Raw genomic sequence first — 142,993 nt, forward strand, 5'->3', positions numbered from 1 at the left:
GAGGCAGGTTCCGAAGTGAAAGAATTTGAACTCCCTAACCCCAAGGTCTGTGGCAAAAATGAGGAAGTTTTATTTTTCACTAAGAGGCTTTCCCTTAGTGGGCATATTTTCTTAATGAAGAAAATTTTGCAAAGAATGATTGGCAAAGAATCATTTTTATGAGCAAATCTGGGGTGGTTTGAATTGATAATCAGACCAGGATTTCTCAATTGAAAAAAAAAAATGAAGATTTTAGGATTTCCCGAATGAGGATGTGACTTCCCAAGAGATTACTGGGAGTTGATTTGCTGTTGAATAATGCTGCTTATCTCACCCTGGGAGGATGGGCCTTCTCTTTAGACTCCCTGGAGCCTGGGAAGCCCTGATCTCTCTTCTTTTTCAGATCAAAGGAAACATGGTTTCAATGATTATTTTACACAATTTTTCTGTGTCATTTTACACAATTTTTACAGAGTTCACTCATGTCATACCCACAACTAGTTACTTGCAATATTAATTAGACCTCAGAGACTTATGGTTTTCAATCTAGAGCTGTCTTAAAGAGGAGTCTAAACTCTGGATAGAACTGTGAAGTGAAGGCCCCTCCAATTCTGCTAAAGGATTGGACTCAGAATCGGAGAAGAAAGCAAATAAGGTTGCAGATTTCTCTGACATGTTGTTGGTTCTGATGTCAGCCCTGTTTCTGATAATTCATATTTCTAGGATTTTCTAGGAATGAAATCTGTTGGGGTCTGAGGCATCTAAAGTCCTGGTTCTATCTGCAAAATGAAAAATAGACATGAGGAACTAAGAGGAAGGAGACAGAGGCTGGCAGATGGAACAACAGAAGACAAACAACCAAGATAGACACAGGGATCCAGAGAAAGAAAAAGAGGCACACATGGAGACACATACAGAGAAATAGAGAAAGGAAGCAGATAAGAGAGGCAGAAAGAAGAAGACAGAAAGACAGAGAGACAGACATCTTGTAACAGAAAGAGAAAGAGAGACAGAAACAAAGAGAGAGATAAGGAGAGGAGAAGGGAGGAATGGAAGGAGAGGAAGATGAAAATAAAGAGCATCCAGACAGAGAAAACTGGGAAGCAGAGAGGGACAAACAATCACCCCATGAAACCTGGCAAATGCTGCAGATACTCCAAGAATTCTTCACGGTATCCATCAAATACTTTCATGTTGATATATAAGGGATATTAAGAAGCGCCTTCCCTAGAAGTTCCCTTAAGCAAGTGTAAGTGTTCACCAGTGCCTTTTTTTACTCCCTATCTCCTTTTCTTCAATCACATCCCTCCTTTATGTCCCTATCCTCTCATAGCAGTTCCATCCTCTCCAGTCAGCCCTCATCATCCTCACCAAGTATCTATCTTTTTAGTGAGGCAGCCACCCCTCTCACTAATCTCCTGCTTCTGAGCTCCTTGAGCTGGGTCTTCCATCCCTGACCCATTCAATTATTTTTGTCCTTTTTGCTGTTTGCTTACCCTCTCACTAATCTCCTACTCCCTCACTGAATTTTTTATCTCTTTATTGAGCTCCCAAATGAGCCCTCACATACTTAAATGATAGATATCACTATTCAGCTCACTGAGCCCTCACCATCTATACTGTCTCCACTCATCTCTGAGTCTCTACCTTTTTCCATTTTCCATTTTCCAAGCTGAGCCTTCATCTCTGAGCCTCTAAATTTCTTCTTTGAGCCTCCATCCTCTTATTGATTCACAGCACTCTTTATTTAATCCCCATGTTCCCCCTGAATTCCATCCATCTCACTAAACTTTGATAAACCTTTATCCCTACACTGAATTCCAATCACTTCTACCAAGTATTTATTTTTCTTGTCTACTCTTAATGTTTATAATTCTCTCACCCTTCATTTGAACACCAGTCTCACCAATGAGATCTTTTTCAATAAGTCCCCATCCTTCTCATTTAACAATCATGTTGTTACCTATAAGCCCACATCCCTCGTTGAATCTCCATCACTTTATTGAATCCCCATCTCCCTCACTAAGCTTCTATTCTAATAATGTTATTATTCCCTCCCTGAATTCACATCTTCTCAAACTGATCCTCACCCCATCCCACTACTAACTTTCCCAAGACTTCACACAAAATCCTCCACTAATCAATTAGCTAATTCAAAAATATTTATTAAATAACTTTGATGTAGTGTGGGAAAAAGGGAAGAGATCCCCTCTGTTCAGAGACACAGGTCTAAATGAAAACCTCAAAATCTGTGGCAAAAAGGAAGTTTTATTTGTTCACTAAGAGAATTATCTTAGAGGGCAAATTCTTAATGAAGAGATTTCCAAAGAGTGGGTAAACAGAAACCTATTTTATGAGCAAATCTTGGCCAGGGGGCTGGGGGCAGTTTGAGCTGATTATCAGACCAAGATCTTTTCAAAATATGGAATTTCCTGAAGAGGATCCAGGCTATCCCCAAAAGTTCAATGGAGATTGATTTGACCAAGATTTCCAGTTGAATAAAATCATTTTGAAGGCTTTTTCTCAAATTCTGGAGTTTCCTGAAGATCTGGGCCACCCCAAAAGATCAATGGAGGGTGCTTTTGTTGGGGTCTAATGGCAGTCAGAGAGTTGTGGGAATCCCCTTTGGTTGGCACAGGTCCTTTTTGAAAGAATTCATGAACCCAAAATATTAAGTGGCAAATATGGAAGTTTATTGTTGGATGAGAAGTCAGCTTTGCTAAGAGACTGACTTCCTAGTGGCAAAGTCCTATTAGGGAAATGGAAGCTGGCACTGAGAAGAGACTGTCTTCTCAGCGGATAGGAGTGCTGGCAAGCAGCTATGCCCTACCCCAGACTTCTGCAAGGATCAGGAGTTTAGAAATATCCTTTAATAGGAAAATCTGAGGCTCAGGTTTCAGGTTGAAAAGAAAGCCAAAGTCTCCAGGCCTAGATCGCCAATTGAATGGAAATCACTTTTTGAAGGCTTGTGGAATTTGGAATTTCCTGGAAAGGTCTGCATCCAGAGGGTGATTTACCTTAGAAAAGGCCTAGCCAGGAGGACACAGTTTTACAACCCCATCACTTTGACCAAGATTTCCAATTAAATGATGCCTCTTACCTTAGAAAAGACTTGTCTGGAAAATATGCTTTTTCTCCCAGGCTTTTTGGAGTCTGAGATTTAGTTTCAGGGTTCATTCCCTTCAACTTCAGTTCAGGAAGACCTGAGTGCAACTTCAGCCTCAATCACTTCTTAGTTGTAAAGTTGATATGGCTTAGATTTAGGGAATCAAAATGAGATTAGGGTTTCTGGTGGTCAGGTAGTTAAATGATAAGGTCTAGTAGCAGGTTTGGGGTTCAGAAAACCAAATGGAGAGGTTTGGCTCCCCTGGAACCCCTTGGGATTCAGCACAAGGGTAGAGAGTTTTGGGGACTCCCTTCTGGAGGTGCAGAGGTTCTCTGTAAAATAATTTACAGATCTGAAAACCTAGATTGATAAAAAAGGTTTATTATAGGAACTGGGAAGTTAGGTTAGAAATCCTGACAGAGAAGCATCAAGTCTGGTTAGGGAAATAGGTGACGATAAAGAGAGGATAACAATGGAAAAGAATATTATTCCAGCAGGTAGATCTATGGAAAATGGAGTTTTGCACTGAGAACGCAGTTCTCAGTGGACAGAAGGTTCTGGCAGCAAAGGGAGCTGCCAAGATCCATCTGCAGACTTCATTTGATAGAAGCTTTTTATATTGGGTGTCTTAGTTGGGGGCTGGGAGAGTCCAAGTTGGCTCAGACCCAGTGGGGGTTGGGAGAAGCCTGGATCTCCTACTGGAATTCAAAGGAATGCTTTTTGACCAGGATTTGTAATTGAATCAAAAGCTCTGGCATCCTGGAAAGACAACTTGTCTGGGGAGGATATGCCTCAGACAGGAGGGGCTGGGAATCTGAAAGGAATCACAGATCAATAGGAAATAGTTTCTTAAAGGGAACATAATTTGCTTCAAAGTGATCCTTTTTAATCTCTGTCTGCCTCAATTTCCCTATTTGTGAAATGGGAATAATAATGGCATTTCCCTCACAGAGTTATTGTGAGACTCAAATGAAATAATAGCTGTAAAACAGGGCAGCGAGATGGCTTAGAAGACAAGCACACTGGTCCAAAAACAGGAGGACCTGAGTTCAAATTTGTCCTCTTATCACTTATCACTTACTAGGTGTTGACCCTGGGCAAGTTATTTAACCCCAATTTCCTTGCAGAAATGATATTTATAAAGTGCTTAGCACAGTTTCTGGCATATAGTAAATGCTTCATAAACACTCATTCCCTCTTTATCTCCTTTTATGTGCCAGGCACTGTCCTAAACCCCAGTCTTTGTTCAGAGACAAAAACGGAATAGTCCCTGCCTTCAAGAAAATTACATTATTATAGATGATGATTAAATCGTGTTTTAAGTTGTGCAAAGCATTTTACATACATTGACCCTCATAACAACTTTCTAAGGGATCACAGATATTATCCTTTCTACTTTATAAATGAAGAAGGTGGTTCAGAGAAGACACTTCTATAATTTTGGAAGTAATGAGTAAGGTTACAGAGCTAGTGTCATTGACAACATTCACAGCCTTCCTACTCAAGTCCCAATCTCCTTCCCTCATCTCCTATACTCCAGTAGAATTTCAAAACAATCTTGATGGGCTAGGATACTGAGTTCACAAGGTGAAATACAATAGGGATGTAGACAAAGGCTTATATCTGAATTAAAAAAAAATCAACTTCACTAAGTAGAGCAGGAAAACAAACTTACACAATCACTACAGTGATGTAAATAGCAACCACAAAACAATTGAAAATAAATGTTGTGAAAAGAAAAGAATTACCTTGGACCCAAAGAAAAGCTGTAAGAAGGCATCTCTGCCTTTGAAGAAGTAAGGAGTGCATGGGTATGGAATATTTCATTTGTCAGATTTTTTAAATGTTTCAAGCAGTTTTGCTAATTGTTTTTTTCTTTTCCTTAAAAAAATTCTTTATTGCAAAGGATAGCTTTCAAGGAGGGATGCAGAGAAAGAGGTAAGGACAAAAGACATCACTAAAAATCTAGCTATGACTTGGACTAAATAGTGTCTGCTATTGATAAAGTTTAGATTTAGGGAACCAAAATGAAATTAGGGTCTCTGCTTGTCAGGGAGTTATATGATAAGGTCTAGTGGCAGGTTTGGGGTTCAGGGAACCAAATGGAGAGATTTGGCTCCCCTGCAACCCTTGGGATTTGGCGCAAGGATAGAGAGTTTTGGGGACTCCCTTCTGGTGGTGCAGAGGTTCTCTGTAAAAGAGTTTACAGACCCGAAAACCTAGATTGATAAAAGAGATTTGTTATGGATATTGGAAGTAAAATCAGAAATCCTGGCAGAGAGGCATAAAATATAGGAAATAGGTGAAGATAAAGAGAGGGTAGCACTGGAAAGAGTATTCCTGTCGACAGAGGCCCTTAGCATGCCAAGCATGGATAGCATGGCACGTTTGGAACCTCTGCAAAGAGGGTTTTAGTTTGGCTCTTTTATAATGGGAGCTTTGGCTACAAGCTGAAGGGGGTTTGTGGGTGGAGTCCCAAGTTGGCTCATCAATGGGTTTCAGCTTGAGCTGGAATTTGAATGGAATTCAATGAGTTTCAGGACTGAGCTGACCCCACCCAGACCACAAGGATGAAACTGTTTCTCCCTCCCGGCAGGGTCCCTCACAGAGGCAGAGTTGAAGGAGATTTTCTCCTCTAAGGATTTTTATAAGGATATAAGGCTCCCCTCTTCAATATGACTTCCAAATTTTAAGTTTTATGATTTTGTATTTAACTGAATTTCCATCTCCCTCAACGAACCACTGAGATATTATCTTATTATTCAAACTGTTTCTTCTCTGAACCTTCACCCCCTTTCTATTTAGTCTGCCCTCATTCCTCTCATCATTCATCTATTCTCTCTCATTGGCATCTGATATTTCCCACTGAAGCCTCATTTCTCTGATTCTTAATTCTCTTAATTCAGCCTCCATCCTCACAGATCTCATCTTGCTCACTAAGTTCCCAACCCTTATTCCCCTTTCTAAAATCCAGTGAGAGGATCTTAGTCTTCCACTGAATCCTTCAGTTGAGGCCTAATTCCCTTCTCTGGGTTGCCTTTCTCCTTATTGAACTCTGACTCTATTGCAGGATGTCCATTCCTTTTCCTGATTCTTCCATTTCCTACCTGAGCTTATATTCTCCTCACTGAGTTTTGATGCCCTCACTATATCCCATCCACTCATTGACAAATCCTCTCTTTGAACCATTATTTACTCAATGAATCTCCTTTCCCTTTTTTAACTCTCCATGTGACTATGTTGTTCCAGACTCATTATTGTGTCCTTATATTCCAATCCAACTGACTAAATTTTTATCCCAATCTAAGTCATCTCCATCACTAATCTATTTTTTTCATTGAATCCCCATGCACTCAATCCTCATCACCATCCCCTGCACTGATCGCACATTCCCACCAAATGCCTTTCCCCCTCATTGTTCCACCATATTTATGTTGTTTCCGTTTACTTATGTTCCCCTACATCATTGACCCTGTCTTTAATTAATCCTCCTCCTCCTCATTATGCTCCCAAATTTCCTCAAGAAGATTATATTCTCTTGCTGAGGCTCTATTCCCTTACTGTATTCCCATCATCATTAAAACCCCATTTCATTGCTGAGCTCCCACTCCTCCTGATGAGGACAATACAGCCTTGTCCAGAAGAGCATCTGCATTCCCTGAGAAAGACTCTCTTCCCATACATTATGCACCTTCCCTGGGAAAGACTCTCTTCCCACACCCTATCTCAAGTATGTTCCTTTCGGATGCAAAACCCAAATTGTTTTGTTTCTGTATATAAGCCCTGAGAAAATGTCTCTTTGCAATTCTTTGACATTGCCCACTGAGAGAACATCTTAGTGTCTTTCTCTCTTTAATAAAGTGCCTTTTCTTATCACAGCCTTTAGTGTAGCATTTCTCGCTGCGAACCCTCCCTAACTTGGTGTTTTGGAGAACTAGGAGACCAACCCATATTCCTGCCATGATCCATACCTCAGCACTCCCTCTATGCTCCTATTTTCCTCTTATTCCTATCTTCCTGTTGAATTCCAGTTCCTCTTTCTGAGTCCTCACTCTATTCAGTTCCTTCTCCCAACTGAGAGCATCACTAGTTTCCTAACCCTTTCCCCCGAGTTCTTAACTTTTGTTAAGTTAAGTGCATGTCATGGGCTCCATTTGCTGTATTATGAAGCCTATGCATGACTTCTCAGAATATTTTAAAATAATTCAGTGAACTGATACAGAGTGAAGGGAGTAACAGCAACATTGTGTGGATGATCAACTTTGATAGACTTTGTTCTCCTCAGCAATACAATGATCTAAGAACATTCTATTTTCACTTTGTTGTTGTTGTTTTTTTCTTTCTCATGGTTCTTCAATTTTACTTTTCACAACATGACTTAAGTCTGTTTAATAAGATTGTACATGTATAACCTATATCAAATTGTTTGTTGTCTTGAAGAAGGGAGAGAGGGAAAAAATGGAAATAAAAATCTTATAAAAGTAAATGTCAAAAACAAATACATAAATTTGATTAAAAATAATTCAAGGAAATGTTAAATTTCAGTATAAATTCAGGGATCCTTTGAAATCTATTCAGGTTATGTCTCTCTGATGGTCTTTTAAACTCTCTTCTAGTTGTATATAAATTTATAATATTAACTGAGCTTCTATTTTGCCCTCCCCGAGTCTTTCCTTAATTGGACCTTCCAGGGGATCAATAAAAAGACCAGCTGTGAGAGGAGGAAAGGGGGAAAGCGAGAAGAAGAAGAGAATGGAGTCAAAAGGAGCCTTGGGGAGAAAAGGGAAGATTTGGATGTAGGAGTGGGGGTGGGGGAGAAGAGAGGGGTTCAGGGAAGACAGGAAAGGGGGTAGGGCCGATGGAGTATCTGCTTTCCAAATCTGCTCTTCTACTCCCACCTAGTGGAAATAGGAAGGTGGAAACAGACTAAAAAGCCCCTTCATTTTACAAACCCAGATTATAGCAATCTAGAGGCCTTTAAATTCATTATATCAAGATCAATTTAATTTGATTCAACATTTATTAAGCGCCTGCTTTGTGCCTAGTAGCTGATCCTGGGGATACAAAAACCAAAAAAGAAACCAAAAACAAGAAATAGAAACAGTATCTTCTCAAGGAGTAGAGTAGATACATATACACAGATAAGGAAATTAAAAAAAGAGTACAAAGTAATTCAGACAGATAGGCAGAGAAAGAAAGGGAGGGAAAGAGGGAGATAAAAAGGGAGAGACAGAGATACAGAGAAAGAAAGAGACACAGAGGGAGAGAGATAGAGACAGAGAAAAAGGGAGCAGGGAAAGAGAAACAGAGACAGAGAGATACAGACATAGAGTGAAAGAAAGAATAAGGTTGTAGGGAGTGGTGTTTCTGCCTTCTGGTCCTCACTTTTCCCCTTTCCTATGTGACATTTGGGGATAACAGTAGGAATTATTGGAATGGTTTCTTCTCAGTAGGGAATGGATGCATCCCAAACATAAGAAACCATCTGTGCAAAGATATCAAGAACAGAGATGATTATTATGTGTAGAGAACAATTAGTATGTCAACTTTTATGAATAGAATTGAGTGAGTGAACCTCAGGATCAGCAGCCTTCAGGATATATAGTAAGTGCTTAATAAATGCATTTTAAATGTATTGGTCAACCTGCCATCTGGGGGAGGGGATAGGGGGAAGGAGAGGAAAAATTAGAACAAAAAGTTTTGCTGTTGTCAATGCTGAAAAATTACCCATGCATATATCTTGTAAATAAAAAGCTATATAAAAAAATAAATGCATGTTAAATAGAATTGAGTTGTAGATAGAGTTGTACAATAGAATTGTAAAGAGTTTTTATTTTTAAATTTTTTTTTTTTAGTTATACATGTACATTAATTTTTTACATATTTCTTTATGAGTCATGTTGGGAGAGAAAAACCAAAACTAAAGGGAATGACCAGAAGAAAGAAAAAAAAAAGGTGAAAACAGTATGCTTCAATTCACATTCGATCTCCATAGTTCTTCTTCTGGATGCAGATAGCATTTTCCATCCAAAGCTTATTGGAATTGCCTTGGATCATTGAATTGCTGAGAAGAGAAGAGTTAAGTCTATCTTAGTTGATCATCACATAATCTTGCTGTTGCTGTGTACAATGTTTTCCTGGCTCTTCTCAATTCACTTCGTGTAAGTCTTTCAGGATTTTCTGAAATCAGCCTATTTATCATTTCCTTCTTTTATATTCCTTAACAAAAATATTTTATTACATTCATATACCATAACTTACGCAGGCATTCTTCAATTGGTGAGCATCCATTCAATTTCCACTTCTTTGTCACCACAAAAAGAGCCGATGCAAACATGTTTGCCCATGTGGGTCCTTTTCCCTCTTTTATGATCTCTTTAGGATACAGACCCAGTAAAGACACTGCTGGATCAAAGGGTAGGCAGTTTAACACTTTGGGACATATTTGGAAATATGCTCTGAGAAGAGTTTTGAGCTGAAAAGTTTATATTTTATCTAAGAAATAATGGGTTATTGAAGATTTTTGAATAAGAAGAAGGACAGGAGTAATAGAGCTAGGTCTACATTTTAAGAATATCAGTTTGGCAGCTGCGCAGAAGATGGATTGGAGAGAGGAGAGATTAGAGGATGGAAGACCAATGAATCAAAGTTCCAGATATTTCCTCTATCCTAGATTCTTTTGACATTGCTCTCTGGTGATGATGGTGGGGGGAAGTGGGGTGAGGGGAGTGGGGGTATAATCTTCAGACTACCCTAACATTCTCCCCTGGGTCTTTTCACTTTTCACTTTATCCTAACTCACTTGGTGATCTCATTAGCTCCCAAGGTTTGAATTCAGAAATCTCGATTCTCAGATTTCTATATTCAGGGCCAACCTCTCTTCTGATCTCCAGATTCATCAACTGCCTCCGGAATATTTGCAACCGGTTGTCCCATAAAAATCTCAAAAGCAATATGTCCAAAGCAGAACTCATCTTTCCCTCCAAATCCTTCCCTCTTCTCGGTTTCCCTATTACTGCGGGGGACACCACCACCCTCCCTGCTGCCCAGTCTTACAATCTTAGTGAAGACTCCTCCCGCTCGCTTCACACAGCCAATCCACTGCCAAGTCTCGTCTCATCTTCCTTTTCTGCTCCTTCTACTCCCCCAGAGCCCTGGGGGGAGCTCTATCCTATAGAGCTATACTTCACTATACTTCAGTCCCTCAAGCATCTCTCACTCATATTATATTCAAATCTCTCCCCACTCCCTTTCATCCTCCATTCAGCTTCTAAAGTGATCCCCCCTCCAACTTCCCACTAAACTTCAATGGATCCCTATGACTTCCATTAAAAACTCCTCTGTTTGACTTAAAACCCTTTATCACCGGGCACCTTCCAGTCTTTCCAAGGCTTCTTATCCTTTATACTTCTCATTTATCCCGGAGTCCAGCTTCCTTCCAGTCTTTCCAAGGCTTCTTATCCTTTACACCTCTCATTTATCCCGGAGTCCAGCTTCCTCCCAGTCTTTCCAAGGCTTCTTATCCTTTGTACTTCTCATTTATCCCGGAGTCCAGCTTCCTTCCAGTCTTTCCAAGGCTTCTTATCCTTTACACCTCTCATTTATCCCGGAGTCCAGCTTCCTTCCAGTCTTTCCAAGGCTTCTTATCCTTTACACCTCTCATTGATCCCGGAGTCCAGCTTCCTCCCAGTCTCCAAGGCTTCTTGTCCTTTACACCTCTCATTGATCCCGGAGTCCAGCTTCCTCCCAGTCTTTCCAAGGCTTCTTGTCCTTTACACCTCTCATTGATCCCGGAGTCCAGCTTCCTCCCAGTCTTTCCAAGGCTTCTTGTCCTTTACACCTCTCATTGATCCCGGAGTCCAGCTTCCTTCCAGTCTTTCCAAGGCTTCTTATCCTTTACACCTCTCATTGATCCCGGAGTCCAGCTTCCTTCCAGTCTTTCCAAGGCTTCTTATCCTTTACACCTCTCATTGATCCCGGAGTCCAGCTTCCTCCCAGTCTTTCCAAGGCTTCTTGTCCTTTACACCTCTCATTGATCCCGGAGTCCAGCTTCCTCCCAGTCTTTCCAAGGCTTCTTGTCCTTTACACCTCTCATTGATCCCGGAGTCCAGCTTCCTCCCAGTCTTTCCAAGGCTTCTTGTCCTTTACACCTCTCATTGATCCCGGAGTCCAGCTTCCTCCCAGTCTTTCCAAGGCTTCTTGTCCTTTACACCTCTCATTGATCCCGGAGTCCAGCTTCCTCCCAGTCTTTCCAAGGCTTCTTGTCCTTTACACCTCTCATTGATCCCGGAGTCCAGCTTCCTCCCAGTCTTTCCAAGGCTTCTTGTCCTTTACACCTCTCATTGATCCCGGAGTCCAGCTTCCTCCCAGTCTTTCCAAGCTTCTTGTCCTTTACACCTCTCATTGATCCCGGAGTCCAGCTTCCTCCCAGTCTTTCCAAGGCTTCTTGTCCTTCTCTCATTGATCCAGTCCAGCTTCCTCCCAGTCTTTCCAAGGCTTTTGTCCTTTACACCTCTCATTTATCCCGGAGTCCAGCTTCCTTCCAGTCTTTCCAAGGCTTCTTATCCTTTACACCTCTCATTGATCCCGGAGTCCAGCTTCCTCCCAGTCTTTCCAAGGCTTCTTGTCCTTTACACCTCTATTGATCCGGTCCAGCTTCCTCCCAGTCTTTCCAAGCTTCTTGTCCTTTACACCTCTCATTGATCCCGGAGTCCAGCTTCCTCCCAGTCTTTCCAAGGCTTCTTGTCCTTTACACCTCTCATTGATCCCGGAGTCCAGCTTCCTCCCAGTCTTTCCAAGGCTTCTTGTCCTTTACACCTCTCATTGATCCCGGAGTCCAGCTTCCTCCCAGTCTTTCCAAGGCTTCTTGTCCTTTGTACTTCTCATTTATCCCGGAGTCCGGCTTCCTTCCAGCCTTTCCAAGCTTCTTATCCTTTTACACCTCTCATTTATCCCGGAGTCCAGCTTCCTCCCAGTCTTTCCAAGGCTTCTTATCCTTTACACCTCTCATTGATCCCGGAGTCCAGCTTCCTTCCAGTCTTTCCAAGCTTCTTATCCTTTACACCTCTCATTTATCCCGGAGTCCAGCTTCCTCCCAGTCTTTCCAAGGCTTCTTATCCTTTACACCTCTCATTGATCCCGGAGTCCAGCTTCCTCCCACTCTTTCCAAGGCTTCTTGTCCTTTGTACTTCTCATTGATCCCGGAGTCCAGCTCCATCTTCTTGCACAGGACCCGACATTTCTCAAGCTTTGCCCCGGCTGAGCCTCAGGCTGGCAGGGCTCTTGTTCGGACGCCCCGGGTCCAGAAGCCTCTCCCTTATTCTGCCTCTGTCTTCTAGGACTCACCTATGTACGTGTGTCTCTAGCAGATGATAAACTCCTTGAGAACAGAGACGCCTTTGCCTTTCTGGGTAACCCGAGTTTAGCACAACGCCTGCACGTAGTAGGTGTTCATTAAGTGACTGACTGGGTGAATGGAGCACTTCTCTCAGCGGTTCTGGGAGGTAGATAGCTCAAAGAGAATTTCCATTGTTACAGAGGAGGACACTCAAGGCTCACTCAGGGGAGCAGAGAATCCAGGAGACCGTATTTCCAGTCCAACTAGCAGCCGTCCCCTAAAGATTCATTTCTTTGGATGGCAATTTCCACTTTTTCCCCCTTTTCTCCTCAAGATAAAGTTAAGTTTGTCTCTAGGACAAGGCTTCTTAAATGGGGGGGGGGGGTGGAGATCCCATATAAGGCAACCGAAGGCAGGAGTCACGAAAAATCTGGCAACAGAAAAAAATCAAATACTTGGCCAGAATTTTAGCTCTTTATGTAAAACCACACTTTCCCATCTGATCCGTGTGCCAACTTGCTTTTGTCTGAGAAACAGTAAAATTATTTGTGTCCCAAGGAATTGTTGTAACGGATCTCTCTGATTTCTCATCGGCAAGGGCCCTATTTCCATACTCACTTTTACATCCCTACGAACCTGACTGCCTGAAAATTGCTGGGCTTTCCGCCCGAGGAGAGCTTTACTCGGGCTCCCACCTAGAAAAAGCGTAAAGAGCCCTGATCCAGGACGGCTCTGGGTTCGGGTGCGCGCACAGACCCGCGAGAGGCGCGGAGGCTGAGGGCCTGCGCGCCCCTGCCGGGGGGCCATGTGCACACGTGTCCTTTGGCCGGAAGGCAGAGGGCTCGGGCGCAGCGGGAGGGGATCAATGCAGAAGGGAGCGCCCGCCGCGGCCTCCCCTTCCTAAGACTTTCTAAAAGAGGTCTGCGCGTTGGTTTCCGTAGTGTAGCGGTTATCACGTTCGCCTCACACGCGAAAGGTCCTCGGTTCGATCCCGGGCGGAAACACGTTTGCTTTTGGGAACACTACAGTCGTATTGTGATTTCTAGAATATTGTCACTTTTTATTTAGATAATAGTAGTCTCATTAACAGATAGGAGGATTATTACTGTTTTAATTGACTAATGTCAAAAGGGAGACGCTAGTAGCCTAGATTCGAACCCCTCCCTCGCAGCTCAGGGAGTAGGGACGCTAACCACTGCGCAAACCGCTACGCTATCAGGAGGCTTCGCGAGGCGGGGCTTCTGACAATCCTCTAATCAGGGTTCTGCGGCTAGTGCTCGCTTCTAGAGAACATTTTTTTATTTCTCTCTGAGGATCATCCAATTGGCTCCTTTTTCTCTCTCGCTCCTCCCCTTGACTACATGGATCACATCCGGGCGGTTGTGCGGTGCTCCCTCCCTCCCGGACCATGCCCCCGCCTCAGAGGATCCACTTCCGGGTGAAAGGTCCGGAGCCGCCGGGTTTCCCCGTGTCCGCCACCTTCCCCTCTCCGCCCTCCGCGGCCGTTTCCGGGGCCGCTGGCCGGGGCCATGAAGCCGCGGGTGTGAGTGACGAGCCGTCAGGCACCCCCCCTCCGCCGTTGCCGGAGCCCGGACCCCGCCCCCGCCCCGCCGCGGTGAGGAGCTGACCGGCCCCACCTCCCCTCCCTTCCCTTTTCCCTTCCCGCCGGGCCCGGCCCGGCCTCCCCTCGGGGAGTGTCTGCCCGCCTTTCCTTCCACGAGGGGCTCGCTGCGTCCGCGCGCCCCTCCTGCCCCCCGCGCGCGCGGGCTCTCCCGCCCCGGGCCCCTCCCCGGGTGTGCGCCCCTGACCCCGGGAGTCACCCCGCTGGGCGCCCCCTCCCTGCGTGCGGCCGTCCCTCTGTCTCCCTCGTGCCTCGGCCTCCGAGAATGGCTCGGACCTCTCCGCGGCTGACACCCCCCGCCTTCCCCGCGCGGCGCCTGGTCCCCGATCCCCGGGGCCCCGGCCTCCCTCCCCAGGATCTTCCCGCCGGCGCTCGCCCGCTCTCTCTCTGCCCCCTCCCTCGCTGCCTCCTGCGGGCCCTTCCTCAAAATGGAGCCGATGAGCCTGGCCTGGCCGGGATGCCGAGATGGGGAAGGTAGACGGCAGCGGATGTTCTCCTTGCCACCATCCTCCTCCTCCTGCGTCCCAGTCCCCTGCCCTGCCCGAGCCTCCCCCTCCCCGGCGCGCCCCTCAGTCCCCTGCCCTACCCGAGCCTCCCCCTCCCCGGCGCGCCCCTCAGTCCCCTGCCCTACCCGAGCTTCTGTCCCGGCCGCGGCTGTCTCCCTTGCAGGCGGGACCCAGGGGCAGTGGGCGCTGCGCGGAGGGTCCCTTCCCCACCTTCTCCTTCTCTCTGGCCTCGGTCGCTTTCTCTTCCTCTTCTGTAGCGAAGATTGGTGATGTGGGTGATGGGAAAGGCGGCCTTAAAGCTATCGGAGGGCTTTGCCGTCGCCTTCTCCAGCTTATTTGACAGGCGAGGAAACCGAGGCCACTTGCCCAGCGTCTCCCAGCTCGGTGCGTAAGGCTGGACGCGCACTCGGGAAGCATCTCCCTGACTCCAGGCTCAGCAGTCCAACCGCTGAACCCCCTTGCCGCCCGTAGACAACAGCAGCAGGAAGAAGGGCATTGTGATACAGTGGGGAAGGCGCTTGCTCTGAAGTTTAACTCTCAAGGTTCTCCGCAAAGGTGCCGGAGAAACGGGCAAACGCGGTTAAATGACTTGTCTAGGCTCACGCAGCTAGTAGGTAGGCAGGTGTCTGAGGCTGGATTTGAACTCGTGATTATGAGCCTTCTTCCCTGAAGGCCCAGCATTGTGTTCTCTATGACACCTAGGTTCCCCTGGAAGCGGAGTACCAGAGATCAAATCCTGCCTTCCATTCTCGTTTCATTTATGACCTTGAGCTTAATCTCTTTAGGTCTCAGAATTCCTCGTTTATATAATAAGGGGGTTGGACTAAATCGCTTCTGGGGTCCCTTCCAGCTCTAGATCTGGGATCCTATTATGATGTTACAATTTAGAGCTTAGGAGGGTTTTAGAGATCATCTCATCTCTTTTATAGAGAAACTGAACCTTCAGGTTCTAGATGGGAGGGCCACTTAACTTTAGTTGCTCTAGGATTTTCATCTTTCCTGTCCCCCAGCATCTCTGGCTGGCACTTCTTGTCTCAGCTGTTCATTGATGTCTTACTTAGACTGTGAAGGAGTCACTTTTTTCAAAGACGAGTAAACTTGGTTTTTAAGTGCTGTGACTTAATATTTCACAAGTCTTTTATTCTGTAGTTTGTTGGGAATAGTTTGATAAAACTCCCAAGTGGCTTCTGGGTGAATCAAGACCGTTGAAAGTGTCATCTCCAAGTTGAACCGGAGGGAATGGCGGTGAGCCAAAAGTACTACTCAGAGTTGGAGGAATTTTTCAGGTGGGAAGTAACACACCAGGCTCCAGGAATACAGAGAATTCCAGAGAGGAGATCAGATAGTTATCATGTTGGCCAAGTCTGCCCAGTTATTGACAGATTTAGTTAATCAAAATCTGGGGGCCTGACTGTAGTTATAATAAAACATATCTGGATGTTTTAGAAGGTTTGTTATGCTAGAATTATTTGAGGCTTCAGTAGCTAGGGAAGTTTGCATGTGTACTTTCCGCCTCATTCACTTGTTGGGGTGATTTAGAAGTGTTTCATAGGATTCGAAACTGCAACTCTTTTTCTTTCCCAGATTACCACTTGTATACTTACCTGTGTCAAATTATATAGTTTGTGTAAAGTGTCTTGTAAACTTAAACACACTACATAAAATTATTATTATTGTAAGTTCCCAGAAGACAAGAGACTGCTTTTCATTCTGGCATTGTATTATCCCCAGGATCTTGCACATAAATGCTTAATAATTCTTCATTGGCTTGAATTGAAAGAGAACTTTGTAGAGATTGTTTGTTTTGTTTTGTTTTTAAAGTGGGGCCCAGAAAAGTTGTGATTTGTCCGATTATGCAGTTAGTAAACAGCAGATTGTGATGTTCAGTCATTTTCAGTCATGTTTTACTCTTGTTGACAGCTTTGATTTACATAAGGAAAAACACCATAATAAAGAAAACTGCCCCAGAATGAGTTGAGGCTGCCTCAGGAGGCAGCCACTTGGGGAAACTGTTGCAAAGGTGATACAGATTGCTCTCTGGGGTCTTTTCCTCACTCTGATCTAACCCTGCAATGACAGTGGAATGCTGTCCTTTGCTTTGATTCTCCTCTGTATCAGGCCGCCTTGTTTCCCTCTTAATTCAAGAAGGGCTTCACCCCATCTGCTACCCCAGCGTCATGTGAGGTTGGGAAAACTGCACAGAGAAAAGATGCTTATTTTCTGTCTAGTGTCCTTATTTTGGCAGTTTTATAGTGTTTCAGGCATAGAATCTGAAAAGTCTTTCCAACTTTCATTGACTCAGAAATTGGCCTGAAATGAGCTCCTGAAAACAAAAGACATGGAAAAGTTCTCAGTGCCATTCTTGGCATTGTTGTCCCCCTGACACCTGACCCCTTGATTTTCTAGGTTCCCATCCTACCAGAAGCCTGTTGAGTAGTTAATGCGGAAGGTAAAGAGGTTACGCCTGGAAAGCAAGACCACTGGAAGTTGGAGAAGGTAACTAGCCCCTTTGTCTGTGAACATCACTGATTCTCAAAGCTTATACCCTGGGATACAGACTTAGACGCCCCCCCCCCCCCCCCCCCCCCCCCAGGGCAGCCCCAAGACAAGGCCCTCAACCCCCTAGTGATTGCCCAAGGGGTTAAGAAGGAAGGCAGTCTCTGTGGGGAGAATTCTGAAAGGGACTGAGCTACAGGAGGCTGTCTCTGAAGGGGATGTAGAGCCCTGGAGCTCTCTTGTCTCAGAGTTCCATAAAGTGGTCCCAGCTGGCTTCCTGCAGTTTACTTTCTGGAATTTCAGCCCCAGTTGTTAATTATTTTTTATAATAATAGCTTTTTATTTTTCAGAATACATGCAAAGATAGTTTTCAAGATTCACCCTTGCAAAACCTTGTGTTCCCTCATGGTATCCCATCTTAGCTGACCTAACTTGGCTCCTCCACTGGCCTAGTTCTGGCCCAAATGAGGGAATTTGGACTATATGACCTTTGAGGTCCCACCAGCCCTCAATCTATAGGCCTGTGTTTCTGTGGTTCTAATCTGGCTCAGCCCAAGGATTAGGTAAGCTCTGAGAGGGCAAAGACTATCCTATTTTGTGTTTGCATCTCAGGCACCAAAGAGGTAGGTGCTTAAGAAATGCTCGCTAAATCATGCCTTGGTAAGGGGAAGTTGGTTATTGGTCCTCACTGGCCATGGCCATCTCCATCAGACCAGCCCCAGATTTTTTGTGGCAATTGCGCAATTCAGTTCACACGATTCCTGTTGTGTATAAGGCACAATGATATGGAATGTGCAGTACATTTGACCTGGATATCACAGAACATTCCACAATTCAAATTCTTAACATCCTCCTCCCAGTGCTTAGCAAACCCAAACTGAACTTTGGGGGGAAAGCAATGAATGTTGCCCCATGGAGCTCTTTCTTTCTCAGTGTCCAGCCTGTTGCAGCATTTAATACTGGTCAAAAGATGCAAACTCTGAGGACTACCAGGAACCTTTGAGATCATCTTGTCCAATTCCTAAATTTTTCAGATGAGGGAACAGAGATGTGAAGTGAGCAAATGAGGTACTCAGTGGCAGAACTAGTTCTCCTGACTCCAAAGCCTTTGTGATTTCCATTACTGTCCTGGAGTTTCAGTGCTAATATTGTTCAATTCCTGCTTGAGATCTGTGATTATCATATTGCTTCCTATTTTCTAAAGTAAGTTTGGAAGGAGAGGAGAAAGAGAGATTTGATGTGGGATGTATGGGGAAGCCTCTTCTAAGGCTCATTCCAGCGCTGCAGCCGGAGGGCAAAGAAGTTGAGCCATAGCTCTGCTTATAGCTAAAAGGACAGGTCACAGTCAGGAAGACCTAGCTTCAAGGCTCGTCCCCCAACATATCTTGACTATGTGGCCTTACTCAGTTCTGCAGCACTCCAGGCAATTTTCTAAGACTTGTGTTGCAGAGCAGCCATCACTCTGCATCAGGAGAAGGAGTATTCACCAGAAATTCCTTCTTCCAAGAAAAAAACAAAAAAAAAAATCACAATTCTAGTCCTTAAAAAATGAAAAGGATTATCAGTGTGAAGACTGAATGAACTCTTGGTACAGGTACTTTTGGGAGATCAACTGGGGATATTGATTGGTCTGTTCTTTAAATACTTTATATCTCATTATTATTGTAGACTAAAAATAATTTTCTGAGGGCTAAATTAGGTGTCAGGAACAGAGGAACAGTTTTTATTGGCAGTAGATAGATGAAAGTTTTTTCCTATGTGCATTTGGTCCCTCTTGGGTTTGGGGGAATCTGTAGCAATGGAACTTTGTTCCTGGGACTCTTCTTTTGGAATTTCATTGCCAACCATCCCATGTGAGGCACGCCCCTTCTAGGATTCTGAGGCCGGATAATACCTTGCACACCCAAGAAGATAATGAACGACCTGCTGGACTTCCCTCTCCCTCCCTTCTTCCTCTGCTGTTTGAATATTCAGTGAATTAGAGCCAGTGATAATAATCCACACTTCTTTGCTCACGTACAGAGCTCACCTTTGCTCTCTAAAAGGAAGTTCTGGGAAGTTGAGTGGATGCTCAAATCGGTGAGGGTTGGGTTTTAAAAGGGCCCAGATAACTGGAGGCCCCTGAAATCTGACCTGACCTCAGAAATTACTTTCTCGAGTGGGGTGAGGTTATTTGTTGATGACATCAACATCTTTGAAGGGACTTCTGTGATTGGTTGAGAGAATGTGTAGGTGGAATTGTACTTTAGTTTGACCGGAATCTGCTTGAATTCCTCAAGCTGTGCAAACTCTGAATTGTGAGCTGAAGGAGGCTTTGTGGGGATGGGCGTGGAGAGAAGCTAATAGAGACCTGTTCTTAAAGGTACAATTGTCCTCTTACCTATAGCTTTATGCTGTATTCCTGGGGGAAGAGGAGGGGGGTTGACTTTAAAAAAATCTTTTGCTTTTTGGAAGGCAAGGCATATGTTGCTTTGCCAGTTCAACCCCTTTCTGGATGTGAGAGCGGGGCTGGCTGGCTGAGACATCTGGCATCATCTTTGAAGGTTCCTGGAAGTTTTGCCAGATGTCTCATCGCGTTCTTCGTTGGCTTCTTGACTGTGGTTTCATTCCATGTTCCATCTGCAGGAGGCTGACTCAAAAGTATATTTTCTCTCTTTCATATGCTTAAGCTTGTGGCTTTTTAGTCAATGTGTTTAGAGGATAGAGTCTAGGCTTCATTATTGAGGGTCGATGATGCTTTTCCTTCTATATTTATGATTGGGATTGGGGCCAGAGAAGCCGGCAGGGGCTAATTCTTGGAGAGCATTGCAGCCAAGCTAGAAGTGAAAGGTAAACCTGGGGTAGACAGATGCTTTAGCAAATCTTGACACATGTGTGGTGGGAGGATCATTGTATTTGGAATCCCAACACATGAGTTCAAACTTTGGTTCTGCTGCTCACTAAGTGATAGTGGGCAAGAATCTTCACTTTGGGGGCCTCAGTTTCCTCTCCTATAGAATTAGACTAGCTGATCATGAGGGGTCCTTCCAGTTCCAGTGTTCCTGTATTTCTTTTTTCTGAACTGTTGCCAAAACAATGGAATAAGAAATGGGAATAAGATCAGAGACTTTCCTGCCTTCTGCTTTAATCCTATATATATAAGAAATCACCTCAGTCATTTCCATGTCTTTTTACCCCTAGGATCAAATACAAATTTCTCTGTTAGGGCATTTAAAGTTCTTCACAACTTGGCACCAGCCTACCTTTCCAGCCTCTCATATTCTTTGGTGTAGCCAGACTGATCTTCTTGCTTTTCTTTATACATAGTGTTCTACCTCTCAAATATGGGCCTTTAACAGACTGCCTTGCCTCTCCTTTATCTAGAATTCACTCCATCTTCCCCTCTGCCTTTTAGAGTTCATAATTTCCTTCAAGGCTCAGCTCATGTGCTACCATCCTCAAGAAGGTTTTCTTGATCTCCCATTTGTGACTGCCCTGAAATTATATTTTATGTTCTTATCTCTTTCCATGCTGTACCCTCATCTCTACCTTCTGGCTTCTCTAACTTCCTTCAAATCCCACCTAAAAATCTCAACTTCTCCAAGAAACCTTTCCCAATCCATCTTAATGCTAGTACCTTTCTTCTGTTAATAATTTCCTATTTATCCTGTCTAGAGCTTATATGTACTTAGTTGTTTGCATAGTACTTTCCCAATAGGAACTTTTTGCCTTTCTTTGTAACCCCAGCACTTAGGACAGTGCTTAGTACTAAGTATATGTTTAATAAATGTTTATGGACTGTCCATATCCTTCTAGTAGAATGTAAGTTTCTGGGAATTGGGAGCTTTTTTATTTTGTATTTGTATCCCCAGGCCCAAATACAGTACTTTTATATAGTAGGCATTTATAGTGTTTATTGTCTAAATCTTGTGTTGGACTTCCCTGCTTTGGACTGAGTTTCTGTCTCTGTAAAGTAAAGATAACAGTTCAGATTGGTATGAGGCCCAAATGACGTAGTGCTCTATACAAATGAAATATGATATTTTAAAATGCTTGATCAGTAAAATAGGATGTCAAAATCAGTGAGAAATCTTCCTCCATGTGTTCCTACCCTGCTCCATCCCCATTTCAAAAATGGGAGCTGAGAAGAGATGGCAGTAGAGAGGGAAGTGACCATGGAGCAGGGCTGTACAACAAGAACTAGGAGCCCAGAGCTGAATGCTTCCTAGCCCTGATTCTGGGTCAGCGGCTTAATCTTTCCCATCTTCAGTTTACTGATCTGTAGAATGAGTGGTCTTCAAGCTTTCTTCCAGCCTTGATTGAATCTACGATCCATGAGTTTTAATACAATACCTGTAGTGTGGTTTAAAGAAAAAAATACGGGACTTTAATTTGGAGACCTTAGATTCATATCCCAGTGTTTCTTTTTTCAGTTCAGTTTGACAGATGTTAAATAGTGACTTCTCAAAACACTCTCACAGAACACAGACATAAAAACATATATGTAATCCTGTGCTGTTAAAAAGCTTTTGTTCTTAGAGATACAAGCAGAATTGAGTAAGGAGCACTGACCATCTTGGGGAGAAGAGAAGGCTTCATGGAGCCTTTAGGTGGCACCTGCAATAAATCTTAAAGACATTCTGAGCAGTGGAGATAAATAGAGAATTTGATTTGATTTGAAGATTGTCTTGAGCAGATGCATGGAAGTTCAGATTTGAGAAGAAACCAATCATCTAGTTTGGCGGAAACATCTAGTTTTTGAAGAATGGTATGAAATATGGCTGGAAAGGTAATGGGAGCCAGGTTGGGAAAAGGCATTAAATGCCAGACCAAGGCATTAGTCCACTAGCCTTCGAGATAGAGAGGCACTGAAGATTTCTGAAAAAGGAATCATGGTCAGAGGTCTGCCTTAGGAAGACTTTTGCCCTTTTGGGGGGATTGACTAAAGAAGGGAGAGACTAGAAACAAGGAGGCCAATTGTGGGGGTGTTAAGGTAGTCTCTGACATTTGTAACTATAATTTGTAAGTGTACACTTTTTGTACATTATCTTATTTGGGTTGCACAATTGGTATTATTATCCTCATTTTCTTAATGAACAAATTGAGGCCCACTGATTTGAGTGACTTAGAGTGGTCATAGAGGTAGAAGGCAGAAGTGGAATTTGAACCTCCACTTCCTGACGTTAGAACTAGCTTGTTATTTATCCATTTATCCTGCACCATTTTGTTAAGGTGCTAGCTAGGGAAAGGGAGAGAAGGAAATGGATTCGGGAGATAAAGAGCTAAACTCACTAAGATTTGGCAATTGATGGTGGTGAGGTGATGTGGAGGTGAGGGATTGGAGAATCTAGGAGGAAAGCATCTAGGTTACAGACCTGAGTGACTGAAAGGTTGAAGGTGTGCTGAAGATGGATATTTGGAGGAGTAGGGTAGTTGTGGGTCAGAGGGCATAGTGACCTCTACTTTGGACATTTTAAACTTAAAAGAGTTATCAAGAAGGCTGTTATGATAGAAAGATGGAGGCCTGTGACTAGAGAAGTGGAAGTCATCTGCTTGAAGAAGCTATTTAAACCCATGGCTTAAGAAATCTGTAAGCGCCAGGGTGTTGAGTGAGAAAAGAACGCCCAGGGCAGAACTCTAGGAAGCTCTCATGCCAATGGGGTGTGGGGAGCCAGCGATGAATAACTTTGCACTGGGACTCTAAGATTGGATGGTTGGACAGACTGTAGGTGGAGACACCTGGAGAACAATGGAATGGAATCCAGGAAGGAGAAGGTAGTCAAGAAGTCAGAAGCTGCAGAAGACTGAGCAAAGCTCTCTGGGTTTAGCAGTTGAGTCCTTGGAGGCCCTTGAAGGAAATCATTGCAGGTGAGTCAGAAACCTGATTATGAGGAACTGAGAAATGAATGGGAGACTTGAAAGTGAGGGTGGCAAGTGGAGACCAGAGAATGAGTTGCAGACTACCCTTCCAATCCAGACTAGAGAACATACCCATATTTTACCTCCCAGCTTGGGCATGACTGCAGAGGATGGGGCTGAGAGGAGCAAGATGACAAGAGAGAGGCCATTTGAAGAAGGAAGGACTTTTGGTGATAACTTTGTATATTGGTAAAAATTTGCTATTGACTGATTGGTTGGGGAAACAGTAGAAGAGTGGTTGTCTAGCCTCTGCTTCAACTAACCCCTCCTGTAATGAGAAATTCACAGCTTAATGAGAGCACTTGTGAGGGTTCCAGTCCAGACAAGTTCCCCTTTAAATGGGAAACACTTCCTTGCTGTATATTTAAGGGAAGGTTCTGGCAAATGGAAATAACAAAAATTTAAGCAGGTGATGATCAACATAAGTCTGCTTCTTATTTTTCTTTTTTGCTCCTATCTTGCCAGGTATGTAATAGCTGTCAACAAGGTCGAGATATTGTTTTCTTTCTCAGCTCCAAATGTTCTTCCCTGCAAATGAACAGTCTTCAGTAATAGAAACTCTTTTTTCAGAGGAACTGAAAAATCCAAGATTTGCTCTCAGAGCAACTATCAGGCTCCCAATACATTAGTTGTAGGTAGAGGAAAGAGTTTGACAGTGATATTATTTTCTTATATTTCTACGCTCTCACTAAACTGCACAGAACTTTACAGGCTTTGTCTACTAAGTTGAGTCATAGAATTCAGAATCAAGCTGTGACCTCTATACCTTTTACACTGGCATAATACCTTGCAAAAGACACCTTGTCCTTTAAAAAGTGACCCTGGTGGTTCTCTGTGGGTGTTTAGGGTTACAGGAAAATGTGCAGTAACAGCTAGTAAAGCAGGATAAGGCGGTAACTCAGCATTGCTTCAGTGGACACCGGACTCTTCCTCCCACTTAGGAAAGCAGCTCTAGCTCCCAAGTACCCAGTGATTAGCTGCCACACTGTTGCTACTATATGCTTTATTCATAACATTTCCCCTGGAGAGTAAAACATCTTCCTTCTTTTTATTCTTCCCCTCTGAATAGACAGATATTTGTTAATCTCAACACTGCTATAAGTGACCCAGTTTACCAGAACCCCCAACTAAGAGTAACGAGGAACAGAACACATTTTTTGCTCAATATAAGGAAGGATACTTTGATAACAAAAGCTCTTAGAAAATGGACAGGGTTATTTTATGCGAGTGCGAGTTTTCCATTTATTCCTGGAGATGTTGAAGCAGAGCTAGATGCCCATTTGGGGGTGGTGGCTTAGAGGTGATTCAGGATCTAATTGGATCAGCTGACCTCAAGGGTCTTTTCCACTCACAAGTCTGTGACTTGTGAAAATAGCCTTGCAAATTCATGGGGCTACCCATGCTCCTCCCCTCATTGCTTCCTACTGCCAGGAGGACAAAATCCATTCTCCTTAGTCTGACTTTAAGTTTGATTTCAGTCTTTTTTAAAGCTTTGTTTAAAGCTTTAAACATCTGCTCTACATTCCAACTAACAGAAAGACTAATTGTCTTACCATCTCCTATGTCCACAAGTTGATATCATACTTCTTCCTCATCACTGTTGCTGGGTTTTTCTTTTGAAGCTAAACTGAAGGTGCCTCCTCAGCGAAGCCTTCCCTGATTTCTTTCCCCCACATCCCTCCCTACCTCCTCTGACGTTGATTTCTCCCTCCTTAAGTTTTATTAAAAAATTTTTTTCTGAACTGCAACAAAATGAGCATTTCCATATATAAAAAGGAATAAAAATAATTTCATGGAAAACTGAAAATCATCCTGTCTGGCCTACTTTTCCTTCTAAATATATAACAAATTCAACATGTAACTTTCAAAGCTATTTTGCCTATCTTTTTCCTGGCTTCCTGTCTGTTCTTTTGTATGTATTTTTTAAAACATGTTTCAGTGATCTTTTTTTTAGGGGGGGGGGGGAGGGGATAGCAAGGCAACGCTATCACCACCTCCCCTTCAACTGAAAAAGAAAAAAAAACTCATTTTAGCAAATATTCACAGAGAAACAAAATAGATCTTTACGTGGGGCATGTCCAGAAATGTCTCTCCCATTCTCTACCTTGACTTATCACTTCTTTGTCAAGAGGTCAATATTTTGTTTCATCACTGATCCTTTGGAATCTTAATTGATTATTGCAGTAAGTAGAGTTCTTCAGTTAACTCATAGTTGTTCATCTTTACACTGTAATTGTTATTGTATACATTGTTATCTGGGTTCTGCTTACTTTACTCTGCATTGATTCATACTAGTCTTTCCAGGTTTGCTTGATCATCTGTTTAATCATTTATTATGACTGAGTAATATTCTGTTACATTGATATATTATGATTTTTTTCAGTTATTCTCCAAATAATAGGCAGCCCTTTAGTTTATAGTTCTTTATTGTCACAAAAGGCTGTTATTAAATATTTTTGTATTTTTATGGGTTCTCTGTCTTTTTTCCTTGATATTTTTGAGGCCTGATAGTTGTATCTTTGCGTTAAAGGATATGCAGCAGTTTAGTGATTTTGAGGGTAGAGTTCCAGATTGTTTTCTAGAATGGCTGAACCCATTCACAGATCCATTAACAGGGCTTTAAAGGGCCTCTTTTCCTCTAAAAATTCTTGTTTTCCTTTTTTTTCCCCCTTCATTTTTGCTCATCTGATCTTCCTTAAATTTTTCTAGAGTCCTTTGTCTTACTTTTCTTTACCCCATCTCATTGTTTCTTGGATGATAGTTTATATTTTGAATTCTTATTTAACCCTATCCTCAAGGAGTTTAAAGTGCCATTTTCACAGTGTCAAATATAGGGCCTTCTATGTAGTACATATTTTATTAGTACTTGTTGAACTGAACTGGAGATGGAGATTTTAGCTTTCTGCCTTTCAGGATGCTGGAGCTACTGGTGGGTATTAGTGATGAAGTGGTTTGGGAACTGGTAAAAGACTTGAGAGTATTTTGGTCCTCCCAGTTACTAAATGTTATCACTTTTAGTTTCATTGGGTTTTCTTTATAAAGATTTTTACTGGGTTGACTGGTAGGAACTGGCTTCAGGGAGCTGAATTTCAGAGGGTTTTATGGACTACCATGCTTCTGCTTATAACACCCTTTTCATCTCCCCCCCCCCCCCCCTTTTTTTTTTAACCCCCACCATCTTCCATGTAGTTTCTCACTCATCTCTGAGGGGGAAGAAAGGATGACCACTGTGGATGTCCTGCCTGAGAGGCCTGATGTGGTGGAGATGGAGGACCCCTCCTCGCCCTTCCAAGTGGAGAAGCATTCGTGGGATGGGCTCCGGGACATCATTCACAGCAGCAGGAAGTATTCAGGCATGATAGTGAACAAGGCCCCACATGACTTCCAATTTGTCCAGAAGACAGATGAGTCAGGCCCTCACTCTCACCGGCTTTATTACCTCGGTAAGCCAGGCTTCCACACCCTTTCTCTTACCCTAACAACAGCAACAAAAGCAGTCACAATATTTTGCACATAACAACTCTGTGAGGTTGGTAGTATTATGGGACCTGTTTTACTGAGGAGGAAATGAGTAAGCTAACTTCCTTAAGGTTACATACAGTCTAACAAGTGGCAAGATTGAGGCACAACCTAAGTCTTGTGATTGGTCCAAGGCTCAATTCACAGTCAGCACTATGTGGCCTCCCTATGTACTACATAGGCCTCCCCACCTGCATGTCATCTTTGCTATGTCATCCATTGCCAGTATGCTTAGGGGCTTTTGATCAGGTTGATTTCTTGCAGAGAGTTGCCAGGAAATAAATCTAGTTATTAAATCTTTGATTCTTAAAAGTCTAATCATTCTTGCTGGTTGGAAGAAAAAATAAAACCCCTCTGAAACAATAATTTTTTTTATATAATTAGGCTGACTGTTAAGGATTCTAATTAGTACAGTCAGCACCTTTCTTAGGTGGATCTGCCTTGCCTCCAGTCCAACACTTTGTCCAAGTGAAATCAGATTAAAATAATTATAGAATGAGACTTCTAGAACCAGAAGGGACTTCATTGTCATTTGGTCCAGCTGGTTCTGAACAAGAATCTCTTATATTCTTCCCAGAAAGCAGTAATTTAGGCTCTACTTCAAGACATCACGTGATGTGGAACTGACTTCCTTCCCAGGCAGCTCAGTCCACTTTTGAACAGCTTGAACTGTTGAAAAGTTTTTCCATATGTTAAACCTAGATCTTCCTCTCTGAAACTGCCGCTTACCCTCTTTGTTCCTAGTTCTACCCTTTTTCATGGCAGATCTGCAAATATGTGAACCCAGCAATCACGTTTCCTTCTACTTTTTCTCTTTTCTTGGCTAAACATCCTCAGTTCCTTCAGCTAACACAGTCTCTTGTCATCTCACTATTCTTACCTTTCTCTAGATCTTCTCCTTTTTGCTTTCCATTCTGGGTACCATGCTTTGAGAAAGACTAGCATCATAGCTATGGCCTATTCAGTATAGAGGACAGTTGGGCTTTTACCCCCCTGGTTCTGGACACTGCTCCTTTTAATGCAATCTCATACCATAAAATGAACTTTTGTAGCTGCTGTATCACATTCTTGACTTAAATCAAGCCAACAGTCCACTAAAACCCCCAGGTCCATTTCACATAAACTGTTCCTGGCCCTGGCTTCCTCATACTGTATTTCTGTGATTGATTTAATTGAACCAAACTCCAGGTTTTTTCAAATTTCTTTCAAATATTGAAATGTAAAAACCTTCAGGTTACTTCAGTAAAATCAGCTGCATTAAGATGGTTATTACTATTAAACTTTGTCTTGTTAGATTGAGCTTATTATTCTAGCCTGTTAAGATCATCCCGACCCCTAATTTTGTATTCATACTTTGCCTTCCTCCTTTGCAAACTTCTTTCAGCTTTATTATGAGTTAGAGGTGACCATTGGCTCTGCCAGGGGAATGCAAGCACTGATCCTGCCTAGCCTGATGCCATCTGCAAACAATTTGGGAACCTTAAAGGGGGAAAGAAGTCAGTCTGTTGGTGGGTGCTGAGCAGGAAGGGGAATAGAGTGTGCAGCAGTCCCCATCTGTTTTTATGATGGTCAGGTGATGTAGGACTGAGCTGTATAGATGAGAAACTTTTTATTTTAATCACTAGTTGGCTGGAGCAACCTCCCTGAGTCATTGCCTTGGTCACAATATACCTTGGGCCAAAGCATATCCTGCTTTCCCAAAAGAGGAGGCTTCTAGGAGATTGTTCAGTCTGCAGCTTGCAGATTTGGTTTTCCCCTTACCCATGGGATTACATATAGTAAAATATCAGACCTGGAAGAGATGGGGAGATTAGAGTTTTTCTAGTCCAACCCTTTATTCATTTTTTTATAGTTGAGGAAATAATGCTTAGGTACTTTCCCAAGATCTGTGAGTGAGTGGCAGAGCTGGGACTAAAACCTCAGGTCTTTTGAGCCCAGAGCTGATTCCGTTTTTCTCTTTGCCAGGTCCCTTTTTGTATCCTTAGGGGGCCATTGCTATAACCTTCCTAATAATGCCTCTCCTTCCTAGACAACTGCAGACTTACAAGAATTTTCCATACAGAATCCCCTTGAGGTAGGAAGAGTGGGTGTGGCCATCCTCTTTGAGAGACCAAGTCAGTCAGCAAATTTCAGTGCAGGTGTAGGAAAGCCAGGCCTAGATCCCAGGTTTTTTGACTCTCAATCTGGGCTTCTTTCCTCTGGATAACCTCTCTTCCCTTGGTCATCAGGCGAAGATTGTAGTAACTAAAGAAAGATTATCTTTGGTAACATAGTTGGCAAGATATTGGGATCCCCCTGATGAGTCATGACAGGTGGACAATCAGTCATGACAGGTGGGCAGAGTCCTTACTCCTTCCTAGATCAAGGCCAGAAACCAGATGGTGCCCTCAGAAGAGGCTGGGGCAAGATTGCCTGTTTCATTTGCTTGGAGAGCTCCAAGTGTTCCTCTGGTGTCCTGGAAACTACCGTGTTACCTGGGAGGCTGGGGCTGGTAATTAGATGGATTTTCTGTATGGGAGAGAGCTCTGGGCTTGGAACTGAAGGGTCTGTGTTCAAGATTTGTCTGGGCTACATACTGCCCGTGTGACCTTAGGCAGATCACTTGAGCTCTTTGGCTTGAGATTCCCAATTTGTAAAATGAGAGGATTGGACTTGATGGCTTGCTAAGGTCCTTTGTAGCTCTGAGAGTCTTAAACTGAAAGAGTCTGGGCACAGCAGAGACAGGAAAGGATTCTGTGGAGGAGGAGATGCTGGCGTTTACTGAACTCTTGGAAATCTAATGTGAACAGCCAGAATATTTGGGGCCCTGGGAGAAGATATTCCCTGTCTGGATGTAAATGACCTATAAGGACTCTGTAGCCCAGAATCTTCCCTTTGTTAGAAAGGCAGCCAGGCTGATCCAGGAAATAGGGTTGCTGCTAGCAGCATTTCAAACCAGACAGCTGGTGGTCACATCATGAGTCCTCTAGATTTGCCTTCTCCCAGATGGGCTTATGGCTGCAAGCTAGAGCTCCATGACTAATTACATTGGACTCTCTGATTACTGGAGGGGCCCTGGCCAAAGACCCCCAACTTGCATCCCCCCGCCTCAGAATATTGCTGCCATTGCTTCCTCCCCCTCTGCCAAGACATTGGGATAAATCTCTAGGCCATCAATAACCATAAATGTGTATTGCATTAGACTGGGCCTGTCAGCATTTCCTTGTGTTTGTCCCTGGCTGGAATTTCAAAGGACATCTGTCCAGCCCCTATCTGGATAGGAATTGCCTCAGCAGCATCCCAACAAAGTAGCTGCCTGGTTGCCTGGCTCCCATTATTAAGCACTTTCCAAGGCAGTTTGTTGTTATCATTGTTTAGGAAGTTTTTCCCAAAAGGGAGCCCAAAGCTAACTTTCTGAAACTTCCTCCTTGTGGGGCGAAGCAGAATGAGCATAAGCCGCTTCTCTGTTGCCATTCTTCATATACTAACTTTGCCTTCCATAAATCTTCTCTTTCACAGGTTAAATATCTTTAATTCCTTTAGTCAGTCCTCAGATGGCCTGGTTACATTCCCTTTATCATCCTGGCTGCTACTTCTCTGCTCTCTTGTTTTTACAGCACTTACATTTTCTAATTTATTCCAGAGATAGACCCAGTTTCTCAAAATAGTCTGACACATTGGAAAAAACCTAATACTGAAATGTAGTGTTCCATACCAATAGTCCTCCACCTCTACAAAGACCAGGGTAAAGTGATAGTTCATATCCCTTTCTGGCGGGGAGACATTTGGCCTAGCATTCAGTAGGCATAGTTTTGTTGTTGTTTTTTCCATTTATATTGTTATATACCTTGCTGAATAATAAGCTCTTAGTGTAGCCCAAGATCACGTTACTTATTTTGGCTACCGGGTTACATTGTTGAGACTACTTGAGGCTACTAAAGCCCCCAGATATTTTTCACAGGAACTATTGTCTAACCACACCTCCCCATTTCTGGGTTGGTGTCTTTGAGAAGTCATAGCTTTTCCCAGAGCCTGGTGCCATGGATTTCTTTTTTGTTTCCCTAGGGATGCCTTATGGCAGCCGTGAGAATTCTCTCCTTTACTCAGAAATTCCCAAAAAGGTACGCAAAGAGGCCCTGCTGCTGTTATCATGGAAACAGATGCTGGATCATTTTCAGGTGAGATAACGCGCTTCCTGTGCCACCCTAGACCTGGCCAGGGCACAATCTGCCTGGCCATCTGGGAGGGACTATTTGGCTGGAAGAGGGAGGTTCGTCTATGCTCCTCTCAGACTGCTAGCAGAAGATCGTCAGCTTTGCATCTATTTGAACTGAGCTTGGCTGGAAAGGGAAAGGTTAGGATTGAATTATGGCAGTAGTGCTACCTAGCTGTTACTAATAGAGTCCTAGCCTATTAGGCAAGGAATGCTCGTGTCAGCTTCCCCATTCTGGATCTTAGCTTCCCCATTTCAAAATGAACAGGTTGTACAACGTGGTCTTTTTAATGCCAACACTTTAGGATGCCATGTATCTGTGGGGAAGACTTCAGGCTGTCATCTTGTCAAATGATGCTTATTATACAGGTACCCTTGAAAGGTACTTAAACAAAACTGCCTAATTTCCTTTTTCACTAGTTTACTAACCTGGTGAATGAGGAGAATTTTACCTAGATTTTAACAAAATATTCAGTAACATCTCTCACACTGTTCTTTTTTTAGGTTGTTGTTGGAGTGGTTTTTTTTTTTTTTTTTTTTTTTTTTTTTTTGGCTATCTTCTGTTTTTTATATTACTTTTGTTTCTAAATACATTCCTCTTTTCTTCCTTACCTAGAGAGTCACCTCTCTAGCCTTTTACAACTACCTTTTTTTTTTTTTTTTTTTTTTTTGCTGAGGCAATTGGGGTTAAGTGACTTGCCCAAGGTCATACAGCTAGAAAGTGCTAAGTGTCTAAGGCCAAATTTGAACTCAGGTCTTCCTTGACTTAAGGGCTGGTGCTCTATCCACTGCACCACCTAGCTGCCCCCCCCCCTCTTACAATCACTTTTAAAGGCAGAGCAAAACTGTTCAGTAAAACCAATCAGTACATAAACTGTCTGACATTATGCATAATATTCCACATCCATAGGTCCCTTCCTCTACAGGAAAGAGAGGGATATGCAGTATCTTGATTTCTCTTTGAGGTCATTCAAATTAACAGGTTCAAATTTAGTGTTTTGATTTTTCCATTTGCTTTGCTTGTATGTTATAGTATATTTTTCTGGTTTTGTGTATAATTTATTTTCAATCAGTCCATATACTTCTTCCCACATTTCTTTGAATTCTTTTTTGTTATTTTTTAGAACTCAGTAATATTTCATTACTTCACTCCCCAATTTTTTTTTTTTTTTTTGCTGTGGCAGTTGGGGTTAAGTGACTTGCCCAGGGTCACACACTCAGAAGTGTTTAAGTGTCTGAGGCCAAATTTGAATTCAGGTCCTCCTGAATTCAAGGCTGGTGTTCTAGCCACTGTGTCACTTAGCTGCTCCACTCCCCAATTTTTTAACCATTCCCTAGTCATCAGGCATTCACTTTGTTTGTAATTCTTTGCTACCAAGAAAAATTTTATTCTTGGAGACAAGATAGAGATGGTGAGTATAATATAAATGAATTTGAACCTGATTGAGTGGTATGATCCATTGAGTAGTTATTAATAATTTGATATTGCTATAGAAGGAAGTCCCCAGAGCTGTGCTGAAGAAATCTGTGATACCTTCCTATCTTTCTCCCTGATGTGGATAAAAAGATGGGTAGCATGTTTATCACATTCATAGGAGACACTAAACCAGGAGGGGAAACTAGTATATTGGATTACGGAATCAGGACCTGCAGAGATCTATGAGACTTAGAATGTGGGGTCAAATTGAATGAACATCCATCTGAAAAAGAGCTGGATATCTTAGAAGATTCCAAGCCCATTCCTTATCAGCACCCTAAGATGGCCTCAAGAAAGTCAGTGTCATCTTAGACTGCATTGAGGGGCATTGGGTTCCAAAGGTTGAGAGTCCTGTTATAGTCTTCCCTGATGAGAGCCCATCTGGAGCACCATACTAAGGCGAGTGCTGCACTGTGGGAAGGACGTTAATAAGCTGGAGAGAGTCTCAAGGAAGGCATGCATGGTAGTAAAGGGTCTCTGGTTATTGTCATCTGAGGACTGGAGCCAAGGTGTACCTGAAAGAGGGACTAGACTTAGTATGAATGAGCGCCAAGTAGAAGTTGCAAGGAGGGTGATTTAACCTTATCAGGAAATCTTTCCTCACAGTGCAAGCATAGTGGGCAGTCTTGGACTCCTCAGTGGAAGTCCTCAGGGACGTGGGCTGGATGATTCCTCATTGGGTGGCATTATGGGAATTTAGACTACATGGTTTGGACTATATGGTCCCTTAAATTGCCATAGTCAATTTAAGCCAGGTGGAGGATGGTGAAACTTTCCTTCCCCACCATGTGTCCTTTTGCCACAGTGTGTATTCTTGATAAAAATTCTTGATCAGAAATAGTTACTTCTCCTTTTACAATACCAAGGGATTGAGGGAAAGGGGTGTTGAAGCCCTTTTTATTGAGGCTGGCTGATAATTATTGGCCTATGTTTCCTGAGAAGGCAGTAGTTCTGAATTTGATTGGGCCTTTGCTTTTGCCAAACAGAAAGAGAGTGTTTTGGGGTGGGGTGTTGGAGTCTTATTTTTAACGTAAGGAAGAACCTCCATGGGAAGGGCAGTGTGGTCTGCTCTGCTGCAGAAGCTTCTTGTGCCCATTTGCAGGCTGGTCCCTGCAGCACACATCTCAGTGGTTGTCTCTCTCCTGACAATTGAAGCAGGCTTTGCCTTCCCAGATAACACCTCCATATCTGACCCCTCCTGCCTGTTCCGGCCTCATCTGACAAAGCCTCCTTTGCACTCGCTGCACCTGGGCCGCTCTTCCCATTCATAAATCTTCTTTGTTGTTTTGGCTATGCCCTTTTCCTGGGCTTCAGATGCCCTTCTTTCCCTTCCTTAAGTCTGACTCAGTGGCCTGCTTTTCTGTCCTTGATGGCTCCTCCTTCCCCCAAACCTTGCACAGCATTTTCTTTTGTGTCAATAACTAATATTTATATAGGACTCTGAAGTTTGCAAATCCCCTGATATTTATTCTCTCATTTGAGCTTCCCAATAGCCACATGAGGGAAGAACTAGAATCATTAGCTTTCTTTGGCATATGAAGAAACTGAGGCCCAGGGAGCTTAAGTAACTTTCCTGTGATCCTAGCTCTAGGTGAGAGAAGAGCCAAAATATAAAATCAGGCTTTTGCCTTGTCAGTCCCCATCCTGGACTCTGGAGAGACTAGGCAAGGCACTTCATCTCTGTCTGCCTCATTTTTCTCCATCTGTAAAATAGTGATAATAACAGTACCTCCCTCCCAGGGTTATTGTGAGGAACAAAGGATATAATAATTGCTAAATGTACTATGAATCTTAAAGTGGCATGTAAATTCTGGTTATTATTTTCATACTTTCTTCTATGGTAACCATCTTTGTCTTTTAAGTGGTTAAGATTAGTGATGGGGCTGATGAAAGGAGCATACATTGGGCAGTATCCAAGAGATGGATTGCTTGCCCCCATGATCAGAGAGTCCTGACTTTGTTTTTGTGTCAGAATGTTTTTGGTTGTGGCAGGGTTATACATTGAGGAGTTCAGACTCATTTTGGCTTCCCGGGGTCATCTACGTTAAGGGACAGAGACCAGTAGTAGAGTCACAAGCTGCAGACACTGATATTCTACCAAGGTCTCACTGGATTCTTATTCCATCTATGTGCATTCAGGCTACCCCACATCATGGTATGTACTCTCGGGAAGAAGAGCTCCTGAGGGAGCGGAAACGTCTCGGTGTGTTTGGTATCACCTCCTATGACTTCCACAGTGAAAGTGGCCTCTTCCTTTTCCAGGCCAGTAATAGCCTCTTTCATTGCCGAGATGGAGGCAAGAATGGATTCATGGTAAGTTTTTTGAGCCCACCAGGGTAGGTGTGCAGATGATAAGACCAACAATATCAGCAAACCCCTTTCTCTTTCTCAGGTTCCCATTCCAGCCAAATGTTATCTCATCTCTGAGGTTTTGTTCATCCTGTTTTTCAGGGGCTTTCCTCTTCCCCCTCATTACTACTTGTTGGTCCCAGTTTTGAAACCAGTTTCTTCTGGAAGATTTCCTTGATTTTCCACCTTTTTCTTTCTTCCCCACCTCCTCATTTCCCCAGCTGAAAGTGCTGTCTCCCTTCTCACACTTCTTGTCTGAGCTTTGACCCCACAGAGATTTGTATAGCTGTTTCTTCCCTTCTAGTCACTGTGAACCTCTCTTTGTCACTGCAGCCCCTAGTATAGTACCCTGCAGGTAGAAGGTATTTAATAAGTGTTAGCCATATTGTATTTTCTCAGGTGTCTCCCATGAAGCCACTAGAAATTAAGACCCAATGTTCTGGGCCTCGGATGGATCCCAAGATCTGCCCTGCTGACCCTTCCTTCTTCTCATTCATAAATAACAATGATTTATGGGTGGCAAATATTGAAACTGGAGAGGAGAGACGGATGACGTACTGTCATAAAGGTGAGCTCAGGCCTTTGGGGAATGGGCTCCTTGAAAATCTGCTATTTCACTGCTTTAGCTGTGGTTGTGTGACATTACATGCACCTCTGTGGGCTGTCACCATACCCTCCTCTGCCTACCTAACCCCGCCTGCAGATTCTTCCAGTCTGCCCTAAGACACCAGAATGACACCCCCCCTCCCCCCCCAAACAAACAAAACCAACCAAACCAAAAAAAAAAAAAAATTCCTCCAGTCCATAGTGCTTTCATCTGTACATCTTTCTGGACTGGTGTAGTCCTGTTTGCTCATCTGCTCCACTCATCTCCTTCCTACAGGGCCCACTGGTGGCCCAGATTGAGCAAGTTTCCAATAAAGATGTATTGATTACTCTTCCTCTGCAGGTTTGTCCAGTGTCCTGGAGGACCCCAAGTCAGCAGGAGTAGCTACCTTTGTCATCCAGGAAGAATTTGATCGATTTACAGGCTATTGGTGGTGTCCAACAGCCTCCTGGGAAGGTGTGTCTTCCTTCTTTATACCTGTTTAATGGTTTGAGGCCTTTCCTTCAGGAGTTTAGAGAAAGAACAGTGTTTGTTTATACTCTCTTCCCCTCCCTTAATCCATCTGCTGCAGTTTTTGAAGTGGGAAATGAGCCGGCTTCTTAGGCTACAGAAACTAGATTGGCTTTTGTGGGATTCTGCAGTGCTTTAATCATGTAGACAGTATGATTGTAATTGACCCCGCTCTATCCATGAGGAGTCTGGAGTGACCCAGGGACTCACAGGAATTAAAGTCAAAATTCACAGAATGACAGCCTCCAAGGACCTGGGCAGCCAGGAAGAATCCCAGCAAAGAGCCATCCATCTCTACCGGGAGAGCACTAGGCAAGGGTACTGACTGCCTCCTGAAGCAGTACCTCCACCTTTTGACAGTTTTAATTGTGAGGAAGGTTTTCCTGAATTCAGACTTAAAATGCCAATCCTAGTTCTGCCAAGCCAAACAGAAGTCTAATTCTTCCATATGTCAGTTGTACTGTCACATGACCCTCCCCACCTCTCCTCTGTGCCCATTCTCCCAGGCTTCTCCAGATCTTCTTAGTTCCAAATCTAGCATCCTTTCTTCTTGTCTTGCCACAGGCCTTAGAGCCTGAGGATCAGAGAGGCCCCTCAGCTTATCCCACATGGCCTAGCTCTGTGTGCCAGGGCTCCCATGCCCGAGCTCTTATTGCTAGTGCTAAGATTTAGATAGCTCCGCACTGGACTTGGTGATGGTTTGCCCTTATACCAGGACTTTTGCTGGCTATGAAGCCATTGATTTTTCCATGACCCTTTGGTTAGTTTTCAAGAGGGATGTGGACTAAAAGAGCTTCAATAAAATTCCATAAACCTTATTGTTAGGAAATGTTTATTTCTTCCTTAAGAGTTCTATTTTGTCATCCACTGGTCTCCAGTGTAACTTTGGGATAAAGGACAAAACTTTTGACTTACTAGTGGTCCAGGAGGATAGTCTCCTGGGTGCCTGTTAACAGGGTCAACCTCGGTCAGGATTTGTAGCTAACAGGCAGTTTTGGTTGACAGGTTTTCCTTGGTAGTGACATAAGTTTTAAGGCCCAGCTTTCTTTAGGTTCTTCAGTAGCCACTAATTAATTCTCCACTTTGTGGAAAAAGAGAAAGGGCAGACACAGTGCTTGCCCTCATTAAACTTATTAATTATAAGAAGGGGGGGGAGGGAGGACCTAAAACAAAACAACATATGATAAGTAGATCAGAGAGGTGTGAAGTAAAGGGCCATGGACAGAGTTGGGAAGAACTGGGAAGGCTTACATGAATGAAAGAGGTAGATTTTGATTTGAGTTGGACTCTGAAAAAGAATCTAAGAATTCATTGGGCAAAAGGAGAAGGGAGGATATTGCAGATTGTCATTCTGAATAGAATCTTTTGATGCTTGACTTCTTAATCCGCCATTTGCCTCCATTAACCATCTCTGACAGTAGAGACCCCCATCTCCTCATTTTTATAAGCCCCTCCCCCCAATCCTGATGCTCTAGACATTTCATCATAAGCATAAATTCCTCCTGTCCCTGCTGCCATCTTTAGTCACAATCACCATCCCCTTCTAGTTTCTCTTTTCATCTTTTCCTTTGGAGCTTTCTTTACTTTATTAAACTCCTTTTGCCTTTAATTTCTGCTTTTTATCCTTCTTTCCTTGCCTCGTGTGATGAATACATCAACTGAGCTCTCACTTCTCTCTAAGCACTGACCGTCTCTGTTGGTCTGCTCCAGCACCAGCCATTTCTTTCCTCACCTGTTACCTCAGAGGACCTTGTGGATGTAGTGACAGTCACCAGAATCATGATTGACCTGCACCTTTGGGTTCTCGCTCTGCTCTGATTGCTCACTGATATGGTGCTCTCCACTCATACCTCCCTATCCCCATTGGTGGCCTCCAGGGCACTTCTCAGTGTCTCAGTGCCCAGCCTGATCTGAGGTACCCCTGCTTAAATCAGGGCCTCAGTGCTGGGCCTGGTCTTCCCCTGCAGCTGGCCCCTGCCATCAGCCTTGGAGATGACATTTGGTCCTCATGATTCCTTGAATTCTTTGACTTGTTGGGTCTCTCCGTTCTAAGTCAGCTACCACCCAGAGGGGCAAACTGTAGACCTTACCATAGCTTCAAACCATCTCACATCTGTGTCTCTGAAACTTCCTCCTTGGGCCATGATCTCTCTTCTTTTCACCTGTCATTCCTTTAAGTTGTTTCAGATAGAAGTTAGGAAGTAGAATTAGCCCTCAGCTTGGAATGGATCCCACACTTGCTTTTTATTGCCACTGGTCACCATTGTCATAAGTGTCACTTTTTCCTTTCCAGGCTCTAATTTCTTCATTTGTAAAAAGAGGGGTTGGGCCTAGATGATCTCCAAGCTTCCCTCAAGTTCTCATAGATCCAGTGATCTCAGGGCTTTTCCTACCTTTAGCATGATTTCTGATCTCTTGACTTTTCCCTATTCTTTTCTTACTGTTTTCCTACACAGTCTTTACCTTATTGGCTGGCCATTTAAAAAAATCTTTCATTCATCTCTTTTGTTTTTATATCACCTCTTTCTGAATATATCCCTACTTCACAACCTTCAACCCTATTCAGGAAGCTATTACTTGTAAAAAAAAAAAAAAAAAAAAGTGCTGGGAGGGAGGAGGGGGAGGAAAGGGAAGAGATTTCCACAAAATAAATCAAGACATCCACAGAATCTGATAGTGTATGCTGTGTCACACTCTACTCTGTCCTTACCTCTGGCAGTAAGTTTGGGAGATGCATTTTCTCATCTTCTCTGAGACCAAGTTTGTTTTTTAATATTTCACAATGTTTAGTTTCATCTTTTTGCTCTTTCCACATACATTGAGGTATTCTTTGGACAGTGTCTTCCCATTTCTATTTGGTATCAGTTCATATAAGGGTTTCTGTGCTCTCTGAATTCTATTTCTTACAGCACCATAATATCCCATTACATTCAAGTACCACAATTTGTCTGGCTGTTCCCCAACCCATGGGCGTCTACTTTATAGAGACTCTGTGCTGCTCCGAGGTACCCAGACTATTTTAGTGTAAAGGGAGCCTTTGTTTCTGTCCTTGACCTTCTCAAACTCATAGACTTAGCCATGCCTTCCTCTTATTTTAGGGCCTGAAGATCATAAGACCCTGCGAATCTTATATGAAGAAGTAGATGAATCCGAAGTGGAGATCATTCATGTTCCTTCTCCTGCTCTGGAAGAAAGAAAAACTGATTCCTATCGGTATCCCAGGACAGGTGAGCTGCGGCTGCAGCGCGGGGGGAAGCTGGAGATGGTCGTACTCCTTCCACACATGGGGCCCCAAAGGCGCTGCCCATTCCTGAGGGTGGGCCAGATGTCAAGTCAGAAACACAGCTCCTGCCCTCAAGGAAGGTGCAGCTTAGTGGGGAGCTGTGGCTTCTCTGCCTGCTTCCTCTGGCCTTCGGTTCCTTCTTGGGGTGTGGCCGCCCTGCCTTCCGTCTGAGGCCCGACACAGGCTTGTTGGTGCTCTGTGCGCTCACCGCCGGCCTCGCCAGTCAGTGGGTGTGCTCTGGGGGCAGGGCCCCCGGCTCTGCAGGCCTGGCACCAAGTGGCTGCTTCGCACACATTGAATGAGGTTCCCTGATTCACAGCCTGAGGGGGCCCAAGAACCTGCTGCTTTTAGTCACTGGGAGAACCCCTCTTACTTGGCCTCGGAGACTTCGCATTTTGCTCTCTCTAGAGAAGAGCCCTTTTGGGTCCCCTTGACCCGAGCGCCCCCTGTCCCTGTGCTCTCTGCCCCAGGGACTGACCCAAAGATTGGTTCCTAGGCAGGGACAGAGAGCGCTTGGCCTCTGGCCGCTTCTCACTTCCTTGTCCTTTCCACAGGCAGCAAGAACCCCAAGATCGCTTTGAAACTGGCCGAATTTCAGACAGACAATCAGGGAAAGGTAAGAGGGCTTCGCTCCCCCCCCCCATAGCCCTGAGGAAGGGGCCCCTTGAGTGTGTCTCAGTGTCCTACAAGCACGCCTTAGGTGTGGGAAGGTCCGCAGTAGGGCAAAGACAGAGAGGAGGACTTGGCTGCCCAAGAGCTTGGACTGCCCAGGAGCGCCCTGGTGTGCAGAGCGGCCGAAGCCGGGAGCAGTGCTCTTCCTGAGCTCAGATGTGGCCTGGGACACAGTGCACTTCCCTGGGCCTCAGTCTCCTCGTCTGTCAGATGAGCGGGAAAACCCTTGTGGGGTCTCTGCTAATGTTCCTGTGACACCCAGTTACAGTGGCAGCAAAGCCTTACAGCTTAATGATGAGAAGCATCTGGCTTTTTCTGGCCTCACACTTGATTGCTAAGAGAGGCAGGCAAAATGGTATGGAAAACTGGAGGTGGGTAGAGGAGGCAAGGAAGGCTCCAGGGAATCCGGAGGCCCATGAAGAAGGGCCAACCTTGAGCTCAGGCAGGGCTTACAGGCCCACAGAACAGTGTTGAGTGCAGTAGAAATCCTTTAGAATGCGGAGTGGTGAAATGCTGAGCTAGAAGGAATCTCAGAAATGCTCTGCTACCACTCTGTCCTTCACAAAGGAGAGAATTGAAGCCCAGAGAGGCTGTGACCTGCCCAGGGTCATGCCTGCAATAAGGTGTGGGGCAAGATTTCAACCCAGGTCCTCCTCTGTTGAGCACTCTTGCCATGCCACTATGGCGACTAATAGGACCTTGTCTAGATCCCGGGATTCATTACAGTAATTGCTTTACTGTAATGAATTGTTGTAAGGAGATTAAGATGATTCAGACCCAGGTAGAGAAGAACTTGACAAGTGTGCTACCTGTAGTGCTCCCCTCCCACATAGCCTTTCTTTCAAATGAAGTCTATAGCATGGAGATGGAACTGGCCTTAGACTGACCTAGGGGAGGTGTGGCAGCTTAGTTAATAACAGAACCAACTCACCCTTGTCCAACACTTTTTTTCTTTTGAATTTATTATTATTATTATTTTGTTCAGCACTCTTAATTGTGGTCAGAGGAATTGCCTCCCCATTCCTGATCCTTGAGTTAGGCAGTAGGTTTTTAGAGAGCCCTTTCTTAATCTCCATCATGTATATTGTGATGACTGTGGTCTTGCCAGAGGCAGCATTGTGGGGGGTGAGCCTGGCTTCCAATCCTACTTCTGCCCCTCCCTGTGACAACTAGGGGAGGAGATTTAGCCTCTTTGGGTCTCAGTTTCTTCCTGTATTAGAGGAAGCGATTGGACAAAGTGGCCTCCAAGACCCTTTCTAAATCCATGATCTATAGTCTACTTGGGGAAAGACTAACTGGAGCAGCTTGTAACCTGATGTTTTGTTTTGGTCTAGATGGTTTGTGCTCAGGACAAGGAGTTGGTGCAGCCGTTCAGCACGCTCTTCCCCACGGCAGAGTACATCGCCAGGGCTGGATGGACACGAGATGGCAAATAGTACATAGGTTTTTCTTTAACCTCCTTGGGTCCCAAAACAAGTCATTGCCCATTATCTCTTCTATTTGGACCACAATTGTTGTTTTACTTTAAATATTAGTCCCATTATATAGTTGAGGGACCTGGGGTTCAGTTAGTTGACTTGCTATGAGTCACATGATTTGTAAGTAAGAAAGTTGAGACTATAGAGCTCAGTTGTCTGGACTTTTCCATAGCTCCTGGCATCTAAAAGGTTATAATAAAGATTTGGACCAACTCTGAAAAAGCCAGGGTTCCTTGACTGGTGTCCTTGAGGTTCCTCAGTACAAGACATGGCCAGGTATAACTTTCAGAGCCAAGAATAACTCACAGATTCTTGATCAAGACCACCAGAAGAAACAAGGCTTAGTTCAAACACTAAGGAGTTTATAATATAATCATGCTTAAATAGCCTTGTTGGTGATAACTGATGGCTCAAATACAGGCTCTTCTTCTTTCTCAATCTGGCTTCTATAAAGCCTGGATGTGGCCTGTAATCCAATTCAAATGGCTTTTGTCTATTCAATCCCTATCTTTATGGGTAAGTAGGAGTCAAATGTGGACCTGACACTCTGTCCCCACTGGCTTCTTTTTTCCTCCATTGGAAGGAATCCTAGTCTGAATTTGCTGACACTACCTTCTTGCTAGGGCCCTTCCTTACTGGCACCTTTGCCACCTTCTCAATTGTCCAACTTTCACAGTTAAAAAAAAAATCACAATTATATGTGCTCATCACACATACAAACCATATGTCTGTTTTAATGATTATTTGGGATAGTTTTTTCAGTATATTGCCTATGTCCTTCCAAAGAAATCTCATTTTTGGATTATGGCTTAATTTCAAGGGTGACCTCTGTTTAGACTAATATGTTATATATCGTGTAGGGATGAGGAGATAGACTCTGGCTTTGTGACAGTTGAAACAAGCAGAGGAGGGATTAGAAATCAAATTCCAATCACAAGTGGAAAATTTTTATATGAGTCCCTTATATTTATATAAGGCTTTACAGTGGACTTTGATTTTTTGTGATACCATATAGAGAACAGTGTTGAAAAGTCCTGACATTCTGGCAGATCTCTATCCCATGAAATGCAGAATTGCTGGGGAGGGAATGGACATTCACATTTTCTCTTAGAGGAAGGAGGGTGTAGATCTAGAATGGACCTTGGAGCCATCTGGTCTAGTCACTCCCATCTTACAGGTGAAGAGATTAACTTGAGACCTGGAGGCAAGAGATTTACTTAAAGTTGCACAAGTAAGAACAGGCAGAACTGGACTTTGAATGCCATATTTCCAGTTCTCAATCCAATGCCATTTTCAGTATAGTATGCAGTTGCTCTGCCCTGCCCCTCTGCTGTCCCTTCCCCCCACTTTCATGGAGTCAGATAGCCTTAATGACTGTCCATGCTTTTGTGGGCTTTAAGTCTTACCAAAAACTTGTCTGTCCTTTGCTTCCTAGTGCCTGGGCCATGTTTCTAGACAGGCCTCAGCAGCGGCTCCAGTTGGTTCTCCTTCCCCCGGCCCTCTTCATCCCTGTCCCAGAAAGTGAAGAGCAGCGCCTTGAATTTGCCAAAGCTGTCCCTGAAAATGTCCAGCCATATGTCGTATACGAAGAAGTTACAGATGTGTGGATAAACGTAAGGACCGAGGGAGCGCTGCCAGAGTCCTCTACAGCCTCAGCCCTTTTCCCCTGTTGTATATCTCCTGGCTGATGAGTCTGAACACAGACAAACTTATCCCATCTTGGCCTCTTGTGCCAGCTCCTGATTCATGGCTGGGGAGAGGAGCCATTTGTGCTCTGGGAGAGGGCTGAGGCCATAGGCCCATGCCTAGGTCAGAGCAATTTTTACCCTTTCTAACTACCAGGGTTCCCTAATTTCCTGGGGTGATCTTGAGTTTCAGCTGTCCCCATTTATTTCCCATTTAGTAAGATTTTTACCCCAATTTTCTTATGCCCTTTTTGTTCTCTTCCTTGGTAGGTTCATGATATTTTTTATCCTTTTCCCCAATCGGAGGGAGATGAAGAGATCTGTTTTCTCCGAGCCAATGAATGCAAAACTGGCTTTTGTCACCTGTACAAAGTCACAGCTGTGCTAAAACCAAATGGCTACGACTGGACCCAGCCTTTCATTTCTGGAGAAGGTGAGAGTTATTTTCTGCCTTTAGTAATGTCCATTGAGTGACCTTACTCACTTATACTCCATACTTGACACTGGAGGCAATGAGGACAGACCCAAAGAAGACCAATCTCCAGCCCCCAGAACTCTAATTGAGAAGAAGATGGGTAACCATAGTAACATCCCATATTTTTGAAACAACTTAAGGTTTATAAGATACTTTGCTCACAACAGTTCTTAGAGGTAGGTCATGTAAGTGTTATTCCCGTTTAATAGATGAGGAAACCAAAGTAAAAGAACTTGGTCTGGTTGGCCCAGGCCTCCTAAGTCCAGGTGCAGTGCTTCTTCTGCAGAGATTGCCCTGCGGGACAGATTAGGATGGAAGGATCTGAGAGAGGCAGCTGCTCCCTGCTTCTGCATTACTCTTCCTGCCCATGCCGGCCCCCCAAAAAAGATTCCCAGACTTTGGCCGATGATTCTTGCATTTTATTTGCTGCCAGAGATCTGGGTTCTTCCATTGATTTGTCTCTTTCCTGTCTTCCAGATGACTTTAAATGCCCCATCAAAGAGGAGATTGCCCTGACCAGTGGTGAATGGGAGGTTTTGGCAAGGCACGGATCCAAGGTACCAGAGCGCTCCCTGCCTCGTTCATTCTGTGCATGGCCTCCATCTTGCCTTTCTGCCACAGACCTCTTATCTCTTTGTTCTTGGGTTTGTGACCTGGAGAAGGTATTTCTTCTTTGGCAATCGGCCTGAGGAGAGCCTGCCTGCCTGAGGAGCCAGGCCATTTGATACCCCAGTCAGCCCCTCTTGATTCCATTCATCCATCTTGGGGTGAGAAGACGGACCTGCCAGATCCAGGCCTGGTTTGGCAGTGTAGATGAGGTGCGGCCCCTGGGACGTCGTCTTCTGTAGGCAAGATCAGTAACTATTACTTCACTGAAGTCTTTAGAGGCAGAAGAGACTGCAGGCCCACGAGGATGCCCCTTCCTCTACTCCAAACATGTCCTGCAGACCTTCCTCCTGAGGCAGCCATTTCTACTTGGGGACCACCAGAGTTGCTAGGAAGCCCATTCTGCATCAGCCTGGACCTCTTGGCATCTTCCCCTGGTCACTCTTGTTTCTGCCCAAAGGGAACCCACAGGACCAGCCTAGTTCCTCTCCCACTCAGTAGCCTTTTAGATACTTTCAGATAAGAGCTGTCATTCTCCCCTTCCCCCAAGTCTTCTCTTCTTCAGGCTTAACCTCTCCAGTCAGTCAGCAGATACTTGTTGATCACCTACTGTGTGCCATTCTACCCACTAGGGATACAGTGAGAGGCAAAAGATAGTCCTGCTCTCAACGAACTTGTAGTCTAATGGGAGAGAGACAGTGTGTAAAGAACTATGTACAAACAAATCAGGTTCAGGATAAATTAGAGATGACTACAGAGAAAAGGGGAACGACTTTTCCTATGAAGGTGGGATTTTGAGACTTGAGCTGGGAAGGGCAAGGATGGGATTGGAGGCATCCTTCATCTTAGTTTTGATCCAGTGTTCTTTGGATCCTGACTATTCATGTTAACTGACATCCCTCCCAGCATTTGTGCACATTTGACAAATGTGTGGAATATACCTTTATCCACTTTTTTGGGAGCATCTGCATTGCCACGCTGAATCAGATCTAAAGGCACTGAATCTGAGAAGGTCAGAATGTGAAGGGACCTCAAAAAGCATTTAGTCCAGTCTTCTCTCCCCACTCCTCCAAAAATCTCCTCTACTTCCTGCTACATGGTCATACACTTTTTAGTTCAGTTTCAATCACTGCATTCTGACAGCAGCCCATTTCACTTTCTGACATCTCTTTAATTGTTGGCAGGTTGGTTTTGTTTTTCATGAACTGATGTTTCTTTGGTTTTTTATTATATCCCTCTCTTTGTTCCTAGTTTCATTCTCTGGGATGCAGCAGAACTAGAACATGGCAGATCTTCAGATAGGGCTATCATGTATTAGCTAAGCTGATTGTTCTCTAGATTTTCTTAAGGTGTAACTCATTGGCCTAATTTCCAGTCCTATCCCCATCCTGGCTATTATTAGGACCACTACCGTCTTGTCATTGTTCCTTCTCAAATAATGGAACTAACTCTTTCCATTTTATAACAGACTCAGTAAAGGGTCAAAAGAAGGAAAGGAAACAGCAGACATCCTTTAGCACATCTTAAAATGATGCCGTCTCTGTTCTGAATATAGCTGGGTCAGTTTCCTTGTGTCTTCCAGTTCTATGCTGGTTAGGAGGCTATGACTGCTGTCCCTACACACCAACCTCAAAGATCAGAGATGTGCTTTAAAACATCTTGGTTTTCCTTAGGAACCCATTCCAGGTTACTCATCCACCTTGGGATTTTCAATTAGAAGCAGCTAATGACTGTTCCAGAGTCCTTGTGAATCCTCTTGTGAACTCTCCATCTTGGACCTTGAGTAGTCTTTTGTTGTCATTTTACTGAATTTCCCTTCTGAGAATCTGATTTCCTATTTCTTCAATGTTCATCATAGTCTCTTCATTAGAAATGAGCCATTTGTCACTGACCTGATCCTTAATAATACTTTCATTTCTGTAGCAGTTTAAGGTTTACAAGATATTTTCCTCATCAGCTTTCTGGGGTAAGCAGTGAAAGTATCATCTGTTTTTGCAGAGAGAGAAACTGAGAATCAGGAATGTTGTGTGATTTTTGCACTGTCACACTAGAAAATATTATGGCATCAGAGCCAGCACTCAGAAAAAAAATACGTCCCCTGATTGGGGTTTTGTCCATAGTCCTTCCTGCCTGGGAATCTCTCGGCGCTGGCTCTTGCTGCTAGACTTTGGTTGGCCATGGGACAGGAGCCAATCTGCAGTTAGATCTGTTGCTCATCCTAGATTCTCAGTTAGAAGGATGTCCTTGGAAAAAAGGTTCTGACTTCCCTTTACAACCCCGCTTCCCTGATGACCAGTCTGAGGTCAGGAGAGTTTATGTCTTATCTTACGGTATGGTCATATTTCATTACATTCATTTGCCACAGTTTGTTTAGCCATTTCCCATTTGATGGGCATCTACTTAATTTCTAGTTCTTTGCTACAGCAAAAAGTGCTGCAGTAAATATTTTGATATATTTGGGGACTTATTTTTTATTAATGACCTCTTCTTGAGTCATATATGCATAGTAGTGAAATCTTTGCATCAAAGAGTATGTTTATATTGATTACCTTATATAATTCCTATTTTTTTCCTTAACCAGTTGTACTAATTCATGTGCAGCTCCATCAGTAATACTCTAGTGTATCTTTCTATAATTTCTCTAACATTGACCATTGCCATCTTTTGTCATTTTTTCCAATTTACTGGGTGTGAGGTGAAACTTAAAGGTTGTTTTGATTTGCTTTTGTTATTTATAATTGAAAAATTCTTTTATATGATTGTTAATAGTTTGCCATTTTTCTTTTGAGAAGGAAATTTTTATTCATATCCTTTGCCCACAAATAGATATCTACATATCTATATCTTTAGTTGTTCATATCTTAAATATAAAACTCTTATCTGAGAAATTTGATACAAAGATTTTTCCCATTTTGTCAACTTCCTTTCTTAACCTACTTGTATTAATTTTGTTTATGCTGAGCAGGAACTTTTTTATTTCTTGGAACTTTGAATCTTTCCTCCACACCCAGCATAATCCTCAGCACACAATAGGAGCTTCATAAGTGTCTGCTAAGTTGACTTGCCCATTATGCTTTACTATGTAGAATGGCTTTTGCCAACAGTGGAGAGATTTACCAAGTGATAAAGGCTTCTCTTTTCCTGAGGGCATGGTATTCATTTTCTAATTGCAGATATGGGTGAATGAGGAGACCAAGCTGGTATATTTCCAGGCCACCAAGGACACCCCCCTGGAACACCATCTCTACGTGGTCAGTTATGAGTCTTCTGGTGAGATTGTGAGACTTACCACGCCGGGCTTCTCACACAGCTGCTCCATGAGCCAGGTCAGCCTGCTCACACCATCCAGTGGGACCTCCTGTCACCTAGGGCCCTGGCCTCAAGCCAATTAGTGGGACTTCCATCACTTAGTGTCCTAACCTCAAGCCAACCAGTGGGTCCCCCATCACCTAGGGTCCGGCCCCAGTACACACACTGGACAAACACCCATGATATGATCACTACCTCCTCAGGCTAGCTAGTGTTTTGTAAGGTAAGTCAAAGTGTGATGTTGTTGGCATACAACACACAAGTCAGGTGAGCATTTGGGCAGGAACACTTCTGATAGACCCCATCTCTGCTTTTTCTCCTGGGCACCTTTAGGGTCAATAGCACATGTTTATGTATGAAGCTGGAAGGGACCTGACACTGTCCCACCAAAACCCATTTTACAGAGGACAAAGGGAGCCCTAGAGTGGAGAGTGATTCTATTGCCCAGCAAAGCTGAATTCAGGCCTAGGCCCTTTGCCTCCAAATCCCATCTTCTGTTTCCTCTCCTGTCCTGCCTCTTTGGCTGGGTTGTAGATTGAGTTCTTACCTCTGGGAGGGTCTTAGAGGGAATTAAACCCAAGGCCTTGGCTCTCGGGCCCTCTGACCACAAGCACTCACCATCTATTGGCAAGCATGAAAAGACAAGAGATACAAGCTATTGGTAATTGTGAAAAGATCCATTTTATTGGGATTGTTTTTGGAAGAGTTGGAAAGAATCAAAGAGTCCTGAATCTTATTTGAGGTATTTCTTCTAAAAGTTCAATAGGATAGTTAATGATAGATTATGTCATGGAGTGTTTTATGTGCCTAGTTTGCCAGCTAGGGATGCAGGCCCCCCTGTGTGTCATCTCTAGCAGCCCAGCTTCTGAGTTGTTCCTCACAATAACCTTGTGGGATAATAAAGGCAGGGATCATTGTCTGTACCTTATTAATGAAGGAGGTAGGGAGGCCCAAAAAGATGAGAGATTGGTCTGGAGTCTTACAGCAAATTAATGATAGAGCCAAGATAAAACTGCAGGGCTCCTCCTGGGTGGCTCTTTGAACTCCTCTCAGGCTCATGGTGGGTCCAAGGAACCACTCTGAAACTCCCACCATTGCCTTGGAGGCTGTGCTCAGCATTAGTGGGGCTCAGGAGGCCTCCAAGGCTGGCTTGTTTCTGCTCTAGCACATGACTCCACGTTCAACCCCGTGAATGAGTGGAAACAATTTGGGAGCAAGAATCTGGCAGTCTGGATCCTCTCGCCACAGAAACGTCCTTCTCCAGAGTAATCAATGAGCTCTTAATTGCCAAATCTGGTGACCTCTTCTCAGTCCTCATCCTGCTTGACTTTCTGTAGCTTTTGATCACCTTCTTACCCTGGATCCACTTTCTTTCTTTGATTTCTTAATCCTGCTTTCTCCTGGTTCTCCTATGGGTCTGCCCATTTCTTCTCGGTTTCCTTTGCAGGATCCTCAGCCAAATCATCCCTGCTGTCAGTGTCCCCACGGCTTTAATCCTCTCCCTTTCCTTATCTCATCTGATCTTGTGGGGCTAATTATCATCTCTATGTCGATGATTCCCAGATTGGTGTGCACAGCCCTGCCATCTCCCTAGTCTCCCATCACCAGCTTCCTTTGGGGTGTTTTTATCCAGATTCCCCATAGGCACCTCAAACTCAACATGTCCACAGCAAACTCCATCTTCCCTCCCAAATCTTTCCTCCCAAGCTTGTCAGTCTCCCAGGTTAGCAAGCTCAGGGTGCTCCCCCTCCCTTCTGCTCTGCAGTCGGCCTATAGCCAGGCCTTGTTGTTCAGAGCATCACGAAGTGCTCCCCGCCATGGTGAAGGCCCTCCTTGCCCTTGCAGTCGGCCTCGTTGGTTGGTCTTCCTGCTCCGGTACATCCTTGACTAGCTCACATTCCCTATTCTTCTAAATAAAAGCCACATTATCTCTAGGCTCAGATGTTAAGTGTTCTGTTTGGGATTTAAAACCTTTTACACCTTGGGCTCTTCCCCACCTAGTTTACCATTGGGAGCCATGGGATCCCTCTGTGCATCACTGCCACATAGCAGTCCATCTTCCAAGGGGTCTCCTCCCTGGCCAACCCCCAGGTCTGGATGCCCTCCCTCTTGATCTCTGCCTTCTTGCCCCCCCCCCCCCCCCCCCGGCTTTCATTTCCTGCCCTCTCTGCTTGCAGTGTCTCCCCTCTGACCTCCCAATTAACCCTGCACCCGTATGTGTCGTGTGTAGAAGGCTGTGCGGGTTGCCTCCTCCATGAGGTTGGCAGACCCTCAAGGCCGGGGTTATGATTTTGCCTTTATATTTCTAAGCAGTTAGCTCTGTGTCTGGCAACAGAGTAAGTGTTAGGTAAAAGCCTTGGGCAGCAGGTCATCAGCAGGGCTCTGCTTTCCTGTTTCTGGAATCCAGATAGTAATCATTGTCCCTCCTGTCACCTTAAAGTGCTCTAGGAACAGAAGCTGTTGGGTATTATTGTGACTGATAATAATAAGGCACTGTTCTCCTTTTGTTCAGCATAGGGGTAGAGACAAATAAATGGTGGATGCTGGATGGATTGAGAACTTCTCAAGGAGGAAACTGAGGCACTGAGGGAGGGGAAAGGGTTGATGCGAGTTCAGCCAGAGCTGGAGCTGGAAAGGAGGAAACAAGGTCCAGTGCAGACCTTGCTGCTTCTAGAAAGGGGCCTTTGAGTCCTCCAGAGAGAAGAGCTGAGCTGGCCTTCCTAACACGCCCTTGTTTTCTTTCTGGCCTGTAGAACTTTGACATGTTCATCAGCCACTACAGCAATGTCAGCACCCCGCCCTGTGTGCATGTCTACAAGCTGAGCGGTTCTGACGATGACCCCCTGCACAGACAGCCCAAGTTCTGGGCTAGCATGATGGAGGCAGCCAGTGAGTACCGGAAGGCTCCACCCCCCACCCCCCACCCCCCCGCCAGTGCAATCCAAGCCCCCCCCACCCAAGTCAGCCAGTCGGAGGACTGAGACAGCAGGGCTCCCCCTGCTCCTCGCTCCTTTGTGACTCAGTTGTTTTGCTACTTCAGACCAGAGCTCTGAAGGGAAAAGCGGGGGGAGGACTTTGTAAGTCTTTCACTGTATACGAGGTATCGTACTGAGCACTCAGTGCCTTAGCTTTGTCCCCCTCTATGACTTTGTGACTGTGTGACCTTGGCCAAATAACTTCTTGGGACTTCCCATTCCTCCTTTCTTCCATGAAGGAAGGGAAGTAGATCAGATGAGGGGTCCTGTGAGTATAGACTAGAGCACTGGGTGAAAGCGGAGTGCCCTGGGTTTGCATTCCAGCCCTGCCACTGACCTCTCTCTTCTCTCTCTTCTCCCTTCGTTTTTTTCCTCTATGAAATGAGAGTGTCAGACTACCTGATGTCTGTGGATCCCTTCCACTCTGGGTGTTCTCAGTTCTACATCCTCTGTCCCTTTTAGCTCTGACTTGGTGTATGCGCAGGGTCTTTCCTGATCTGACGTTCTGTGCTCTGTATCCCAGTCCCCTCACAAAGCGAATGGTTTTGGGTTAGTGTAAGCCAGGCGCGGCAAAGGGTGAACTGCACAACTTTGGCCCTCAGAACGTGGGGCTGTATCTGAATGCAATAGCTGAGTTGCCTGCTCTGTTCTTTTCAGGCTGCCCCCCAGATTATGTGCCTCCTGAAATCTTTCACTTCCATACGCAGTCTGATGTGGAGCTGTACGGCATGATCTACAAACCCCACAACGTCCAGCCTGGAAAAAAGCATCCCACGGTGCTCTTTGTATACGGAGGACCTCAGGTCAGTATACAGCTGGACCTCAGGCCCTTTCATCCTTGGCTTTCCTCTCCTGGCACTTGGAACTTGAGCCAGGTGGTGGCCTTGGACTCCCAGGAAGACAGATAAAGTGGGCATTATCTGCCTGGCGGGCTAGAATTTCATTCTGCAAATGCTGGGTCAACATTTATTAGGTATCTTGTTCATTCAGAGCCTAGTGCTTGACTCTGGGGAAAGAGGAGGCAGTGGTAAATAACACATGGCCCTTGTCCTTGGAGTCTGCCTGCTAAGGGGGGCAGGCTTGGTAGAATATGGCATGTACATCAATCATCCTAATAGATCTTAGTGGATTAGGGGAAAAAAGTCCTTGCTCTGTGAGGTGTGAGAAAAGAAAAATAATTAAAATTAAATCATTCAATAAATGAAGGTAATACATAAACTCGTGAAGACTTGAGCACAGATCTCATCACGGCTGTGTGCTCTGAAGCAGGTCATTAACAGTGGAGATGTTGTTTATTTGGTCACTGTTAAAGCCTAAGGCCTGGGGAGCAGTCTATGGGTGTTGGGATCAGTATTGGGAGCACTTTCAGATAGCATTTTGGCTTACTGACTTTCATGTTGATACAGTACAAGACAAAAAGACAGTGAACAGATGAGGATTATGATAAAAGTCAAAATAGTACAACAATACGAGAGAATTATAGCTAAAGGCTGAGTCCAGAAATACTTCATAGAAGAGGTAGAACTCATCTATTTCGGCTTTGGTGGGAGGTAGCTTAATATGAAGAAGAGCCAGATCCCAGACTTGGGCTCTGACTCGACCCTTTACTAGTTGTGGGGTCTTGGCCAGAACACCTAGCCTCTCTGAACTGAATGAAAGATTCAGAGACTAGATGGCACCCAAGGTCATTTTCTGAATGTCTAGATGGAGAGGAAGAGAAGGGGCATTCGGAGATTGAGGGATGGGTTTGTGTCAGAGAGCAATGGCAAGGATAAGGCCCAGAGGTTGAAGGCGTGGTCAGAGGGTGCACTTGAAGCACCTTGATGCAATGAAGGATGTACATTGGAGAAATGGGTCATAGTAAGGGATGTGACCATCTTGGTTAAGAATGTACCTGAACTCCTTTACAAAGAGAAAGGGATCTGTTGATTTTTGTGGTTTCTTAGATTCCCCTCAGCCAACATCCTAAAACATATCATGATGGTCTATTTGTGTTCCTTCTCTACCACACTACAGGTACAACTAGTTAACAACTCTTTCAAAGGCATTAAATATTTGAGACTCAACACATTAGCATCTCTTGGCTACGCTGTGGTGGTGATTGATGGCCGGGGCTCTTGTCAGCGAGGACTCCAATTTGAAGGAGCGCTTAAAAACCAAATGGTAAACATTTTTTCAAAGTCTGAGCAATAAGCTCATGGTGGATTTCTCTGGGGACACTATCCAGGGAAGAGAATTGGGTCTTTCCTGACATACTGTCAGACGCTAGTTGCAGTTCTGCCTGGACCCCATATGACATTTCTTAATTTAAAAAGTCAACAAGTATTTATTAAATGCTTGCTATGTGTCACATACTGTACTGAGCACTGAGAATACAAAAAAAGGCAAAATCAGAATCTGCCCACAAGAAGTTTCCATTTCTAATAAGTGGGGACAGAATGCAAACAATACAGTTATGTGGATCTGTGTAAATGTTAACATCAGGGTGATCCCAAAGAGAAAGCACTAACATTAAGGGAGATTGAGAAAGGCTTCTTGCAGAAGATAGAACAACAAAACCTATCACTTAATCAAGAACCATTTAATGAGCAGCTGCACTGTGCCAGACGCTGTTACTGGATGTGAAAGTATGGTCCCTGCCCTGACCTCATGTTCTAGTTAAAGAGAGGCAATTAAAACATAGAAATATTAGCAGCCTAAGACTGAATGTCATCAGGGACCCAGATGACTAATGTGGCCATTAAGAGCTCAAGGCGGTCAAGAAGAAAGGGACAAATGAAAACTTACCATTTTTAGGACCGGGGTTTGGAGTTAGAAGGCCTGCAGTAGAATTGTGGCTTTACTACCTCCTGGCTTCCACATGGTCCTGGGCACATAAGCTCCATCCTCTTGGTTTCAGTCTCCTCCTCTGTCAAACAGAGAAGTTGAACTACATGGTCTCTGTCTTCTTGCAGCTGGATAGCACTTTTGGTTTACAGAGCACAATCTACGCTGACTTGTCAGTTTTTGAACCTGAAAACAATTCTGGGAGGTCAGCCTGGAAAGTGTTCAGTTTACTCATTTTAGAGATCAGAATGTTGAGGCTCAGGCTGTGTTAAGCAGTCCAAGACCACACAGCTGGGAAGCCGCAGTCAGGATCTGAACAAAGAATTCACTAGCCTAAATCCAGCCTCATTTCTACTGCCCCAAATTGTAAAGGAAGCTTCTGGAGAAGGGTCAGATTTAACCTGACCTGACTGTAGGGAAGTCCCTGTGCCCCTTGGCAATTTGTCTAGCTGGTTCCAAGGATCTGTGTCCATTCAGTCATCTTGGCCAGCTAGCTAAAACAGGTCTCCTGAGTCTTTTTTCTCTGCTCCTCAGGGTCAGGTAGAAATAGAGGACCAGGTGGAAGGTTTACATTTTGTGGCTGAGAAGTATGGGTTCATCGACCTGAATCGAGTTGCCATCCATGGCTGGTCTTATGGGGGTTTCCTGTCCCTCATGGGGCTGATCCACAAGCCCCACGTGTTCAAGGTGAGTGCCCTCCAAGGCTGGTTCTAGGCCCTGCCTTGACTTGCCCTTTTGTACTGCTGTGCGTGAACTCAGTGTGCTGGGGACGGAACGTGGGCAGCTCCCGTGCCAGCGAGGTGGTCGTGCTACTTGGCTGTTTCTCCCTGCAGCAGTATTATGGGGAAGAGCCCTCTTTCCTCATTGCCCTCCACTGCTGATCCACGAACCGCATCCGGCTTCACAAAACCCATCAGCAACTTTGTGTTTAAGGCTGAACCCGGGACTCCGGCCTCAGATGGGCAGAGGTGGGGAATGGTGTGGAGAGGAGTTGGGTTGAGGGGTCATTAGGCCTATGGAGGTGGCTGGGGTTGGGGGATGAGAACAAGGCAAACAAAAGAATTAAATAGTGGGGATTTGGCTGCTGGGAGGGCCTCAAAAGCCAACCATCTAAGGGCCCCCATCTTCCTCCCCACTGGCCCACTGATGTACACAAAGGACCCAGTAGTCAGTTTATGAAAACTCTATTCCTTTGGTTCTCTAAGCTTAGAGTAAGGGCCAGCAGGTTGTCTGGTGTGCTGGGTTTGGATGACCTTAGCTTCTTGTGTCCTTCCCCATCTCTTGTTTGCCAGGTTGCCATTGCGGGTGCCCCAGTCACAGTGTGGATGGCTTATGATACTGGATATACAGAGCGGTACATGGATGTCCCAGAGAACAACCAGCAGGGCTATGAGGCAGGCTCTGTGGCATTGCACGTGGAGAAACTGCCTAATGAGTAAGTGGCTTAGAAGACCCTCTAGAATTCTGGATAATTGGATACCACCACTTGCGCTGCCTTTCCTCCACTACACTTCTAAGCAGAATCCTTTATTTTGGGGGGTTCTGGATCCTCTGGCAGTCTAATGAAGCCTGTGGACTTGTTAGAATCAAGTTTTTATTTTTTTTTTAATTAATTAATTTTTTTTTTTTTATTTAATAGCCTTTTATTTACAGGTTATATGTATGGGTACAGCATTAACAATTGCCAAACCTCTAGAATCAAGTTTTTAAATGCAGAAAATAAAAAACAGCATTACAAAAGAAACCATTTGTCTAGAAACACACTTAAAATGCTTTAAAAGCAAGTTCCCAAACCCTGGTGAAGAGCCCCAGGTCTGCATAGATTTTCTGCCTTAGCACTCCTGGCTGGGTTACTGTTCTTTCAAAATAATTATGGGCTCATACTGGGCTTACTGACTAAAATGTTCACTCCTGATCTCCCACTCTCCTTCCACCTCAGTACCACCTATCAATGTCATGCTGTAGAACCTGGTTCAAAAGGCTTCTCTCCTTAAAGCCTTTCCTGATCCCTGTCCTTCAGACCAAGTGATTTCAGCTCCCCAGAGTTCCCAGTATCTACCCGTCATGTGGCTGTTCACCCCCTCTGACTACCTTTGTCCTTCTCCCATTCTCTGGGCCTCAGTTTCCTTATCTTTAAAATGAGACTGTTGGACTAGATTACCTCTGACTGTTGTGGGGTGTTGTACATCGTAAGCTAGTGGCCAGTAAATACCCATTAATAATTGGAACTATAAATCATCTTGGCTTTATTTGGTGATTTTTCTCCTAACAGCCCTGTGAGGTAGTTAAAGAAATAGCAATATCTCCATTTTGAGAGGAGCAGAACCTGTAGATTCATAGGAAGAATCCCTGATGTAGAAATGCTAATGGGCAGCTTGCCTGGAGCATGTGGTCTTGGAGAGTGCTTAGGGCATTGAGTCTTGCCCCAGGCCACACAGAGAGTCTATATTAAAGTCCGTATAAAAAAGCCCCAGTCCTTACCACTTGTAAAGCCGTCTCTCTTTTTGATACTCTGCTGCCTCACTTCCCATTTTGCAGATGAAGAATCTCAGACACAGGAAAGTCAGTGCTCTGCTTGTCACTGACTCACACACTAAGTGTCAGAAAGGACATAGGAGCCCTGGGCTCTCCTGGCTCCTACAGCACTCAACTGTTACATGTTAGATTCTCATTATATCCTCACATGCATGTTTTCATCAGAACTTCCTTCCTTTCTTGTATTTGGGCATTTATATGATAGTCAATTTGTCCCTGCTTTGTTAGATCAGCAACTGGTTCCTCTTCCTGATCGTCCTCTTTGCTTGAACCTCTTTTTTTTCTCAGTAGTATTTTATTTTTCCGATTACATATAGTTTCCAATATTGGTTTTTTAAGATTTTGAGTTCCAAATTTTTTCTCCTCTCTTTTTTACCTCCTCTCTCCCCAAGCAATCTGATATATGTTATATATATATATATATATATATATTTCGTTTTAAACATATTTCTATATTTGTCAGGTTGTGAAAGAAAAAATTAGACCAAAAGGAAAAAAGGGAAAAAAAAAGTAGGAAAAAGCAAACAAACTAGATGAAAATAGTGTGCTTCAACACACATTCAATCTCCATAATTCTCTCCCTGGATGTGGATGGCATTTTCCACCCCAAATCTGTTGGAATTATCTTGAATCACCAAATTGCTGAATTTGTACCTCTTTTGTAAACACTTCTTGATCATCAACACTAATGTTCCCAAAGACCTGGCATACTGAGGATTGCATTCTTAGTGGTACTAAGGAGAGAAATCCTTAGTTTCTGGGCATAAATATGTATCCAGGACAGACTCTGCCAATTGGTGGTTGGGTATGTACCCTAATTTCTCCCCCCCCCCCCCAAAAAAAAAGTTTGGTATTTTTGTCTCATTGTTAAAAGTCTTAATTTTAAAAGTAAGTTTTAAATAATTTTTAAAAATTGAGTTTGAGGGTTTTTTAGTTTGATAAGGAAATCTTTATGATAGATTTTTCAACATATATTTGTCTTAAAACTTTGTTTTTTAATTCCCTGGGTATACACACTAATAAAATGTGCTTCATGTGCCTCCGCTTCTGGGATTAAGAAGAGAGACTTGAGTTCTAACCCCAAGGTAAGTACTTTGTTCTGGCCCCTTGTCCAGAAGTTCTCATCCATACCTTCTTTTTCAGGCCAAATCGCTTGTTGATTCTCCATGGTTTCCTGGATGAAAATGTGCACTTTTTCCACACAAACTTCCTCGTTTCCCAGCTAATCCGGGCTGGAAAACCTTACCAGCTGCAGGTAGGTGTGGTCTGCTGAGCATTTCCATCATCTTTCTGGAAGGGACCATGTCTGGGAGCCACAGCTCACTCAGTATATCATAGGGTGTCAGAGCTGAAAGAGCCAATGGGAGGTCCTTGTCCTTAGCCTCTTATTTTACAGATGAGAGCTGTGTGTGACCCACAGGTCCAAAGAGCTGTGCCCAAGGGACAGCGACGTGGGCCCAGAGGGGAGGGCTCCAACTTTGGCTATCCATTAGCAAGTCTAGATGAGGTCATTTTTCAAAGGCCTTCCAACTCTAAATCCTCTGACCCTGGGACTGGGCAAGGCTAGATGGATAGGCGTGGATAAGGTATGGCCTCTATCAGGGCAGGCTGCTGCCATTTCTGAATGGCTTTCAGGTTAGTTAGCTCTGGAGGGGGGAACACCCCCCCTCCCCCATTTTATCTATGAGAAAGCTAAGCCCTAGAGAGGTCAAGTGGCCATAAAGATAGTGAGTTTTGTAAGAACTATTGAGGGGGATCAAGGGACTTATCTTAAAAAAAAAATCTGAGATAGTGGGAGTTTGAGTCAGGATTGCAGAGAATCACATCCTGAGTTGAGGATTCAGTTTGTTTATTAGCTGTAATGAGGAAGGTCCTAGCTGTATTCCTCCTTCAGCAAATGACAAGGGAGGTTATGGCATTTGCATTTTAAATGGAGACTTGAGGAGGATGGGCAAGCCTTTGATGACAGAATGGGTTGGGGTATCAGTAGAGATATTTTGAAGTAGGGATTACTTGCTCCATAGAAAGAAGATGGTAGAGGAGCCTGTCCCTGGGTTCTACTTCCTTCCTTTTGTCCTGTTTGCCTTTCCCTTCCCCTCCCATCTCCTGTTCCCCTTCAGCCTCTACCACGTTCTTATACTATAGCCATCCTTTCAGGGGAATTGTGCCTGGCAGTTAGCATCACCTACTTATCTTGTTATTGAAAAAGGGTCCCACCCACTCATAGTATGAAAAATAACAATAGTTCCCAATGATAAAATGCTTGTAAGATTTATAGAGTAAATTTTTTAAATTTAATTTTGAATTAAGAAAAAAGCTTTTTTTTTTTTTTTAAGTGGATGAAAGAATGGTATACCCCCTGTGTCCTTTGGGCTGAGTAGATACAACCACTCACCACACTCACCTACTAGCCTCTCCATTAGCGAGACTGAGAATGCTTGGAGATCGTCATATTCCCCCCTACAGGTAGAACTTGTGCACAGAGTTGAGGAGTGAATTATTTATATTTTTGCTGTTTTTTCTGGTTACGGAACTCTTCTGTGCTGATTCTTTCATTTAATTCTCATAAGAGCACAAGGGAGCCAGTGACCAGTTATTTATTCCACTTGGTAGGTGAGGGAACAGAAATTTAGACAGATTAGGGGGCTTGCCCAACATCATACTGCTGGCAAGTAGTAAGCTCCAGTTCTCTGACCCTTGCATCTTCCTGCTGCTCCTAGTGTGACTTGAGGTGTGCCAGGATGACAACCCTAACCAAGAAATCCCCCTTTTCCTCTCCCTCCTTACAAAGAGTATGTCTGTCTGTCTGTAGCCTGAAATTCTACCATTTGAGATTCATTTCTTAAGAGAGATGGCTGCAGGAAGTATTTATTTATCACAGAATCTCATTGTTGGGAGGGACCATAGTGGCCATTTGCCTTCAGGTGACAGCTGAGTGATGCTGTCCTCTGTAGCACACCCAAAGAATGATCATCTAGTTTTTCCTTGAGGATCTATTGCCCTTTCCTTCTGAGGTGGTTCATTCTCCTTTGGAGCTAATTTTGGGTCATTTACACTTTAGGGTAGATTTACTTATCAGCTTCCCTACTTAGAGAGATACCCAAATCCCCAGATTCTGGGGAGAGTAGAGGACTAGAAGAATCTGGCCCTTGGGCTATGAGCTTTCAGGAAGGGTCCTGAAGAAAGTAGGATGGTGTCCTGGGTCGGATGATTCCTCGGGGTGGGGAGCCAGGCTGAGGTAATTGGGGAGCTCTCCTCTGTCATCCCTGTGTCAGGTTGGCATCAAGAGATAAATAGAAGCAAGTCCAGTAATGAGCTCCTTCTGTCTCCCACACAGATCTACCCCAATGAGAGACACAGTATTCGCTGCCCCGAGTCAGGAGAGCACTACGAAATCACACTGCTGCACTTTCTACAAGAATACCTCTGAGCACACGGTCTTGGCCAGACCCATGGAACACTGACAGCTCACCTCTGACCCCTAATAGCCTTCTTATCCAGAGCACAAATGGCCAATGGCCCACCTCCTGGCTCCCCATCGCCTGGCCTGAGCATGGGGAAGGGGCCAATGATGCTTGGAATGGTGCCTCCTCCCTTGACTCACCCCTGTGGAATTGCTCTCCATTGCCAGCTGATGCTTGTCATTTTTTTTAACGTCCCTCTATTTTGGCTCCCACTTCTTTGATCCCAGGACTAAAAGATAGTGGCCAGTCTCCAAGACTCCCTTTCTGCATCTTCCTCCTACCTATTTTATGGCTGGCTGGTAGGGAATGGGATGAAGGGCCTTGAAGCAGCTGGAGTTTGTCCTGGTTAGGTGGGGATGGGGGAAGAGCACCCAGAGCCGAGATGAGCGAATTAGGAAAGCTGCCTTAAGCCGGGAGGCTGTGGCTTCCAGACGGGCCACCTGCTTCTGGTCCCCAGAAACAAACCAGAGCATAGGAGCAGACATCTGGGACCCAGGCACGTGGTTTTTCCCTCTTCCATACTTGGGTTTCTTTATGATTGGAGTTTTCACATATGACTGGGCAGCCTGAGAGCTTTATCTAGGGCTGTTTGAGGGGATAGCCCAGCTACCAGGGACTGTTTGGATGGCTCAGAGCACATGCCCTTCTCCTGTTCCCCAGAATGGGCAGAACAATGCCAGCAGGTATCCCAGCCTCTGGATGGGTCATCTGTCCAGAGGCTGCAGGAGTGTCATTCAGGATATTTTCCTAGATGAGATGAAATGAATATTTATGTTTTTTGTCCTGTTTTCCTCTCTGGTTCTCCATCAGCCTCTCCTCTCCTCCCCCCCCTTCCCAACACCGTTCCCTGAGCTTTCAGGCATGCACTGAAATATTTGCTGTGCTTCAGTTCTCTGCAGGTCAGTGACTGTTTTCCCTCGCCATCTCTCCTGCAATGCATCTCTGTTCACCTAGCTCACATGAATCACGCATCCGGGGTTGGGAATTAGAACCGTCCCGCCTCAGGGTAATCCCTTCCCCAACTTCTTTCCCAGCCAGAGTTCCGCCAGGGGCGTTAAAGAAAAGTAAACGAACCACATCTACTTTGCCCGAGTATTTTAAGTGCGTATTATGAAAAGAAAATATTTTTGTGGATTCTTATTCTTTTATAATTATGAGTGTAAGACATAGCAACTCATTAAAAATATTACAAATGGCAGCCTAGCATCTGGTGGAGTGTTCTTTGAGGCGAAGATTGAGGCAGGTCAAGCCTCTCAATGTAACTGGAAGGAGTGGGGTATGTGTGAGCAGGTTTGGGAGCCCTTGCCAAACTGGGAGGAAGGAATGTTGGAATTATAGTCAAAGGAACTGGAACTAAATTAGAAGATTTCCTCGGTGACCCTGGCACTCCATTCTCTAGTCTTCACTTCTGTCTCCCCTGGAATGAGGAGGCTGGACTCAATGGTGCAAAGGTTCTTTTGGGCTTGAAAACCCATGAACTGTGACTTGTCGGGGACAGATGTTGACTGCCATGCTAGAGAGAGGCCTGTCTCCTGATTCACTGTGGATGCTGCTTTTGCAAGTGAACAGATTCCCCCTCTTGTTAGAGAGGGTGCCGCCTCCCTGGATGGGGTGAATGTGTGCTATCTGGAGGATTTGCTACCTCCATCTGTGAACTCTGACCCGCTGACCTTCAAACCAACAGTGCCTTTGGTCAAGTTTTCAGAAGGGCAAATTCTTACTCCCTATTCCTTTGCTTCCTACACATAGGAGTGAACCTGTAAGAGCTCTCACAAGCTCTCTCATCTTACAGATCAGTAAACGGGTCAAGAGAGGAGAGGGTTCTTGAGATCACACAGTCATTAAGTAGCAGAAGCAGGATTTGAACTCGTCTCCTGACATGTAGGAAGGGAAGAATGACTCTATATTACAGGTTTTTCCTTCTATAGCTAGGGCTACCTGCCCTAAGTACCACCAAATAGCGTGGGCCCATAGAGCTTAACCTGTTTGTTAGTAAGACGTTTTATAACAGGAATTTGCCATAACCAGATTTGACTGAAACTGAAATTTTCACTTAACCTGTTGTAACAGCAATAGATGGGAGACAGTTGTCTTCCCAACTTCCAAAGGTAACCCCACAAATGTTTTGAGACACTGTCACTTAACTCACTGTGTCAGTGTTTGAGACATCATTCTAATTCAGTGAAGTCAAAGTACCCCGCCATCCTGACCATCTTCCCCTTTATCCCTGTGGAAACAACAGCCCAGGACCATGAACCTTTGGAAATGAGGTGTCCTCCAGCCCAGCCTCCCAGTCACTCCAGGGAAGAAACTGGAAAAGAGGCCCGTCTCTCTCATGGCCATAAGCAGCTGCTGCGGACAAATGGCCACAGAGAGGCAGACACCCGAAGGCTGAGGATGGCGGCGCCGCTGCCCCCCATACCATGCCTTCCTCTTCCCTCCCACCCCCCGCCCCCTAGCCTGCTTCCAGCCTGGACTTTCCAGCCACTGTTCAGGGAAACAACTTCTGTGGAGAGAGCCGGCTATCCCTACCAGCTGCCATTCCCTGGGTAGAGGAGCCAGCATGTCGGAAGTGAGGAGCCCAGGAAGAGAAGTCAGACCACTGTCTCCCCCACTCATCTCCCTCAGACCCTGATGAAGAGCCCAGGGCCTGAACCCAGCCTTGGAAACCGCAACACTTGTAGCATGGCGTCCAAGTAGTGATCATCATGGAAAACAGCAGCTTAGCGACCAAGTGCCCCTTGTCACCAGAGCCTTGGTACTGCCCAGTGGCTCGATGTCAAACGCCGGCTTGATTTTTAGCAGTGGAAATGACATAAAAGAAGAGGCATTGACCTCTGCTCTGAGGCGGTACCCTGTGGAGCATGGGACTTTTCCATCAGACTTCCATTGTGCGTTGTCTCCTCCATTAAAGTGTAAGCTCCTCGAGGGCAGGGGCTCTTCATTTTCTATTTGTATCTCCAGTACTTAGCTTTGCACATAGCAAGCGCTTAATAAATGCTTTATTCATGCATTCATCATATGACCTTGAGCTAGTTTTTTCCCCTTTCTGAGATTTAGGTTCATTTTTTGTTTAAAAAAGAAAAATGAAATTGTTCCCTCTCCAACAATAAATATTCTTTACTTCCGTGCTTTTGTTGTAAGAGACCCAAGAGATCCAACAAGTCCTTTCCCTTTCTTATCTTTCACATCAGTGCAGACACCTGCTGAGCACTTCAGTGCCAGACCCTTTCCTGGGTAATTCCAGGGATACTGGTGCATAAAGAGAGAGGTCAATCAGGTTAATAAGATGAGAAAAGCAGAGGAAAAGTTAAAGATTAGGTTTAAATTTAATGTTTAGATTTAAGGGTTAAGTCACAATGACCTTAGACCAAGAGATTTTCAGTCACAGGATGATAGGAGCTAGACCTAAGAGATGACAAATCTCCAGTGTATTTGGGAGTCCAACCCTCTCATTTTGCACATAAGGTAAGGAAAGGCCCAAAGATGAAGGAACTTACTCCAGGCAGTTCCTGAAAGGCAGTGCCAGAATTCAAACCCAGGCTCTCCCAATCTTTTTTAGTTAATGCTAACCCGTGGGAGGTGGGGTTCTCCGCTGAGCAAGCTTTGTACCAGGACAGACTAGTTGCTCAGACAAGTGGAATGAATGTTCTGGGTCAGACCTAGCCTCCCTTTCTGGTTTGGAAAGTGCCTATGCATGTAAATGTATGATGGATGGTAGGGTAGGAGGAGGAGGCAGAAGAGGCAGAAAAAGGGCTTAATTGAAGATCTCTTCAAGGATTGGGATGTAGGTAGGGAAGGCAAGGGCCTCTAGGAGAAGAGAGGAGTCATGCTGCCCTTGGAGCACCTGGACTCCTGCCCCGTCCGGAGGGCACTCTCCTAGTTTTGTGAAAACAGCAGTCCTCTTTCTCCTCTCTTGGGGATTCCCTATTTCCACCTAGAGCAGTAGCTCTCTCAAGCCCCCTCACTCCACTTTGATGACCTTATTTACTGTGCAAGCAAAGCCGTCCCAACCATAAGTGTCCCATCTCTCCTTAGGCCTGTCCTGGTTCTTGCCAAAGCACCCTCTACACCAGGGTCCTCAAATTCGAGCTCTTAGTGGGCATGAAGGATGCTTACCTCTCTGCCTGATGTAGACTTTGCTGGTGGAATTCCATGAAATGGATTCCAGTCCCACCTCTTCCTGGGTCTTGCCTCCTGCTTCACTCTGCTCTCCCCTTTCCTCGGGCTCTCCTTGTCTAATGGCTCCTTTCCTTTTGTCCACCAACAGGATCAGGTCTTCCCTTCCCTACCTTCCATAAAAGCCTTCCCTAGACCCTGCTATCATATCACCTCATTCTACACAGACTTCCTCTTCCCCTTCCCTGGTAGGACTAGAAAAACCAGGCCACATTAACTGCTTCTCCGCTTAAACAAACGCATGAAATGCTTCCTTTGCTCTGAGGACACCAGAGCCCAGACCAGTCTGCCGTGCAAGATGATTTCTAGGTAGCACCAGTCAGAGCACTGGGCCTACAGTCGGGAACCCAAGTTCAAATCCAGCTGCCTGAGGATAACAGTGCCTACCTCCCAGGAGCAAATGGGAGATGTGCTTGGCACAGTGCCTGGCACACAGTAGGCACTTTAAGAGCCTGTTCTTTTACCACTCTTCAAATTATACCCCTTCATTACCACCCCCTTGTCCTTTCACTGGTTGTGCTTGCCAAGCCTCAGCTGTAGATTACTCCCACAGTCCCACACCTTGGCTGCAGAATGGAGCTGTAGAAATCATGGAATTATTCTGAGCCCACACAAATGTGTATGTTCCATCACCTCACCTGCGGTCCTTGGCAAGGCAATACTTTTATGTTTCCCCAACCAGTGCAGCGTTCCACCCGCCGCAGCAGTTAAAACAAACCTTTTCATTCTTCCTCAAGCCACCCTCTCAGCTCAGGAATTCTTATACTTCCAAAAAAAAAAAAAAAAATTAGGTCATTAAGAGCTTTTCTCTCTCATCTGGAATCAACCACGTAAAGAGGTGCTGGTTCCCCTTGCCAAGGCAAGCCCCTGCAAATGCACGTTTGATCCTCATCCCATCTTCAGAAGTTTGTCCCTCACTACTGTTCCCTTTCTGACTAATCTTCAGCCTCTTTCTCTACTACTTATAAACATATGCAAATCTCCCACATCCCCAAAATGCTCTCACTTGATCTGACCATTCCTACTATCTTATCTCTCTCTTCCCCTTCAGAGTAAGAGAAAAAAACTTTCATTTCCCTGCCTTTCTCAATACTAAACTCTGTAGTGTAGTTTTCTGACCTCATAACAACAGAAATCACTCTCTCCGTAGTCACTAAAGGTCTCATTGCCAAATCTAATGGCCTTTTCTCAAATCTCATTCTTCATCTCTGCAGCCTTTGGCATTATCTTCTTCTTCTTTTTTTTTTTTTTTGCTTTTTATTTTTTCTTTTTTAATTTGTTATATTTAATAGCCTTTTATTTACAGGACATATGCGTGGGTAACTTTACAGCGTTAACAATTGCCAAACCTCTTGTTCCAATTTTTCACCTCTTACCCCCCCCCCTCCCCCAGATGGCGGGATCGGCATTATCTTCTATGACTAGCTTTCTCTCTAGATTTTCCTGACCCTCCTCTATCTTGCTGTTCCTCTGAACATTCCTCAGTCTCCCTTGCTGATGTCAGCAATCATCCCCTATCCCAAAGCTCTGTCCTGGGCATCCAAGCCCTTCTCTTCTCCTTCTCTCTATCATGTGACCCCATCAGCTCCCAAAGGCCAATCATCATTTCTATGTAGGTGACCGGGTCTCTATGCCCGGCCCTCAGACATCTTGACTAGCTTTCAAACGCCACACATCTCAAACTCAACGTACCCAAGGGACAACTCATTATCTCCCCCCCAGCTCTTCCCTCCTCTGAGCATCCCCACCGGAAGCCCTCCCCTAGCCACTCATCCTCACAATCTCTACACCCCACACCTTACTCACTGCCTCGCCCAGTCCGAGGTAGAGCGCTCATGCTTTTAACTTGCCAACATCTTTCCATCCGGCTTCTCGGCTCGCCCAGCGGCCGCTCTTACTCCTCTTGCATTACTGACCTTTTATACTGCATAACCCTGAATCCAGCTCCCGCTTTTTGACCCTTCCTCCACAGCCGGCTCTGCATTTTCGCCTTTCCAGAACCTAGCCGAGCGGCTGGCTGTTGGAGACGTCCACCTGTCCCCGGACCCCACCCGGTCAGCCCTTCCCATTTGTGCCACCGTCCCACATTTGCCCCTTCGGAACCTCGTGGTTATCTGGCTCTTCTTCCCGTCGTTCCCGACATGCAATTGGCTTCTCAAGTCCTTTCCCGCGCATCCATCCCATAGACCCCGCCCCCTCCCCCCGTTGCTGCCCTCTGATTGGGGTATTCCAGCACACCCGCAAGGAGCCCCCGCTGTCCTCATTCAGCCGAGGCTTTCCAGGGGACAGAAAACATTCAGGGAGAACCCCGAGCCCAAACTGAGTCACAAAGCACCTGAAAGAACAAAACTGTGACGATGGTTCGGGGCGTTCCCCCCCCCCCCCAAGACCGCACACAATTGGTGCTTATTCACGTCCGTTGGGGAACGGCTCCCACTCAGCGCGAGCTTCGAGAGGGAGCTCGGTTCTACGTCCTGCCTTTACTGCCAGGTGCGTAAGCAGACGCGCGGCAGCTGTGACGTCACAACGCCGAGGCGATTCCGAGAGCGCTAAGAGCTAGTAGCCCGCCCACGGGGCTCGCACACAGAAGCGCTTAATGAGGTCATTTCAGTATTAGAGGTTCTCTGGGGCAAGGTTCCGCACAACGACAGAGAAGGGGGCGTGACGTAACGGCAGGAAGGGAAGGGAATGAATGGGTCCCGGAAGGCTCTCCGTCCGCGGGCGGGGCTCTTCCGGCGCCGAGTCCGCGTCCGCTTCTTCCTCACGGGGTCAAGTGCAGATAGAAGGGAGCGTCTCGCACCGCGAGGCTGAGCCGTTACAGGCCCGAGGAGGCCCCAGTTCCAAAGGCAGAGCAAGGCTGGACTGGCAATTCCCTCTTAAACCTTTAGCTTAAGGCGCTCTCCTTGGCGCCCAAGATGGCGGCCCGGGGGCGGGGGCGGGGTCGGTCACGTGGCAACCGCAAGCCCTGACGTGGAGCTCTCTCCCGCCTGCTCCGCGGCCTACCCGGCGTGTCCCTCTCGGCACGCCGTCAGCGTTTCCTTCTCCCCCGTCCTCCTGCCCCAATGGCGGCGCCCAGCGGCAGCCCCTGGGCCTCCCTGCTCCTGCTCCTGGCGGCGGCGGCGGCGGCGGCGGGCGGCAACGACGGCGACCGTGCCGTGGAGTTTGACGTGCGGCCCGGCGGGGTGGTGCACTCCTTCTCGCAGAGCCACGCGCAGGCGGTACGGGGGCGCGGGCTGGGCGGGGGCCGGGACGGCTGGCGAGGCGGGGGCGCGGGACGGGGAAGCGCGGGCCGCGAGCCCCCGGGCCTGGGGGAGGGGCCCTCCGGGGGCGCCCCGACCCCGCCTCTGACGCGCAGGCCGCCGCCTCCCCTCCCCGAGGGCCTGGCGCCCGCCCGCAGGAGCCGGGGCCCCCCGGAGCGGGACTGGGCGCGCGGCCCCCGGACTTGGAAGGACTCGCCCGGAGGGCTTCCCGGGTCCCTTCTGGCGGGCAGCGGGCCCCAGGCATTTGTCGGCGCGGTGGTAGAGGCCCGGGCCGCCCTGCCCTCGGGGAGCTTGCGGCCGCGCGGGAGGCGGGCTAATGCCTGCGGGCAAAGGAGCGGGGGTCACCCGGCCGTAGCGAGGAGGCGAGGCGGGGCGCTTGTTTCCCCAGTCCCATTCACTTTTCACATACATCTTAAACACTTTTTTCCCTTATATGCACACAATTGTTTTTTAATGCATTTCCATGAGTGATATTGGGAGTGAAAAGTAAGAACAAAAGGGAAAAATCGAGAAGGAAAAACGTGGAAATGGCGTTTTCTCCATAGTTTCTCCCCGGATGCGGATGGCATTTCCATGCAGAGTTTATTGGGATTGCCTTGGATCCCATCCATGTTGCGGCCAATCCCACTGAGAAAGCGCCGTAGGATCAGGGAGAGGGGGGAAGGCGTCTGAAAGAAGGCAGGGAGCCAGGAGGGAGAGAGATTTCGGCCTAGTTCCCCATGGCCTCAGGGCCATCCCCTGCAGGGGACAGTGAGGCCCGGGACTTTGCCCGCCCTCATTTAACTCCGATTCACCTGCATGTCCGGGCAGGCTGCAGCAGCTCGCCATTTCCTTCTGCGGCTCATTTGACAGATGAGAAAACTGAGGCAGACGGGGTTACGGGACCTGCCCAGCCGGCAAGTGTCCGAGGTCGGATTTGAATTCAGGTCCTCCTAACTCTTAAGTGCTCCGTGCCCCGAGCCAGTAAAAAGTCCTGGAGTCGGGGGTGACGTGAGGGGTCCGGAGGCAAGCGCTAGAGGAGGTGGGCGCCCGTTAAACCAGACTGTTCCCGGCCCTATGGGAGGCCTAGAGGGAGCCCCGAGAGGACTGAAGTTTGGCTCCCATGCACAGTCCAGCAGAGAAGATAAAGCCTGAGCCAACGGTGTCGTCTCATGCAGTTAGTACTCGGTGTAAAAGTCTGGCAGAAAGAGTCTTGGACTTGGAGTTTCTGATGACGCTGAGCGTCTGCACTGTAAACGTGCCGAGCCGGGCAGTTGTGGGTGAAACAGGGCAAAGCCTGGCCTTGTCCCCGCAGGGGCGTCGGACCTCGCCCAGGGTCAGCGGCGACTCCGGCCTGGTCTCAGGCTCCACTGCCTCAGCCTCAGCACCTCGCGCCAGTTTCCTGTACCTTGGCCTCCCTCCCTTTCTCATGTCAAAGGGATCGTTCTGAAGCAGTGTGTGTGTGTGTGTGTGTGTGTCCGTGTGTCCGTCCCTTCCCCTACCCCGTCTCTCTGTCTCTCTCCAATTATATATGTATATGTGTGTATGTATATATTTTTGTAAAAACAGGGCGCTGCTGTCCAGGGCGGTCTGGAAGTGGCGAGGGGGGCCCTCTCAGAATCCCTCAGCCTGGGGCCACAGGAGCGGTGCGGCCTCTCACACCCTGCGCGCTCAGAACCCCGCTGTGGCATTCTCAAAAAGTAGACTCCGGCCACCGCTGAAGTCCAGGGGAACGACCACCTTCTGAAGGAGGTTACGGTGTTAGAGGGTTTGGATTGTTAGAGTAGTCTTCTCAGTTCCAAAAGACTCATGATGGAAAACGCTGTCACATCCAGAGAAAGAACTGGGGATTGTGAATGCAGATGGAAGCATGGTGTTTCCCCTTTTTTTGTGTATGTGTGTGCTTTTTCCCTTTTGTTCTCATTCTTCTTTCACAACACAACTAGTGTGGAAATATGATTGATGTGATTATACTTATATGGTTAGATATCGTGTCATAGTGTGAGGGAAATGTAACCAGTAAATTGAGTATAAAAATAAATTTAATAAAGAATAGTCTTCATCTATTGAGTTGATATCGACACTCCTCCCAAATAAATCCACTTATGTGCCCCTGTGTAGCTCAGGGATCCTGGTGCCATGGTTAGTCCTCTGTTCTGGAAGCAGGAATCCTCTGCAGCGTGCAGCCAAATTCTGCAGATTTATTGGGATATATTCTGGGAAGTGTTCCGTGCCAGCACTAGGAAGGCAAAAAACAAATAGTTGTTACCCTCAAGGAGTGTGTACTCAGGTCCTCCTGATTTCAGGACCGGTGCTCTATCCACTGCACCACCTAGCTGCCCCCTTGTGAAGGGTTTTGAATGACAAACAGGAGTTAGCAAGGAAAGCCAGTGTAATTTCTGGACAGCCAGATGGCCTAGAGGATAGAGTGCTTGGCTTGGAGTTAGGAAGTCCTAGCTCCAAATCCAACGTGATCCTGGCTGCGTCACTTAATCTTCTGCCTCAGTTTCCTTATCTCTTGGGATAAAAATAACAACACTAGTCTTACAAATTCTGCCTTCTCAACCCCCCTCTATGTATGATGTGGCATCCAGAACTGTTGCTGATCATCTAGGAATGACCTGACTAGAGAACCCTCACCTCCCTCAAATCTGGGTATTGTGCCCCTGGACCAAGGTTCAGGAGAACATTCAAGAGGAGGATACACGTCCTAGTTGAATGAAATGGTGGGTTTTATGTTCAAGGCTGTAGGTGGGGTAGTTTATAGAGAGGGAGGTGTGAATCCTTTGTCAGTAGTGCCATTTTAGGGCAGCCAGGAGAGGGCTAGAAATGATAAAGAGGGACATTTCAGCTCAGCTTGAAAAGTGTCCTAATAACTAGAGTTGTCCAAAAATAGAATATATATATACTCTGCCTCTGGAGGTAGTGAGTATAGTAGCACCCATATTGGATAACCTTGTCAAAAAGGTTGTAGAAGGTGTTTAGTCTTCAGCTGGAAATAGGATTTTTCTAAGATCCCTTTCCACATTGGACTCCTGTGTCTCATTCCTCTCTCTAACTTCTTTGTCTAGAGAATTGAGGTGATTGAATGCCATTTGCTTATAGCTGTGCCTAACAAAGGTATCTGACTTCCAGACTAAAAAGGGGAGATGTATTTAGCAGCTCTTGCCCATTTCCCATTGCCTGCTGTTCCCAAGACTTAATTTCTTTTTCCTTTGTTCTCCAGGGAGGGCACACCTGCACATTCACATATGCTGCTCAAGGTGGGACTAATGAGGTGAGTTACTCAAATCCCAGCACAGCTTGATCAAAGGACAGTTCAGTTCTCCCCCCTCACTTCCCCCCTTCCCCCATGCAGGCTCCACTGCCAGCCTTTCCTAAGAGGCAGAGTGCACATGTGGTCCTGGGAGGCTGACAGAACAGCTTGGTGTGAGGGCTAACGATTAGGGGGACAGGGGACCCGGCAGCCTGGCCTGCTTTACTGTGTGGCCCCAGACAGGGCTCTCTCTTCTTGTCAGGGTCTTGTACCTCTCAGGCTATTGGAAAAGGCCTTGGCTTTGGACCCAGAAAACTAGGTTTGAATCCTCCCTCTATGCAGGTCCCGCAGGGGGCTTTTCCATAAAGAAGCCATAGTAATAACCACACTGCCTGTCTCACAGGGTGGGGGGTACTGAGAATATTAAATGCAATGATGTGTGTAAAATGCTACGTAAATGTCATCTACCATTATTACCATTTTTATTATTTATTCTTATTTCCTTCCCTAATACTTCCTGGGATGAGAGAATCATCGTATAATAGGTTTTGAGTTTTTATGGAACCCATGGTGATGATGTAATTTAAAAGATACTGTCTGTTGAATTTCATAACTTCATGGAAGTAATTATTTAGAATTTCTTAGTATTTTTAGCACTTTACTTTTTAGAAGGAATTTATAACTAAGAAATATTGAGAAGTTTATTAATTACCTGTCCCCTTTTTTCCTCTGTTCCCTCCTTTTCCTAACCATTGTGCTTTCTGGAATTCTCTGGGCCATACAACAGACCTCCCTTCATCCTTCATCTCTTTTTTTCATACTCTTTCTGCCATTTAGAACTCTAGATAACATCACATCCTCTCTCTATTGCTTAGTTGTCCCTTCGATTGTTTCTTGAGACACTGGTCGTGGAGTAGAAGTGGACACTCAGCAACCTTCTCTTTGAGATTCACTCTGCTTATATCAGATGTTCTTAACCTGAGATCACTTGAATGGGAAAAAAATCATTATTGATAACCTTCATAATCCATATTTTATGCATTTAAAAACATTACTCTGAGATTTTTGCCTGCCAAGGGTCTGTGACTCAGCAGAGGTTAAGAACCTTTGATTGATGTTGTCCAGTCCAAGTTCTTGTTGCTGTGATCTGCTGGCCTTCAGGTCACTCTTACTTTTCTCAAATAGGTCAGTACTTTTGAACAGGAACATGTGTCAGAAAGGAAGCTCTGTTGCCCTGTCCAGATGAGAAGTGATGAGGGAGGAGAGGTGACCACTAAGTGAGTGAGGGGAGAGAAGACTCAGGACGGGGGAGGAGATGCCAGGGGAGAACTGGCAAGGCCTGGAAGCTGATTGCGAAATTGATTGAATCACTGTTATGCAGCCCAAAGACTCCATTTATTTGGAGGCTACATTCATACCTGTGTTCACCACCTGAATATAATCAGTGGCTGAAAGTCAGCAGGAACAAGTAAGTGAGGGAGCCAATGCTGGAGAGTCTAGGTTGCCCTCGGGCCAGAGCCAAGTGTGCTTGATGGACACGGCCTTGGCAGCGGTGAGAAGCCAGGGCCGCCCTCCTGGGCCCCTCCCTCCCCACAAGGTTGAAGGGGGCCTCCGTCACGAGCTTCATCAGCAAGTCAGCTCCCTTCTTAGGTAATTTTCTAAAAACAGGGGAGCTTTCCTGGTGTTGTCTGAGGCTGTGCCCAGCTTAGAATATTTTACTGGTGCTCAGGGGCCCCAAAGCAATTTTGAGTAGAAAAAAGTCGTGAGATGTTTTCCATTTACAAGCATCATGAGACTTAAGCTGTCTTCTGTTCACAGCAATGGCAAATGAGCCTGGACCTCAGCGATGACAGCCGACTCCTCACCTGCGTCATTTGGAGGCAAGTTCAGTTATTTCATGGTTATTTTATCTGCTCTCTGACACAGTGGCTCTATGGCTCTAGGCAAATCACTTCTCTGCTTTGTGCCTCAGTTTCCTCATTTGTAAAATAGTGGTAATATGTGTTTGTAAAGTAGTAAATAAAAGTCAGAAGTAGAAACTGCAGCAGCACTGGCTATGGAAGAACCATAGGGAGCCAGAGGAGGAACACAAAATACAGGACATTGTGAGAGCTGGAAAGGGACCCTAGAATGCTGAAGGAGGGAACGAGAAAGCATTGATTGTGCTCTGAGCTGAGTGCCAGGAATACAGGTGCGAAAAGGAGGCACCCACTGTTTTCAAGATGCTTATGGAGAGAGAAAATATGGAGCAGATGGAAAAGAGTCCTGTGGGTGCAGCCTCAGCAAGGCCCAAGCACCCTGGGGTTCAACTGACAGTAATGTGGTCTTGAGGACTTAGAGGCTGGGCAGTTGTTAAGGCCTGGAGGACCTTGGGATGCATTGACAGAGCAGATGATGAGGCCTGGTAGTTCTTCATCTGATAGAAAGAAAGATACCTCCCATCTCCTCCCTCTGCACAGCTTGGATTGAGTTTGGGACAGGTGGGCTGGCGGGGAAAGCCCTCAGGTAAGGCTTATATCTCTATTTCCCTTCTTGTCTACTTAAGGAGAAAAATCGAAATCAAAATTTTATAAAAGTAAATGTTGAAAACTATATTTACATGTAATTGGAAAAAATAAAATACTCTTGAGGGGAAGAAAGAAAGTGGGATAAGATTTGGATAAACAGAAGAAGGGGGAAGCCATGATAAAGAAGGTAAACCATAGAATTATGCTTTGTGTTTTCTGTTAGCTTTTCATGTATCTTCTCTTTATCCAGTTCCATTGTGAGCTCCTGGAGGCCTGGAAATTAGGCTTGTATTTCTAATTCCTCACATAGATTAGGCTTATATTTCTAATTCCTCACATAGTTCTTGCACTTAGTAGGTGCTACATAACTCTGTGATGCTTAAACCTCATTCTTTGTTCGATTGACCTAGACTTTCTTCATTAGTGAAGCAGAAATTCTGAAGCTATGTTAGTGGTTCTGGATGGCCTGGGTTTTAGGAGTACTGCTCTTGTTAGACGAGAGTGACTGCATCATTATAGTGTTAACAGCTAAAGCAGTGGGTTGGTTCCTTCTAAGTAGCACTGGTTTCTATTTCTGATTCTACTGTTGCCTTACTGGAGGTCTGGGAGAAACCTGTTTAATCTTTGTTTTCTAGTCTGGCTACTCTCAAGATGTAAGTGATCAGAAATCCAAATGGCATTTTCAGTTTTATATTATCAACTTAGGGATCAAAAAGAATGTAACTTTAAAGGCATTAAGGATTCTATATGAAGGAACTCTTCACTTAAAATACTTAACAAATCTTAAAGCTGATTTGAATATCACTCATTCTTGTCATTATCAGTTATTTCCTGGCTGCTAGAAGTCCCTTTGCCAGTGTAGTTCCCAGCCCCTTCATTCAGAGCCTTTCCACTCTTGGCTGAGCTAATCTGGTCTTCAAGCAGATGTTTTGAGGTCATCCTCAGGCCTGGAGTTTGGGAAGAGTCTCAGATTTCTAGAGCACTTTAGTTCAAAGCACTTTACCTGAGTAAAATCCTAGATAAAAGTCAGAAGTAGGAGCTGCAGCAGCAGTGATGATGGCCGACCCACAGAAAGCTAGGAAGGGGACACAAAATACAGGACCTTGCTGGATCCTCACAACAGTTTCATGAAGTAGAAAGAGTAGGTAATATCCACATTTTATAGATGAGGATACGAAGTTTTAGAAGCAGAGTAACTAATGTAGGATCATCCAGCTAGGAAGCAGTGGAATTGGTCTTCAAGGTGGTTTTACTGCCCTCCCTTTTCACAGAGTGAAAGGCCTGCTGTGATGTCCCTAGCAACATGAATGCATCTTGCCCAGAGTCTGTGATCTGTTTAAATAGCTTCCATCTCTCCCTAGCCTTAAAAAAACCACACAATCAAATGCTAAAAGAACAGGTTCAGTCCCTTGGGCCAGCTGCAGGTCATTTACACAAGATTTTTTTTTTAGTGTGTACCATTTTGCCGTCATTCCCTTCTCTGAATGACTCTAATGACTTTTTTTTTTTTTTTTGCAGGCCTCAGGGAAAATCTTATTTGTTCTTTACTCAATTTAAGGCAGAAGTGCAGGGAGCGGAGGTCGAATATGGCATGGCTTATGTAAGTCTTAGTCTATGGCTCTAACTTAAGAGTGGGCATTTGGGGAAAATGCTGTGAGTGCTGGGATTGTTGCTTAAGTTCCATAAAACCAGGAGGCAGGGCAGAGGAGGTTGTCTGAATTAATGACAAGTCTGACTTGAGAAAGTGTTTAAAATTCAATTTTATTACTCAGAAAGCCAGAGAGTAACACACACTTAGATGGTTTTAAATGAGTTGCCAAGTAGAGGCCCTGCGTGGCTGCTTTAATGAATAGATAATGGGTCATTTGTAATTAGCTCTGGGGATTCGGGTAGATGCTGGAAGAGGGAAAAGAAGTGTGTTCCCTGAAGTAAGTTAAATATTCCCCCTATTTTCTTAGGCTGTCCTATAGCCATTATATGATAGAATTATCTAATTTTGATTTGATAGGATGTCCATAAATGAAATTTGCTTCGATGTATAAAGCTAAAATTAGAGGGCTAATGGATTTAAGAGTTTTAGTTGAAAAGGTTTGACTTTATTTTAAAACAAGGAATCTCTTCTATATTGTTTTTGGGACATCCCAGGATTCCTCATATCAGGAAATGGATTTAGTCCTGGCTACTAGCCTGTGGCCTCCCTGCAAGCATTTTGCCTAGTGTGTATCTTTGGCTAATGTGAAAGTGGGGCAGTGCTGATAAAACTTACGTGGCAGAGCATGCCTTTTTCATATTCTTTTCACAAATCACTGGCTGAAAGAAAAACCTAGAAATTACAGCATTAATAATGGGCAGAGAAAGCAGTGGTTGTGGATGGAATGGATGCAAAAGACCTGGTTTTGCCCCAATGCTCAGACCCACTAGCTGGGTGACTCTGAATAAGACTGGGTCTTATTTAGTCATTAAGAATATAGATGTTGATAGACTGCCTCCCCTCCATGTGGACTTTATGAGGAAGACTCTAAAGCATCACAGAAAGCCATGTGTCTTTTTAAAAATACCAGCAAGACATTTCTGTCCAGCATCAAGGCACAGTGTTTTGAGTAATCCTCACGGCAGCTCCATGAAGGAGCCAGTGAAGGCTTAATTTTACAGATGAAGAAATCACCTCAGAAAGGAGGAATGACCTGGCCAAAGAGTGTCCAAGGCCAGGCAGAATGGGTTCCCCACGCCCTTGTTAACCCTTATTAAGCCATTTGATGGGCTCTGAAATAGCAGTCCATTAGCTTCTCTGGCAGAACTGGATTTTTGGTTCAGAGCAAATAGAACAGTTAGATCTCTGTACAGAGTCCTCTGTTAAACTTCAGAATCTGTTCTTTTTAGTCTAAAGCTTCAACTGGAAAAGATGCAGATGTTCCCCTGAAACCTGAAGAATTTGAAGTGACCAGCACTGCAGGTAAATATTTACTTTAGAAGACCAGTCATGATGAACTGTGAAAGAAGGTCCAGAAGGAAAAGAGATGAATAATGAATCCAGTATTTATGGGGAAATATGTGTTAAAAGTCATCTTGTAGGTTTCTATCACCTATATGACCCTGAGTAATTTCAGCTGGGCACAGTGGCCCATGCTTATCTTCCCTGCTGCTGGTGGACCAATTGAGTTTGGAAGAATCTCTCAGTCCACAGGAGCAGGCCAGAGATCCCATCCCAAACAGCATTTGGGCTGCTGCATTTCCAGCCTGGCCAAAATAGAGAAAGCCTGTCTCTAAGAAGCAAAAAAAAAAAAAAAATTCCTTTCTCTGGACCTCACTTTCCTTCTCTGTAAAATTTGGGGTTCAAACTAAATCTCCAAGGTTCCTTACAGCTGTAAAACCTGTAACTCAGGGACTCACTGATTTTGTAGTTCAGACATGATGATGTGATGGGTTAAGGTGTGGCTTCCTAAAGATCAGTGGGAGATCCAAAGAAGATCAAAGGCAGTAGACCTGGTAGAAGCCAGGACTGGATTTGGAGGCAAGAGAGCTGTGTTCTGGTGTTAAACTTGGAGCCCAGAGATTACTTTGACATATCCTGTCCTTGTTTTCCCTATTAGAAAGATGAAAATAATTATCCTTATGTTGCTCTCTCCAGTGAGACTATTAGGAGCCTTCCTGTCACCTAAAAGCCTCCTATGGCATTTCTGTCATTATGAAGAAGTCTGATGTACAGTCCAGGAATAGCCTGTTTTTATTAGGTCTTAGGCCTTGGGATCACTCACTTGCCAGAATGACAGAAGAGAAAGTTCTGAGGCAGGTTGATGTCAGGGAAAGCACGTTTGGTTCTCAAATCAAATTTATTCTATTGGATCTGAGGTGCCTGAAGTGTCTGGCCTTTCAGTAGAGAGCTATAGTTTCAGGGAGACAACCTCAATCCCTACTCTTTTGGGCCTTAAATTTACCAACATTCTACTCTTAGTTACCTTTTAAATAAACAACCCCACCCAGGCTTCTGTTAGACAATAGAACATCTTATATTGGGAGTGGGTCTCTAGGAAAGTGTATGTGGGTAGGACTGGGGCTTGGCTTCTCTTTCAGTCATCGCAGAGGCAGTAATAGCCAGAGGTGGCACATGCTTGTAATTAAAGGCCTTGAGAGAGAAAATATGGTCAAGAAGCCCAGTATAAGCAAATCGGACTGCCGACTGGCAAGTGGTCACCACAAAGTCCATGCCTCTGAGAGCGGCAGCGCTGAAGGAGATAGCTGGTGGCAGCCAGGAGAGGACTTTGGACCTGTTCCAGGGCTTAGCCCAGAGCCTGGCACACTTGATAAATGCTGATAGAGCTGCACAGCTCTCCAGGGCACATCGGCCCACCCGAGGCCTGAGGGCATCACCGTGTGATGGGGCATGTCCCCCTGTCAAGGCGTTTTATTGCAGCAAGGACTCTCAGAACCCTTAGAGTCGAGCACCTCATTTTATAGAAGGAGAAACTAATCCTGAGGGGCGGAGTGACTTGTAGTGAGGGTGGCTGGTGCCTTGACTAGTTATGATAAAGACCAATTTCCAGGCACAGAGCTGAGTAATGGGGAGGGCACCAGGCTTGGAGTCAGGGCACCAGCAACAAGAGGGAAGAAGAGAAATTATTTGCATTTCAGATGATGTAAAAAAAATCAAGTGGGTTTCAGATGGCCTAAAAGTCACCTATGAGGCCTTCTTCAGGTATCAGTAAGTTTTCTTTGTTAACTGGATCTTTGATTTCATTGGTATAGGACATTTCCAGTGAGGAAACTTTGTGGATGTAGGAATAGAAATTGTGAAGTTACTACATAGTAATTTACCTTAATTAGTAATACACTTTTACTTAGAGAGTAATAGTTGTTTATATAGAAAGAATTTTAGACTAAGAACTAGTCCAGCTCCATTTTTCAGATAAGGAAACTGATACCTCCAAAGATGAAGACTTGTTCAGGAAGACATAATGGGGTAATTTATGGCTAAGCCAGCCATCTGTGTTCATGTTATGTGAATATGGGGTATTCTTTTTTTCAGTGCCATTGTATTTTTCCCTCTAATTGTATATTTTTGTCTGTGTTTGTATCTTTTCAGTGATCCACAGGCAAGGAGCATTCCGATCTGAACTGTCCAAAATTGTGTTAGTGGCTAGAACGGGCCACATTGAACTGTGATCCAAAGCTTCCTCTGAAATTTGTCTTGTTTTGTCTCTGCTGAAGTGACCAGAGGGGACAATCATATCCTGGTTTCCTAGGGGGTTTTTCATGGTTTGCCAACAGATTTATACGTTGCTGTGCTTGGGGTGTTGAGGCCAGTACTCTGCAGTTGTCAGAGGGAATGAGGCTCGGAGGCCTTTCTTTTAGGCAAGCAGGGCTGGTCCAGATCCTCGGCCTGTTCCCAGACAGCCTGTCCCTGCTTTTCCTTCCATACCTCATGGTACTACAGTTCCAAACGAGACTCCTTTGATACTTCCTCATAAAGGGAAGTCAGGAAGTAGGGCTAAAGCAAGCAGTCCTAGGGGCCTCAGAGTCACCTCAGCATCGCAGAAGCAGACTTGCCTTCCTGCCCAGATGGGTGCCTCTGTCCAGGGGGCATAGCCCTTTGTGTGCCCAGACAAGGGGAAGCCTATCCTCTGCTGCCCCGTGCCCAGGACCAAAACCATCGGTGTGAGGAAGGGGAAGGGCAGCTTGACTCTGACACACACAGAAATCCAGCCAACTTGTTCGGTGTCTCAGTACAATTTCAGGACTATTTTCCTACGTCTACCCCATTTATTTCCTTATAGATTGACTGTGAAGGGCATTCAACATTCTTTCATGTCTAAATAAATGAGGGGAGCAGGGCAGGGTTTAAAAACTCCTTTGTCTTTGAAGAGCTTTTCTTACTCAGAGGAGTCAGTATCTTCAAGCTGCTGTTGTGGCCTGGGAGGGTGCCAGGAGGAGCCCATCTCCTGCCTGTCCCATGGCCTGGCTGGAAGCCTGTTCAGTCTGAGCAGTTACCCAAAGGGCGAAGAAAATGGACCCAAGGCTCCCTGCTAGTGTGTTAGTTAACATAGAGTTAGAGGTGGAAGAGAGCTTCTCTTCCAGACTGAGGCTACAAGATTCAGTAATTTACCCAACTTTGTCCCCAGAGTGGGGGCCAGATCCTCGGGTTCTCAAACTGGCCCCCGCTCCAGGGCATCCGTCGCCAAACTGAGCAGCAAAGCGATATCCAGCCCGGCTCCTTGGGCTTCAGCTCTCTCTGTGTACGAAACTATGGGATCACAAGATTAAAGCTGGAAAGGACCTTAGAGACCACCTAGTTCAATCCCTTCGTTTTACAGATGAAAACTAAGGGTGTCACAGCAGTAAATCCAGCCAGGATCCGGCCCCATGTCCAGGGCTTTCCCCACCACGACATGCTGCCTCTTCGGCTTCCGGGGGAGTCAGAGCTGCTGACAGGCCATCCTTACAGTCTACTGCTTGAGCCATTAGTTTCACAGAGCTTTGATGGGGGAGGGGCTCGGGAGACTGAGGGTTGAGCCTTCCCCCCAGAGTGCTCACTCATCCTGGCAGAGAGGCTCCGAAGTCAAACCGTTTGGTTTCCCTCCCTCCCCCCTTCAGGGAAACCGAGCTAATAAAAGCACTGGCCTCGTTCTTGGGGTGGGCTAGTTGTTATGGCTAAAGCCCTTTTGAGGATGAAATTCTCGATTTAAGTGCCCTAAATTGTGCTTTAGTGTTAAGGGAAGATGAACAGATAGGAAAAATCCTTTTGAGTTCAGAGCAATTTAGCTGCTCTCTGACACCCTCAAGACCCTGATGAGACGAGACTGGCTGGCGTTATGTCTGTACCTAATGGATATAGTTCACTAGCTCTGCTATCTTTTTGTCACTGTGTAGCATTTTCCTAATGGGAGAAGTAATCATCCCTAGCTACTGGCCAGGCCGCCTTGCGGAAGATTAGGCTTGTGACCAGCAAGCTGCAGAGAAGCAGGTTTCAGCTCAGTGTGAGGAAAACCCCGTGCTGGGCACTGTGCTGAGGGCTTTACTAGAATTGCCCCATGTAAGCCTCTCAATTGTCCTGGGGGCTGTTTATTCCCGTTTTACAGATGAGGGAACAGAGGGACTATATAACTAGTAAGTGGCACAGGCTGGATTTTGAATTCAGGCCCTCCTTAAACCCCTGAGTTTTACAAAAAGTTCAAAAGCTTCTAATCAGCTATTGAAAAGTGGAATAGCATTGTGAAGCAGAGGATTATGGGAACATCACTGAAAATCTTCAAATACAGAGATGAACTCCTGTAGAAGAAATGAATCTTTATAGGAGTTATTCCCCGTCCCCCTTAGATGCGGATTAGCCTGGATGCCCCAAAGACCCAGGCAGCGCTGATTCTGTCGTGGCTTGCCCACTGGTGACAGCCCTTTTCCCCACTAAGGGGCCAGTTAGCTGTTCTCATGAAGCCGGTTAGTGCTTTCCCTTAAAAGGAAAAGCTCTCATTGTGGTATGTCTTAGGGCTGCTGCTGTTCCTTAGTCAACTTCAACATAATGGGGCATGCACATTATAGGGTGGGAGAAGCCGGCTGCGACCCCTGGGGTCACCTAAGTGGTTCTAGGTAGTGGCCTAGAAAGGTGCAGGGTACAATTCCTTTCACCCTTTTCTTACCGTCTCTGATCAGAGCTCCACTACTAAATTAAAGAGATGCTATTCTAGGCCTTCATTTCCTACATCTAGATTGCAGTGCAATGGCTGAAGCCAAGAAACACAGTTTATGAAAAACCTTGACTGCCTTTGGAGTTTAGGGAAAGAAAAAGAAAAATATTTCCACAGAATGAATAAACAAAAACACAGAAGGGTTCTCATCTCACTGGAGTTGGGAGCCTGGGAGTTTGACTCCTGGATTTTCCTCCTAGATCTTGCTGCTGTTTTCTTACTGAACTAATTAATCAGTACAGTCTGTCAGTTTGCTCATTGGAGAAATGGAGCGCTGGTCACTTTGCAGTGTCCCAGGTGATTGGATTCCAAGATGAGTGGCATTTAGGTACAAGTCCACGTTCTCAAGATAATGGGTGGAGGGAGAAGGAAGATCAGACTGGGACTCCGGATTTTTAGGATAAGGAAAATCTGCACCACTGACTTGTAGCCCCCAGAGTGTCAGTCCAGGACAGTAACATGGGGCCACGAATGGCATATTGCTCAATTCTGACTCAGTGGATAGAGTGCTGGCCCGGGAGTCAGATCTGAGTTCAAGTCCAACCTTACATCTCACTAGCTGTGTGACCCTGAGCAAGTCAATTAGTGTGCCTTGCTTTCCTTATCTGTAAAATGAGCTGGAGAAGGAAATGGCAAACCACTCCAGTATCGGCTACAACAATCCCAAATGCGGTCAATGAAGAGTCAGACATGGCTAAAACACTCTGGGCAGATCACTTCCATGCAAGAGTTTGGGAAATAAACATTGAATTAGGTTCTTTCCTCACAGAGATTACAGGAATAGACATAATCATGGGTCACTAATAATACATGTTAAATAACTCAGACAAAGATGAAGGGCTCTCTGAGGTCCAAGGAAGGAAAGGAAGACCAGCTACAGGTTCAGATTTTAGAGCAGCAGCATTTGAACTTGGATTTTAAATAGGGAAGTCTTGGGGTGGAAACAAGCTAGTTGTAGTCAATATGTGGAGGTAGAAGGGCATGGAACCCATACTACGGACAAGCTGACAAGGGCCTTGAGTGCCAGGCTAAGTAGTGTGGACTTGGCAGGCACTATGGCTTTTAAATAGAAGAACATGCTCAGATTGATGGAGGAAGATGCATCTGGCGGCTGCCTGAAGGATGGCTTGGAGGAGGGTGGGGGTGGGAAAACCAGTTATATGATAGTCCTAGGGGATGCTAATGAGGACTAGTGTTCGGCTGGGAACAGTGCGACTAGATGGGAGACACTGAGGCAGTCTGAGTCTCTCCTGTAAAATGAGGGGGAAGATTGGGTTAGACCCAAGGTGTTTGGGCTTTGAAACATGAACGCCTGAAATGTATCAGCTTTGTGAAATGACAGAAAAGCAGGAAGCATCAGGCGGGCAGAAGAGTTCCATGGTCCCAACCTCGTCCTCTGAAAGACCTGCCGTGTGAGAGCCTCAGGCTGTGCTCCTCACAGCGGGCGTGAGGTTGCAAAGATCCCCCAGGTCCGGCTCTGCTAGGGTCGCGCGCCTTCGCTAAGGGGGCATCCGGACCTCTCTAGGACTAGGTAGTGTACTTACTGCTCCTCTGAGCCCCCACAGTCCAGCAGGCAGGAACGCCGCCAGGGCTCTGCCGTCTTGCCTTCCTTAGAGCAGCCCACCTCCTTCTCAGTTGCGATGTGTGGGATGCGGGTAGTGCCCTCGGTGGCATTTGACACAGTGGGGGTGGGGGTGGGCAGAAAAGCGACTTGCAGCTCCAGAGAGACTGTCTCAGTCAGGTTGTTTACCAGCATGGATGGGCTTTGCTATCCGCTTGCTCTAATTCGTGTGTGTGTGTGTGTGTGAGTGTGAGAATACTTGTACTTTTAAGATGAATAATAAAACTGAGCTGCATTGGTCTTTGGAATTCACAGCCAAGCTGATCCCTCTCTGAAATGACCCTTGTTTTGGAATAGAAGGGTCCCAACTCCCACTGCCTGTAGCCCTCGTGCTGAGGGATGGGGAAATGGGAGCAGTTGTCAGAAAGGTCACAGGGGGATGACGGTGCGCACAGGGCAGGGCCAGTATGTCCAGTTACAAGGGAAGAGGGAGCTCACGAGCAGACTTGGGGAGCCATTGCATGCCATTTAATTACCAGCTTTGAGCCAATTCAAGTAGAAGGTATGTGACTTTATTTAAATAGCTCAGTAGTATCAGTTGTCTTAAAAAAACTTTTAAATCCCAAACCCATGAAATATTAAGGACAGACTGGAGAATAACCAAGAAACAAAACACAAACAATTATATTGCTAGAATCAGTTGGAGGAACTGAAGAGAGAATTGTCATTGGGGAACTCTTGGTTCTTCTTAGGATAACAAAGTGCCCATTTGTCATTTGGTCTGAAGCTGCATCTCTGATCTCATTGGAAATGAGGATCTACAGTCTGGAAGATTCACTTGCATCTCATAGATGAGGAGGGGGATGGCCATGGCTTTTTGCCACATGTGGAAAGGGAGTCCCAGCCACAGTGGAAAAATATCACAGAACAAACAACTATATGCCTTTGAGTTAAAAAAAGGGACATGGAAGATGAACCCTCAATCTCTCCTCAACAGTAGTTTCTATCTTCCTCTCTCTGCAAGCTGTCTCTTTAGCCTAAGAATATATCATAAACAGATCTGGTTCTTACAAACCTTTAAATCCTTAAAAAAAACAAACCCAAAAAACAAAACCACAACCTTCCTGTACCTTCTGCAGGCCTTGCAAACAGGGTATTCTGAATTCAGCAGAATGATTCTCAGAACTAGCTTTGCATAAAACAACCTCGGAGTCCTGTTAACATTGAGTGGGATGGAGGCCTGCTCCTGGGGGGTAGGTTTTCCCTGGCCAGCTCTTGGGCTGCATACACTGGGCTTTCAGAGGGATGAATGCAGCTGTATCTCACAAGACCACAGGGCAGTTCTGATCTACCCCCAGGAATGAGAGCTCAGACCAAGTCAGGACGGGCCATTCACTGGGCTCTGCAGCCAACTGCCTGAAGCCAAGCTGCTGCTAGTCACCGTGCCATATTTTCCATGGTACAATGCACTGCTCTTTGAAGCAAAAAAGCTCCGCTTTGGGGCTCCTTGATTCCCTGAGAGCACTTCCTACACAGGTGGAGGCGATGCCTGTGAAATTTGCTGGTAAAACAATTCTGTGGGATGCAAATCCCCCGTCATACCATAAGGAATGGGAGAAGATCGAGTCGGTGGGGCTAGATTCAGATTGGGAGAAAAGAAAGAGGAATAAAAAGCATATCTCCCCCACCTCTGAGGCCAGGAACAGGTTAGTCGACCCTGTGTTTCAAATGGTTTCTGAAATCATATGCTGTCTTCCTCCAGCATTTTGTTGATCCCATCACAGATCCGTCGCAGGTGGGAGCGATAGGGCTCAGAGGGTCCGTAGAGGGCCGCCAGGAAGTCAAAGTCCGCAAAGTGGTTAAAGACGTGGTTGATGCGGGAATGGGACTTGCTGGTCAGGTGGGTGTTGACCGCCTGGTGCAGCAGGTCTCGGCACTCGTGCAGGGTCGTGGCCATGACCCGACGGTCAAACGTGAAGTCTATCTGGTAGAAGCTGACCGCGGTCATGGCTAGGTGGTGGACCTTCTTTCGAAAGCGTTCCATCAGTGCCAGCTCCTCTGGGCTGAACTGCCCGTTGCGGTACAGGATGCCCAGCTTCATGACGACCTTGATAAGGTCCTTAATGATCTTTTGAGCCTCCTTACGGTTCCGGGTGAATTCCTTTGTCACCCTGTAGAGCTCATCCAGGACCTCACTGCTCGTGTCGTCGATGAACACGCTGGCCATGGTCTTGGAGGCCATCTTGCTCAGGAGTTTCTTTTGAGCCTGCAGGGCAAGGTTCTTGGTGCTGAAGGTGTCCATGTTTGCTGAAGGCAGAAGAGGAGAGAGAGAAAGGAGGAGGAAAGGAAAAAAGCTCAAGTGAGTGATCATTCCTTATACCCCAACTGAGTGTTTTCCAGCCACGCTTTCCCCTCCTCCCATCTTGTCTGGCTTCATGATAAGGTGTTCTTCACTTTCATTTTTGGGGGGTGACATCATCCTCCCTTCTCTTCCCATTGGTGAAATAGGCCCTGTATGACTTAAAACAAGTCACATCTATAGAATCTTTTTCTCCTTTGTAAATGGCGTCAAACTCATTTCTGATTCTTAATGATCCTGACAGTCAAGAATCTTCTACTGACTTTAAAAATTTTTTCCCCCAACTTTATATCACTGCAATTTCCTTCCTTTATAAGAAAGTTAAGCTACTTTTTTTTTTTTTTTTTTTTTTTTTTTTTTTTTTTTTTTTTTTTTGCTGAGGCAATTGGGGTTAAGTGACTTGCCCAGCTAGGAAATGTTAAAGGCTGAGATTTTAACTCGGGTCCTCCTGACTTCAGGGCATTGCACCATCTAGCTGCCCTGGGATTATTTTTCTAAGGAAAGGGGGAGAAGAGGTCGTTCCTCTTCTTCAAGACAAAGACTAGTCATATAATAACTTCATCAAAGTTTTTTGGTTTGCTTTAAAAAAAAAAAAGGCAAGTGAACGGGTGGTAAAGCAGAAAGATCTGAGTTCAAATCTGTACTCAGAGACTAGTATGAATTTGGGCAGATCATTTTATCTGTCTGCCTCAGTTTCCTCAACTGTAAAATAGGCATAATAAAGCACTTACCTACTTCAAAATGTTATTGTAAAATTAAAATGAGATAATAATTGCAAAGTGCTTAGCATAGTGCCTGGCACACAGTAGGGACTATATAAATGCTTATATCTTTCCCTTTCCTTCCCTTAAAGGAAGTAAATGAGTTCAGTTTAACAATTGTAAGGGAAAAATAATGAAGGATTTCTTTACCAGCAGGCGGATGGTGGGGGTAGGGGTGAGGGTGGGTTGTAAGTATTTTAAGAATTGGAAAGCAATTTTCTTGCTCCAGAAATCTGAAAATGACAAGTTGAGACTTTTGTCCCTCATGGGACAGAAAAATATCTCACTACTTAACGAAAGCAATTTTGGCATTCTTGGGGATTCAGAGAAGCCTCCTTCTCTCCAAATACCTGGGAGATCGTGGAATTCCAAGTACCTTGGAATCATTCCTGAGTCTTTTCTCTTCTTCACACTCAAATTCATCCGTTTGCCAAGCCTTACCAGCTGATTCTACCCATAACAAATCCATTACCTCTTCTCTCCATTCTCACGGTCACTATCCTCCTGGAAGCCAGCAATACTTCTCTGGACTACTTTCTTGGCTTATTAACAGGTCTCCCTGTTCTCAGTCTTCCTCTATTCCCATCCATCCTCCACACAGCTGTCCAAACAATCTTCTTAAAGCACTAGTCAGATCAACTCAGTCCCCTGCTTCAAAAAACTACACTGGCTTAATATTGACTCTAGGATAAAACTTGAACTCCTTAGCTTGGCATTTAAAGTCTGTCTCTAGCCTCCCTCTCTTTCCAATCTTATTTCACACAACTTTTCTTCATATGCTTTTTACATTCCATGCAAGACTTTGTTTTTCCCCAAAAGTGGCATTCCGTCCCCTGCCGCCATGACTTTGTATGGTTGCTCTTCATGAAAGGGATGCATTCCCTCATCTCTGCATTTTGGAATTTTGAGCTCCTTTGAAGATGTAGCTCATGCATCTTTCCTGAATCTTTCTAGAGTTATTCCTCTCTCTCTCCTCAAAGTATGTTGCATCTTCTCCTCTTGGCAAATCACAAACTTCTTGAGGGCAGAGGTTGTTTTTATTTCTATTTCTGAATCCTACACTGCTCACTGTGCATTGAATAAATCCTTGTCTATCTGGACAAGATAAGCAGCTGTATCCCTATGGGGCATTAGGAGATTATCTTTTCCGGAAAATTGTTAAGATCATGAAAACTGGGACTTACCATAATAACCTAAGTTAGCATAGCAAGTGACTTTAGAATTTAGAAGATCACAGATTTAGAACTGGAAGGGAAATTAGAGGTAATCTAGTACAACCCTCTCATTTTATAGATAAGGAAACTGAGACCCAGAAAGGTGTTTTTCCCAAGATCATATATGTTAGTGAGTGGCAGAGTCAGGATTCAAATTCAAGTCTTATGTCTCTCAACTCAGTTTCAGCACTCTTACTCTTGCTTCATGATGCCTTGCCATCTAGCCTATTTTCCGGATAAGAAAATGGAGGTCCAGGAAGTGATAACAATTTGCCCAAAATAACTGATCTTCCGTTATAGCACTTTGAAGTTTTCCAAAGCATTTTCCGCACAACATCCTACAAGGCACATGGGGGTCATAGTCACACACACATTATCAAGCATTGAAGGAAGCCCTAAGCCCCAGGCTTTTTCTACAACACAATGCTAAATCTCTCTTTGCTGGGAGGAGAATTGCTCCCACCACAGCCTACCTTCTTTATGCAAGCATGGGCTAGTAGAAACATCATAGGACTTAGGGTCAGAAGACTTAGGTGTGAATTCTCAGTCTTGTTATTTGATACCTAATTGCTTCGTTGTATAATTCCTAATTCCCCTCAAAATTCCTAGTTCAATAACAGATTCAATCACAGGATGGCACACCCAAAAGCTAGTGCCATTCTGTGGGCACTGCTTTCTGGGAACAGCCCATGTGTTTTTGGCAAGGGTAGGTTCCTGCAACTGTGACTCAAGGAAGCTTTTCCTGAAACTAGCCAGCAAGAAAAGGTAGTCCGATCTGCTTCGGGTTATGATAAACTATTTGGAAGAGTATATGTGGTAATCATCTTTGCTTTGTGTAGAGGTGAGGGAATATGGATGTTGAATATTGCATATGCTGTCAGATGGATCTCCTTTGTGGGTTGGTTTTGCTTAACTATTTTTCTTTGCTACAAGGGAAAGGGTGGGGACGAATAGTCTCTATGAGTGAAAAACAAAAGACATCCAAAAACTTTTAAAATAAAAAATTTTTTAAATAATGAAAAAGGGTAAAGGACTCACATGTGCAAAAATGTTTGTAGCAGCCCTTTTTTGTAGTGGCAAGGAACTGGAAACTGAGTGGATGCCCATCAGTTGGAGAATAGCTGAATAAGTTATGGTATATAAATGTAATTGAATATTATTATACGCATAAAGAAGATTATTTGGTATAAATGTAAGACACAAATTAGAGGTGGAGGAAGAGATAGAACATGTGTTGATCAACTGTGGTGGATTTAGCTCTTTCTAACAATGAGGTGATTCAGACCAATTTGAATAGATCTGTGATGGAAAGAGCCATCTGTATCCAGAGAGAGGGCTACGGGATTGAATGAGGATCACAACATAATATTTTCACCTTTGTTATTGTGTATTTGCTTTTTTTTCCTTTCTCATTTTTTTAATCTTCTGATCTGAATTTCCTTTTTTTTTTTTTAAGGCTTTTTTAAATTAAAGCTTTTCATTTTCGAAACATATGCATGGATAATTTTTCAACATTGACCCTTGAAAAACCTTATGTTCCAAATTCCCCCCCCCTTGCCCCACCTTGTCCCTTAAATGGCAAGTAATCCAATATATGTTAAACATGTGCAATCCTTCTATACATATTTCTACAATTATAGTACTACACAAGAAAAAATCAGATCAAAAAAGGAAAAAAATGAGAAAGAAAATGAAATGCAAAAAACAACAACAAAAAGGGTGAAAATGCTTTTTTGTGATCCACACTTAGTTACCATAGTCCTCTCTCTGGGTGTAGATGGCTGTCTTTATCACAAGACCATTTGGAACTAGCCTGAATCATCTGATTTTTCTTCTGCAACATGACAAATATGGAAATCTATTTAGAAGAATTGCACATGTTTAACCTATATTGGATTATTTGCTGTCTAGAGGACAGAGGGAGGAAGAAAAATTTGGAATGCAGGGTTTTGCAAGGATGAATGTTGAAAACTATCTTTGCATGTATTTGAAAAAATAAAAAGCTTATTACAAAAAAATGACACAGACATGACATGAGTGAATCACACAGGATAAGCATGTATGGATGAAATGCAATCTTCCTGACCGGAAGGAATATTCAGATCAATATGACCACAGAGAGGTTTGGTTCTTGATCAGTCTTCAAATACTTGTTGAGCAGCTACTAAGGGCTTTTGGTTTTACCTTCAAGTCTTGTTAGGGAATTAGATTCAGTAAACCCACTACCCGAAACCTAAAAATAGAGTCAGAACTGTAAACTCATAGAGCCAAAAAGGAACTTAGGTCAATCTTCTCATTTTATACCTGGGAAAAATCTCTTGGATGGGGAAGAGACTCTAGCTACTTAGTGACATACCTGACCCAGAACCCAGCTTTGCTGGCCCATCCAGGGCACTTTCCATTGTACCACCCTATGGGTATAGATGTGCTTTCCCTTAATGTATTCAATTCCTTTATTATTCCTTCCTCCATTCAGCAAACCTTTATGAAGCACCTACTAAGTGCAAAGTTTTGTTTCACCAAGTCCTAGCATATATGGTACTTTGTACCTAGAAGATGCTTCATAATGAGTGCTGAATGAAAGTTTGAAGAACACATTTTTAAAGTTTAATTTGCATCATTAACATTTTCCCATCACTTTCTTAAGTCTAGACAATCAACAACATAAAAAAATCCCCAAGCCATAAGCCTTATTTTATATCTTTTACCAACTTACAAGGTCACACTACAAATTTAATAATTATATCGTTTGAGTCAGTTCAAGATGACTCCAGGACAACTCTGGACATTTACACAGATAAATAAATATGACATAATTTGAAAGAAGAAATTTTTTACAAAATGGGGAGAACAGGAAAAGGCTTCCTGTAGGACGTGGCCCCTTCAGTTGAGCTTGAAGAAAGCAGATTTCTAAAGTGCGAGGTATGAAAGAGAATATTTCATACATGGACAATGAAGGAACAGAGACTGGAAATGGAATAGCAAAAGAAGGGCAGTTTGGTCAGAATCTGTAGTTTGTAAAAGGAGAAATATGGAGATTGAATGTGGATCAAAGCATACTATTTTCACCTTTTTGTTGTTGTTTGCCTGCTTTTTTTCTTTGTGTTTTTTCCCCTTTTGATCTGATTTTGCTGTGCAGCATAATGAATATGGAAATATGTTTAAAAGACTTGTACATGTTTAATCTATATTGGATTGCTTTCTGTCTTAGGGAGGGAGGAAGAGGGAAGAAAAAGTGAAAAATTTGGAAAATTTAGTTCTGCAAAGGTGAATGTTGAAAACTGCCTTTGCATGTATTTGGAAATGTATTAAATAAAATATAAATTTAATGTATTAAAATAGAAATATATTAAAATAAAAACAACAATAACAACAAAATTCTAAACTTTTAGATTTATAAAGCACTTTCTTACAATGATGTCTGGGACATAGAATTCAGAGGATCCAGACCTGAAAGGGTCTGTCAACACTGTTCAGTGAAAGGGATCTGTGAACTTGATTGATTCACTATGATTGATTTCTTTCGCAAATCCTCTGCATTTAAAAACATTCTTCTGAAAAGGGATCATTAGGTTTCCCCAGTTGGACTGGCAAAGGGGTCCATGACACAAAAAGGATGAAGATCCCCTTGTTTACTCCAGTCCTCTCCTTTTGCAAGAGGAACCTCAGAGGGAGAATAAGTGATTTTCCCAAGTAGAAGAATCTCAGGGCTTCTGACACTGAGTCTGAGACCCTTTTGATCCCATAATGGTGTATTACTACCCTTGTTTCACAAACTAAAAAAAGAAACCCAGCGTATATCCCTGCTCCTTAATTAGCTAATGATCTGGCCGAGATTTGGACCCAGTTCTCTCACCTCTGAATTTAGAGCCCTTCACTACATCACAAAAGAGAGTATTTTTATCCCCATTTTGGAGATGAGGAAACAGGCCTAGAATAGGTCTTTGTCACATAACCACTAAGTGATGAGCTGCAGGATTTGGATGGAGGGCCCCTGATTATAGGCTGCCTTCTGCCCACTATAATTAACCCAAAGCACTTTGCACTTAAGGTAAAAAGCCTTTCTTGGTTATCCAGACCCCCAGCTCAGAAGATAAAAGGGAATCCTTCCTGGACCCCAAAGCCTGGTGTAGATTAGCAAACTAATTAGAACGGAGCCACCAAGAAATATATTGTGTCCATACTTTTCACACAGAGGTATTTATGGCTTTCTGGAAAAGCAATGGTTTGTCAGCGTTTCCTTTGATGTGAAAATATTGATTTTTAACAGCGTGAACTTTGGACAGGGGGTTGGCTCCCACTCGTAATAAAGAGCAGAGAAAATATAGGGGCAGCCTTGACTGTAGCAGTACCAGGCTCCTAATGCACCTATCATTGAATTACTGGAGGAAGAGGAAGAGGAGGAGAAGGAGAAGGAGGTGGCACAATTGAGGTGGTCAGGGCCTTGGCAGAGATCTAGGCTGCCTGTAGCCTAATTGTGGTTTTGTTATTTTCCAATGAGGAAAGTTTGGGCTGGTCACTCTGTCCTCTGGACATTAGTTTTTTCCATCTATAAGATCCTAGGTTTTTGAGCTGGAAGACCTCTTCTCTTAAAAGATTATCTAGTCCAACCTCTGTTTTCCAGATAAGGAACTGAAGTCCAGAGAGGTTATGGGCTATTTGTTCAAGGTCACACCATTAGAAAACAATAGACAGGATATTAGAACCACAGGGTCCTCCCAGCTCTGACCTTTTTTGTTCTTAGGGCCGTCCCAGCTCTGACATTCTCTGTTCTAAGGATCCTCCCAACTCTGACACCCTGGGTTCTAAGGGACCTCCCGGCTCTGACCTCCTGGGTTCTAAGGGCCCTCCTAGCTCTGACCTCCTGGGTTCTAAGGACCCTACCAGTTCTGACAGTTTATGTTCTAAGGGCCCTCCCAGCCCTGACATCCTATGTTCTAAGTTCCCTTCCAGATCTAACGTTCTAGGTTCTGAATGCCAGGTTCTAAGGGTCCTCCCAGCCCTGACATCCTGGGTTCTAAGGGTCCTCCCAGCCCTGACACCCTGAGTTCTAAGGGTCCTCCCAGCCCTGACCTCCTGGGTTCTAAGGGCCCTCCCAGCCCTGACATCCTGGGCTCTAAGGGCCCTCCCAGCCCTACTATTCATGTTCTAAAGCCCTCCCCATTTTAGTCCTTTACTCCTCATCCCTACAGTGCTCTCCATCACCTCCAATTTCTATTCTTTCCTTCCCAACCCTTCTCACAGCTGTCCCCACCCCCTCTCTACACTGAAGGTCATTGCTGTGCTTAGCATCTTATTTCTTTGCAGCTGGACCTTTGTAATAAATAGCTTCTTAACTGGTTTCTCAGCCTCAGAATCCAGAGTTGAAAGGGACTTCAAAGACCATCTGTTCAAACCTCAAGCCATCCAAGAATCCTCCCGACAATATAATAATAACAACTAACATTTATAATCACGATTTAAGGTTTTCAAAGTGCTCCCCATATGTCATCTCACTTGAGACTCACAACAAGCCTGGGTAGGGAGTGGCTACTATTCCCATTCTGCAGATGAAGAAAGAGCCTGAGAGAGGGCCCTAAGAGGCTCACCCAGGATCAAACAGATGGTGTCTGATGGAGGATTCAAACTCAGGTGATTTAAAACCGCCATTCAGCTACACTAGTCAGTCAAGTGGTGATTGATTATGCCTTTGCTGAGAGACCCCCAGTGAAGGGATATCTCATCCCATTGCCGATCCCATTTACACCCACACATCCTACACCCCCAACCCACCCATGTCCACACCCACCATACACCCCCTCACCCACATACACGGCTCAGGTGTTCACCAAAATCCTTTGAGGCTCCTTCACATCCCAGATCTTTCTTCCTCTTGCTATTTATTCTTTCTGCCCCAGTCCCATCTCTGATCCCTGACAAGTCACTTCTCTGATCAGAAATATTTAGTGGCTCCCAAACAGCCCTAACTTTCTATATCACTCTCTAACCTGGCTTAAGAATCCCAGGAGCTTCATAATACCTTTCATCCTTGTCTTCAATGCTGGAAATCTTTCTTATTTTTTGGTGAGTAAATTCTCAGGCCACAGTCAGGAAGGCCTGCTTCCAAATTCAACCTCAGGCAATAACTACAAGTGTGACCCTTTCTACCTCAGTTTCCTCATCTGTAAAATGGGAATAATAATAGCACTTACTTCCTATGGTTGTCATGAGGATCAAATGAGACAATATTTGTGACGACCTTAGAGCGCCATACAAAGGTTAGCGATTCACTTCTGCTTTTTAAATTTACCTGATCTCCCTGCGACTGAATTCTCCAAAATCAAGGACTGGATCTTATTCTTCTTTGCCCCTCCTTCTCCCACTATGTAATAATAATTATAACAACAACAGAAAGAAGTCATGACTTCTTCCCATTATAAGATGGTGGGATGCAATGGGAAGATCCCTGGGTTCGAGACTGGAAAATCTGGGTAGAAATCCTGGCTTCCACACTTGCTCACAAGCAGTTTTTATTTTATTAATGCAGAGATTTTATATGTGTGTACCTTTGTGTGTGTGTGTGTGTGTGTCCTGAATACTCCAGCCAGTCACTTTGGGCAAACCTATGATTAGGCAATCCCCAGATTATATTTCTAAATGCATAAAACAAAATAGGAATGACAAAAAGAAGCCAAAGCAAAAATAAAGATGTATTTTCTCCCTCCCCCATTCAAGTTCATAGAACTCTATAGATTCCTGCAGGGAAACCCTTGGACAAAGGGGAACAAAAATGCACCCAAATCAGTCTATATATTTCTGCTTTATATATACATATGATTCCACCATAGTCTAATATTTCTGCAAGGGAAGGAGAACATGTAGGGAAATGTCAGCAAGTAGAATTTAGTAACAGCAAAGGAGAGTTCTTTAGGAGAATGTGAAGGAGGGATGGGAGTGGGGCCAGGAGGGGAGGTGCCGGAAGATCGGGTTTGAGTGGCAACTTCAGGAGTGGGCGAACGAGTCTCTGAATCTCATTGTCCTCCTCTAAAATGTGAGATGTGGGCACAGAGGGCCTCAGAGCTCTCCTCCAGCTCTGACATTCTCTCGAGGCGGCTCACAAAGTGCTTGTGGAGCTGGGAGGACGAGTATGACTGTCCCCAGTTTAACTAGAGGAACCAGGGACAGTCAGTCCCACAGCGAGTTAATGGGATTGGAAGCCAGGACTCCTGACCCCAAGCCCAGAGCCCTGCGCACCTCAGACACACAGGAGGAGTCTGTTGGTTTGCTCTCCTGAGTTAAAAGGGAGAGTTCCAGCAGCTCCCTTCTCGGTTGTTGGACTGGGGCAGGCCCCTTTTTCTTGGTCCTGCCCGAGGGGAGCTCAGAGCCCAGACGGGAAATCAGACCAAGGGGCAAAGTGTCCCAGCTTGGACAGTGAGGGAGGGGAAGGTCTAACAGCTCTGTAAACCAGGGCCCATCCCTACTCCATCCCTCAACCCCCCTGGTTCCTGCTGTAGGAAGGGGAAGGCGTATTTGATGACCACGTGGGCCGCCCGCTGCTCTCTGGAGACCCTGCGTTATTAGCTGTAACAAAGCGTACCTTTGTCTGAGCTCCAGAGGTTCCTCCTGTTACCCCCTCTGCCTCCTAGAGAGAGCTGGATGGGGATTGCACACCGTGACCATCTCCTCATAGCCAGCCACATTTTTCTCAGGGTCCTCCCCTCCTGGAGAGTTTCCCATGGCTCTCCACGGCCAAATAAAATCCAGATTTCAAAGCCTGGTCTCAGAGGTCCTCCACAATCCAACCCCACTCTAATCCTCCAGCCCAATGTCCTCCACTTCCCCAACAGGAAAAAGTGGGAAAAAACCAGTGAAACTGGAGTCAGGAAACCTGAGTGTAAGCCCCAACACTTACTAGCTGTGTCATCTTGGCCAAGTCATTTTACTTTGGGAAGATTCAGCTTCTTCATCTATAAAATGAGGATAATAATTCTTATGTCACATCTCTCACAGGGTGATTACAATGAAACATTGTGTAATCTTTAAAGTACTCATCTATAATGAGTTTTTTCGTTGTTTCATAATAATTACACAATTATAACAACTCACATTTGCTTCATTACTTTTAGGGTTTATAGAGCATTTTATGTATATTATTTCACACATCGTCATCACAACTCTTTGGGATAGCGAGTGCAAATAGGATCACCTTCATTTTACAGATGAGGAAACTAAGGCATCCAGAGGGGAAGTGACTTGCCTAGGTTACATAATCAGGAAGTGGGAAAGATAGGACCTTAATGAAGATCCCAGAGCTCCAAAGGTAGCACCTTTTGGTAATCTGGCTTCTATTATCTTTATTAGTTGTTTGATTGGGAAAATTACTTTTCCTCTGTCTCAGTTTCCTTAACTGTAAAATGGAGATCATCCCAATACCTTCCTTGCATGGTTGTTGTGAGGAACAAAGGATATGATATTTGTAAAATGCACAGGGCCTGGCACATAGGGCACTGAGCCTGGCATGCCATCCTACCTGGAGCCGAGCCGGTGCTTTTAGCACTAATATTCCACCATGATGCACTTCTTGTTCCCAGCCTTCCCCCGTGTATGGAGGCAGGACCCACTCTGGTAGACTGGGAAGGGACTGACCCTTATTATGAGTGAGCCCTAGGTAGTCGAGGACCATTGCTCATGGCAAAGTCTTTTCTCTATCACTGAACCGTGGAGGGCAGAGGGCCAACTTCACTCCCCCTTTGGGGAGTCCATCCTCCTTCATAATCTTCTTCTCCAGCCTCACCCTTGCCCTCACATTCAGGGTGTTCAATAGACCTATTAAGAGTCCTTCGAGATTCATCAGTTCCTCAGCTCTCAAAACCTTCCTCTTCAGCCCTTCTCAGCCGTCTGAAGGCAAAGTCCTATCTGCACTCTCCCCATCGCCTGTACCCGTGCTACATTTACTATCCTGCTCTCCCAAAGCCTCTCTCTGATTTTAGCCAGCTGTTCTTCCATCTCTGTCTCGCTCTTTCTAAACCGGAGATCCATGACCTATTTTTTGTATCCTGGACCCTTCTGGCCTTAATCTCTGGACCCCTTCTCAGAATAATGTCTTTAAATGCATAAAAAAATAAAATTGCAATATAAATTGAAATACAGGCATTAAAATATATATTAAAAACCAAGTAGAGACCACAACTTCAGGACACTTATTTTTTGTCCCCATTGTGACTTTCAGTCCGTTCATCCTTGTTTATTCTCCCAATCTGATGCCCACATTCTGATTTTATTTCCTTTTTTCCAGTCTTTACCATATAACTGACCAATTCAGTCCCGCACTGCAGTCCCTTCCATTCTTCCCTTAAGCTCCTTTTCTGCCTTGTCTTATGGCCCGCTATACTTTGTCAGACCCCAATCCTGGGTTATCCCCACTCTCTGCCTTCTCCACTCCTACTTGCTCTCTGACGAATGCCCCTGGAGAAAGTGGCAACTTTGATTGTTGCCAAGAGACAACTGTGCCAGCTCAGAACTCTAGAAATTTATCATATTTCAACTGCTGCACAGCTGTTCTTTTATTCTGCCTGGATTTTCGCTGAAACTCCCTGCAGCAATCCTTCCAATCCAATCCACCACCCCTCAAAACGATCACCTCCTCCATTTCTCTTCGAGAAAGACCTACCTCCCCTCCACTTGGCTGAGAAAACGAAGGTCATCCACTGTGAACTCTTTCTTTTCCCTGATTCCCCCACCTCCAAACCTCTTGATTCATCCTCCTGTTCTCTCCTCCTTTGCTCCAGCTTGTGAAACCGTTGTGGGCTGGTTTCTACACAGAGCAAACAAATACTTGTGACCCCTGATCCCCCCCTCCCAGTCTCCTCCGGGAGATTACCCTCCCAGCATCTTCCTTTTTCTCATCTCCAATCTCTTTCTGTCTCTTGGTTCTGCATACACACGTATCTCCACCTTCTATATTCCTTCAAAAACAACAAGCCTTCACTTGACCCTCTCATCCTCTTCAGACGTAACCTATGGCTTTCTCTTTGATAGCCAGATGCCTAGAAAAAGCCCCATTCTTACCTTCCTCATTTCTCAACACCTTGAAGTCTGGCTTCCTACCCCACAATTAGCTGATATCGCTCCCTCCAAGTTTACCCAAGCTCCTCAACGGCCAAATCCTTCTCAGTCTCCATTCTCCTCAGCCTCTGTCAAGCGCTCTTCCATCCCGTATATTCTGTCCTCTTTTGACTTCTGAGATATACCCTTGTCGTCCGTTTTCCTCTCTTGATTGACCCTTCTCAGTCTCCCTTGCCATATCACCATCCGTTTCTACTTCCCTGACTGTCAACGTCCCTCAAACATCTCTTCTAGACTATTTTTTCCTTCTCTCCCTGAACTATTTCTTGGCAGTTTCTCTGCTCCTATAGGATCAATGATTGCCTCTAGGCAGATTACGACTAAGTTTATTTATTGGGGGCAGCTCAGTGGCACAATGGATAGAGCACCAGCCCTGAAGTCAGGAGGACCTGATCTCAGACACTAACACTTCCTGGCTGTGTGACCCTGGGCAAGTCACTTAACCCCCATTGCCTCAGCAAAAAAAAATATTATTTATCAAACTTTCAAATCTTTCTTGGATTCCAATGGCGTCACCAATGTGCTTGCTAGACATCTCAACCTGCAACAGAGTAAATTCATTCAACATGCCCCAAACAGAAATCATGATCTTTCTTCTGAACCTGATTCTCCTCCCGACTTGCCCATTTTTTTTCAGGGGTAGTGCCATCTCTCCCTAGTGGTCTAGACTCACAAGCCCACACATAACCTCCCTCCTTCTCACCCTTGCTATCCAACCAGTTGCCAGATCTTGCCAATTCTCCCTCTACAACATCTTATACCTGACCTCTCTGTTTCTATGGCTACCTCCCTCATTGAGGTCTTCATCCCCTCTACCCATTGATTTCCCAGATTAAGCCCTTCCCTCTCCAGTGCATCCTTTACACAGATGCCAAAATAATCTCTTCCCCTCTTTTCAGGGCTTTTCTGTTGCCCCTGAGCAAGCTTCCTCAGCTCGGCCCTGAGGGGCCCCCAGAGTGAGGCCCGACGCTCCCTCTCCAGTCCTATTTCACACCAGCCTCCGTCATAAATTCTTCATTCCAGCCAAACTGTTCTCTTTCCTTCCCTTTAAATAATTCCTTTATTCTGCCCCCATGTCTTTGAAAAAGCTGTGACCCACGCCTAGAAAGCACTTTCCTGCTCCGTCCTTCCCTAGTGGGTCCCGTTGTTGGACAACAGGAATGGCCACAGTAGTCAGGGCCTCCGGGGCTTTTCCCCAGCCCAGCTCGGCCTTCCTGCTCCAAGCCCGTCCTCCAGGATGCCCGTCAGGCAGGAGCGAAGGAGGCCCCAGAGTGGGTTTGGCTTTCTTCCTGTAGCCCCCGCGGTTTAACGGAGATGATGCTGGCCCTGGCCCCAGAGCTGTTGCCAGGTGGCTCCTCCCGAGCCTGAGCTTTCCCCTCTGCAAAATGCTCCAACTCGTGGTTCTAAATTCTGTGATCTCTCCTCTCCTTCGCCCCCTCCCCGTTCCCCATCCCATTGTTCTGCCCAGAAAGTCCTTATCAACAGGCGGAGATGGGTCGGTCCTTGGGGAGCCAGTGGGAGACCAGAATAAACCAGCGGCTTCCTTCCTGTTCCTGTGCTCCCAGAGAAGTGCTCCACAATGGGAGGGAGCTCCGGCAGCCAGGGAAGCCCCAAGGGCCGGGGCACGGCCGGGCTACCCTCCTCCGCCAGCACCCCCAAGGCCAGCCCAGCTTCGGGGGGGTCGGGCCCGGAGTCCCCGTACAGCATGCAGCCGGCCCACAATGGGCACTCGTGCACCACTCTGACTCCGGAATAAAGAAACTGGGCCCGGGCTGGGCGTCAAACATGTCGCCCATGACCATGGGGACCGAGAAGACAGAGGGTCACTGGCGGCCGCTGCCATCGGCTCCGAGGCTGTGCCCCCCCTGGAGCAGGGGTCCCTCCCTTCTGCTAGAATCCCCCAAAGGCCCAAGGACGGGAATTTCAGAGCTGGGTCTCCCCCTGCACCAAATCCCAAACCCCAAGGCAGCTGGGGCTGAGGGACTCGCCTGGGTCTCACAGTAGGAGGTAGTGAGTTCTCCGGGCTGCGTTTGTGCTCAGGGACTCCGGGCCACAGGCTGGCACCTCGTCCACTTTGCCACGTGGCTGCCCTCTCTGCTTGGGCCCATTCCCTTTGTTTGCCGCTTGGTCGGGCTCCATGGTGGAGGAGGTGCTGAGCTAAGGGAAGGCTCCAACCAAGTTCAAAGGTTAGATTGATGGGGCTGATAATTACTGTAAGGTGGAATTAATGAATTCCTCTGCTACATCCCCCACCTTTTACCTCAGACTATATAGGGCCACAAAGCATAGATCCCGAGAGCTGGGAGGGGATTAGAACCCAGAACCTAGAATGTTACAGAGCCTCAGAAACAGGTCAAACCACCGCCCAGGCAGGGATCTCTTCTTCTCTGAGATCCCTGCCTGATGATGGACTGGGGGCTTCATTAGCTAAACCTGTGTCTTTCACCATGCTCACCTAGCACGGCGTTCTGCCCAGGGCCACACAGTGAATCAGTGTCTGCACTGGAACCCAGATCGTTAACATTCAAGTCCAATGCTTTTGTTAGCAGGTAACATTTTCTAACTAGGATGGTTTGAAAGCAGGAATGAGACACTAAGGAAATGGCCCATGTCAAGGAGGGGCAACCACACAGAATAAAAAAGCATACCAGTCAGGGTCTGGGTGGCCAAGAACAAAATAATAATAGTATCATTGATTATTATTATTAATTCTAAAATTAATTTTATTTTAAAATTTAATTTAATTAATAATACTATTGATAAATATTGTTAACTGTTAATAATATTAATAAAACAATAAACTATATTAATAAAATAATGAACATTTAAAAAAATAAATAATAAAGCACGTGCTAATCACTTTACAATTATTTTCTCATTTGATCTTTACAACCCCGGGCTATTATTATCTCCATTTTACAGTTGAGGAAACTGAGGCAAGCAGAGATTTATAGTACAGCATCTTGCCACCAGGACAAATTGCTTCACTCAGAAACTGGACCAATCTTCCTACCCATGGCAAAGCGTGTGGCAGGACCACACCATCATCATGCCTTGAGGAATAGCTCACAAATAGACAAACTATCTTCAGTTAAACTCCCTGAGCCTGGTCTGTAAAATGAGATGCTCGAACTCTGAAGCCTCCTCCAATTCTAGATCCACCGAGTTATCCAATTAGCTGCCTAGTTATCCACCAGATTATGGCTAGACCTTATACCTGGAATCCTCGGTACGTTGTACACGGACAGACCCTGCTGTTCTCCATCCTGGTCTCTATACTTTGGACATTTCCCTGCCTCCCTCGGAATTTAAATCTCAGCCCACACTTAATTTTCTCGGGCTTCACTCCTGCCTGGACCTCCAGATGCTGTCATTTTCCCCAACAAGGCAATCTGGGCACGGCGACCCATCCTTTTCTTCTTTCTATTATATTGCCCTGGGCTTCAGATCCCAACCCACTGCTCTATTCTCCTAGTCACCATTCTCACCTAACCCTGGCCATAGGCCTCTGAATGGTCACTTTCCCAGTCCCGTACCTGGGCTACATCCTTCCTGGGCCAGCTGGGCCTCTGGACTTTCCCCTAGGACTGTGACCACACGGTCAGTGTTCCTTCATTTGACTCCATCCCAGCTTGGACCAGAGGACTCAAGGTAAATTATATGCCCCTTCTCCAAAGCCGTGGAACTCGCCCCAATCTCTGTGTTGACCCCTCGCCTGACACTGTCCTAACCAAAGAACCTGGGGTCCCAGGTCACCATGTCAAGACCTCTTCTTATTAAAACTCTGAGAAGAACAGGGCCTGAACCCATCCTTGGGCACCAACCTTCAGTTGAGTCAGGAACCCTTTCTGACAGACTTTATTGCAGTTGACAGATATTGCTTTTTTTTAATTGAAGTTTGTGGCAACCCTGTGTTGAGCAGGTTTATTAGCCCTGTTTTTCCAACATGTGCTCATACCGTGTTTCCGTGTCATATACTGGTAATTTTCACAAGATTTTAAACTTTTTCATTATTATTATATCTATTAGGGTGATCTGTCATTGGGGAGCTTTGATATTACTGTTATAATTGTTTTGGGATGTCCCGTGCCACACCTACATGATGGTGAATATAATTGATAAATAATGTTTGTGTCCTGACTTCTCCAGCAGCCAGCTGTTCTCTCTCCCTCTCCTTGGGCCTCCCTATTCCCTGAGACACAACAATATTGAAATTGGGCTAATTGATAACCCGACAATGGTCTATAAGTGTTCAAGTTAAAGGAACAGGAAATGGATGCAGCAAATTTCATTGATGTCTTATTTTTAAAAATTACCAGCTCAGTCGGCAGCCATCAACATCAAGCAAGACCCTCCACCAGCAAAATGATTATAACTTCTTGCAAGTTCAAATGATGGTTAGCATTTTTTTTTTTTACCAATAAAAGTATTTTAAATCAAGGCATGTGCAGTATTTTTTAAAGACATAAAAACACTATTGCACATTTAATAGACTACAGTACAGGATAAACATAACTTATGCTTGTACTAGGAAACCAAAAAATTTGTGTGACTCTCTTTATTACAATTTTCACTTTATTGCAGTGGTCTAGAGCCAAACCCACAATATCTCCAAGGTATGACTATATTGGAAAGTGCCCTGCTCTGAACTTTAACATTCCCAGAATTCAATACAAGGGCAGCTTTCATCTGGTGTGGAGGCCTCCTTCTTCTTTCCTTCCTTCTTCTTCACTCCCTCTCTCTCCTTTCTTTCCCTCCTTCCTCCCTCTCTTCCTTCCTTTCTTTCTTCCATCCCTCCTTTTTTTTCTTCCATCCCTCCTTCCTTTCTTCCCTCCATCCTTCCTCTCTCCCTCCCTCCCTCCCTCCCTCCCTTCCTTCCTTCCTTCCTTCCTTCCTTCCTTCCTTCCTTTCTTCCTTCCTTCCTTCCTAACACCTACTCACTGTGGTGCACACCTGGCTCCTACAGTTTATGTGACTACGTTGTGAAACAAACCACAGAGAATAAGACAGAGTCCCTGGCTCTGGGAGCTCTCCCTTTTAGAACATGAAACATTTGCCCTGGAAGGGGCTCTACTGCTAAGACTTCTATCCATCAAGGACTATCCATCAAGGCCTCAGCCTCCTAGCACCTACCATACCACTCTTCCTTACTCTTGGGATAACAACTTGGATTCTTTGGCAAAGGAACTTATTTAGGTTCGAAAACCAACAACTTCACACTTACCTGATGAGGGAAACAAGGCCAAAAAAAGTTCTGGGAAACGGAAAGCAAGCTCAGTATGTTGGTTGATGATATACCAGCCAAAAAACAACCCAAAACCTGAAGGTGATTTTGGACAGCACTAAGAGAGCTGTGGCGTCCAGAAATGGGGAAGATGCCCTGTACCCCAGGCAGACCATGTCGGAGGGCTGGGCTCACTTTGGCGCGGCCCATCTTAAGGGGGGAAACCCAACAACAAAACTGTTAAGTGAAAGAGTCTTCAGGAGGGCGACCAGGATAGTGAAGGGAAGACTGTAGGGTGAGGAGAAGTGGGGCAAGGTGAATAAGGGAGTGGACATCAAGGCCTGGGTTGGAAATAGCCTCTGACATTGACTAGCTGTGTGATAATGGACGAGTTACTCAGATCCAATCCTCATCTATAAAATGGGGATGATAAATCCTGTAGTATCTGTCTACCTTAGAGGGTAGCTGTGAAGTTCAAATGAAATAATGAAAATGATTTTTTAATGTAAATCACTTTGCTAATTGTAATCATCAGCTACTATTGATTATCATTATAATTATGTCATCACCAAACATTAATTAAATTAACTATTTCACATATAAATTATGCACTAAATATTAATTAAATTATTATTATTATTATTATTATATAGAGAGTCTGAATCATCATAGAACTGACTACTTCAAGCTTTCATGATTTCCTTTGGTCATAGCCCTTCTTCAGTAATACTCATGAGTCTTGTTCAGTCATTTCGGTCATGTCCGATTCTCCGTGACCCCATTTGGGGTTTTCTCGGCACAGACACTGAATGCTTGGCCATTTTCTTCTCCAGCTCATTTGGGATTTGAGCCCAAGATTCCTGACTTCAAGTCTGGCAATATTTCTATTATTTTAGTCTTAACCACCCCATTTTGTTGATGATGAGAAACTGAGGCCCAGAGAAAGAAGTAACCTGACCAAGGTCACATCAGAAATCAATAGCAGAGCCAGGACCAGTACACAGATGTCCACCCGTGTGGCCAAAGAAGGGATACTCTCTGTCTTGCCCCCCAGAGGGGCAGGCAGCCTGCTCCCCCATTTAATGAATATTTCACACTGTAATCCAAAGACCTTCAATAATTCATGGCTTGGAGCAGCAGCCCTGAAGAGAGGGCATTGCTTGGCCGCTTCCTGACCACTGCCAGTCCAATTCACTCCGTAGCCCCCTCTCCCATGCCCTGGTCCCTGGCCACAAAGGCCCCCTCGGGGCCCTCTTGCCAGGGAGCCTCGGTCCCTGCCTTTCTCCTTTTCTTTCCCCACGCGCGGGTGAGACTTGGCAACAAGAGCTCCTCTCAAGGCCGACTGAGGTAAAGGCCGGCACATCAGGCCCCGCTGCACTCCTCACTGCGGGGGCCCAGGCCGTCCACCTCTCCCAGGGCCGTTCTGTTGGCCGGTCTGTCTCCTCCCCCATCATCTCCCCTTCCTCCTGCCTGAACTACCCCTTCTCGACCTGGGCAAACATCTCCATGCCCTCACCTCTGCCTGACGGAACATTCCCCTTCCTTCTGGGCCCGACTCGGTGCCCCCTCCTCCAGGGAGTCTTCCCGGGTCTTCCCAGCCGATTTCCTCCTTCTTGAGTCCTCTCTGGGCAAAATGCCTTTGCCCCTCCTCTCCTGTTCCCTCAAACACCCTTCTACTCCCTTATACGCCACTTAAAAAAAGGGAAGCACTTGGCTTAGAAAGGCAGATCTCCTATCTCATCCGGAGTCCTCCTGGCTGTATCTGGCCACTGGACCCAGAGGCTCCGGAGGGGACAGTGGGGCAGGGTCCCTGCCCAGCCTCCCTCATTAAATCCCATTCACTCGCACGGCGTCCCCTCCCTGACGCCCCGGCCCTCTCCGAGAACGAAGGGCAGACGACCGTACTCAGAAGCCACTCGAGGCCATTTCTGAAGCCCCCGGTGCTAAATATGGCAAATTCTCTGTCTGCAAAACCAAGTGGAATTGTTTTAGGGCCCTATGCCCCTTCTGATCCCGGAGCCGAATCGCAGCAATCGGTGTCAGAGCCGGAAGGGCTCGAGAAAGTCAAGGGAACCAGGGTTCAGCCCCCGACCTCCGACACTCACCAGCTGGGTGCTGGTGGGCAGCTGGCCTGAGCACTCTGAAACTCAGTTTTCTCATCTGTAAAGTGGGAGACTGACAAGACCATTCATTTCAGAGTAAATGCCAATCTGTATTGGAGAAGAGAATTTCTTCCCTGGGAGTTTCTTTTTTACTAATGTAAAAAAAAAAATAAATAGCCTCTAGTATGCAGAATGGATTTGAGGATCATTGAGATCATGTATGTAAGCCCTATAGAAATGAAAACTTTTATTATTAAGGCTCTTGTCTAGCTAAATGGTCTCATTTTACAGAGTGGGAAACTGAGGCTCACAGAGGAAGGGGTCTGTCCAAGGTCACATAGCAAACAGAGGTAGGATGGAGAGGAGGGAGTGTCTCCCTAGAAGGGATTTGATCACCAAGGGCAGGTTCTCATTAACAGACATTTCCCGCCTCCTCCACCTCCCGAGTTCATCAGAGAAGGGTAAAAAGGATCTCTGCCTCTTCTTCCTCCTACTCCTGGGGCAAAAGGACTGTCTCTGGCCAATGGGAAGAATTCTAAGGACGTGTTGGAGCTGATAGTTAAATTTTTAATGTGAGCACTTATTTACTCCTGGGAAATCAGCAAATGCTACAAATGAGTTTGATTTATTTTGTTGATTGTCTAGACTTAAAAAAGTGATGGAGAAATGTTAATAAGGAAGGTTAAACTGCATTATGTAAACTGCATGTGTCATGAACATCTTCTTCCCCTCCCCCACTAGAGCTGATTGTTAAACATTTACTGGCAAACTGATGGAAAATTTCCTAAAGTCCTGTCAGACGGTTCTGCTCTTGTAGCTGTCCTGTTTCTCCACCAACACCCCTCAGTGGAGTAGAGGGCTAGGTGCTAAAACAGCTGTAAGGTCAAATCCCGACCTTGCTACTCATGGACTTACCAGCTTTCCCCCTCCTTCTCCCCCTCCCCTCTTCCAAGGTCCCTCCTTTGAAGTTATTGATTGTTTGTTTTAGGCCAAAAAACCTGGGAAACTTTCATAATAATGAATGCTCGCTTAAGGACTCTCAACGAGGAGTAAGACTGCAGCTTGGGTTTACTGGGGCCCGGGCTCTGGCCCTGGAGTCAGGGAGACCCCGAATACAAATCCAGCCTCAGACAATGACTAGCCGGATGACTCCAGGTGAGTGATTTAACCCTGTTCCTTCCATTTTCCCACCTGTCAGTTTTTATTAAACCACTCTAGTCCTCTGCCAAGAAAACCCCACAGGGGGTAGGAAGAATCAGACAGAACTGAAAACAACTAAGCAACAAACATCTGTAAAGTGCTTTTTAGCAGGTGCCTGACATCCAGTAAGTGCTTAATAAATGCCAGGTCTTCTTCAATTCAAGCACTTATTAAGCATTTAGAGGAGCAAGAGAACACCCCTTGTAGGGGCACCAGTGGAACAGAACAGGATCAGTTTGTCCCCCCCTTCTACCGCAGAAAGAACCCCAGGATGCAGATCTTTCATCTAAATTGTTTTCAGGGAGAATCCCTGAAGTCGTTTCTATATATTCTTCCCTATAACGAAACCATGGGGAAAGTAAATAAAAATCTGCCAGGACAGGATGGTGGCGTAAGAGCTTTTCAGGCAAAAGACTGGATGGAGAAGTATTGGGGCCAAGTATACATCCCACAAAAGTCCCGGGTGCCAGAATAGAAAGGAAAGGCATTTCTGGGAGTGGCCCCAGTTCTAATCCTGGCTCTGGCATCGGTTTAATGCATGACTTTGGAAAAGCTATTTCCCCTTTCTGTGCCTCAGTTTACCCATCTGTAAAATCGTGTAGAACAGAGACCAGCAGAACTAGAAGGGCCTTTACAGACCCTTTAATGACCAAGAATTTTAACTTGGGGGACTGTGAATATATTTTTAAAATATTTTAATAACATTTCAGTAACCTTAGTTTCCTTTATAATTCAACGTATTCTGTTTTATGCATTTAAAACCATGATTCTGAGAAGGGGTTCCTGATTTTCACCAAAGTAATGGCCAAAGGGGATCTCGTGTCACAAGAAGAAAGTTAAAAACCAAGTTAATCCAACCCCCTCATATTACAGATGGGCAAACAGAGGCCCAGGGAAGAGAAATAACTTTCCAGGAATCATACACAGCAAGCTTCTGCTGCTCCATCACTGGGAGACCACCTAACAGCCCCCCCCCCACGCCCAAGCCTCTTGTACACTCACCCAAAGCAGGCCGACACTCATCTGAGGAGTGCTCCAGGCCCCCGACCCTGAGGGGCAGCAAGTGGAAAGCCCAGGGCAGAGAGGGGATCTACTTAGGGGGCAATTGGGAAACAGCCCCAATGTTTGGATGGCTCCCAGCGTTCCTGTCCGGGCAACAGGTATTTGTGCTTTCTCGTTGCCATGGGCACTCAGGCAGGGGCCCAGTTACACCTTTGCTGGCCCCTCCTCCAACATCTCCCAGCTGCTCCCCAACGTGTCAGGGCATTTCGTGCCTGTTCATTGGCTGCCCAGGAGCTGCAAGTCAGCAGGGTCTCCCTTTTGGTTTTCATAAAAGCCCCAGGATTGACGGCACCTTGGCCAGCAGGAGAGGGGGCAGTTGGCCACCAGGCCCCAACTTGCCAGCTCCTGTTTCAACCGGCCCCTCTGCATCTGAAGGACGTTCTTCTCAAGACCCAATGGTCAGAGGGTGGAATGAGGAGAGCCTGGGACGGGAGCCAGGACACTGGTTCTAACCATCAACCCTGCCCCTAGTGAGTGTAGGCAAGTCTCCTCCTCTCTGGGATTCAGTTTCCTCATCTGTTAAATGGGAATATGACCTCCAGGATACTGGGAATCTCAAGGAGAAACTGTATCTTAGAAAGGAGAGAGAGACAGAGATAGAGACAGAGAGAGGGAGAGAGAGAGAGAGAGAGAGACAGAGAGACAGAGAGAGAGAGACAGAGAGAGAGAGAGACAGAGAGAGAGAGAGAGAGAGAGAGAGAGAGAGAGATGCTGGACATGGGCTTTGGGCTTCTGCTAGGAAAAATATTTGAAAAGATGGTCCCAGCCTTCTCAGCTGCCCTGCCAAGGAAAAGGGATGCTTTCTTTGTCTGTGTCTCCTTTCTCTCCCCTTGAAAATTAGGAGGTGATGAAGGGCAGATAGTTCCAGTGACAGCCCTGAATGGGCCTGGACCCACAGAGGACATGGGGAGGAGGAGAGGGGAGAAGAGGCAAAAGCAGGGGAAGGTTCTTCCTCTTCCTAATACTTGCACTACTTGTCAGGGCTAGAAGCTTAGAGCATTGACCTAATCCCTGTTTGTTCAGTGATTCCCCATTTGATCTTGGACAGGTCATTTCATTTTTATGTACCTCAGTTTCCCCATCTGTAAAATAGCCAGCCCCAACATCCTGGCTTCTAAGGTCCCTCCCAGCCCTGACATCCTGTGTTCTAGGGGCCCTCCCAGCTCTGACCTCCTGGGTTCTAAGGGCCCTCCCAGCTCTGACCTCCTGGGTTCTAAGGCTTGGCACTCTATATTCTAAGATTGCTTCCAGCTCTGACACTGTGTCCTATCAGCCCTCCCAGCTCTGATATTCGCCATTCTAAGGACCTTTTCAGATGTGACTCTCTATGAGCTATAGCTAAAAGAAATCATAAAGAAACTCAGCTTGCGGGGAAGGGGAAAAGAAACAAGAGGAGGAAGGAAGGAGCATTTCAGAAGCCATTGTTGAAGCTTCTCGATTCCTTCGGAGGGGGAATTCCCTGGAGCGCAGGATCCAGACTTGGCTATATTAGGGAGTGTTGGGAGTGTGAGCGTGTCCTTCTTGAAGCAGACGCCTCAATCACTGGCTGTTTCCTGAGCTCATCCATCTGGCCCTCCCTGAGCCACTGAACCCAGCCCGGGGCCCCACAGCAGGCTCAGGTGAAGGCACCTACCCGGGTTCTGTCCACAGCAAGCAGCAGCTTGAAAATTCATCAGATTCACACCTGGCCCTCGATGACAAGAAGGAGGAGCCAGTCAGGAAGTGAGTCAGAGCTCAGACAACAGCGGACGGCTCACCCCCGCTCAGTCACTCACCCCTCACCGGGTTAGGAAGGCACAAGGATGAGGGGAGAAGCAGAGGAGCGGGGCGGGCCCGGGCTGGAGGCTGACCTTCTGTCAGGCTGCTCCACCAGGACAAGGGGAGGACACTCAGGGCGAAGCTGCTGGCATCCTATCATTTCACCCCAGCCACTTTACAAGCAACTTCAAAGCACCCTAATGGCCCTAATTATTATGACTAGGATCTGGACCCATTTAATATCTGAGAAGTCAAGGCAGCAACTGAGACCTGCCCTGTGCTTACAGCTGGGGAGAAAGGCCTGGGAGAGACTTCACCTTAGGAAGGCAGCTTGACCTTGCTTGGGCTGCGTTATCAGCAGCGGCTGCTTCCTGTACCCCCAACTCTGAATTCTGCCCTTTCTCCAGGTTTGCAACAACAGGACCCCTGAGGCCTCGTGATACCCTGGTTTTTCCACTTTGCACTACACAGGCCCTCATCAGCCACCCCCATCTCCACAGACTACTTCTCTTTCATTTTTCGGTCAGGAGTCTGTCTTCATAACACCATCTGGGGTTTTCTTGGCAAAGATACTGGAGTGGTTTGTTATTTCCTTCTCCAATCTATTTTACAGATGAGGAAACTGAGGCAGAGTTACATGAGCTAGTAAGCATCTGAGATCAAATTTGAACTCTGTTTCAAATTATGGCCTAAACTAGCTTTCCATCGAGTCTTCTCTCCACACACATCCCTGACATCCATCCTTCAAGGCTCTGCCGATCTAAACTTTCTTCCACACTTTTGTTCTTGTTCCTTTCTGCTTTTTCTGCTCACAGATCTCAGATAAGTGCGGCTGCTCTCCTGCACCTGCCATTCACTTCCTTCCGCAATATGGCAGCACCCTCTCTGACTTTTCCAATTTTTTCATGATTCCCTTTCATGCACATGCTCTCCACTCCACTCACTATGTCCAGAACACCCTTTGCTACCTCAGAACCTGAAATGACCACCCCTTCCAGCTCCACCTGCAGAACGATTACCCATCCATCCTTTAAACTTCAGTTACCAAGGGACAAGACTGTGTCCTCCAGGAAGCCTCCCCAATTCTCCATTCTGTAACACCCTACCCCCCACCCCATCAGCACTCACAGCAATTCTAATGCATTTATTATGTAAACTGGTGTGTTTTAGGAAGCAACGAGTGTTCCCTAGTGGATGGAAGACCAGCCTTAGAAGCAGAAACTTATCCTGACTCTTGTTAGACATTTTAAGCCTGTTCTATCACAGGTAACACTTTAACCTCTTAGTGCCCCGAGCAATTAATTTTCTAAGACTAAGTTACATACTAGTTTCCAACATGTATCAGGTGGAAGGAAGTTTCCTTGTGAGTTAAAAGGAAGGCATGGGACTAAATGGTTCTGGGGTCTCTTCCAGTCTAACTCTTTGGTGATTTTTACTCTCCCCCAGGACACTTAGCAGGAGGGCACCAGATGAGTCAACAGCAAATCGGAGGGAAGAGGTTGTCTCTTTTGGACCAGCCCACTAGCTGGCCCCAGGGTGTGTCTGGAGCGCAGGGTGGAGAGCGGAGCTAGGGAGATAACTGGGACTGTGTGGGAGCTTTCCCAGGCCCAGGGGGTCAGAACCAGACCTGGGGGGAGGGGGGGGGGCAGGATGTATCGAGGAGGAGTCTCTCTACCTGAAGGGGGGCCGGCGTCCCGCCCCGTCCCCCTTCCCCAGCTCCAATCCCCGACTTTCCCCATTTGGGGTAAAAGACTCAGGAGTCCGAGAGACCAGCAGACCGCGCGGAAAATCAAGGAAGGGAGGGCGTGCCAAAGCCCAGAAGCCCCTCTCCCTTCCTTCCCAGGCGACCTCGAGACAGAAGGAGAAGGGGGCTGAGGAGGAAGCCATAGAGAGACGGAGACAAAGATAAAAGGGAAAGTCGCGCTGAAACACTCGCAGGGAGACGCACACAAAGAGAGAAGGCAAGGGGAGGGATGCAGAGCGAGACCCAGAGGGGAGACTGAGGGACGCAAGGAAACAGGGGAGGAAAAAAAGAGAAGGGAAGCCGAGCACTGGGGCGGCCGGCGGCTGAGGCTGGCTCGGAAACCCCGGGCGGCCCCGCTGTCGGTCCTGCTCCCATCCTGACTGGGGCTCCGGGGCCCGGGGTCCTTGCTGCCGCCACCTCCTCTCGGGCCGGGGCTCAGGGGCTCACCTGCCCGCAGGTCCGGAGCTTCCGAGAGCCGCTGTCGCCGCTGTCGCCGCTGTCGCCGCTGTCGCCGCCGCCGAGACTCGCCTGGGGCGCGGGGACACTCGCTGCCCAGCGGCCTCGGTCCGGGCGCCCACGCCGGGGCTGGGAAGGCTGGGAGCGCGCCGGTGGCTGGACCCTTGGCCCGGCCCGCGCCTCTAGCGGGTGCGGCGGCTGCCGGACGCCTGCAGCCCGGCCCGGGGCCCCAGGCACTGCCCGGATCTCGGAGGCCGAGGCCAAGGGGGCAAAGGGAAGGAAGGGGGAGCGGAGGAGGGGACCCGGGAGGAGGGAGGAAAATTCAAGCCAAAGTTTCCCAGTCCTGAAGGGGCGGGGAGACAGCGCGGGGCCAGCCAACAGCCGGCCGAGCTTCCTACGAAGCGGCCAATGGAAGGGGAGCTGGACCCGGGCCGGGGAGGGCTGGGATGGGGTGTGCGTGAGTGTGTGATTGTGTGGGTCGGTCTGTTCGTGTGTGTCTCCGTGTGGGGCTGGCCCGGACTGATCCAGGCCCCGCCAGCCCCCGCCCTCGGTCCGGATCCCGGATCCCGGATCCCCGAAGTTCGAGAGGCCGGAGGGAAAGCAGGAAATGGGCAGGAGCTGTGAGTGGGAGCCACAGAGGCAGAGTTCTGCTCAGCGGGAGAAGAACTCCAAAGCCGCGAAAAGTGCAGGGGTCTTGCCTGCGGAGGTCACTTGAAGTGGGAGCTGGACCACCAGCTTGAGGAATGAATTCCTGCTTAGCGTCGGGTCGGACTACGTGCCCTCTGAGGGCACGGTAATGATAGGGTTTAGAGCTGGAAGCTCCCTTAGAGATCAGCTTGTCTAGACAAACCCCTCATTTTACAGATGAGGGCTCTGAGGCCCAGGGACAGGAAATCGCACGCAGAGGGTCACGGGGCAGCGAACGGCAGAGCCAGGATTGGAACCCAAATCCTCTGCCTCCAAATTCACTACTCCCACTCCTATCCTTCCAGGTTACCTAGGTTCAACACTTCTTCTCACTCTCCCTCCTTCTTTATATTCATCCAGCAGCCAACTTTTTTGTTTCTCCCAGAATAACGTCTCTGAAGATTCTAGATAAGTCACTTAACCGAGCTTGCCTCAGTTTCCCCATCTGTCAAATTGTCTGGAGAAGGAAATCGCAAACCACTCCAGTTATCTTTGCCAAGAAAACCCCAATGGGATCACAAAGATTCAGCCATGAATGAAAACAACCGAAATGAATGAACATCCCTCTTCTCTCTCATCCTTTTTCCAGCTCACCCCTCCAGCTCAGACTTCACCTAGAGACTATTCCAATAGCCTCTTGAATGGACTTCCTGTTTCAAGTTGTTCATCGTACTCCAATCCATTGCCCACACAGAAATTTTCCTAAAGTTTGGGCCTTTCTCTTACTCAGTGGAATTCAGGTGGCTCATATTAGCTCTAGGATCATACTGGATCAGACCAGAAGGAACCTCAAAAGTTTTCTAGTCTAACCTCTTCATTTCAGAGTGACACAATCTCTTGGCATTTAAACTTTACAACCTGATTTCAACCTCTCTTTGCAGTATTATTGAACAGTACTTCCTCTTAAGGTCACAATGATCAGGTCAATCTGGTTTTCTCATCCCTGGTACCCCATCTCTCATCTCTGCCTCTTTTCAATGACTGTTTCCTCATGTCTAGAATGTATTCCCCTCTTCATCTCTGCCTCTTAGAATCCCACATTTTCTAGACCCAGCTCAAGCACTTGCTTCTAGGTGAAGCCCTCCCCATCCTTATCATCTTGCCTGTATCCTGTTTATAGCTCTCTAGACTCACAGTCACTTCCCCGAAAGAATGAAAGTTTCTTGAGGGTGGGGACAGTTTCGTTTTTGAACTTACATCCTGTCTAGGACAGTGCCTGACACATAATAAGAGCTTCATAAATGGATTGATTAATTTTACTAGATTTGATGAACCTGGTAGATACAGGTTCTGCTACTGAAAAACCAACTTTTAAACCTAGAAATAACTTAACTGGCCTGGACAGGCTTTGAAGGTAGAAGCATTGAAGAATTGCCTTTCTCTCTCTCTCTCTCTCTCTCTCTCTCTCTCTCTCTCTCTCTCTCTCTCTCTCTCTCTGTCTCTCTCTCTCTCTGTCTCTCTGTCTCTCTCTGTCTCTCTGTCTCAATCTCTCTCTCTCTCTCTCTCTCTCTCTCTCTCTCTCTCTCTCTCTCTGTCTCTGCTGTGCCCGAGAGATATGTTAGGCATCTAGGGGGAGTCAGAAGTGGTTACAGGATGACAAAGCTGCCTGGTTCCCAGTAGCATCCATCACATAATGCACCCAACCTTAGTTGGCCCTGCTTTTTCCAGAAGAAGCCCTGAGCTGAAGGGTAGGAGATCTGGGTTCTAGTACTGGTTTAGACGCTAGCATGAATAGGTAAGTCATTTCCCTTTCCAGTGCCTCAGATCCCACTTTCTCCTAATAAAATGAGATTTGAAATTGACCCTAAGGTGGGACATTTGTGGGGAGTACACTTTTTCCCCGAGGTGATCCGGAAACTTCTGTTCTGGAACTTTTGCATTTTGTACCCCTTTGCTGACTGTAACCCGTGGTGGGAGTTGGAAGGGGCAAGTGACAGACCCCTTCTCTGTGTCACCATATATTCCATTTAGAACTGCCACTCTTGACAAGGAGTTGGAAAATGAGTGGATGCCCTTCAACTGGGGAATGGCTGAATAAGTTATGGTGCTTGAATGTAATGGAATACTATTGTTCTAGAAGAAATAATAAACAAGGTGATTTCAGAAAAGCCTGGAAAGACTTACATGAAGTGAGGTTGAGTGAAGTGAGAAGGACCAGAGAACATTGTATATGAGAACGAGAACATGTAACAACACCATCCTGTGACAAATCAGCTATGGTAGATTTAGCTTTTCTTAGCAGCATGGTGATTGAAGACATTTCCAATAGACTTGGGATGGAAAATGCCATACATATCCAGAGAAAGAACTATGGAGACTGAATGCAGATCAAAGCTTACATGCTATTTTCACTTTTGTTTGTTTTTTCTTTCTTGAGGTTTTTCCCCTTTTGTTTTGGTTTTTCTTTCATAACATGATAAAGATGGAAATGTGGGTAAAATGATTGTTTGTATATAGCTCATATCAGATTATTTGCCTTCTTGAGGAGAGGGAAGGAAGAAAGGGAGAGAGAAAAAAAAGTAGAGTTCAAAATCTAACAAAAGTGAATGTTGAAAACCATATTTACCTTTAATTGGAAAAATAAAATATTATTAAGTGGAAAAAATTCTTAAATCTTTAAAAAGAAAAATTTGTCTTCTATGCCTGACCATCCAATCCCTCTCTCTCTCTGTCTCTCTGTCTCTCTGTCTCTCTCTCTCTCTCTCTCTCTCTGTCTCTCTGTCTCTGTCTCTGTCTCTCTGTCTATCTCTCTCTCTGTCTCTCTCTCTCTCTGTCTCTCTCTCTTTCTCTGTCTCTCTCCCTCTCTCTGTCTCTATCTCTCTCTCTGTCTCTCTATCTCTCTCTCTGTCTCTGTCTCTGTCTCTCTCTCTCTCTCTCTCTCTCTCTCTCACACACACACACACACACACACACACACACACACACACACAATTTTCGTCCCAGATACCTCTTAGAGTAGGTGATGTCTCAGGGCTCTTCTAGCTTGGCATTCAATTTTCCAGGTTTTTAAATTTTTTTTTTTAGAATTCCATAATTTTTCAAGCAAACAGGGAGTAAATCTATCAAATAACCAGACTCCATCAACTTGTTACTAGATTCATGGTAAGGGTCTCCCCATCATCCCCATCCTAAGTCCCCCGTCCTCTCTCTCCTATGGGGTCAAGTATCAGGGTGACATTCTGTAGATATCCTTTGAGGCAAAATAGCCACATAGTTATTTAAACTCCTTTCCTTTGATTCAGCAACTATTCCAGGATATTATTGTCAGGTTGGTGAGGAAGGGGGGATGGGTGGGAAAAGAATGGCTGATCCAGATGTGCTTTTCTTGTTACTTTGACCAGAGGATGCAGCTGCTGCTTTTAGGAAAACAGCTGGGATCCTGCCCACAGTGATCTATGAGATGTTTGTTTCCTCCCAAGGAATGATCCAGATCCTGTGCTGAATCTCATTCCCCCTTCACCTTTCAAATCCCACCCATCATCCAAAGTCTAATTTAAGTGTTGTTTCCTTTGTGAAGTCTTCCCTATACAGTCAGCAAAGTGTGGTAAGCAGAGGTCTGGATTTGGGCTTGTGTCATCTAACCTTTCAGGTCCTCAGTTTTTGATCTATATGTAATACCTTTTCTGGTGTTGCACTGAAACATCAGACCCCTAGAAGGATGACTACTCCAAGTCTATACTCTTAAATTCCCTCTAATCCCTATTATTTCATCTGCCTTACTCTTGTTAACCAGGGAATACAATTAGCTCAAGGCAAAGGCATTTTACTCAGATAGTATGATCGCCAGTAGTCAAGCATCCACCCCATAAACCTGCTTACTTTCCCACAGGTGTCTGGGGGAAGAGTAGATACACATGGAGATTATACTCTACAACTACACTCTTTCCCTTGGAAATTGTCATGTGCCTCTGTTGCCGGATGCCATGCTTAAGGAGAGAGAAGTCCTAAGAAGCCCACAACACCCACTATTACCACCCAGTCCCCTATTCCAGTACTAACCATGGCTGACCCTGCTTAGGTTCTGAGATCAGATAAAATCAGACACATTCAGGGTGATGTGATTGTTAAAAAAAAAGAGCACCTCTTACACTTCATTGACTGTTACCTGCTCTATTCACACTGCAATTCCTCAAGTGTATTGGAAGGATTCATTTTTTTTTGCATTTATTGTAGTAAGTTTATTTATTTTTAATACACATTGCTTTATGAATCAAGTTGGGAAAGAAAAATCAGAGCGAAAGGGGAAAACCATGGGAGAGATTAAAAAAACAAACAAACAAAAAAGAAGTGAACCTAGCATTTGTTGATTTACATTCAGTCTTGGCATTTTCTGTCCTAAGTCTATTGGGATTGCCTTGGATCATTGAACTACTGAGAGGAACCAAGCCTTTCATCTCACATTCTTGCTGTTATTGTGTACAATGTATTCCTGGTTCTGCTTGTTTCGTTCAGCATCAGTTCATGCAAATCTTTCCAGGCCTTTCTAAAATCAGCTTGTTCATAATTTCTTTTAGAACAATAATATTCCATTACTTTCTTGTACCATTCCCCAGTTGCTGGGCCTTTACTCATTTTCCATAATAATCATGTGTTTAAATACATAATAGGACTACAAAGGAGTCCTATTATATTGAAATGCAGCAATCAAAATATTTTTAAACCTTTCACAAAACTCAGGTTAAGAACTCTGTGAGTCAATGGTTTTTAAGGTCCCTAAAAACTTGAAATATTATAAATATAAGAAGGACAGTGTCAAGATGGAGTCCATGTTGGACGAGGATCTAGAGGTCCTGTCATGTGGCATATTAATTGGTGCAGAGTGCTAAGCTTGGAGACAGGAATATCTGATTTCCAATCATTTTTTGGACACTTATTATCTGTGTGACTTTGAGTTAATCACTTTAATTGCTATTTGCCTCAGTTTCCTCAATTGCAAAATGGTGATAATAACAGTAACAATACTTATATTGTATAATAACAATAACAGTACTTATTGACCAGGATTGTTATGAAAATCAAATGATTGTTAAGCAAAGCACTTAGAATATAGTAGGTACTATGTAAATTATAACTATTATTTATTGAAGACAACATTTCTCCCATCCATCTGCTCCCCATTCACATAGCTGCTACCATAGCCTCTAAATTGACTGTCCTCTCTCTCCCTTCAAACCCATCTTCCACGCAAGCTACCATACTGAAATTCCTAAAACCTAAATCATTACTCTGTTCAAGAAGCTTCAAGGATTACCTATTGCTTCTAGAATATGAGACAACTTCTTCCCTTTGCTATTTGAAGCTTTTAATAATTTGCTCCAACTTATCTTTTTAGACTGATTACAAATTTCTTGGCCCTCAGGAATCTGAATCCTACTGTTGTTCAGTCATGTCCAGCTCTTCATGATCCAATTTGGGATTTTCTTGGCAAAGATCCTGTGGTTTATCATGCCTTTCTCTAATTCATTTTGCAGAAGAGGAAACTGAGTCAAACTTTATCAGAATCCCATAGCCAATAAGTATCTATAGCTGGATTTGAACTAAGGTCTTGGGAAGTTCAGGACCCATGCTATCCACTGAGGCTGCTATAGTACAATGAAATTTGATTACTTGCTGTTTCTCATAGATAGGACTCCATCATTTTGCATAAAGTGTCCTCTATACTAGGGCCTCTTAAACTTTTTTCACTCCCAATCCTTTTTTTCTTGGGAAATTTTTAATGTGACTCCAAGTATATAGGTATATAAAAGTTATGAGAATCAAACATTTACTGATAATAAGTCATAAAAATTATTTTAAAACAATTCTTTGCCATGCATATAATTTTATCATTTATTAAAAAGGGAAGCAGATTTGCAAGTTAATGAGATGGAGGCACTTGTTTATTTTTACACAAACAATTAAATCTTGGCAGAGTATTTGATACCTTTTACTGTTGCCATTGAATACACTCTTTTCTCACCCCCTTCTATCAGAATCCTTAGCTTTCTTCCAGCCTTTCAGATGTGACTAGCCAAGGCATTTCTTGTTCCCCTGAGCTGCTCATTTTCCCCGATTCTTGAAAGTTTTTATATATTTTTTGTTTATTTATCTCTATATTTATTATTCTTATCTTCATTCCCTGGTAAAATATAAGCCCTTTGAGGAAAGGAACTTTTTTGTCTTTTTGTTGTGAGTTTCAGTTCAGTGTCTTGCTAACTAGATAGTAAGCTCCTTGAGAATAGGAATTGCTTTCACTTTTAACTCTGTATCCCACAGGGCCAGCAAAATGTTAGAGTTGATTGATTGCTAGATATTTAATAAATGCTTGTTGGATGGATGGCTCAGTGCATGGATGAATGATATTTGTCCTGTGGAAGAGAAGATTTACAGAGAGGATTATTACAGGGGATAAAGCTAAGTGGTAGAAGATGTACTTCACAACTATGAGATGCTGGATGAAACCTCTATCATCTTCAGGTAATCTGCTCTCCCCTACCCCAGGCAGCTCAGATGTCCAATGGAGAGATCACTAGACTTGGAGTCAGAAAGACCAAAATAGATTTGAACTCAAACTCCTACAGGCTTTGTTTCCCCAGGCAAGCCACTTCCCTTCTGTTTAGGGCTGTTTCCTTATCTGTAAAATGGGGATAATAATAGCACCGTCATACACATAGATAAATTTTCAACACTCACCCTTGCAAAATCTTGTCTTCCAATTTTTTTCTCCATTCCGCTAGACAGCAAGTAATCCTATATATGTTAAATATGTGTAATTCTTCTATACAAATTTCCATAATTATCTTGCTGCACAAGAAAAATCAGACCAAAAAGAGAAAAAAATGAGAAAGAAGAAAAATGCAAGCAAACAACAACAAAAAGAGTGAAAATGCTATTTGTGTTCCACATTCAGTTCCCACAGTCCTCTCTCTGGGGGCAGATGGCTCTCTCCATCACAAAACCATTGGCCATCCAGAATCACCTTGTTGTTGAAAAGTCATGTCCATCAGAATTTATCACTGTACAATCTTGTGTTGATTGTTCTCCTGTGTTCTCCTTTGCTATGCACAATGTTCTCCTGGTTCTACTCACTTGACTTAGCATCAGTTCCTGTAAGTCTCTCCAGGCCTTTCTGAAATCATTTTGCTGATTGTTTCTTATAGAAAAATAATATTCGATAACATTCATATATCACAACTTATTCAGCCATTCCCCAATTGATGGGTATCCAGCCATTACAAAAAAAGGCTGCTACAAAAATTTTTGCACATGGAGATCCTTTTCCATTTTTTATGATCTCTTTGGGATACAGGCTGAATCAAAGGGTATAGTTCCAGATTGCTCTCCAGAATGGTTGGATCAGTTCACAACTCCACCAATAATGTATCAGTGTCCCAGTTTTCCCACATTCCCTCCTACATTCATCATTATCTTTTCCTATCATCTTAGCCAATCTGAGAGGTGTGTAGTGGTAACCCAGAACTTTTGAAAGACTTCCCTATTGGAAGGGGTGTTACTTGATCCCTCAAAACAGAATTTAAACCCATTAATGTGGAATGGAGGCAATGGAGAAGGGGAGAACATTGCAGAGAGGTGGTAGCTTCAGCTCAGCACAATGAAAAACAGCTTCCTAATTAGAGCTCTCCATGCTTCTTTGGAAGGTAGCCAGTCCTTCATCAAGCAGAAACTGCCATGATCTGGAATGGTTTAGTCCAGGTTGGACTAAATGATGTCTTAGTTTCTTGAAAACAGACATATCGAGATTCTGTAACTCTAGCCTGCATTGGGCAGTTAACAATGGTGCAGTGGATAGCGTACCAGGCCTGGAGTCAGGAAAGCCTGAATTCAAATCCTCCTTCACACACTTACTGTCTGTGTGACTATAGGCAAATCATTTAACTTCTGCCTGTCTCAGTATCTTTATCTATAAAATAGGGATAATAATAGCATCTGTCTCTCAGGATTGTAATGAGAATAAAATGAGATGATATTTATAAAATGTTCTGCAAACCTTAAAGCATTATGTAAATGCTCTCTAGGGTGCAGGGGGTGTTCAGGAGGACTGATTTGAGGGCTGCTCACCTACTTTGGGGGACCATCTGCCACCCCACTCTCTCCTGAGGCTCCAAGAAGCGACAGCATGCATAGTGACCCACAGATCTCAAACCCACTGGTGAGTTAGAGGGTATGTAAAGACTTCCCCATGTAGAATGGGTGGATGAAAATAATTTGCTCAAAATGTTTGTGGCAGCCCTTTTTGTAGCGGTAAGAAACTGGAAATTGAGTGGATTCCCATCAGTTGGAGAATGACTAGGTATATGAACATTATGGAATATTATTGTTCTGTAAGAAATGACCAATGGGATGATTTCAGAAAGGCCTGGAGAGACTTACAGGAACTGATGCTGAGTGAAATGAGTGGGACCAAGAGAATATTATACACAGCAATAAGCAGACTATACGATGCTCAATTCTGATGATGTGGTTCTCTTCAACAATTAAATGATTCAAATGAGTTCCAATTGTTCAGTAATGAAGAGAGCCATCTACACCCAGGGAGAGGATTGCGGGAACTGATTGTGGACCACAACATAGCGTTCTCACTCCTTCTGTTTTTGTTTGCTTGCATTTTGTTTTCTTTCCCAGTTTTTTTCCCCTTCTTGATCAGATTTTTCTTGTGCAGCAAGATAACTGTATAAATATGTATATATAAATATTGTATTTAATATATATTTTAACATATTTAACATGTATTAGACTACCTGCCATCTAGGGGAAGAAGTGGGGGGAAGGAGGGGAAAAGTTGAAAAATTACCCTTGCATATGCTTTGTAAATAAAAAACTTTAATTAAAAAAATTAATTTGCACTACTGTCCATAAAAGTGGCTTGAGGAGGTGCTACAGAACTTAGAGCTTTGTCAGACATCAAAAATGCCAAAGACTTCCACTGCATCCCAAGTCATCTCCAGCTGTCTGACCACTGGACTTTAAGGACTCTGGAGGACAGAATGATACTGACAATTTGGTGCAATTCTACCTCATTGAAACCCCTTTCTTGTGCTAGTCAAGATAATGATCCCATGTTGTCTTCAAAAATAAAAGTCTAACCACAACTAGTGCTAGCTATTATTATTACTTTTTTATGGTGATTTAGAAAGCACTTTCCTTATGGGAGGAAGAGTATGGGAGACTACTTTTCATGTTACTCCACAGTAATTAGGTAAGATAAGAAATATGTCATCATCTTTTAATAGAGGAGGAAACTGAGTCTCAGAAAAGGAAAATGCATCTGCTTCATATATGTTCACGTAGCTTTTAAGTATCAGAGTTCAGGAGTCAGATGCTACTCATAGTTGGGACCCAACGATGTAAAAAGTCAGAGGGTCAAAGCTGGAGGCAGGGGGCATGGGGACGGTCATTTTGTTATCTTGGGAGGTAAGGAAAGAGAAGGTGAAATTCTTGGCTCCTGGTTGATGGTGGCTATCAGCTTTGTCTATGGGAATAATTAGTGTGTTGTTTTCCAGCGTCTTAGTGGGGGGAATTGAGGAAACAGGGGATCCTTGAAGCCGCTGGGTGATTTCAGGTACATTCCCTCATAGGAAGGATGTCACACCTTCTTGTAGGGATCATTCAAAAGGCACCAAGCAGAGGTCCAAGCACACGTCATCTTAACTGAAGAGTGGTGGGAGGAAGGAGGGTGTCAGTCAGTCAGCAAGCATTTCCCATGTCAAATCAAGGCAAGCTGTGCTAGTGAAGAGAACTACCAAATTTGGAATTCATTCAGAATTATCTGTTAAGCCTATTGTGTGCTAAGCACTGTGCTAGTATTAGCACTGACCTCATGAAATTTACAGTCTAGCAGAGGGAGAAGATACAGACACAAATAATTATGGTGTACAATATTACCCGAAAAGTGCACCAAAAAACTCAAAAATTCAAAAGGGAACATAAATAAACAGAGTAATTTTGTTACTATCTAATTACATTTGATATATATGTGTATGTATGTATACATATATAATTTTTTAAATTGATATGATTTTTAACTTAATAGTATTTTATTTTTCCAGTTACATGTAAAGATAGTTTTCAACATTCATTTTTATAAGATTTTGAGTTTCAATTTTTTTCTCCCTCCCTCTCTCCCTTTCTTACTTCTCCCCTCCCCAAGATAGCAAGCTATCTGATATAAAGTTATACATGTACAATCATTTAAAACAGATTTCCATATTAGTTATGTTGTGAAAGAAAAATGAGAACAAAAAGGGAAAATCATGAGAAAAAAAAACAAACTAAGAAAAAGTGAAAATACTATGCTTCAATCTCCAGAGTTCTCTCTCTGGATATGGATAACATTTTCCATCCAAAATCTATTGGAGTTTTCTTGGATCACTGAATTGCTGAGAAGAGCCAAGTCTATTATAGTTGATCATTATGCAACCTCGCTATTACTGTGTATAATGTTCTCCTGGTTTTCTTCACTTTATTCAGCATCAGTTCATGTAAGTCTTTCCAGGATTTTCTGAAATCAACCTGCTAATCATTTTTTAAAATAATAGCTTTTTATTTTCAAAATAGATGCAAAAATAGTTTTCAACATTCACCCATGCAAAACCTTATGTTCCATATTTTCCCCCCACCCCTTCCTCTAGACAGCAAGTAATCCAAAATAGGTTAAATATGTATGATTCTTCTGAACATATTTCCATATTTAACATGCTGAACAAGAAAAATCAGATGAAAAAGGGGAAAAATGACATTAAAAAAGCAGGCAAACCACAACAAAAAGATATAAATACTATGTTATGATCCACATTCAGTCCCCATAGTTCTTTTTCTAGATGCAGATGGTTCTCTCCATCACAATTTATTGGAACTGTCCTGAATCATTTCATTATTCCTTGAAGTACATCACAATTGATCATCATATAAACTTGTTGCTCTACACAATGTTCTTTTGGTTCTACTCACTTCACTTAGCATATGTTCATGTAAGTCTCCCCAGGCCTCTCTGAAACCATCCTGCTCATCATTTTTTATAGAACAATAATATTCCATCACATTCATATAACTTATTCAACCATTCCCTAACTGACAGGCATCCATTCAATTTACAAAAACTTGACATAATTTAAATTTGATATGTAATTTAAAAAAAGGAACTAGAAACAATTCACAGCTTCATATAGAATTGGTTTTTTTGCTCATTGTTTTATTGAAATGCCTGTTGATAATTTAATTTAAAAAAGCTTTTTAAAAGAGGAGCATTAAAAAGATGCAAAACAAAGCAGTAAGAGAAGTTGAGAGGAGAGGAGAGGACAGTCTGAAGGAAGAAATATTTGAGTTTGAAAAGATAAGCAGGAACTGTCCAGGTAAAGAGGAGGAGGCAGGACATTCCAGGTCTAGAGAATAGTGGACATGTCCAATCACAGGCCTGGTTTTAGTAGAGTCCATAGTCATGGTTGGAGGTAGGATGTGAAGTGATAAAGAATAGTTTGATTTTGCTGGAGCACAAAAAATGTGAAGAAGTAATATGAAGTTAAGCTGGAAAGGCAGTGATGTCAAATTTTGGGAAGTAGGGGATGGGGAGTTTTTGAAGGTTTTTGAGCAGAGAAGTGACATGAGCAGAATTATGGACAGAAAAGATGATGCTGGCAGCTTGGGGAGGATGGATTAGAAAGAGGTAGAAGGAAAGGCATGTGGAGGTTTGTCAGACGAGGAAGGACCTTTCCAGGATGTTGCTTACCACTTCCTGGGGCATTAACTAAAGAGAACTCAAGGTCTCTGCTAGGAGAAAAGAGATCGAGAGATGGGACTTAGGCAAGAAACTATGGCATGCAAACAATATCTAATTCAACTTGTCCAAATCTCCTCTACAGCAACTCTGAGAAAAGGCCATTTGGCCTTTGCTTGGATACTTTCTTTCTTTCTTCTTCTTCTTCTTCTTCTTCTTCTCCTTCTCCTTCTCCTTCTCCTTCTTCTTCCTTCTTCTCCTTCTCCTTCTCCTTCTCCTTCTCCTTCTCCTTCTCCTTCTCCTTCTCCTTCTCCTTCTCCTTCTCCTTCTCCTTCTCCTTCTCCTTCTCCTTCTCCTTCTCCTTCTCCTTCTCCTTCTCCTTCTCCTTCTCCTTCTCCTGCTCCTTCTCCTTCTCCTTCTCCTTCTCCTTCTCCTTCTCCTTCTCCTTCTCCTTCTCCTTCTCCTTCTCCTTCTCCTTCTCCTTCTCCTTCTCCTTCTCCTTCTCCTTCTCCTTCTCCTTCTCCTTCTCCTTGCCCAGAGTTACACAGCTAGGAAGTCTGTGCCATCTCTTTTGAATATCTTCTAGTGATTATGAACTCTCTGCTTCACCAACTAATTTATTCCTTTATGAATACAAATCTGTTTGGGGAAACTTTAATTGACAGAACTATCCAAATGTGGAATTGCAATCTCTGAAGGTTTTCAAATAGAGTCTGAATGGTCATTTATTAGGGATCTTTTAGAGGTGATTCCTGTTCTCTACAAGTAGGAGAAGGTAACCTCTGAAGTCCCTTCTACTCCTAAGATTCTGTGATTAAGGCAGAAAATTCTTAGGCTGAACCCAAATCTTCCTTACATTGGGCCACAATCTGTTCCCCTTTACTCCCCCTATTATTCCTAGTTCTGACTCTGTGGCCAAGCTGATATAAGTTTCACTTGGAAGCTTGGGTAGCTTTGTTGTTTATTTTTACATAAAAAATGAAATCTTGGTGGAATATTTAATACCTTTTACTGTTGACAAATTTTTCATGACCCTCACCTTAGGCTGTGGTCACAAACCACTGTTTAAGAAGTCCTGAGTTATGGGATCAATTTGAGAAAAGTCACTGACAGCGGATGTGAGATCAGAGAAAGGTAATTGGAATGGAAGGGGGCTGGAAACCAGGCTCTACAGTTAGTTGAAACAACTGGGGCGTGGGAAGCAAGTGTTAGACTCCAGAAAAATATAATCATGATAGCTGACATTTATATACTCTTTTGTGATCCCATTTGGGGTTTACTTGGCAGAGATAGCAGATGTTTTGTCATTTTCTTCTCCAGCTTATTTGACAGATGAGGAAACTGAGGCACACAGAGTTAAGTGGCTTGCCCAGGATCCCCCAACTAGTATCTGAGGTCAGATTTGAACTTAGGTTTTCTTAGCTCCAGACCCAGCATTCTATCCACTGCACTACCATGCTGCTTTAGCTAGGTCCTGCCTGAAGGCAGCTAGGTGGTGCAGTGGACAAAGAAGTGGGCTTGAAGGAAGGAGGACCAGAATTTAAATCCGGCCTTAGATACTCACTAGCTGTGTGACTCTCATTTATACTCTTTCTGCCTTAGTTTCCTCATCTCTAAAATGAAGGATGATGATATCCAAGGCTCATTCCAATTCTAAACCTATGTTCTTCAATCTAACTCTTGAAATACTTGAAGACAGTGGTGGTGGATAGAATGCTGAGTCTGGAGCCAGGAAGACCTGGGAGGAAATCCTGCCTCAGATATTTCCTAGCTATAAGATCCTGGGCAAGTCACATAACCCATGTTTGCCTCAGTGTCCTCATCTGTAAAACAGGGCTAACAGTAGCACCTATCTCCCCAAGTTGTTGTGGGGATCAAATGGATAATAACTGCAAAGGACTTAGCACAGTGCCTGATACGTAGTTAAGTGTTATATAAATGTTAGCTATAATGATTATATTTTTCTGGAGTCTAACACTTGCTTCCCACACCCCAGTTGTTTCAACTAACTGTGGAGCTTGGTTTCCAGCCCCCTTCTATTCCAATTACCTTCCTCTGGCTTCCCGCCAGCTGTCAATGACTTTCCTTAAACTGATCCCATAACTCAGGCTTCTTAAACTGTGGTTCCTAACCATAACATAATGTGGAAGTTAGGAAAAATTTGGCAACAGTAAAAAGTATCAAATATTCTGCCCAAAATTAATTTTTATGTAAAAATAAACAAGCAAATCTCTCTCATTAATATGCAAATTTTCTTTCATCCTTAATAAATGGTAAAATGATATGTATGTCAAAGAATTTGTTTAAAATAAATTCCTTTGGGATTTATTATCAGTAAATGTTTGATTTGTATATGTAATCTATATACCTACATTCCCAGGATTGTGTAAAAATTTCTCGGGTGAAAAGGGATTGTAAGCAGAATAAGTTTAAGAAGCCCTGCCATAACTGATTACAGTATTCCAAATGTTATCCGGAGAGGGCAGAGAACATTAGAACTATGACCTCCTTGCTTCTAAACCTATGATTAGTTAATTCACTCAGCTAGAGTTAGTTTGAGGTTCAAATAGCCTTCATCTAGCTCAGGCATTCTTAAACTTTTTCCACTTGCAGCTCCTTTTTGCCTGAGAAATTTTTACATGACCCCAGGTATATAGATCTATAAAATAGGTATACGAATCAAGCATTTACTGAAAATAAATCATAAAGAAACATTTTAAAACAATTCTTTGGAATGCATATAATTTTACCACTTATTAAAGATGAAAACAAATGTGCATACTAAGGAGATGGATGTGCTTGTTTATTTTTACATAAAGAATTAAATCTTGGCAGAGTATTTGATACTGGAGGATGCAGAGCATTCAGAAATCTTTTACTGTTGCCAGATTTTTTGCAAACATTTAGTTATGTGACCCCTTATGGAGTCTCAATCCACAGTTTAAAAAGCTTTGCTTTAGCAGATAGGGTGGCAGATACCTCTCCCTCATGTCTGATTCAGGTCACATCACACTGTCTATTGGTTCATATTGACTTTCTGGCCAACTCAGAACCCTTACATCACATCAGGCAAGGAACTGGACTTAATGACCTGTATGGTCCCTTAAAGCTCTGAGGGTAGATGACTTGGTAAAGGGATTTCAGAGCAAATGGGAGGTAAGAGATGGGGTAAAAATAATGTTGTCAGTCACAATAGGTCTGAGCAGAATCTTTCTTACTAGTGGAAAGTAAGGGAAGGGATCCCTTCCTCAGGGCAGCTGCTTGTTGTGGTTAGAGTGCAGGGTCTGGACTCAGGAATAGGTGAGTTCAAATCTAACCTAATACTTAGTAGCTGTGTGACCCAGGACAAATTACTTAATCTCCATCAGCCTCAATTTCCTCAAATATAAAATGGAGATAATAATAGCATTAAACTACTAGGATTGTTGCAAGGCTCAAATGAGTAATTATTGATAACTTTATAACATAGCAAGTTCTGCATAATAGATTTGCAGTTTCATATGCAGCCATCTCCCTCCCCCTATTATTCTACTATGTTATGGAAATGATGATATTATTTCTTTTTTTATTATAGCTTTTTATTTATAAGTTATATGCATGGATAATTTTTCAGCACTGACAATTGCAAAACCTTTTGTTCCAATTTTTCCCCTCCTTCCCCCCACCCCTCCCCCAGATGGCAGGTTGACCAATACATGTTTAATATGTTGAAGTATAAGTTAAATACACTATATGTATACTTGTCCATACAGTTATTTTGCTGTACAAAAAGAATCAGACTCTGAAATAGTGTACAATTAGCTTGTGAAGGAAATCAAAAATACAGGTGGACAAAAACAGAGGGATTGGGGATTCCATGTAATGGTTCTTGGTCATCTCCCAGAGTTTTTTCACTGGGTGTAGCTGGTTCAGTTCATTACTGCTCTATTGGAACTGATTTGGTTCATCTCATTGCTGGAGAGGGACACGTCCATCAGAATTGATCATCATATAGTATTGTTGTTGAAGTATAGTATGATCTCCTGGTCCTGCTCGTTTCACTCAGCAGATGATATTATTTCTTAAGTCCAAAAAAAGATGCTTAGCAGAGTACCTACCACATAGTAAGTACTATAGAAAAGTTAGCTTTTATCATTATCATTACAGGGATGAGGTGGGGAGAAGCTTTGGTACCTTTGAATGTGTCAGAGGAGCAGGTGGGATGTTTTGTGCTCCATTGGGCAAAGCTGGGATATCCTGAAAGTTTGTCCTCAAGGCTCTTTGGCCACATTGGCCCCCAGATTCTCTAGAGACTGATTGTGGGATTTCTCTACTCCAAATGATCTCTAAATGCCTCATAATAGAAAGTACTGAACAGCTCTTTTCATGGTGGCAAAATATTGAAAATTCAGGGAATGTTCATCAAGTGGGGAATGGTGAACAAATTGTGGTATATGAATGTAATAAAACAGTATTGAGCTATAAGAAATAATAAGCCGCAAGATTTCAGAAAAACCTGGAAAGACTTGTATAAACTGATGCAAAGACAAAGAAAACATTGTATAGTTTCAGCAGCATTGTGTGATGATCTACTATGAATGACTCAGCTCTTCTCAGCAAAATGATCCAAGACAAGTACAAAGGACTCATAAAGGAAAATGCTATCCCTAGCCAGAAAAAGAATTGATTTGAAAAGGTGGATCGAAGCCTAGCTTTTTCACTTTATTTTCTCATGTTTTTTTTCTTTTAGTCTATTTCTTCTTTTACAACTGTGACTAGTATGGAAATGTGTTTTACACAATTGCATATAAATAACCTATATCAAATTGCTTTCCATTTTATAGGAAAAGGAGAGGAGAGGGAAAAAATTTGGAACTCAGAATCTTGTAAAAATGAATACTAAAAATTGTCTTACAAGTAACTGAGAAAAATAAAATACTATTTTTTAAAAAAAGTGCTGAATTAGAAATCAGAAGTAGGTTCTTAGCTGTTCTTTTAAAATTTTTTGTTTTTAACATTTATTTTTTTTAAATTTTGAATTCTGAATTTCTCCCTTCTTCCAATTCTTCCTCCGCCCATCCATTGAGATGGCAAGCAATATGATTACAATTACACACATGAAATCAAATCAGACATATTTCTATATTTTTAGCTATTCTTACCACCTGTGAGCTCATGTAACATCAGCCTCGATTTCTCCATCTCTCAGCTCTGAATCTTATTCTCCTTTAAATCTTCTTGTTGTAAATTTTATGACTCAGGGGGGTGGGGCAATTAGTCGGCACAATGTGTAGATTTTCAGGTCTGGAGTGGAGAAAATTCACCTTTCTTGAGTTCAAATCTGGCTAGATCCTGGGCAAGTCACTTTACTCTGTTTACCTCAATTTTCTCATCTGTCAAATGAAAGAAATGGTAAACCACTCCGATATCCCTGCCAGAAAACCCCAAATGGGGTCATTAAGGGTTGAATACAACTAAAATGACTGAAAAACAACAAACAACAAAATTTATAGGATTTCCAGCTGGGAAGGTCTCAGAGCTCAGATAATCTATCTCCTTCATGTGCAGTTGGAGGCATCCTGATGTACAGCAAAGAATCTGGATTAGAAGTCTGAGGATGTGGGTTCAGACCCTCCCTCTCTCATGGGGAAATAAACCATTTACCACCTTTAGGATTAAATTTCCTCCTCATCTACAAAACGAGGGGATTGACCAGATGCTCTCCCAGCTTCCTCTCAGCTCTAGAAGGATGCTGTTATGGCTGTATATGCCCAGTCACATACATATAGCAAAATAAGCGACAATGACAATTAAAAAATGTTTATTTAGAGAGAGCAGGACAGAGGCGGCGGATAGAGAGGGTCAAGTCCCACCGAGGACCTCTCGGCTTTTTCTGGGCAGCTCCCCAAGGCTGTTAATTGCAGAAGAGGTATTGATCAGTATTGGTGGACGGAGTTCCTCTTCTGGGAGTTCCTTGAACAAGAGCCAGATTTCAAATTCAGGTCATCCAACCCCGCCCCTTGCTCCACTACACAACACCCCGGGCTCTCTGAGGCTCCCGAATCTCTGTCTTCTCAGCCCTCTGATTTCGGAGTCTCTCCCATCTGAAAGAACCTCTCTGTCGTTCAGTTTTCAGCTTCTCTACATGGAGAAGGGGGCTGGGGCAGGAGTGCTGACAAGGAACCTACAGAAGGCATGACCAGCAGGGGGCAGCCGTCCACCGCAGTTGGGACCCCAAGAGGCTCTCGCCTCCCCCCCCCCCTCCCCACCCCTTTCCCCAAGAGCTGGAGGCTGAAATGAAAGAGTTTCCAGATAAAGTGAGGGGAGATTTCCAGGGATAGGTCTGTTCTGAGAGCATGGCTGTGGGGGGAGAGGGGAGGTCCAGGGATGGGGGGGAGTGAGGAAAGAGACCGACTTTTCACACTCATCTGAATAAATACGCAACACATTCAGAAATACACTGACCAGGACCCCGAGGAAGGGGCAAGGGCACAAATCCCCTCCCCACTGCCCACTCTCCCCCCTGTCCCCTCCCCACTGCCCACCCCTCAGCGGCATAGACACATGGAAGCACCACCTTCTAGAACGGACCTCCTCTCCTTCCCCCTCAAAGGCAGAGCGGCAGCTTGCAGCCGCTGGCATCTCTCTCCTTCCACCCCCTTCCCACTTCTTCTGTCTCCCCGTGGGAATCTCAAAGCCAGCATATAACTGGTTAGCAGAAACGGAGCAGCCAGCTACAGCCCTTTCTAAGAGAGGACAGCACTCCTAAGAAAGCACAGGAAGTCTGGCTTCTAATCCTGCTTCTACTTTGGGCAAGTCGTCCTCTCAGCTTCAGTTTTGTCTTTGGAAAATGGGAGGCTTAGAAGAAATAGTCTCAAAGTTCCCTCCCAGCCCCAAGGTCTCCAGCTTTGGCATTTTGTATTTCAAGATCTCTCCCAGGTCCGACATTCTGTATTCTTGGGTCCCTCCTAGCTCTGATATTCTGGATTCTTTCTTTTAAAATTTTCAATGGTATTTCATTTTTCCAAATACATGTAAAGATAGTGTTCAACATTGATTTTTGTAATATTTTGGGTTCCAAAATTTTCTCTCTCCTTCCTTTACCTCCCCCTTCCCCAAGACAGCAAGATATAGGTTAAATATCTGCAATTCTTTTAAACATATTTCCATATTTATTATGTTGTACAAGAAAATCAGACAAAAAAGGAAAACATGAGGAAGAAATAGATAACTACAAAAAAGATAAAAATATTACGATTGGATCCATATTCAGTCACCGTAGTTCTCTATTTAGATGCAATTGACATTTTCCATCCCAAGTCTATTGGAACTGCTTTGAGTTCATCACAACTGATCATCACAAAATGTTGCTGTTACTGTGTATAAGGTTCTCTTGGTTCTGCTCACTTTATCAGTTCATGTAGGTCTTTTGAGGATTTTCTGAAATCCTGATATTCTAGGATCTAAGGTCTCTCTGAGCTCTGATATTCTCTATTCCACGGTTTCTTTCCCAGTTCTAACATTCTGGGTTCTGAGGTCTCTCTCTCAGTTATGACATTCTGTATTCCCAAGTCTCTCTCAGATCTAGACATTTTGAATTCTAAGGTTTCTCCTAATTCTGACACTGTGTTGCTAGGGTCTATGTATAAAAGCTCTCAGAGCTCTGATTTCTGTAGTTCTGTGGTCTGGAACTTCCATCGCTAGTCAGTCAAATTAATAAGCATTTATTAAGCACCAACTGTGCCAACCAGTATGCTAAATATACAAAGAAAGTTAAAAAAAAGTAAAAAAAAGTCAAATCATGTTTGACTTTGCTGTTTTCTTCTCCAGCTCATTTGACAGATGAGGAAACTGAGACAAACAGGGTTAAGTGATTTATGCAGGGTCACACAATTGGAGGCCAGATTTGAAGTCAGGAAGAAGAATCTTCCTGATTGCAAGTGCTCTATCCATTGTACCACATGGTGTCCAACAAAGTTGGCCCCAAATAAATACTTATTCCTTTCCTTTCTCTTCTAGAAAGTCACACAATGGAGCTATGATTTGAACTCAAGTCCTTTACTCCAGAATCAACAATCAATTAATCAATCAATTTTCCAGTAGTTTCTTGCTTGACCTTAATAATCTGTCTATCCTGTCAACTCTAACCCATTACACTAGGAGGCATTAGAACCAGTCCTATAAAATCTACTATTCTTCAAACACAAGTATAAACCTTATGGTCCCCAGACAAGGACAATGGTCCCCCAAGCCACCTTAATACAAAGACTGTCCAGTAACCAATATGAATAATTGACTATCAGAGCTTAGTGTGGGGCTAGGGCTGGGGACCAGAGAGGAATCACCATCAGACCCCCAGCTGTCAGGGTGGAGCTGTCATCTCAACAAGGATGAAGGGAGGGACAGTTAGTCCCCTTCTCCTTCTCAGGCCATGTGAAGATGTGGTACCCAAGCCAGGAGACTTCGGGAGTTGACTAACTCAAGATCTGCTTCCAGCTCTGGGCTTCTGTATAATGGGTACATTGAGGCATGTACCCATTACCACTGGGTACATTGTCATATAGTGAATGGAGCACTGGACTTAGAGTGAGGAAGAACTGGGGTCAAATACTGATTTTGTTAACTGTGTAATTCTGAGCAAGCCATTTCATTTGTCTATGCTTCAGGCCACTCCTTAGTTCTGCATTGGAGGAAGCTATTGTTTCCAACCTGGAGGGTTTAATTTTCTACCCTAATAAACCTTTGTGTGTGTCTTTATTCAGAAGCATGAAGCCTTAGGACTCTTAAAGTTTTCTGATTTTGATGGGAATGACCATTGTTTTTCTTCTGGACACAGGCCAGGGTCCGGATGTAAGGCTGATGAGTTCTCTTGAAGGATGGATGTGTCCCAGGGCCAGACATAGACTCCCCCTTGGCGTTTTGAGCTCTCCCGCCGTGGCCCCAGAGTCTCCTAGTGATTCTGTCAAATACAAACAGGAGGCAGATGTAAGAGGGAAGAGAGGGAGCAGCAGATGTAGGGAGGATAGATGCATGGCTCTGGTTCTCCCTTGTACCTCTTCTATATACAGCCACCAAAACATATTAGCACAGCTGACAGGACTGTCCCATCAACCACCATGTTCAAATCTAGGCACATCTCTGCCCATGTAGGGATGTGTGTGTGTGTGTGTGTGTGTGTGTGTGTGTGTGAAAGAGAAAGAAAGAGACAGAGACAGAGACAGAGGCACAGAGAGAGAAACAGAAAGAGACAGAGAGAGACAGAGACAGACAGAGACAGAGAGACAGAGAGAGACAGAGACAGAGAGAGAGACACACAGAGAGAGACAGAGAGACAGAGAGAGAGAAAAAGAAAGAGACAGATAGAGAGACAGAGACAGAGAGACAGAGACAGAGAGACAGAGAGACAGAGACAGACAGAGAGACAGAGACAGAGAAAGAGACAGAAAGAGAAAGAGAGACAGAGACAGAGAGACAGAGAAAGAGAGACAGAGAGAGAGAGAGAGAGAGAGAGAGAGAGAGAGAGAGAGAGAGAGAGAGAGAGAGAATGTGTGTATGTATGCTTGCAGTGGAAAATATATAGGATTGTGGATTAAAATGCTCTGCTTGGCCTCCAAAGCCCTTCATAACCCACCCCCTCCCACCTTTCCAGTCTTCTTGTATTTTACTCCTGAACACATACTCTAGAATTCAGGGGCATTGGCCTCCTGACTGTTCTACAATTTTTTTAAAAATTTTTTTTCAAATTTCAAAAAATTATTTAAAATTTCTCTGACTGTCCCCCAAACCTGGAATGCCCTCTCACCTCATCTCTGCCTTCTAGCTTCCAGTAAGTCCCAGCTAAAATCCCACTTTCTGTAAGAAACTTTCCCAACCCCTCTTTATTCTAGTTCCTTTCTTTTTAAAATGATCTCCTGTTTATCCTAATATAACATTTATACACATTTCTTTGATTATTGGGCCTCCTGTTAGATTGTGAGTACCTGGAAAGCAGCTTTGCTTCTTTTTATAACACCAATGCTTAGCATAATACTTGGAACGTGGTAGGTGGTTAATAAAATGTTTATTGACTATCAAGTGATTCATTTGAACCTAGAACCCCTGAATCCAAATTCACTGTGCTTTATATTATTACCAATTGTCTCTCATTAGAGTGTTGTGAGAAGGAGTTTTGAAAACCTTAAAGTGCTGGAGAAATGTGAGTATTAGTAGCCATGATAATAATAACTGACATTTATAGGATGCATTAAAATGTATAAAATACTTTGTGTACATTATCTTATTTGAGCCTTGAAACTACTTGGTGAAGTAGACATTATCATTCCCTTTTTAATAATGAAGAAATTGAAGCTCAAAAAAAAAAATAGAAAACAGGGAGTGGTTCACACAGTTGCTGTCAGAGATGGGATTTGAACTCGTTTTCTTGCTGGTGTCCCACACATTATCAGCCACACTGGTCTGCCATTAACTAGTAGTGGCGATATATACATTCATGTATTTTATCATATGTAACTGTGGATGCTTATTGCCTCGCTGTATACCTGTATGGCATCTGTGTGCCCACAGGTGTCTATGAAAGGGAGAGAACGGTTGCACAGATGACCCTCATCCATATCTTCTAGAACCAGATCAGCAATGAAATGCGTTGTCCTGAGGGGCAGTGAATTTCCCATCATTAAAGGGTCCGAGAAGAATTGGGATAATACACTGTCAGAAAACACATAGAGAGGATGTTCTCCTCTAATACAACAAGCTGTCTTGGGAGAGAGAGGGATGCCCCTTCCTATCCCTGGAGGGGTCCGGGCAGATGCAGGTGGGGCTGTGATAAGAAGAGATTTCTGTCCATTTCTCGGATTCTGGGATCCCGGCATTTCTTGGGTCTATCCCTCTGACAACTGGGGTCTAGAGCAGCTGGGTTTGCTGGCATTTGACCCTTGTTTCCTGTTGCTGATGTCTTTGCCAGATTCAAGAGAAGGACCGGTGCGTGTCTATGTTCCTAGGCAAACTGGCTGTGAGTACTCCTCCCTGGATCAATATGTTATTGGGCTGTCTGAGTCTGGGCTGGTGTAGGATGTGGGTTGGGGCCTGTATCAGACCCTCAAATAACTCTGTTGCTCAAGATTTGTACTGACTCCTGCTCCCCCAAAGCTTAAACCTAGACTCCGTGTTCTGCCTGGGGTGCAGTGCCTCCATTGTCTGGCATCCCCTTCTATAATTCTCTTATTCAGACCCTTCTTTTTGGGTGGGATCGCCTCCCCGACTCCTTAGTCCTCCCAATTCCACCCCATCTTTGCTCAGCCTGTAACTCCTCACCAAAGTCCCTCCCTTCTCCATTTCACCAAAGCCCACCTTTCCTGCATGGCCCTTTGTCACCTCAGAAGTCATCCTGCCCTCCCCAATGCCCCCTCCTCCAGATCCCCTTCAGACCCTCTTCGACAACGACTAACTGTCCTTTATATCCAATACGAAGCATGCAAAAACTGTTGAATATTATTTAGAAATGAATTTCAAATTATAGTCCAACGTTATCATTTTAAAGATGGGGAAACCAAGGTCCAGAAAGGAGAGGAGAGTGACCCAATATTGCACAGAGATAGTGTCAGAATCCAGCCTAGAATCCCCCTGCCTGGCCCTGGGCTCTCTCCTTTGCACCTCACTGTCTCTGTAGGATAATAACTCTGAATAGAATAATAGCAGCTTGCTCAGCCTCTTCCCTTTGGCTGGTGACTGTTACAGGCAGCAGGGCCCTATTAGCCTGTCTTGAAAAGCCTGGTTGGAGGCAGCAGCCCTGTGGGTGGGGGGCTTAGAAGCTCAGGGTGGGAGGGGGAGGTTTTGGTTTGATTCACTTTAATTCCTCACCATGGGGAAAGAGAGGGACACAGTTGAATCTGTGCATGTATGTGCGCTGGTGCTCATGGAGAGAAGTGTGAGCAGAACAGGCATGTATACAATGCGTGCCTTTACATGTGTGTATTGTGTGTGTACTGTGTGTGTGTCTGTGTGTGTGTCTGTGTGTGTGTGCGCGTGCGTGCTCATAGGAGTGAAGCGGCAGAAACTAGAGAATGAGGGTTGAATATCAAACATGTCCCCCATCGGCCCTGGGAAGGATTTGATGAAATCCAAATGCAATTCCAAGGGGGATGTGTGTAATGTTTATTACGTCCCTCATCCCTCATCCTTCACAACCAACCGACTGCCTTGAGCCTTCACTCTCATTCCCGAAAGGTTTCTGGCTCAGGAGACAGACTGGGGGTGGGGGATTTCTGTGTTTGTACATGCTCAGGTGTGCATCTGCGCCTCTATCCAGAAATACCTAAACAGGTATTTCCTTTCAGGAAGGTAGAATCTGGGCTCAGAGGTTTCCCTCTATGTTTGAATGTGCTGTACATACACCCATGTGGTGCATAAGATGGGGGAGTGGTTGCCCCCTTACATGGAAGAGCAGGTCAGATAATCGTGGTCATGTAAGAATTCAGGCTCTGATGCTTATGGAAAACCTTTGGGTACTAGAAAAGGAGGGAGGAAGGGAAGGAGAGGGGAGGGAGGAAGGAAGAAAAGAAGGCAGGGGAGAGAGAGAGAGAGAGAGAGAGAGAGAGAGAGAGAGAGAGGCAGAGAGACACAGAGGAGAGAGACAGAGACAGAGAGAGAGATAGAGAGACAGAGACAGAGACAGAGACAGAGAGACAGAGACAGAGAGAGAGGGAGGGAGAGAGGGAGGGGGAGAAGGGAGGGAGGAAGAGGGAAGGAAGGGGGAAAGGAGAGACAGAGACAGAAGAAAAGAGGAGAGAGAGAGAAGAGGAGAGAAAGAGAGAGAGAGAGAGAGAGAGAGAGAGAGAGAGAGAGAGAGAGATGGGGAGGGGAGGGAGGGAGGAGAAATGAGGAAAGGAGAGAGGGAGGGAGGAAGAGCAGGAGAGAGACAGAGAGAGACAGAGAAGGGGGGAGACAGAGTTAGAGAGAGAAAGAGAAAGCCAAGAATAGGCTGGGGGCCTGTTTGGGTTGAGGAGGTTCCAGGTGAGTTCATGTAGACAGTTGCACAGATGGTATGTACATCATGGGGAGCATGTGTATATGTCTTGGAGAATTGTGTGTGTGTGAGGGTCTGGGGAAAGAGATAATTAGAGGCTGTCTCTCCTCCCACTTTTTCTCCTTGTCCCTCGGCTGACCATAGCACAAAATCATAGAATCACAGAAGTCTGGAATTTGAAGGGATCTCAGAGGGCATCTTGGCCTTTGGCACCCATCTGAAAAGGAATTGCGACTGTAACACACCTCCCAAGTGGTCATCCTACCTTTGCTCGGAGACCACCAGTGACAAGGAGCTCACTACCTACCCCAGTTTGATGAAAGAGTTCTAATGGCTGGAAAGATGGCAGACTCTGACTTCCCCGGTAGGAAGCACCCTAAGGAGTGACTGTCCCACATCCAGGGTCCCTGCTGCTCAACAGATACCACATAGACATGCATGTGAGACTGTGTACACCATTGTGTTTGAGTAGGAGTGTGCATATAATTATATGAATGTGAATCTGTGCTGAATGTGTGTTTGTGTAAAGGTCCTTGGGATCGGAGTTGGGCTGATGTGGGCATGTGTGTCTGGAGGAGTAATCGGATTGGTGCATATATGCATATGGGGCTACCTGTGTATGTGAGCATGAATGCGTGAGTGATAAGTGAATAGGCTCAGGAAGCCCCCCACAACTGCCACAGGTGCCCCAACTCCCTCTGATATATTCCTACCCACCAGTTAAGAGGAACTCTGTACTCCATCCCTTCCCTTTAATGTCTTTGGGCTTCTTGTCCAAGTTGCTATATTTTAAGACTGAAGAGGGAAGGAGAAATTGGGGTTCCTGGAGAAGTAGCTAAGAGAAGGTCTGAGGGGTGGGATAGGGTCCCCCTGAGCCCTGGAAATATCATGCAAGTGGCCACCAATTTTGCCAATTCTTAAGGCTTTTCCTTCCCAACTATGACATTTTATGAAGCTTTGGCTCTGTGCCCAGTTGGGTGAGAGAGAAGGGGAAAGCAAGCTCAGAGATGAAGGTCCCCTAGCAAGGTTAGGGAAAGGACCTTGAACCTTACTCTAAGGGTATCAGCTGGCCTGGGAAGTATAAACTATCATAGAGGCCCCTACCCACTTCTCCAACTCTCTGCATCTTTCTGTTCTCTCTACTTTTAATAATGAGAAAATGCAGAGCTTGGGAATCCATAATTGCTCCCATCCAAACAGGGCCTTTTCTTTGGGTCTATTTTTAAAAGGCAGAGCTGGGCTTGGAGGGAGAGGGGGGAAGGAGAAAAGAAAGGAGGGAGGGAGGGAAGAAAGAGAAATGGAAGGAGAGAGAGAAAGGAGGAGGAGGGAAGAAGGAAGAGAGAGAGATGGAAGGAAGAGAAAAGGGGAGAGAGAGAAAGAGAAGGAAGAAAAGAAAAGAGAAGGGGAGGTAGGAAGGGAGGGAGGGAAGGCGAGAGAGAGGAAGAGAGAGAGAGAAAAGATGAGCTGTTAGTTGCAGCTCCCCCAGGTCTTGTCCTTGTTCCAACTCTTCCTTTGCTTGTGTCCTGCTCTCTGGACAACAGAGAAATAATCCAGGCTGAAATCCATAGGGTAGAGGCCAATTTGTGTGTGTGTGAAATCCAAGGAAGACTCATAAAATTATTAAAAAATTAAACCCAAATATATTCATAGCATTTATTCCTTTTGGTGAATTACTGTTTGCAAGGCTCATTCCTCTCTATAACCTTGTGCGAGAGGTAATATAAGAATCTTACACTTTATAAGAAAGGAAACGGAGTCATTTAAGAGATCAAATGACATCATGGGATTTAGATCCAAAAGAATCCTTAGAAGTTTAGTACAGTTCCCTCCATTTATAAGTGAGGAAATTGAACCCTAAAAATATTAGGTGACTTGATGAAGAATTTGATGAAGATCACAGGGGACGAATGCAGAACCAGAGCAGCTGAGCCCAATTCCAGCCTGGGCTCTCGGGCAGGAACCTTTTCTATTCTCCAGGAGCTGCTGTTGTCAGATGTAGGACCCACGCTCACTGCACATCCAAAATAGACATTGCCATGCCGAGACCCGGAGACAGTTCCCCCTCTCCCCTCCCCCAAACTGATTGCCTTGTCTGCGCTGTTTAATGTGGGCTTGCTGTTTTACTTCTTGTATCAGGGACATATGGAGCCAGTGCCCACAGCTAGACAGGGACAGGGAGGAGGAGACAGTGGGAGGCAAGTGTCTCTAAGCAGCCCACCTAGTCTGGGAGCCTCCTGCTGTGGGTGGCTCTGAGGCTGAGTCTGACAGGAGGCAAGTCCAGGCAGGCGGACCATGATTCCTCTGCCGCGGCTTCCTAGTCTCAGGGGGAGGCTCCAGTATACTGGCAAGAGCCCCGGATTTTGGATCACAAAGCCTATGAAGGGAGACAATGTAGCGCCGGTGGGAAATCATCCATCTGGAATCCAGAGCCCTCAGTCTTTTCTACTTTCTCACCTGCTACCTTGGACAGCTCACGTTCTCTGTCTCCACTCACTGGGCAGGATAAGGAAGGAGAGGCAGTATGCTGGAGTGGGTAGTGCTGAACTTGGGGTTAGAAAGAAACGAGTTCAGATTCTGTCCTAGACTCACTAGCTATATGACTTTGAGCAAATCACCAACCCCCTCTGAACCTCAGTTGTCTCCTTTAAAAAATAAGATAGATAAGGTATTACCAACAAAACAACTCATGAGGTTGTTGTTAGAGGTCAAAAAGAACTAATGATCATAAAGTGCTTTTCAAAGTACTAGAGAAAATTTATGCTATCATCATCATCATCATCATCATCATCATCATCATCCTCTCTAAGATTCTTTCCAACCCAAGATCCTGTGAGTTTTGCTTCTTAATAGAGGCGCTTTCCAAAATGGGGGAGACGGCTGAGCAAGCAGAGAACTGTGAAATGTTTCCCTCCTCACATTCCTAGTCCTACCCACCTCACATAACACTTTGTTTGCACCTCTTTGGTGTTCTTAGCATGTCATGGTGTATATTGGTGTGATCTCTGTGTCTTATTACAATAATTCACTCACTTATATTTTATAGAATATTCATACTAAGTGCAACATAAGATAAGTAGGACAGGCATTACTGCTCCCATTTTAGAGATGAAGAAACTGAGGAGTCAGGAATGCAACTCGAGGTTCCTGAAGTCTGATTTGTAACAACACACTTCTTCACTACCTCATTTTATTCTTTTTAATAGATTGTGAGATCCATGAGGATATGAACCTAACCTTATCTGAACTGTATATCTCCCTCAGCCCTAAAAACATTAGGTATTTAATAAATGATTTTTGGATGAATATGTATGGATGATTCAAAAATTCACTCTCAAAGTTCATTGAGGATAACGCCTTTTTCTTTTTTTTTCCTTCAGAGTACCATTCCCTACCTTCCTTCCCCTGAAGTTGAGGAGCATTTGAGGTTTATCCTGAGAGATGGAAAGGAAACTAGAAAGGAATTTGGCCATCTCCTTCTCCCTGGATGATAGTTTGTTTAAGGGTGGTCAGATCTAGAGGAGGAAGAAATCATCAGAGCATCTTGCCTGTTTTCCTCAACTGCTCCACCCCTTGGCCTGGCATCCAGAGGAATCACAGAACCATAGAATTTGAGAGTTGGAAGACCATCTGGTACAAACCACACTTTTAAAGGGCAGATTGTGGTGTGGTAGATCGAGTATCAACTCTGGAATGAGGAACACCTGAGTTCAAATCTGACTTCAGATATTTACTAGCTATGTGACCCTGGGCAAGTCACTTAACCCCAATTGTGTTAAAAAAAATTTCATATATAAGCCCAGCTTCTTAAACTGTACTTTATGACCCCAACTGGAGTCTTGCAATACAATGTGAGAATTGCAAAATTATGATTTGTTATTAGTAAATGTTTGATTTGTATACCTATTTTATAGACCTATGTCCCTGAGGTCATATAAAAATTTCTCAGGTAAAGAGGGGTCACAAGTGAAAAAATCCCACCCATAACAGATCCCACTAGTAGTCACCTAACCTCTGCTTGAAGACCTTCATTGAGAGGGAGCCACCTTCTCCTCAGGCAGTCTTTTTCTCCCTTGGACAGTTTCTTATTTAGAAGTTGTTCCTGACCTCAAGTCAAAATGGTCCACTTTGCAGCTTCCACCCCTTGTCCCTCTGAGGCCGATCAGAACAAGTTTACTCCCGTTTTCAATTGCAGGCTTACCTGAAGACAGATACCAAGCATCCCTTCTATTCTTCAGGCTAATTATGTCCAGTTGTTTATAACCATATTACATAATCACATTACATAATTATATTAACATAATATTACATCCTTTTGCAATAGTGGTTTGCTTCCTCTGGATGCTCCCCAGCTCATCTAATGTTCGTACCAAACTGTGGCACCTCAGTCCGAACGTAGCATTCTAGATGTGACTGGAGCAGGAAGAATACAGAGGGACCATCACAATCTTCTTTCTATTGGCTGCTGTACATCTCTTCCTGCATCCCAGGTCATAAACTATTTTGGCTATCACATCTCACTGCTGCTTCATGTGGAGCTTCTAGACCACTCACACCCTAGGTCACTTTTATTTTATCCTTTTAGACAATAGGCTATCACTCTGGCTTTCTTGTCTTGTACTTGTGAAATTGGTTATTTTGGAGACAAAGTTAGACTCCCTATTGAGCTTCAAACTATTAGAGTGAGTTCAATGCATTGGTCTTTTCTCATCTGGTGTGTTAACCATTCCTGCAATATTTTTTCCTGCAAGATCCTGAAAAATATTTTTTCATCTGCAAATTAGATAAGGGTACCATCTAAGCTTTCATCTAAGTCATATTTTAAAACAAAATTAAACAGTATAGGGCCAAGTCTAGATCCCTGGAACACTCCACTGGAGACTTCTTTCCAAAATAACATTGAAATACTCATAACTTGCATTCTAGCCAGTCAACCAATTCTGAATCCTTCTTACTATATAATCTCACTTAACCCATATCTTTCTACAAGAAAAACATGAAATATTTATCTAGAGTTTTATTAAAATCCAAGTAAACTACACCTGTAACATTCTACTGAGGGAGAACTACTTGAAAAAGACTCCCAACTCTGAGTTCTTTAACCAGGTAGTATAGACCTTCATATGTGCAGATAGACTCTGAGAGGACAGGAAAGTACAATAGGGAGCTGGACTTGATATCCTTTCAGCTGGGAGTCAGAGCCTGTGCTCTACATAAGGAGTACTTGGAACCCAGGACCATTTCTACTGGTCACTAACTAATGGGGAAAGATAACACATGAAAGGAATCTGGAAACACCATGTTTGGTGTGGAGTCATGGTAGAAGAATAAGGACACAGCTGACATATGCAGCCTTCTTAAAATGGCAGTTCTTAGAGGAATCACCCAATTAAAGTGATGAGGACTCTGAATTTGGAGTTGGGGACCTGAGTTCATATACCAGCTATGTAATTAACTGTAACGTCTTGAATGAGACATATGTGTTTTGGATCAAGCAGTCTATTTCTAAGGTCTCTTTCAGTTCTAATCCTATGAGTACTCTGAGACTGTTTGCTTATCTGTGTATCGTGCCACTCCAGCAAATTTTACATTTCTGAGATGGGGATAATAATTCCTAAATGGCCTATCTCAATGGGTTGTTATGAGAAAAGCTTTCCAAACTATAGAAGGTAATATAAATAGGATCAAATATAATTATTAATGAGTTAAGAATTAATTAGATAATAGCTGACATTTATATAGTTTTAAGATTTGCAAAATGTTTTGCAAATATCACATTTTATCCTCATACAACAACCCTGCGTGGTAAGTGCTATTATTATCTTCGTTTTACATTTTAGGAAAATGAGGCAAACAGAGGTTAAATGACTTGCCCAGGATCATACAGCTATTACTTGTCTGGGGTTGGATTTGAACTCAGATCTTTCTGACTTCAAGTTCAGCACTCTCTTTATTGCATCACCCAAATAATTTGCCCAAACAGAGATTTCCACATGTTCAAGAATATTGTTATCAGTCAATAGTTTGTACAAGATATGTTCAGTGTAAATGAGGCATAATTTCAGAGGGCAGGCAGTAAAGCAGAGGGAGACTGGTAAATGTATCCTGCAAAAGTGGGATTTGAGCTGCATTTGAGTCTGACTCTTGAAGTAAGCCAGGAGGAAGAGGTGAGAAGAAAGAACATTCCAGCCTTGGGGTACAGTTAGCCGAAAAGGAATGAGTAAGCAGATAGAACGTGATGTGAAAGAACTGGTAAGAAGGCCAGGGGCATTAGATCATAGAATATGTAAAGAGGAATAAGGTGTAGGAAAACTGGAAAGATAGAAAGGACCCAGTTGTGTAGATAGTGCAGATATATAAGGAAATTAAAGATAAAATAGATCCTGATGCCCCAAGCCTATGCCTTTTAAAAGTGAAGTGATGATAACAAAGACCATTCCTCCTTTGGATTAAGGTTATTTCACTCATTATCTAAATTGAACACTTTTATGCATTTCTGTACTAAAAGCTAGAAGCTCTCCCAGCACCGGAAGTCTTCAAGAAGGGGATGGAGAACCACTTGTTAGCAAGATTGTGGAGAGGATCCTTTGTCCAGGAGTTGTAAGACTAGATGACTTCTGAGATGCCTTCCAACACCAAGATTCTGTGACTTTGTGACCCCTTGAGACGGAAGACTCTAGTGGAGTCTCTCAGGAATCTACATCTCTTGAGCTCTTTAGCATTTCATCAATTTCTTATAGAAAGGAATTAATGGCATTCTTATTAATAAAATTGGAGATAACTAACATTATGGATGACATAGTCAGGATCCCAAAAAATCTTCACAGAATAGCACGTCAAACTGAATCTAAGAAAGTAAAATTTTAATAGGAACAAATGTAAGGTTTTATCCTTGGGTTCAAAAAAATCAACTTAAAGATAAAAGATGGGAGACGGGAGGCAATACAGGAGTTGGTGTGAAAAAAAATCTGGAGGCTTATATATACTGCAAATTTGATATGCATTGACAATACGGAAAGGAGAGAACTGACCATGTGGTTGCTTTGATACAAGGAACTCCCAGATGAGGAGACTCCATCTACCAATATATTTTAGCATTTTTCTTTTGCAACTTAAAGCTACCTAGAGCACTGAGGAGTTAAGTCACGCAACATCTATGAGTCAGATCTATGTATCTCAGTGCAGGTCTTCCTGTCTCCAAAGCCAGCTAGTATCTACTTACTGTTCCATGCTGCCTCTATAAACAATGTGATATGGAATCCAAAAAACCCAAATACAATATTAGGCTACATTAGAAGAAGCATAATTCCCAGGTCTAGAGAGATGATGCTCTATCCTGATCAGTGCCCAGCTAGAGTATTGAATTTAGTATTGTACCCCCTATATTTTAGAAAAATTATTGATAAATTGGAAAATGTCCATAGGGAGGCAAGTGGGAGATAAAAAGGAGGGACTCCAGGTCATACCATTTTTAGATCAGTTCAAGAATTGGAAGGTATTTAGCCTGAAGAAGAGAAAACTCAGGGAGGAATATTATAGCTGTCTTTAAGTATTTGAAGGTTTACTATGGAGAAGAGGAATTGATTCTTGTCCTGGTTGGCTCCAGATGGCAGAACTCCCAACTAGTCAAAAAGTAAAATTAACTGCTTCCAGAGGTAGTAGATGTTCTTTGAAAGGGGGTTTGACTAATTCAACCATTCTGGAGAACAATTTGAAACTATACCCAAAATGCTATCAAACTGTGCCCTTTGATCCATCAGTGTCTCTACTGGCTTATATCCCAAAGAGATCTTAAAGAAAGGAAAGGGACCCTTATGTGCAAAAATGTTTGTGGCAGCCCTTTTTGTAATGGCAAGAAACTGGAAACAGATTGGATGTCCATCAGTTGGAGAATGGCTGAATAAATTGTGGTATATGAATACTATGGAATATTATTGTTCTATAAGAAATGATCAGCAGGATGAATACAGAGAGGCTTGGAGAGACTTACATGAACTGATGCTGAGTGAAATGAGCAGGACCAGAAGGTCATTGTATATAGCAACAGCAAAATTATTCAATGATTGATTCTGATGGATGTGGCTCTTTTCAACAGTGAGATGATTCAGGTCAGTTGCAATGCAAGAAGAGATCTATCTGCACCCAGAGAGAGGACTGTGGGGACTGATTATGGATCACAATATAGTATTTTCACTTTTCTTGTGATTTTCTTGCATTTTGTTTTCTTTCTCATTTTTTTCCTGATTTGATTTTTCTTTTGCAGCATGATAATTGTGGAAATATGTATAGAAG

General features: G+C 44.5%; 3 protein-coding genes and 1 non-coding gene across 5 annotated transcripts; 3 read left to right on the plus strand and 1 right to left on the minus strand.

Moving 5' to 3' along the window:
* Nucleotides 1-13,353: 13,353 nt before the first annotated feature.
* Nucleotides 13,354-13,426, plus strand: TRNAV-CAC. The gene has a single exon. It is a non-coding gene; the product is annotated as a tRNA-Val (tRNA).
* Nucleotides 13,427-13,831: 405 nt separating this feature from the next.
* On the plus strand, nt 13,832-61,345 carry DPP9 (dipeptidyl peptidase 9). Of its 2 annotated transcripts, XM_031947811.1 has the most exons (21): nt 13,832-14,037; nt 16,956-17,045; nt 26,133-26,386; nt 30,507-30,619; nt 34,271-34,444; nt 34,880-35,048; nt 35,430-35,543; nt 38,696-38,824; nt 39,435-39,496; nt 40,887-40,987; nt 42,466-42,643; nt 42,986-43,148; nt 43,668-43,747; nt 46,970-47,122; nt 49,859-49,994; nt 50,738-50,883; nt 52,097-52,243; nt 53,441-53,593; nt 54,199-54,341; nt 56,585-56,696; nt 58,779-61,345. In XM_031947811.1, exons 2-21 carry the CDS (start codon nt 16,990-16,992, stop codon nt 58,869-58,871), a joined length of 2,676 nt encoding a protein of 891 aa, XP_031803671.1. In that variant the 5' UTR covers nt 13,832-14,037; nt 16,956-16,989; the 3' UTR covers nt 58,872-61,345. The 2 variants fall into 2 exon arrangements, 1 of the variants encoding a protein (XP_031803671.1); XR_004231215.1 differs by lacking the exons at nt 56,585-56,696; nt 58,779-61,345 and adding an exon at nt 53,740-53,874 and having other exon boundaries at nt 54,199-54,289.
* A 4,316-nt stretch (nt 61,346-65,661) lies between these two features.
* Nucleotides 65,662-77,931, plus strand: MYDGF (myeloid derived growth factor). Its single transcript, XM_031947814.1, has 6 exons — nt 65,662-66,302; nt 69,550-69,600; nt 71,398-71,459; nt 73,605-73,686; nt 74,967-75,039; nt 77,167-77,931. Exons 1-6 carry the CDS (start codon nt 66,147-66,149, stop codon nt 77,244-77,246), a joined length of 504 nt encoding a protein of 167 aa, XP_031803674.1. The 5' UTR covers nt 65,662-66,146; the 3' UTR covers nt 77,247-77,931.
* A 3,942-nt stretch (nt 77,932-81,873) lies between these two features.
* TNFAIP8L1 (TNF alpha induced protein 8 like 1) lies at nt 81,874-109,381 on the minus strand. The gene is made up of 2 exons (XM_031947813.1): nt 109,299-109,381; nt 81,874-83,630 (listed from the first exon to the last, which is right to left on the minus strand). The coding sequence occupies exon 2, from the start codon at nt 83,623-83,625 to the stop codon at nt 83,065-83,067; it is 561 nt and encodes a 186-aa protein (XP_031803673.1). The 5' UTR covers nt 83,626-83,630; nt 109,299-109,381; the 3' UTR covers nt 81,874-83,064.
* Between the last annotated feature and the right edge of the window lie 33,612 nt (nt 109,382-142,993).

The sequence above is a fragment of the Sarcophilus harrisii genome, chromosome 1 (genome assembly GCF_902635505.1).
Source record: "Sarcophilus harrisii chromosome 1, mSarHar1.11, whole genome shotgun sequence".
NCBI lineage: Eukaryota > Metazoa > Chordata > Mammalia > Dasyuromorphia > Dasyuridae > Sarcophilus > Sarcophilus harrisii.

Bases quoted from the DNA above. Each gene is read 5' to 3' on its own strand.
- DPP9 (XM_031947811.1), top strand. From the start codon at position 16,990: ATGCGGAAGGTAAAGAGGTTACGCCTGGAAAGCAAGACCACTGGAAGT. The intron at 35,544-38,695 runs GTGTGTCTTCCT...CTCTTATTTTAG, and splicing joins TCCAACAGCCTCCTGGGAAG to GGCCTGAAGATCATAAGACC. The intron at 52,244-53,440 runs GTAAACATTTTT...TCTGCTCCTCAG, and splicing joins GAGCGCTTAAAAACCAAATG to GGTCAGGTAGAAATAGAGGA.
- MYDGF (XM_031947814.1), top strand. From the start codon at position 66,147: ATGGCGGCGCCCAGCGGCAGCCCCTGGGCCTCCCTGCTCCTGCTCCTG. The intron at 69,601-71,397 runs GTGAGTTACTCA...TTCTGTTCACAG, and splicing joins CTCAAGGTGGGACTAATGAG to CAATGGCAAATGAGCCTGGA. The intron at 71,460-73,604 runs GCAAGTTCAGTT...TTTTTTTTGCAG, and splicing joins CTCACCTGCGTCATTTGGAG to GCCTCAGGGAAAATCTTATT.
- TNFAIP8L1 (XM_031947813.1), bottom strand. From the start codon at position 83,625: ATGGACACCTTCAGCACCAAGAACCTTGCCCTGCAGGCTCAAAAGAAA.